Source organism: Narcine bancroftii, chromosome 8 (assembly GCF_036971445.1).
Source record: "Narcine bancroftii isolate sNarBan1 chromosome 8, sNarBan1.hap1, whole genome shotgun sequence".
In the NCBI taxonomy this organism is placed as follows: domain Eukaryota; kingdom Metazoa; phylum Chordata; class Chondrichthyes; order Torpediniformes; family Narcinidae; genus Narcine; species Narcine bancroftii.
In genome coordinates this window covers 54,923,053-55,067,231 of record NC_091476.1, presented here as the reverse complement: position 1 = coordinate 55,067,231, position 144,179 = coordinate 54,923,053, and the positions used below count along the sequence as shown (strand labels likewise).

General features: G+C 43.4%; 1 protein-coding gene across 1 annotated transcript; it reads left to right on the top strand.

Moving 5' to 3' along the window:
* The first annotated feature begins 45,386 nt into the window (after window positions 1-45,386).
* Window positions 45,387-92,909, top strand: LOC138740707 (interleukin-10 receptor subunit beta-like). Its single transcript, XM_069893756.1, has 8 exons — window positions 45,387-45,843; window positions 52,720-52,820; window positions 53,150-53,279; window positions 56,341-56,519; window positions 73,450-73,631; window positions 85,003-85,168; window positions 87,603-87,736; window positions 91,988-92,909. Exons 2-8 carry the CDS (start codon window positions 52,769-52,771, stop codon window positions 92,780-92,782), a joined length of 1,638 nt encoding a protein of 545 aa, XP_069749857.1. The 5' UTR covers window positions 45,387-45,843; window positions 52,720-52,768; the 3' UTR covers window positions 92,783-92,909.
* Window positions 92,910-144,179: the final 51,270 nt, after the last annotated feature.

The following is a 144,179-nucleotide window of genomic DNA, read 5'->3' as shown; positions in this document are numbered from 1 at the left end:
CTGTCACCCACTCAGATGAGCAACAGTACATTTGGACAAGAACTCCTTGGCATCCACCTCACCGTCAAGATTTCACTCCATCTGTTGGAAGGCCACCCCTTCACTATTTGTCCAGACCACCAGCTGCTTGCACATACCACTCGCGACAAGCGCGCAACACTATTCACTGTAGGAAATTTGCATTTAGGTTTCATGCTGCGATTCTCCAGTGTCATCAGACATATCCTAGGAAAATCTAATCGTGTTGCCAATGTCCTATCCAGACTTGAAGTGGAGGTTTTCCATGCGGCAACAATTATTGACATTCATGCAATGGCTTGCGCACAACACACTAATCCCGAGCTCATCCAGGACAATAACGGTCTCAGACTTGAAAACTTGTGCATTGGCAGCTCAGATGGGACAAAAGTGTGTGACACATCCAACAGCAAGCCAAGATCCCTTGTGCCAGTGGCAATGAGCTGAGAAATCTTCAGTGCGCTCCACAACCTCTCTCATCCAGGCAAGAAAGTGACGATTAAGCTGGTTCCTGAATGTTTCAACTGACCACACATTAAGTGTGACATCGGACTATGGGCAAAGACCTGCTTGCCATGTCAGCGTTCCAAGGTCTGCAGACACAACATAAAATGAGGGGTTAGGGGTTAGGGGAAAAAGTTTAGAAGTAACTTCTTCACTCAGAGAGTGGTGGTTGATTGGAATGACCTTCCGAAAGAGGTGGTTACGGCAAAGTCAACTTTGTCATTTAAGCAAAAGTTGGATAGGTGCATGGATGTGAGGGGACTGGAGGGTTATGGGCAGGGTGCAGACAAGTGGGACTAGAGGAAATCACTTACATCAGTATGGACTTGTGGGGCTGAGATGGCCTGTTTCTATACTGTAATTATTATATTATTATATGGTTATATTGTGTAATCCAAGCTAAAGATTTTTTCTGAATCAAACATTTCATTAATAAATTTCATTTGAGTTGCCTTATAGTAATTTTGTAAATTAGGTAGTTGTAAACCTCCTAATTCATATTTCCATGTTAGCTTTTCTATACCAACTCCAGCCAATTTCCCTTTCCATAAAAATTTCCTGAAAATTAAATTTAAGTCTTTAAAGAATTTTTGAGGAATCCTGTATTGGAATTGATTAAAAATATATTTAATTCTTGGAAAAATATATATTTTATTACAATTAACTCTTCTTATTAAAGTAATAGGAAAATCTTTCCATTTATCTAAATCATTGTCAATCTGACTAAATAATTTAGATAATAATAATTAATAAATAATTTAATTTATACAAATTATTTAGATTTTTATCTATCTTTATTCCTAAGTATTTAATTACACCATCTGACCATTTAAATTGCATAACATCTTTACATTTAGAATAGTCTCCATTGTTAAAGACATAATTTCACTTTTATCAGAATTAATCTTATAACCAGATATTTCACTATATTCTTTCAATCTTGCTGATAAATGCCTTAAAGAATTTATTGGATCTGTCATCTGCAAATAAATTTATTTTATGTTCCACTTTTCCAATTTTAATACCTATAATATTAGTATCTTGTTTAATTAATGTTGCTAAAGTTTAATTAGATATTAGGTATAAAATCTGGCAAGTGTCTTGCCATTATGTTTGCTAAGATTTTTGCCATTATCTTATAATCAACATTTAGCAGTGAAATTGGTCTATATCACTCTGTTTTCAATAAATCTCTATATTTTTCAAGTATTACAGTTACTATTGCATTTGAAAAAGTTCCCAGTAGAGAATGGGATTCCGTTATTTGTTTATTATACTTTTAAAATTCTGATGGAAGACCATCCTCCCCCAATGACCTTCCACGTGTTACTGAATTAAGAGCATTATTAACTTCCCTCATCATAAAATATACATCTAAAATTGCTCTGCTTTGACTATTTAATCTAGTCAATTTAATTTTAGACAAAAAATTGTTAATTTTAGGTTAATCTTAATCAACTTGAGACATATATAAGGTTAAATAAAAATCCTTAGAAGAATAATTTATTGCTTGGGGTTTATATGTTATCTTATTTGAATTCTTTTATATTGCATTTATACTTCTTGAAGTTTATTCTGTCTTTAATTGCCATGCTAAAACTTTATGAGATCTTTCTCCCAATTCATAATATTTCTGCTTAGATTTTTATTAATTTTTTCTATTTTATGTTTGTATTGAATTATAATGTAACTTTTTCTTAATTAATGTTTTATTTTTTCCTCATAACAATCTTCTAAATCTTTTCCAAAGTCTCAATCTCTTTCCAAATTATTTAATTCCTAGGCATATTTATTTATAATTTTTGCTGAGTGACATTATTTGACCTCTTTAATAAGCTTTTAAAGCCTCCCACAATATGAATTAATTATGAGTCCATTTAGAATTAATTTGTAAAAATTCTTGAATTTCTCATATAATTCAAAAATCTACTCAATAATAATGATAACTTAAATCTCCATCTTTAAATCTACCATTGCTTCTTTTTCTTGAATTATACAAGACATCAAAAGAGGTGAATGATCAGAGATTAATCTAGCTTTATAGTGTGCCTGGTTTACTCTTCCTTCTAATTGTGCTGATATCAAAAACATATCTATTCTCAAATAAGAATCATATCTAAAAGAATAAAATGAATAATCCTTTTGGATTCAATCTTCACAAAATATCTATTAGAAACATAGAAACATAGAAGATAGGAGCAGGAGTAGGTCATTCAGCCCTTCAAGCCTGCTCTGCCATTCAATGAGATCATGGATGATCTTAAAGTTCAGTACCCCGTCCCCGCCTTCTCTCCGTAACCCCTAATTCCCTTATACTGAAGAAATATATCTAATTCCCTCTTTAATATATTCAATGAACCTGCCTCTACTGCTCTCTGTGGCAATGAATTCCACAGATTCACCACCCTCTGGGTAAAGAAATGCCTCCTCATCTCGGTTCTAAATGGTTTGCCTATTATCCTCGAACCATAGCCCCGGGCTCTGGACTCCCCCACCATTGGAAACATCCCCTCCGCATCCATTCTGTCCAGTCCTGCCAGACTTTTATATGTCTCTATGAGATCCCCTCTCAATCTTCTAAACTCCAGCAAGTACAATCCCAAATTGCGCAATCTTTCCTCATAAGTCATTCCTGCCATTCCAGGTATCAGCTGGTGAATCGCCTCTGCACTCCCTCCATTGCAAGAACATCCTTCCTCAGATAAGGTGACCAAAACTGCACACAATACTCCAAGTGTGGTCTCACCAAGGCCCTGTACAGCTGCAGTAAGGTATCCTTATTCCTATACTCAAATCCTCTTGATATGAAGGCCATCATACCATTTGCCTTTTTAACCGCCTGCTGTACCTGCATGCTCGCCTTCAGTGACTGGTGCACAAGAACCCCTAGGTCTCTCTGCACTTCCCCATCTCCCAATCTATTGGCATTCAAATAGTAATTTGCCCTCCGGTTTGTATTACCAAAGTGGATAACCTCATATTTATCCATATTGTAGTGCATTTGCCATGTATCTGCCCAGACCCCCAATTTATCCAAATGACACTCGAGCTTCCTGAGCTTCAGTGCACACAACCCCTCCTAGCTTAGTGTCATCTGCAAATTTGGAGATATTACATCCAATCCCCTCATCTAGATCATTAATGTAAACTGTGAACAGCTGGGGTCCCAGTACAGATCCCTGTGGCACCCCACTGGTCACCACCGCCTGCCACTCAGAAAATTAGCCATTTATCCCAACTCTCTGTCTTCTGTCTGCCAGCCAGTTCTCAATCCACATCAATACTTTGCCCCCAATCCCATGAGCCTTGATTTTGCATGCCAGTTGTTTATGTGGGACCTTATTGAAGTTCTTTTGGAAATCCAGGTACACCACATCCACTGGCTCTCCCCCATCTATTTTACCTGTCACCATCTCAAAGAATTCCAATGGATTCGTCAAGCACTATTTACCATTTATAAATCCATGTTGACTCTGTCCGATCCCTTCTCTGCTAGTCATATGCTCTGCTATTACATCCTTAATAATGGATTCCATCATTTTACCCACTACTGATGTAAGGCTCACTGGCCTATAATTACCCCGTTTTTTCTCTACCCCCCTTTTTAAATAGTGAGGTAACATTAGCTACCCTCCAATCCAAGGGTACTGATCATGAGTCTATCGAGTTCTGGAAAATAATTCTTAAAGCATCTGCTATCTGAATGTTCACTTCTTTAAGTACCCTAGGATGTAGATTATCAGGCCCTTGGGATTTATCGGCCTTCAATCCCTTCAATTTCCCCAAGACCATGTCCTTAGAGATACTGATTTCTTTCAGCTCCTCCCTTGCATTAGTCTCTATGTTTCCCAACATCCTTGGGAGGTTATTTGTATCCTCTCTTGTGAAAACAGAACGAAAGTAAGAATTTAATTGGTCTGCCATTTCCTTATTCCCCATTATATATTCCCCTGATTCTGACTGCAAGGGGCCTACTCTGGATTTCACCAATCTTTTCCTCTTGACATATCTATAAAATCTTTTGCAGTTGGTTTTTATGTTTGCCACAAGCTTACTTTTGTAATTTATTTTTGCCCTCTTGATTAATCCCTTTGTCCTCCTTTGCTGCATCTTGAACAGTTCCCAGTCTTCGGATTTGGTATTTTTTTTTGCCAATTGATATGCTCTCTCTTTGGACCTAATGTTGTCTCTAATTTCACTTGTTATCCACGGTTGAGTCACGTTTTTTGATTTATTTTTATGCCAAACCGGTATAAACGATTTCTGCAAATCTTCCATTCGATCCTTGAATGCTTTCCATTGTCTATCCACTGTCAACCCCCCCATAAACACCACCCAATCAATGTTACTCAACTCCTGTCTCATACCATCATAATTCCCTTTATTTAAATTCAGGACCTTAGTCTCGGTTTTAATTTCTTCACTCTCCATGTCGAGTGAGAATTCGATCATATTGTGATTGCTCCTACCCAAAGGTCCTCTTACCACAAGATTGCTGATTAGCCCCTTTTCATTGCATAATACCCAGTCTAAAATGGCCTGCTCCCGAGTTGGTTCCTCAACATGTTGGTCTAGATAACTGTCCCGTAAACATTCAAGGAATTCCTCCTCAGTATTTTTACTAATTTGGCTAGTTCAATCTATATGTAAATTAAAGTCTCCCATGATGACAGCTGTTCCCTTATTGCACGCTTCTCTAATTTCTCTTTTGATGCCTTCCCTCACCTCTACATTACTATTTGGAGGCCTATATACCACCCCCACTAACATTTTCCACCCCTTGCTATTCCTCAGTTCTACCCATATAAATTCCGCATCTTCCGAGTTAATATCCTTCCTGTCAATCGTGTTGGTCCCTTCTCTCACCATCAATGCTACCCCACCCACTTTTCTTTCTTGTCGATCCCTCCTAAATATTGTATACCCCGGGATGTTAAGTTCCCAGGCTTGCCCACCTTGCAGCCTTGTTTCTGTAATCCCAATCAAATCGTATCTGTTTGTCTCAATTTCCACAGCCAATTCATCTACCTTGTTCCGAATGCTTCTTGCATTAAGATATAAAGCCTTCATATTTGCTTTTTTCACCCTCCTTGCTCTTTCTGATTTTTTACTTTCGCTGCCTAACCTAACTTTTCCTATGCTATCTTTCCTGTCCTTTGCCCTATCATACAGGTTCCCATCCCCTTGCCAAATTAGTTTAAACCACATCCGACAGCTGTACCAAACCTAGTTGCCAATATATTGACCCCTTTTGGGTTTAGGTGTAACCCATCCTTCTTGTAAAGGTCATGCCTTCCCCAAAAGAGATCCCAATGGTCCAAGAAGCCAATACTGAGGAATTTACACCAGTCCCTCAGCCACACATTCATTTGTCTTAACCTTCATTTTTATCCTCAGTTGCACTTGGCACAGGTAGCAATCCAGAGATCACCACCCTGGCCCTCCTGTTTCTTAGCTTCTGTCCTAGCTCGCTGTAATCCCTTTTCAGTTCCTCCTCCCTCTTTTTATCCATGTCATTGGTATCCACATGTACCAAGACATCAGGCTGCTCGCCCTCTCCTTTCAGAATTCTCTGGACCCGATTGAGATATCCCGTACCCTTGCACCAGGGAGGCAGCACACCATGCAGTGTACCTATCTGGCTCACAGAATCTCTTGTCTGTATCTCTGACAATGGAGTCCCCAATGACCACTGCATTCCTCCTTGCCTTTTGTACCTCCATACCAGGCTCAGTGCCAGCGACCTGGTCACTGAGGCCAGCTTCTGTCAGGTCATCTCCCTCAACAGCATCCAACACAATATACCTGTTGCTGAGAGGCGTAGTCACAGGTGTGCTCTCCATTTTCCAGGCATTTTTCTTCCCTCCCCTGACAGTTACCCACTTACCTGACACATCTGGTTCCTATCTCCCTGAAAGTTGAATCTATTAACTCCTCACTCTCCCTTACCAGCCACAGGTCCTCAAGCTGCAGCTCCAGATCCCCAACTCGGTCCTTAAGGAACTGCATCTCGGTGCACCTGATGCAGATGTGGCTATTTGGGAGGGTGGAACTCACCCATGGTTCCCACATCTGACACTCAGTACAAAGCACTAACCCCATAGGCATGACTGAGTTAAAATAATGCCGCTTACCTTTCTCCTCGCCTGCTTTCGCCTAAGCCTGTTGAGCCAAAGCCTGGAAGTCCCACTCCTTCACCACGTTGCTCGCTTGCCAGGCCGCTCACCTCACCTTGCCGGGCCGCTCACCTCACCTCCGCTCGCCAGGCCACTCACCTCACCTCGCTGGGCCGCTCACCTCAAAATTAAATTTAACTCTTTCATCAAATTAAACAGTTTTAGTTCTAACAATTGATTTCAATGTTTTATCTAATATTAGATCTAAACAACAGTTAAATTCACCACCGATTAAAATATTATCATTTGCCTCCTCCAAATGCATAAAAGAATCTTGAATAAATTGTTAATCATCTATATTTGGTGCATATAAATTCATGTGTCCTAATTTCTGAATATATTTGACAATTCACTAAAACAAATCCTGCTGCATCTGTAATTACAGATTGTATTTTAAAAGGTAACTTTTTTATTAATCAAAATTACAACTCCTTTAGAATTAAATGATGAAGCTACCACTTCTCCAACCAATTATCTTTTTATTTTCTTATGTTCTTTTCAGTTAAATGGGTTTCTTGTTAAAAAAAAATCAACTTTCAACTTTTTAATATATTCTGAAGTTTTTCTTCCTTTTAATTGGATTATGAAGCCCATTTATAATAATACTGACAAAGATTAACAAATTATTTATCACCATACCTTAAAAATATAATAAATCTCCCTTTATCTGTCCGATTGGTGCCCCCCTCACTCCACATATCCAGTACAATTGACATCTCCTTGAAAAAGAAAAGAGAAATTAACAGCATATAATGAAAAAAAAAACCCTAAATATATAAAAAAGTACATATAATATACCAGTACTAACACCCTCTATTATTCAGGAAGAGGCCTTCACCACTAAGGTGACACATGGCTAAGGAAGGAGAAGAGAAAAAAGTCCACCCCTCCCAGACAGAATATACATAATATTCTTTTATTCTTCATTTATAAAAGGCTTCTTCAAGATCTTTGTTAACTTGGTCATCCCATCCAATTCTGTTAATTCTAGTTGCTTAGAAATCGATTGTAGAGTCATGCTTTGATCTTTCTTTAAAGTTGGAAGCAAGTTGGCAAATTTCAAAGCTTCATTTTCATCAGTATAAATATTTGATTATCTCCAGAAAAAAAACTTTCCATGTTGCTGGATATCTGAAGGAAATTTATATCCTTTGTTCTAAAATAATGCCTTTGCTGGATTGAATTCTTTCCTTTTTGAATTATTGTTGATTTTAAATTAACATTAAAAAAAAACTTAGTGTTTCCAATCATTAATGGGCTTTGATTCTTCCTAGCATTTTGTACTTCTTGTCTCAATCTGATTTCTTTGTCCTGATGATGAGGACATCTAATTAACACTCAGTGGTGGTAAACCTGGAAAAGATTTTTACCAGTTAACACGATGAGCTCTATCTAATTCAAGCCCATTTGGAATATTTTCAATTCCCAATACTTCTGGAATCCATTTTTTTAAAATTGATTTGGATTAGTATCTTCAAAATCTTCAGGTAGTCCAACAATCTTAACATTATTTCCACAGCTATGATTTTCCAATATATCTATTTTTTGTAAAAGTTTGTTCCTTTGTAACTCCCAAACTGTAAATGAATCTTCTATTTTATTAACCACATCCTCACATTCCTCCACTTCAAAATGACATTCTTGAACCACTTCTTCAATCTTCTGAATTTTAATTATGACTTTATCCACAGCATCAGTACATCTTTTCACATTATGTTTAATATCCTTATTTCCTTTAACAATCTGAGAGTGTCCATTAAAATTAGTATTAAAAGCAGCAAACCATTGTTGCATACATTCCATTCATTGTGGCCATTGTTGTGCTAAATGCTTTAAAGCTGAGTCATGTTAATTGAATGATCATACTGCATACCTTGAACTGGTTGGACCTCCTCTCTTCCAATTATTTCTTCTTCTCTTTCTGTTTCTTGATATGTTTTCATCCCTCTTTATTTTCTCTTCAGATTCATTAGATGATATAGTTGATTCAATATCAATGTCATATTGAATTGATTGTTGTGGTCTCGTTTGACTAGCAACATTGGTTGTTTTGGGCTTTCTTTCCAAAGCTGATGTTATTTGATTCGATATATGTTCGAATGAAGTCTGTAGATCTTCAGTCCTTTTCTGGTACTGGAGTTGCATGTACTTTTACCATCATGGCCCATGTAATCCTTGGATGATGAGGAATCTGATCATGAGGCTTCAACTTCTTCTGTTGCGGTACTTTCTTTCACAGCCGCTTTCTTTGATATTTGTAATTTAGCTTTTCTTGTAGCCATTCTTCAATAATTTAAAAACGATCTTGAATTTAAAAAAATGAAAGACAGTTTTTGATTAATTCTACTGGGAGAGGTGCATTTCCATGTGTCCAACCTTCGACATCACACCAGGTCCCCCTGTCGGCTCCTTCATGTCCTGCACAGCTCTTGTCTGGGTCTGATCTCATGCCATCTGCTGAGATGATATACCTGCCTCCTTCCAAACTCACACTTCAACCTGTTGAGAGTGACCCCTGCCTTTTCTGCTCATTCTAGGACTGCATGGACCTTCGCGTCATGTTGATCCTTTGAGGTTACCCAGATGAGGATATCGTCTATGTGGCAGACAATTCCTTCCAGGTCTAAGGTAACCTCAGTCATCATTCTGTTCTGGAAATGTTCAGGTGCAGAGGAGATACTTTAAGATAGGTGGCTGAATTAGTAACATCCCAGGGCGTGATAAATGTCATGTAGAGAGCTGATTCGTTGGAAAAGGAGTTTACCAAAATCCCTGTTTGCGTCCAACGTAGTAAAATATTGTGCACCAGTGAGCATGCCCAGGGTTTGATCCACTCAAGGGGGGTAAGTCCACACAAATGCGAAGATCTTCATTCTTTTTTGGTGCTACCACCATGCCACAACACCAGGTTCCTCTACATGGCTGATAACTCCAAGCTTCTCTATTCTTTCAATTTCTTGCTTCGCTTTGCCCATGAGCGGCAATGGGACACTTCAAGGTACTTTCAGTGACAATGGTTTTGCATCAGTTTAATGACATATGGTTTCTGTACTAACAGACTTCCAAGTCTGTCACAAAGTTTGGAGTATGCTTTCCTGACTGTCTCTTGGTCTAGGGCATCCATTCTGGCCACTGGCTTGTGTGTCACTGAAGCTGGTCTGCTCAATAGCACCACTTGTAAGTCTTTCACCATGAACACTTCTTCTGTATGAGAGCATTTCTTTCCCAGGACCATCAATTTCACACCACCCCCACCCACCCCCACCCCCCCACCACCGACATCAGAAAAGGTGCCTGGGCTTCTTCTCTTACTATGCTCAGGGGTCCCCAATTATGCAGACTAGGCCCACCCCCTCATCAAATATACCTCTTTTACCTTGACATCAGAGGCTGTGGGGCCTTCAGCCACATCAAGGTCGACATTGCCACAGCCACGATGCACAATGTGGATGAATCCATTCCTTTCCAGGTGGAGACCAATGCACTCGACTTTACCCTGGCCGCTATCCCTAACCAGGTGGGCAGACCCGTAACCTTTTTTTCCTGTACACTCCAGAGCCCAGAAATCTGACACTCCTCTGTCCAGAAGGAGATCTAGGCCATTGTCAAGGCAGTACGGCACTGGAGGCACTACCTTGCCAGCAAACGATTTACCTTGCTGACTGACCACGGGGCGGTGGCTTTCATGTTCATCAACCAGCAGTGAGGTAAGATCAAAAACAACAAGATATTGAGGTGGGGAATTGAACTTTCCACCTACAATTATGATAATTTTGTACCAGCCGTGAAACTCAACAAGCCCACAGATGCTCTATCTATCGGAACATGTGCCAGTGTACAAATAGACTGGTTACAAGCCCTACACAATGATATCTGCCTCCTTGGAGTCACCAGGTTCTTCCACTTTATGAAAGCCCACAATCTGCCTTACTCCAATGAGATCAGGACCATGACCAGAAACTGCCAGGTCTACGCGGAATCCAAACTGCACTTATATCGGCCAGACAAAGCACACTGATAAAGACCACTGGCCCCTTTAAGCACCTGAGCATTGATTTCAAGGGCCCCTTCCTCTCCTCTGACCACAACGTGTACTTTCTCAACATCATTGATGAGTACTCACATTTCCCATTCGCCATCCCCTGCCCAAACATGACAGCTGCCACAGTTATTAAGGTCCTGCACAATCTCTTTGCCCTGTTCGGGTACCCCTACCATATCCATAGTGACAGGGGGGGCCTTCTTTTATAAGTGACAAACTGCGTTAGTACCTGCTGGCCAGAGGCAGGGCTACCAGCTACAACCCCCAAGGGAACTGGCAGGTGGAAAGGGAGAACGCTATTGTGTGGAAGACCGCCCTCTTAGCCCTGAGGTCTAGACACTTTCCAGTCTCCCGCTGGCAAGATGTCCTCCCTAATGTACTCCACTCAGTTAGATCGCTCCGATGTACCGCCACCAATGCTGCTCCACATGAAAGGATGCTTTCCTTCCCCAGGAGGTCTGCTTCAGGAACCACACTGCTGTCCTGGCTGATGTCCCCAGGGCTGGTCCTATCCAAAAGCACGTGGGGAGCCTTAAGTCTGATCCGCTGGGTGAAAGGCTCCATCTCCTCCACTCCAATCCGCAAATCACATACGCGGTGTACCCTGATGGGGATGAGGACACATTCGAGACATGGCACCCTCAGGGGTCCCTGAGAGCATTGCCAACCACCCCACACCCCCTTCACATTGCACCCCACGATGCACCAGGGCCATGTCATGTTACCCCAGCCCATCGGATGACATGTCAGATCCATTGCCATGCATCCACCAAGACAACAACATACAGGTGTTCCAGTGTTCCAGACCATCCAGGATTTAACATTTGCACCACAGTTGGAGGTACAACAATCTCAGCAGCAGGCCAGACCACCTGGAAGACTTAACCCTTCACTTCACCTCACCGGACTCTTTCTAAAACAAGGGGTGAATGTGGTAAACCACTATATATATGTATGGGTCTGTTAGGACATGCCCCTTGGTTACAGTGCCTGAGGGACCTGCCACAGCCCCCTCCTCATCCAAGACAACATGGACATGCCTCCAGTTGTTGTCAATAAAAGCATATCAGTTTCTCTAGTCTTTGAAGTAATTGATGGTGCATCAGATAGGCAACTACATATCCTCTTCTCGCTTGGAGGAGTTAAAGAGACACACAGCAGATGACACAACCCTGCAGACACTCAGCACCATCATCAGACAGGAGTGGCCCAGCAATCAGCAGTTGTCCTCATTTTCCTTTCAAAGACGAACTAACTTTTGAAAACGGGGTCATCATAAAAGGCCAGAAAGCTGTGTTCCTGGGTCACTACAGAAGGGGTACATCATCATTAGGCACAGAGGGCATCCTGGTGCAGAAGTCACTAAATGGAGACCATAGTTTACTGGCCTACAATGAGAGATGACATCAACAAGGAGATACAGTCATGCTCTGTAATAGCACAAAACCACACCAACCTTGGTTGACCATGGTAACAGATATCTCTGAATGGTGCTGTCAGCAATATTTGGCGAGAGTGGACTCATATTCAGGCTGGTATGAGATTGACCTGCTTCGTGATGTTACCTCAGCAACGGTCATCACAAAACTCAGACACTTTTCAGTTCCTGGAGCGCCACACGTCCTCAAGACAATGCCAGAGATTCAAGGACTTTGCCTTTTCAGTTGCACTTTACTCATGTCACCAATGACCCAGATTATCCCCAATCTAATGGGTCAGCTGAAAGAGCTGTCTGCAGCAACAAACAACTCACGGAGAAATCTCAGAGAGATAGAACTGATGTTTCCCTCAACCTCCTAAATCTCAGAAACATGCATGAGACACAACGCTAGGGTCTCCTGCACAAAGACTAATGTCAAGGCAAACACTCTCCACTCTCCCAGTCTCAAGGAAGCTGCCTGAACCTTATATGCATAAACCACAAGAGGTAAAATCCCAGCTTCTCACAAAAGTTGTGCTGTGACAGATCAAGCTGACCACTTCAGCCTTTAATGGAAGGACAGGTTGCCAGGTTGTAGGCAGGCATGGTACAGGAGAGTTACAACGCAATGACCCAGGTTCTAATCTGATATTGTCTGTGAGGAGTTTTCACGTTCTCCCCATCTCTGCATGGGTTTTCTCTGGGTGCTCTGGTGTCCTCCTACATTCCAAAGACGAGGTTAGTAAAAAGAAAATCAAACTATATAAACCCTCGGTTTTTCACCAGGTTTCAAATAATCTAGTTGTACTGCACAGGTGCATTCCCCCCCCCCCCCAACCGAGTGCTGACTATTCCATTGCCCCTTTCCTATCACAACAGTCTGTATTTTGCAGTCATGGACAGGTGCAAGGATTCGACTTGTTTTCAGGTAGTCAGACTGGGATTAGCACAGAACTTAATGGATCTATTTACACCAATGGTTCTCAACCATTTTTTTTCCACTCACATAGCAATCCCTGTGCCATCGGTGCTCTGTGATTAGTAAGGGATTGTTTAAGGTGAGATATGAATGGGAAGGGAAGGTTGAGAATCACTGCTCTAGACCCAATTGTTACTGAAATATTTTGCTTGAGAAAAATTGTCATTGGCCCATTTCCTTTGGAGTTATGAATACGATTAAAACAGTGGGTTTCAATCTTTTACTTCCCACCCACACACCACTTTAAGCAATCCCTTACTTATCACAGAGTACCGACGGCATAGGGATTACTTAAAGTGGTGTCTAAGTGGGAAGAAAAAGATTGAGAACCACTAATTTACATATTTCATGGTAAATGAATAGATGCTGCTTTAGAAAAGGGAGACAAATCTGAAAAACAATCTTCAAGTTGAATGTCTTTTTCATCCATTGACCTTTAAGTTTAACATTTTTCATCAAAGATGGGTGAAATCCACTTTCTTTGGCATGGCTGTTTCACTGGAAAGGTGATCTCAGCTGGAAGACAAAATTCTAACATTTACACCTGTCTATCTTCATTCATTTCAGCTTCACGCCATTTGCGAATATTAAGGAAAATGTTTGCCCAGGGCACACTTTTCATTTTTGATAATGATGCACATTTATTTTGACAGGAACCTGTGACCTTCAAGGATTTGATGGGGCATTGGGGGGAGGGGGTTGGGGCAGGAAATGAAACCATTGTGGGAACTGGTGAAAAAAAATCTCTGGGACTCACAACGAACGTTTCCTGCTGTAGGTAGAGTCCATTTCAACAGAATTCAGTTAATTTCAGATGTAACTAATTTATCACAATGCAAAGATGCTTTACTGCAAGTGCCCTGAAATTAAGTGAAGTTTGCTTAAGTAGACAATTTATCATTTCTCAGTGTGATGAATGTGGTGTCCATTACTTTAAAAGCAGACAGGTAAGACAGTGAAATTCACAAAGAATTTAACAACAATTGTTAAAGAAGAAATGAGATATTTAAGTGCTCACATCATCAGGAAGTGAAAGTTAATATCAATGTTCACTAAGCAAGCGGCCATGCCTGGCCAACTTTCTCTCTGCACACTGATCTGGAATTGATGTTTGTGGTGAACTGGGCCCTTGCCCCAACTGAAAATAAGTTAATGTAAAATAAACTGAAAACCGAGGATGAAATAAGATCCAAAAGCTCATCAATCATTTTGTAAATTTGGGTCATTTTAATTTCCAAGAAACTTCTTCTGTATCTGAGTTTGGCTGGAGTTTCTGCAGTTGAATTCTTCCAGGAATCCTCCGCAAGTGTGCTCTTGGGAAACTGCCTGGCTCCTCTTACCATTTCCATTTCCTTCCATAAACACTAGATGGCTCCCAAATCCCCTTTATCACGTTAAAGGGTCCCAACCTGAAACAATGACAGACCACTTCTTTTTAAATTTAGACATACAGCACGGAGACAGGCTTTCAGCCCACAAGCCCGTCCACCCAATTACACCCAATTAACCTACAACTCCTGGTATGTTTTATATAGTAGGAGGAAACCGGAGCCCCCGGGGAAAACCCATGCAGACTCAGGGAGAACATACAAACTCCTTACAGACAGCACGGGATTCGAACCCCAGCCCCGGTGCTAACTGATACACTAACCATGTCACCAACTCTGATCCACTGAGCTCCTCCAATGGTTTCTGTTTATCCCCTAAGGCTGTGTGAAGATAAGGTTACACAGCCCTTTCCTCACTGTGCCCACTGACCATGCATTGGCCTCCAACCTGGGCCCCTTCTCCAAGCTCTCTGGTACCTGCACACCTGGTGCTATTCTCAGATCTGGCGCCAATTTGTGACAGGAGGACAATGGAACAACGAGTCAGGAGTGGAACTCTATGTGTGGGCAAGAGTATGGCTGAAGCTCGGTTATGAGAGTGGGGTCAGGGGTTTGGCTTGGAAGGTGGGCAGGTGTGTGCAGAAAGGAAGGGGTTATGTAAGGATTGAAGGGCGAGGGTCTGCAGGAGAGAGGGAGGAGAGCAGCAAGAAATTATGTTCAAATTGAAGAGTTCCAGAATGATGGACTGAAGCTGGAATGGACGAAATGTGAGGAGATGGCAAAGGGCAACACAGCCCACTAGTGGTTTTGTGCCGAAGACGAATGTCCACATGGTTACACATGTGCTGAGCGATGTTGATGCAGCAGGATCTGAAATCTGATATCATGACATCGTCAAGACCCTACTCTGTTAAATCTGTGTGGTAGCTGGTATGCAGTGACTATCCAATGTAGCCTTGCACAGGATGAATTTTGGGAATGGGAATGTGAGGGCCCTTCATTGACAGTCCTGACTGTGTCAGTCCTGAGCACTGCTCTGCTACCAGAGCTCAGGTATTCAGACATTTTGGCATCAATGTTTCCTACTTGAATGAAGCAGGACAGACGAGCCTCAACACATCTTTTGGGGAAATGTCAGAGGACATATACTATGTAGTCTGGCAACTCATCCTCTCTCCTTGTGGAACTAGCAGATACTTTGTGGGTCTTTCAACTCACAATAACACAAACCCAACATACTTTGGTCATCAGCTCCTATGTTACAGCCCTGGAAGCTGAAGGTGGGGGGGGGTCTTCCTTTTTTTATATAATTTTATTTAATATAAAACGACTTAACAAACACATCACAATATTTCAAACTTAATCCAAATACATATGGTATTTTATATGTAAAAAAAGAGAAAAAAGAAAAACCTCCTCGAAATCCCCTCTTCCCACCCCCTCCCCCCAAGAAGAGGGACAAGAAAACCACAGCAGGAGACGTCAGTTTCCGATTCTTTTATATATTCTTAGAGACCAATAGGAGTAAGGGAATTTTTAAGATTCATCTAAATTATAATGCAAACAGTTTGTAAATAGGATTCTATATTTCACAAAAGTATGATCTTTATCTCTTAAATTGTAAATAATTTTCTCAAGCGGAATCCATCTCCGAACCTCCATACACCATCCGTCCATTTCCAAATCAGTATCCAACTTCCAAGTTAGAGCAATACATTTTCCAGCTGCTGCCAAAAGCAATTTGAACAAATTTTACTTGATACATAATCAATTTTAATTTAGTTTTAATCCCTCCCACATCTCCAATGTAAAAATAACATTGGATCCTGTGGGAATTTTTCTCCAATTATTCATTCTAATAAATTCTCCATTTCAAGCCAAAAATGTTTAATTGTAGAACACGGCCATGTCGAATGCTTAAAAGTACCAACATCTAAAACATAAATCTGAATGTATAGTTCATATTATGTAACTTTTGTGGTGTTAAATATGATGAATAAAATTATATTGAACTAACCGATAGGGTGGGTTCTTCCTGACCACAGGACAAACCCTTGTCTGTATTGTAACAGAATATAAATTGAAACTCCTGGGTAACCTAAATGTCAGGTTTTTTAAAAAAAACTCTCTTGCAAGAAGGAAGTTAACAAATGCCAACTCAAGTGAAATCACTTTCCTGACAAAATGCTACCACCATGCTCTTCAGGTTCAAGTTCAAGTTTATTATCATCTGATTACATGTCTGCAACCCAATGAAACAGCATCTCTCTGGACCATTGTCCTTATGTACCACGGTACATAAGGATCATGAAAATAATCAAAATAATGCATATAAAAATTTGGGTTGATTTTCGCAGTAACAGGATATTGTTTATCAGTCTCACAGCTGAGAGAAGAAGCTATTCTCCAGCCTGGCAGTCCTGATTTTGATGGTCCTGTACCTTGGTTTTGATGATAATGGATGGAAAGGGTCTTCTCTACTTTCATGAGCCCACCTTAGGTATGTTGTCTATGGAGGAAAGGGAGAACCCAGTGATCCTTCTGGCTGGGTTAACTATGTTCTGAAAAGATTTCCGGTCTGATGCTTTGCAGCTACCATACCCCGCAATGATGCAGCCAGACAGGATACACTCGATTCGGCTCTTTTAAAACGTGTCAAGATGGGGGCCGGTAGCCTTGTCCTCCTCAGCCTCATTTGGAAGTGTAGGTGCTGCTGCACCTTCCTGACTAATGAGGAGGTGTTGTGGTCCAGGAGAGGTTAACCATTATGTGTACCACAGGGAGCTTTGTGCTCTCCACTCTCTCCACCATGGAACGCTGATGTGTAGTAGAAAATGGTTGATCTTTGTCCTCCTGAAGTCCACAACCATCTCCTTTGTCTTGACCACATTGAGACTCGGGTTGTTGTTCTTGGGCCATTTTACAAACCTTTCAACCATCTCTCTGTAATGAGAGACTTCGACGTTGCTGATGAGGCTGACGACTGTTGTATCAACAGCAAATTTGATGATTCTGTTGGAGCTGAATCTGGCAGTGCAATCATGAGTCAGCTGTGTGAACAGAACACAGTAAAATCACCATTTTGTCAGAGATGAGCACCAGACCCCACACCATCAATTCTTGTCTGAGTGAGAGACGTGGCAGGTACTAATGGTGACTGGTCTGAACCCTCCTTAATTTGTTTTGCTTTCTCCATTCACCTGGTCCAAAAAAATGAGAATCAGTGAAATAAGAGGGAAAGACTTAAAAGGGACCTGAAAGGTATGTGGAATGAATTGCCAGAGGAAGTTGTCGAGGCAAATACAATAGGACTTTGAAAGGGAATTTAGATGGGTGCATGATAGAAAAGGGGAAGAGGGATATGGGCCAAGCCCATCTTTCGTGCTGGAACTTACCACTACACTGGCATCTGAAGGCAGCTTTATTTCATAATCCCTCGAAATAAGATGGAGCTTCTGATCCAGAACTTTCTTGCGTTCATGATTAATTAGTTTTTGGATTTTCTAGTAATTCTTATCAAAACAAACCTGATTCTTGTGGGTGAATTGCCAAGAATTCAAACACAGGGAACAGCTTATCTTAGAGATACTGCCTAAACTGAGATGACTTTGCAATATCCTTTGATGGTGATTTTTTTTGCAGCATCATTTAGAGGCATAGAGTTTTACAGCATGTGTAGAAGAATGAAGGGAGATTTAATTGTTTATAAAATTATGAGGGGTATAGACAGAGTAAATGCAAGTAGGCTCTTTCCACTTAGATTAAGAGAGGTAAGGACATGGCTTTAGGGTGAAATGGGGGAACTCATATCCCTCTACAACTTTCATATTCAAATACCTAAAAGCCTTTTAAGTGATATAAATGCACACACATTTGCCATTTTTTCTCTAAATTTAGACATACAGCATGGTAACAAGCCACTTTGGCCCACAAGCCCAATTTAGGCCCAATTTACATCCCATTAACCTACACCCCCGGTACATTTCGAAGGGAGGGAGAAAACCAGAGCCCCTGGGGAAAACTCACACAGACATGAGGAGAACTCCTCAAGGACCCCCACCACCCAGGCCATGCCCTCTTTACTTTGCTACCATCGGGAAAAAACATACAGGAGCCTAAAGACGAACACTCAGCAGCACAAGGACAGCTTCTTCCCCTCTGCCATCAGATTCCTGAATGATCCATGAACTAAAGACACAGCCTTACTTAGACTTTTTTGCACTACTTTTATTTATTGTTGTAAGGTGGTTTGCAAGATTGTTTGCCGCACAACAACGAATTTTGTGACTTGTTCATGATAATAAATTCTGATTCTGATATATTCCAATCAGAGTGCTACAAAGATAAATCAACACAATTGTGCGCGCTAATTCTATCATGTAATTTATATCGCCAGCATCCTCTATAAACCTATTAATTCTGCTATAAATGATGTGTACAGGCATCCCCCACTTTTCAAAAGTTCACTTTACACCACTTCACTTTTACAAAAGACTTACATTAGTACAGGCTTCCCCCACGATCTGCAAGTAGAGTGTTCCTAGAAAATCTTTCATAAGCCGAAATGGCATAAAGCAAAGAAGCAATTACCATTAATTTATTGACTTTTCACCCCTTTTTTTTGTAATTTTGGATTTCTTCCGGTTGGCCAAAAGAGGTACAGTACTAATATAGATCTTTCGTAAAAGCAAACTTTCGAAAAGCGGGAGATGCCTGGTCCTGTTTTGGATAACCGAAAGAAACCAGAAGAAGATTTTCGCTTTTACGAAAATAGGCGAAAAGTAAAAATAGTGCTCAGCGTTTGTTTAGCAGCGAGCTGTTATACACTCAGCATCAAGTGTGCTTGCTGTCTTCCCAATTGTGATTAGTGAAACCTTACTCGTATCACATAATCATTACTCACATCATTCCTGCTTTTACTCTATGTTAGTATGTTATTTCAGGTTTTACGTGTTATTTGGTATGATTTGGGAAGTTATATTTTGGGTCTGGGAACACACAGAAATTTTTCCCATGGAAATTAATGGTAATTGCTTCTTCACTTTACCCCCATGTTGGCTTACAGGAACACTCTACATTCGGATAGTGGTGGAAACTTGTATATCAGAGCATTTTGTTTGGTTTCCTCATGAAGGTCTTGTTATCTTGGAGGATGTGGCCAAAATAAAGCAGCGTGGTGTTTCTAAGTTCATGGCCATGGGCCACAATCTTGAAGCAGAGTTTTGCAGTCCTCTTGGAGACAATGGTGTTTTTCTTTCCCCATCTCACCCAAAATTTGTACCCTGACTTTATGACTTTCAACTTTGCAGAGTTGAATAGCTTCAAATGAAATGGAGTAAATTTAAAAATGTAATTTCTTGAAGAAAGTGTATTTTGAAGCTTTTCTTTCAATGAATAAATTGATATGAGAAGAGTATCATTGTAGATTTGGTATACTTTTTTATTTCTTGCACCATGAACCGTATCAATAAACAACATTCACAAATGATCATCAGTAATATATAGTGACATTTCCTTTATTTCCCCCTTTTCCCCTTTTATCCTTACCCCCTCCCCACCCCCTTCCAAAAGCCAATAAATAATTTTTTTAACCGTATTTATTCGTTCAAAGAACAAATAGTACATAACATATACAACAATTAACCATAAACATGAACATTATTTTTTATACATAGAAAAAAAAGAAAAGAAAAGAACCTCTCCCCCTTCAGCCAACTCTCCTAAGGAGAGCCATAAAGAATGAAAAAAGAAAAAATATTAAAGAAAAATTAAACATACAAATTAAAATCTAATCAACATAAATTGAAATGTAAATATTCTGAAGATAACAACCACTTATTAATAAAAAAACTATAATTATCACACAAAACATGTAATTTTTTTCATTATTAAACAATATTTCCATCTCATTATGCCATCTATTAATATTAATCATATTTGTATCTTTCCACGTACTAGCAATACATTTCTTCGCTACAGATAAAGCTAAATATGCAAAAGCAAGTTGAAATTTATCTAATCCCAAACCTTTCAGAGGTTGCAAACTACCCAATAAATATACTGTCGGATCTAAAGGTATTTTAACCTTATACAGGTATTCTAAAAACAATTGAATTTTCTTCCAAAAAGATTGTATACGTATACATGACCAAACAGCATGAAAAAAAGTTCCAACAGAATTATCACATCTAAAACACAAATCTGATTCATGAAAACCATACTTTTTAAATTTTTCAGATGTTAAGTATAATGAATGTAGAAAAATACAGTTAATCATTGCATAATGTGCATTTATCAATCTCGTTACACTATTGTAACAGATATCTAACCAATCATCCTCGGAAAAAATAAAACTAATATCTGCTTCCCATTTACTTTTAGATCTATCCCAACCCTTTTTATCCATACCATCCTGTAATATTTGATACATAGATGAAATATAACCCTTCTCTGGTATCTTCATAAGAAAAGTCGCAAATTTAGTCATTTCAGGTAAAATCATATATATCTTTCCCATATGTACGTTTTACCAAAGATCAAATTTGATAATAAAGAAACAAAGAGTTCTTATCAATACCATAACTGTCCCTTATCTGATTAAAAGATAAAACTTCACCCTCTTTAAAACAATCTCCAAAGTTTTCCACACCTTTAAATCTCCAATGCAATAAACTTCGATTGTGTATTGAAAAAGAAATAAGTTGATTATTATACAATGGAGTCAAAGCCAATAATTCACCCCTAGAGCCTATCATTTTATTTTTCTTTATCCATAACTTCATTAAATGTTTTAGTATAGGCACATTATGTTGTTGTAACAAATTTATATTCCATCTAAACAAAAATTGATGTATTTCAAATTCAGAAATATTTGCCATCTCAATTTTGGCCCAACTAGGAAGCCGTTCCAAATCCATCAATGAACTAATATATTTAAATTGGGCTGCTTCATAATAATTTTGAAAATGTGGTAAACGTAATCCCCCTAACTCAGATTTCCAAGTTAATTTATTCAAAGCTACTCTCGAAAATTTACCCCTCCATAAAAACTCCCTAACCATTTTATTCAAATCTCGAAAAAAAATATTATCAAGTAAATACAGAATAGATTGAAATAAATATTGCATATGAGGAAAAAATATTCATGTTAATTGTATTTATCCTACCCAATAAATTAATAGGTAAATCTTTCCATTTAATCAAATCAGTTTTAATTTTTTTTATTAACAGAACATAATTTAATTTATATAAAGATTGATAATGAACATTCAAAATTATACCCAAATATTTAATTCGATCAGTCCATTTCAAATTAATAATATTTTTATAAACTGAATAATCTCCTTCACTTACCGGTAATATTTCAGTTTTTTCCCAATTAACTTTATTTCCAGAAAGACATCCATATTGTATTAAACATTCCTTCAAGTGCAAGAGGTACTGAGCTGGGTTTATTAAATACACCAATACATCATCAGCAAATAAATTAATTTTATACTCCTCATCTAAAACTTTCATACCTTGTATCTGTGTATTTTGTCTATCAGATGTGCTAAAGGTTCGATCACTAACGCAAACAAAGCTGGTGATAAAGGACAACCTTGACGAGTTGATCGAGTCAATTTAAAAGGTTCCGAAATCAATCATTCGTCAATACTCTAGCAACCGATTTACTACATAAAGCCTTAATCCAACCAATAACATAACATAAAATAACAATTACAGCACGGAAACAGGCCATTAGGCCCTTCTAGTCCGCACCGAACCAAACACTCCTCTCTAGTCCCACCTACCTGCACAATGACCATAACCCTCCACCTTCTTCTCATCCATGTACCTGTCCAGCTTTTTCTTAAATAATAAAATTGACTCTGCCGCCACTATTTCTCCCGGAAGCTCATTCCACACGTCTACCACTCTCTGAGTAAAGAAGTTCTCCCTCATGTTACCTCTAAACCACTGCCCCTTAACTCTTAACTCATGTCCTCTTGTTTCAATCTCTCCTACTCTTAATGGAAATAGTCTATCCACATCCACTCTGTCTATCCCTTTCATAATCTTAAATACCTCTATCAAATCCCCTCTCAACCTTCTACGCTCCAAAGAATAAAGACCTAATCTGCCCAATCTCTCCCTGTACTCTAAATGCTTAAACCCAGGTAACATTCTGGTAAATCTTCTCTGCACTCTCTCCACTCTGTTCATATCCTTCCTATAATTAGGCGACCAGAACTGCACACAGAATTCCAAATTAGGCCGCACCAACATCTTATACAATCTCAACATCACCTCCCAACTCCTATATTCCATGCAATGATTGATAAAGGCCAGCATACTAAAAGCCTTCTTCACCACCCTATTCACGTGAGTTTCTACCTTCAGGGAACAATGTACCGTTACTCCTAAATCCTTCTGCTCTTCTGTATTCATCAATGTTCTCCCATTTACTACGTATGTCCTGTTCTGATTCTTCTTACCAAAATGAAGCACTTCACACTTATCAGCATTAAATTCCATCTGCCATTTTTCAGCCCACTTTTCTAAGCAGCCCAAATCCCTCTGCAATCCTTGAAAACCTTCTTCATTATCCACTATTCCACCTATCTTAGTATCATCTGCATATTTACTAATCCAATTCACCACCCCATCATCTAGATCATTAATGTATATAACGAACAACAATGGGCCCAATACAGATCCCTGAGGCACACCACTGGTCACCGGCCTTTCAACCTGACAGACAATTTTCCTCTACCACTCTCTGGCCTCTCCCTTTCAGCCAATGTTCAATCCATTTGACTATCTCAAAATTTATACCTAAACACTGCACCTTCCTAACTAACCTTCCATGTGGTACCTTATCGAAGGCCTTACTGAAGTCCATATAGACAACATCCACCGCGCTACCCTCATCCACATTCCTAGTCACCTCTTCAAAAAATTCAATCAGATTGGTCAAACAGGACCTTCCGCTCACAAATCCATGTTGAGTGCTCCTGATCAGACCCTGTCTATCCAGATATTTATGTACTATCTCTAAGAACTTTCTCTATTAATTTACCTGCCACAGACGTCAAACTTACAGGCCGATAATTGCCAGGCTTCCTCCTTGAACCCTTTTTAAATAACGGAACCACATGCGCAATATGCCAATCCTCCAGCACTATCCCCATCTCTAATGACATTTGGAAAATTACCGTCAGAGCCTCTGCTATTTCCTCCTTTACTTCTCTCAATGTCCTGGGGAAGATCCCGTCTGGTCCCGGAGACTTATCCACCTTTATATTCCTCAAAAGCCCTAACACTACATCTTTCGTAATCACTATATTCTCCATATTTACCCAATTTGCTTTTTTTTAATCTCACATATCCCAATATCCTTCTCCTTGGTGAATACCGAAGAAAAGAAACTGTTCAATATCTCCCCCATTTCTCTAGGCTCCACACACAGTTTTCCGCTCTGATTCTCTAAGGGACCAATTTTGTCTCTCGCTTTCCTTTTACCATTAACATATTTGTAGAACCCTTTTGGATTAATTTTCATCCTGCTTGCTATAGTCTCCTCGTACCTTCTTTTAGCTTTCCTAATTCCTCTCTTAAGATTCCTCTTACATTCAATGTATTTTTCAAACATCTCCTTAATTCCATGCTTCTTATACCTAATGTACGCCTCCCTTTTTCTTTGAACCAAGTTTCCAATATTCCTTGAAAACCATGGCTCTCTCAAACCTTTTGCCCCTCCTTTTAACCTAACAGGAACATAAAGCTTTTGCACTCTCAAAATCTGATCTTTAAAAGACTTCCATCTCTCTACTACATCCTGCCTATAAAACAAATTGTCCCAATGCACACCCTGTAAGTCCTTTCGCATCTCCTCAAATCTAGCTTTTCCCCAATCAAAAACCTCAACCCTTGGCCCTGACTTATCTCTTTCCATAATGACATTGAAGCTGATGGCATTATGATCACTGGACCCGAAGTGCTCGCCAACACTAACCTCCGTCACTTGACCCATCCCATTTGCCAACAGTAGATCTAACCTGCTCCTTCTCTGGTCGGCACCTCTGCATATTGTTGTAAAAAACTATCTTGCACACATTTCACAAACTCTAACCCATCCAGCCCTTTCACAGAATGTGTTTCCCAATCTATATGTGGAAAATTAAAATCTCCCATAATTACAACCCTGTGCTTATCACAAATATCCACTATCTCCCTACAGATTTGCTCCTCTAGGTCTCGGTCCCCTCTGGGTGGTCTATAATACACCCCTACAAATGTAACCTCTCCTTTCCCACTCCTCAGTTCCACCCAAATAGCCTCCGTGGACGAGCCCTCTAATCTATCCTGCCTACGCACCGCTGTAATATTCTCCCTGACAAGCAATGCAACACCACCTCCTCTTGCCCCTCCGACTCTATCACACCTAAAGCAACGAAACCCAGGGATATTCAGCTGCCAATCACATCCCTCCTGCAACCATGTCTCACTAATCGCTACCACATCATACGTCCAAGTATCAATCCACACCTTCAGCTCATCCACCTTTTTTACAATACTCCTGGCATTAAAATATATGAATTTCAGAGATTTCCCAATTCTTAATCCCTGTTTTCCCTCATCTTTAATAACAACATTATTTCCTTTTCCTGCCAATTGCCCTTCATCTTCTTCCAGAGCATTTCCTTTCTCTATCACCTGCCCATCCATATTCAAATACTTACTACAAACTTTCTTTGTTTGGATTCTAACCTTCTCCTTACTGCTCTGTACTATTTTGCTCCCTCCCCCCAACCATTCTAGTTTAAAGGATCCTGAGTAGCCCTAGTAAATACCCCTACCAGGATTCTGGTCCCCCTGGGATTTAAATGTAACCCGTCCTTACTGTACTGGTTACATCTTCCCCAAAAAAGGTCCCAGTGATCCAGAAACTTGAAACCCTGCCCCTTACTCCACCCCTTCAGCACGTGTTAATCCTCCACCTCATTCTATTTCTATTCTCACTGTCACGTGGCACAGGGAGTAATCCAGAGATTATCCCCTTTGCGATCCTTCTTTTTAACTCCCTACCTAACTGCCTGTACTCACTTTTTAGGACCTCTTCTCTATTCCTCCCTATGTCATTGGTACCTACATGTACCACGACCTCTGGCTCCTGTCCCTCCCACTTTAGGATATCCAGGACACGAGCAGCAACATCCCGGATCCTGGCACCAGGGAGGCAAACCACCATCCGGTTCTCCTTGTTGCGTCCACAGAATCCCCTATCTGTCCTCTTAACTATGGAGTCCCCTACCACTATTGCCCTCCTCTTCCTTTCCCTCCCTTTCTGAGCTACAGGGGCTGACCCCGTGCCAGAGGCACAGCCACTGCTGCTCCCCCCAACTTTGATGTCCCCCTCAACAGTACTCAAAGAGGCGTACTTATTGCTGAGGGGCACTTTACGTTTTTCTGTCCCTCTCTCAGTCTTCTAAACACTAGAATCAGAATCAGAATTTATTGTCTTGAACGTGTCATTTTTTTTCATCGGCATCACAGGTGAATAATTGGGGCAAATTAAATTTTAAAAAAATAGTTTGTACAAAAAAAGCAAAACGTGAGATAGTTTCTGTGGTTCATTGTCCATTCAGAAATCTGATGGCAGAGTGAAAGGAGTTTTTGTACCATTGGCTGTACATGTTCAGGGTCCTGTCCCTCCTTCCTGATGGTAGCAGTGAGAGGAGTGTTTGGCCTGGATGGTGAGGTCCTTGAGGATAGAGGTTGCTTTCTACCACGTCTTGTAGATGACCTTGATGGAGTGAAGACTGATACTCATGATGGCACTGGTTGAGTTCACAACTCTCTGTCGTCTTTTCCTCATAAAATAGGACCCCTCTCCCCTCCCAATCATTATGGATATAGTAGGGGTACCCGAACAGTGTGAAGAGATTACACAGGGCCTTGATAACTGTGGCAGTGCTCACGTCTGGGAAGAGGATGGCGAATGGGAAATGTGAGTACTCATCAATGGTGTTGAGGAAGTACATGTTGCAATTAAAGGAGGGGAGGGGCCCCTTGAAATCGACACTCAGGCGTTCAAAGGGGTGGGTAGCCTTTATCAGGTGTGGTCTGTCTGGTTGAAAGAAGTGTGGTTTGCATTCTGCGCAGACCTGGCAGTTTCTGGTTATGGTCCTGATCTCCTCAAGCTGCAGTCTTTGACAACTGGTAGAACCTGGTGCCCCAGGGAGGCAGAGGTCATTGTGGAGGGCCTGTAGCCGGTCCATTTGTGTGCTGGCACATGTTCCACAGGCTAGGGCATCTGGAGGTTCATTGAATTTTCCTGGCTGGCACAAAATATCATAATTGTAGGTGGAAAGTTCAATTCTCCACTTCAATATCTTGTCGTTTTTGATTTTACCTCGCTGCTGGTTGTTGAACATGAAAGCAACTGCCCATTGGTCAGTCAGCAAGGTGAATTGTTTCCAGCATGGTAATGTCTCCAGTGCCGTACTGCCTCGACAATGGCTTGGGCCTCCTTTTCGACTGAGAAGTATCGGATTTTGGGGCCCTGGAGGGTGCGGAAGTAAAAGGCACTTGGTTAAGAGTGGTGGCCAGGGTGGTCGGACACATCGCTCTCCACCTGTAACGGGGTGGATTCATCCACTGCGTGCACTATGGTGTTGGCAATGTCTGCCTTGATGTGGCAGAAAGTCGTGTGGGCCTCTGGCATCTGGGGGAAAGAGATGGTTTGATGAGGGGGATGGCCTTATCCACATAATTGGGGACCCACTAGGCATAGTAAGAGAAGAAGCCCGGGCACCTTTTCAGGGCCTTGTGAGGCTGTGGGGATGGGGGAGTTCCAGTAGAGGGCGCATGCAGTCGGGATCGGGGCCAATGATTCCATTCGCTATGATGCAGCCAAGGATAGCAAGACGAGTTGTGCAAAACATACACTTGTCCTTATTGTATGTAAGGTTCAGGAGTTTGGCGGACTGGAGGATATTTGGAGATTGGCATCATGATCCTGTATGTCATGGCCACAAATCGTGACTTTGTCCAGTTACTGGAATATGGCATGCAGCTAGTTCTGGTCTACCATTTGGTCCATCTCCTGTTGGAAGACCAAGACACCGTTGGTGACTTCAAAGGGGACCCTGAGAAAATGGTAGAAGTGGCCATCTGCCTCAAAGGCTGTGCATTGATGGTTCTCCAGGTGGATAGGGGGCTAGTGATATGCCGACTTTAAATCAATGGTGGAGAATACCCGAGATTAGGTCATTTGATTCACCATGTCAGATATGTGGGGGAGAGGGTACACATCCAGCTTCGTACATCTGCTGATGGTCTGACTGTAGTTGATGACCATTCTGTGTTTCTTAACTACCACAACTTGGGCTCTCCATGGGATGGTTCTGGCTTCAATGATCCCCTCATTCAGAAGCCACTATACCTCTGAACTAATAAAGGCCCTATCCCCGGCAATGTATCACCTACTTTTATTGGCAATGGGTTTACAGTCAGAGGTGAGGTTAGCAAACAGCAGCAGAGGTGTGATCTTGAGGGTTGAGAGGCCGCAAATTGCACCCAGTGAGCTAACAGCTGGTTGCTCACTGGAAACAATGGGAGGGGAGGCTGGGGGGGTTTCTGTGGGTGGAGTGCAGTGAGCAGTTTAAAAACTGCTGGTTACAGACAGGGTGGCATCACAAGGAGTTTAAAGTCTTTGTATTAGGTGGCCCGTACTGCCAGAGTCACTACACAGTAGCTGCGGACATCTGCCATTTGGGACTTGGAGGTCAAGAAGACTTTGTGGTTTACTGGCCTTACCGCGAGGGAGTAGCACTGCACCGTGTCGGGATGGATGAAGTTCTCCGTGCTCCCACTGTCGAATAGGCAGCTCGTCACATGGCCGTTTAACCCGATGTCCATCATCGATCTGGCGAGTTGGTGTAGGCTCCCTGGTCCAGCGTGATGGAGGCCAGTGTTGAGTCGCTTTCGGGCTCTGTAGATATGGTGGGCATTCAGTTCCAAGATGGCGGACCCCATGGCCTGCACACTGCTCTGCTGGGTTGAGGAGATGGCAGCATCAAAGATGACGGCCCCCACGGTGTTACTGGATTTGGAGGGAACCCAGATTTACATGCTTTGGTTTTGTATCCTTTCTTCCCACAGTTAGCACAAACTGTGTCTTTCTCCAGAAAATTATTTTTTCTCGGGTGCTTTAACAGGTCATTGAAGTACTGCGGCCATGGTTGGGTTGCTTGTGGGAGTTGGTGGTGTTCAAAGGCCTGTAATCCTCCCAAGATGGTGGCATGCGCAGTAACCATGAGGTATCTGTTGGTAGAGTAAGCATCCATATTTTGGAGGGCCACCTCTAGCATGCCCACTAGCTCAACTGCCTTCTGCAAATTGAGCTCACCTCGGTCTAACAGTCTCTAGCGGTTGCAACTGGATCTTATGCCCGTGTGTAGGCATCTCAAATTAGGTCATCAGTGTTTTCCGTGGCCATCACCACCTTCCAGTCGCAGGCCTGACCAAGTGTTGGCAGGGACCGAAGGTACTCGGTGCACGATTCCCTGGGTCACTGCTGACGGGTATCATTTACCTTTCTTCTATACTGACTTCTCAGAACCTCCCTTGCTGCTGGGTATGACTGGGCGTCCCTACTCATTGAATATACCAGGGGCCCGGCCCAGAAATGCAGTACTGCCGTCTGTCGTGATCTGTTCAGACGGTAGCGGAGGATGCCTGCAGGAACGCTTTGAACCAGCACAAAGTTCAAAGCTGTTGGAGGTGTCGGTCGATTGTGGGTCGAGGTCCAGCTTTTCAGGCTTCAGGATTTGCTCCATTATCAAAAACACAATTGTTAATAAAATTGATGCACCACCAATAACCTTGAAGTTGTAGAGAAACTGTAAAGAAACTGCTTGACTGCCCTGGACTGAGGCAGGGGTCATGGCGCAGGGGCCGTGGTACAGTCGCCTTTATTCAAGAGCCAGTGGGAGGAGCCTCAGATACAGTCAGCAAGGGGCATGTCCTAGAACATCCAAACATCTACACAGCACATCCAAGCATATATACAGTGGTTCACCACAATGTCTAAATTTAATTTTTTTAAATCTTTTTAAAGTGATCATGGAAGGTGTTCAGCTTATTGGGTAGCAAATGAAGAACATCTGTTAGCATCAGAGGAATGTTTGTCGACTGTACTCTTTGAAGGAGGACTGTACTCTATGAAGAGCCAACCTCATCGAGATATTTTGAATGCTGAAAGACCTGGACAGGGTAAATGTGGCAAGAATGTTTCCCTTGGGTGTATTTAAGCCAGAGATCGACAGGCATTTGATGAGTTAGGGAATCAAGGGTTATGAGGAGTAAGCCTGGGAGTGGGGCTGAGTGGGAAGATGGATCAGCTCATGATTCGAATGGCGGAGCAGACTCGATGGGCCTACTTCTGCTCCTCTATCTTCTCACAATGAACCATCGCAGCCATTTATGGTGTCCGGCTATGCCTTGTAGGATGTCATGGCCTGCAAACCCTGCCCTCGCTGGTGAGTATCTGACTGTCTCGGAATTGCCTTTGGTGCTGAGATGGCCTTCTGTTGGTCGCAGAGACCTACATCACCAGCATTAAATGCGGAGAGTGTGGAGCAGTCTGTTTAATAACTCCTTCGATGAAACCAGCCATCCCAGGAATATTTCTGACCAACTTTCACGACACTCTGCCATCAAAGGTGGGAAAACCGCACTGGAACATAAGAAGCAGTTTCACCAGACTAGGGGATGGGGGCAAGGGAGAATGTTCATCACACCGAAGTTAACTTTGGTCCCCTGCAGGGAGGAATCAGTCGTGGTTGATAACCTGCAACACTGAAACACCATCATTAACGAAGTCAAAGCTTCCAAGGCATGCACTATGTTAATAAACCAGGAGCTGAATTGTTTCGACTGAACTTATTTCAGCAATTTGAAAACGTGTCCAACTCTATAACCACACATTGAGGATAATTAATTCTGACCGAGCTTTAATCGTGGATCCAATTGGTATCAATCTCATTTGCCCTGTAATCTGGTCATTTATTTTACAATCTCTGTTTCTTTTTTTTTAGCCATCTAAATGTGGTGACACTCTTCCAGATTATTCCCGCCTTTCACCAGGAAGCATCCTGTTGGGCAAACAGCAAGAGATTGAGACCAACACTGTCCGCCACTCGGGTTTGAATCCGGTGCTGTCAGTCGGTACATGGAGCGGCTCCGGCTTCGTTCCAAAGACGCTTGGGGCTTGGAAATGAATTGGCCACATGGGTGTATGTGGCTGGCGCGGGATGGGGATCTCTAAACTCAGGAAAAAAGTTAAAAGGGCAATGCAAAGTCTGCAGTTGTGCCCCATTTCCAGTCTGCACTATTAATGGGCGCATGAGGAGGCTGAATATGTCCTGTCTCAAAATCCTGTTACCAATTGCTCTTAAACAATTTCCCCAGCTGAATCCATGATCCAGACTCCACATAATCCCCTCAAATCCATGTGGGAGAGATGACTAAAACTAATATGAAAATATGAGAGATGAAGAAAGCTAGTATGGATATATGTGTAATGAATAAAGCCAGTATGAATAGGATAAGGGGATAAGGGTAGATAGAATGTAGGAAGTAAAGTTAGTCTGAATAGGATAAGGGTCTTCTAGCCTTAGACAGAGTCAGCAAGTTCCGCATATGTAATTAGTAAGCCTTAGACAGAATTAGCAAGTTCTGCATATAAGGACAAAGGCAGGTTTGTGAATAAGGACAATAATGACAATGACATGATGGGACACCGACAGGATACCCCCTGGTCCTCCAAGTTCACAGAAACAGCACGTAGGCAGACAGGATTGCCTAATGCCAAACTCATCCAGGAGGCAGAAGAATGTAAGGGGGAGGGTATTTCTATACTGAAATAAACTGTATAAAAGTTGGGTGAGCCCCAGTGTGTGTGTGTATTCCCAGGGTAAGGGGAAAGCACCCAACTTTGCATTGTTGTATAATAAATGTTCTTTGTTCTCAATCTTTGTCTCAAGCAAATTCTGTGAAGGTACTTCTGTTTCTCACAAATGGGGGCTCGTCTGGGATCCCACTCCCTCCACTGACAGAGTGCCCGACGACGAGGGTAGGTGCACCCCGGCTGATTCAGCTGGACTCACGGAAGACGGGTGACTGGTCAGTGGATGAAGCGAGTGATATCCGAGAAGAGGCATTGAGAACAAACGACGGGAGGACGTTAAGGAAGCGCGCTAGGAATAGCTACTGGATCCCGGTGTGAGAGATGGGAAAATTGATCTAAAATTATGAACATGGAAGAAACTAAAATTCAACAGTTAATGGCTGTAACCAGTACAAACAGGATAAGCTTGGGGATTAGGATGCAGGAAAGCAGAGTCAGCATGATTAACATAAGAATCTTCTGTGTGACAAGAGCCACCATAAGACTAAGAAAAGGAATGGTAAGGTACAATAGAATGTAGGAAGTTGAGGTAGTCTGGATCAGATAAAGGTCTCCTAGCCCTGGACAGAAGTACCAAGTCCTACATATCTAATTAGCTTAACATACACAGATTTATACATATGAAATTAGCCAACCCTAGATAGAATGAGTCAACTCTGCATACCAAGAGATTGTAGCCCCGAGAATCAGGAAGGTGTGAATAAGGACAATGACATGATGGGACACCCACAGGATACCTGCTGGTCCTCCAAGTGTACTGAAACTGCACGTAGGCAGGAAGGATTACCTATGCCAAACCCATTCAGGGGGCAGAAGAATGTAAGGGGGAGGGCACTCTGATACTGAAATTGACTGTATAAAAATTGGGTGAGCCCCAGTATGTGTGTGTATTCCCAGGGTAAGGGGAAGCACCCAACTTTGCATTGTTGTTGTAATAAATGTTCTTTGTTCTCAATTTTTGTCTCGAGCAATTTCTTTAAAGGTACTTTAATTTCTAACAAATGGGGGCTCGCCGGGATCACACTCCCTCCACTGACAGAGTTCCCCGACGACGAGAGTAGGTGCACCCCGGCTGATTCAGCTGGACTCACGGGCGACGGGTGGCTGGTCAGTGGAAGAAGCGAGTGATATCCGAGAAGAGGCATTGAGAACAAACGACGGGAGGAAGCGCGCTAGAGCATTGCTACTGGAACTCGGTAAGAGTAATTTTACTTGTTTATAAGTATGGGAATAATGAGTAGCAAGGAAGAGAGTCCTGGTTCAGGATGTGAACACCAGATAGCTACGTACAGCCCGCTTGGGTTGATGTTATCTGAGTGGGGCATGGGAAAGACCCGTGGGAAAGACAAACTGACAATGGTCAGGTATTGTTGTATTGAATGGGTTAAATGCCCGGATAAAGGCAGCTCCGTGTACTGGCCAAAGTTCGGATCCGAGGATGAATGGATGTGTCAAGCTTTGAACATCTGGCTCTATCAAAACCAGAGAGACAATGTTGAGAGCAGGGAATATGCAGCCTGCTGGCTCAAGGGACCCATTGAACAACTGGTTTTGAATGAGAAAGAATTCAGGGATAAGAGAGAGGAGGAACCTTTTGTCCCTGAATCACAGGGGTGGGATGTGTTACATTCCCTCCCTCCACCTTATGTTCCTCCTATGCCGGCTCCTATCTTTCCTTCCCCTCCTATGACCTACCCTTCTGCACCTCCCCCTCCTCCCCCACCACTAGAGAAGAAAGAGGAGAACCGGAGTGGTATGGTGACTCGCTCACAAAGCGCTCGATTACCACCTCCGTTGACAGTAGAGGTAGAACATTGTAATTCAGAACAGCGTGAGATCTCTCAGGAAGAAGTGGCAGAACCCTGCGATTCACTTCTCAGGGAACAGGAACACAAATCTAAGAAACCAGAAATCAGCTGGATGCGACCCCTGCGGGAGGTTCCCGTGGGAGAAGGTCTTGGGTTCGTAAATGTGCCCCTGACCAGCACTGAAGTACGTAATTTTAAGAAAGAATTAATCTCCCTGATAGAAGATCCCCAGGGATGTGCCGAACAGTTAGACCAATTTTTGGGACCAAATCTGTATACTTGGGAGAAATTAACATCCATCTTTAAGACTCTGTTTACCTTAGATGAGCGGGGAATGATCCGACAGGCAGGCATTAGAGTATGGGATAAGGAACACCAAGGGGGGCACGAGACGACCCCTGGAGAAGTTAAATTCCCCCTCACAAAACCTAATTGGGACAAAAATACCAGTGGTGGCCGCACACTGATGGTGGAATACAGGATTAATTTGATCAAAGGCATCAGGGAATCTGTCCCCAAAGGACAGAATTTCAAAAAAGCCTTTGAGGTTCCCCAAGGTCCCGAGGAGACCCCCTCTGCATTTCTCAATAGATTGCGCACGGCAATTCAACAATACGGGGGTCTCGACATAGAATCCCCAGCAGGGGAACAATTGGTTCTAACAGGTTTTGTTACCAACTCAGCCCCAGACATCAGAAGAAAGCTACAAAAGACAGAAAATTGGCACGAGCAAGGAATTACCCAGCTACTGCAGATTGCTCAGAGAGCATTTGTCCAGAGGGCAGAGGATAAACAAAAAGGGAAAGCTAAAATGTTATTACAAACAGTCAAAGGAATAGTAGCTGATCATCACGAAAAAGATAAGGATTACTGGCCAACTTCTGTACGCGGTGAGGGGAGCCACGGGTGGGGAGGTGGAGACCCCAGCAGGTGGAGTAGAGGAGGATTCCGGGGACGACGTGTGCCCCCTAGAAATTTTGGGAAAGATTGGGAAACAGGACCCCTTATTTGTTTTCATTGTAAAAAGGAAGGGCACTTAAAAAAGGAATGCCCACTGCGAGCAATGGACACACGTTCCTATGCCCTGATGGAAGCTGATCACGAATAGGGGGGTCACGGTTCTCGGCTAATACACACTGTGGGGCTGCAAGGAGAACCGTTAGTTAATTTATGCATAGGACCCCACAGTGATAAGATGACATTTTTGGTCGATTCTGGAGCCGCCCGATCTAGCGTTCTACACCAACCCCAGGGGGTGAAAATAGAAGGGACAGTTACAGTTTCTGGGGTGGGAGGACGAGACTTTCCAGTCCCGGTATTGCGAGAAGTCAGAATTCAAATGGGAGATAAGATCATAATTGAGGATCTTCTATTACTTCCCCAAGCCGGAGTATGCTTGTTAGGAAGGGATTTACAGGACCAATTGGCTATCAGTACTCGACCTCTAAAATCAGGCATTGGAGTACAATTTTATGTTTTAAACGAGGAAGATCGCAAACTAATAAATCCAAGAGTATGGGCAGGAAAGGGAAATAGAGGAATCCTCGATATTCCTCCGCTACAAGTCACTTTAAAAGATACTCAACGAATTGTTAGACAGAAACAGTACCCGATTCCGATGGCTGGCCGAAAAGGTTTACAGCCCGTAATTGACCAGTTGATTCAGGACGGTATACTCGAGCCCTGTATGTCTCCCTTTAATACACCGATTTTACCTGTTCAAAAACCAGACGGCACCTACCGCCTAGTACAGGACTTGAGGGAGCTTAACAAATTCATTCTTGCCCGTCACCCGGTTGTACCCAACCCCTATACCATCATGAGTAAAATTGACCCCCATAATCAATGGTTTAGTGTCATTGATCTCAAGGATGCATTTTGGACTTGTCCATTAGCCATAGAGAGCAGAGACATGTTCGCCTTTGAATGGGAGAACCCCTTTACTGGCCGTAAAAACCAATACCGGTGGACTGTCCTTCCACAAGGCTTTACAGAATCGCCCAATTTATTTGGTCAAGTCCTAGAGCAGGTATTAGATGAAGCTCCTCGGAGAGAAAATTGCCAACTCATACAGTACGTGGATGACTTGCTAATTACAGCAAGAACTTATGAATTAGCTAAAGATTTTACAGTAGCACTTTTAAATTTTTTGGAGAAGAAAGGTCTGAGAGTCAGCGAGTCCAAACTACAATTTGTGCAATCCGAGGTCAAATACTTAGGACATCTAGTCAGTCAAGGAACCAGGAAAATTAGCCCAGAGAGAATAACTGGTATTATACAGATCCCCCCTCCCAAAAATGCCCAGGAACTCAGGAAATTCCTTGGGTTAGTGGGATTCTGTAGAATCTGGATAGAAAATTATTCGAACCTGGTCAAATTCCTTTATGATAAGATTCCCAGTATAGGAACCCAAACCCTTGACTGGACGGATGAAGAGATTGAAAATTTTAACTTTGTTAAACAGTGCCTTACGCGTGCCCCAGTTTTAGCGCTACCCGACCTAAACAAACCTTTTGATTTATACACTAATACCAAAGCTGGGGCAGCCACCAGAGTGCTCACCCAAAGCAAGGCTGGCTATAGACAACCAGTGGCTTTCCTGTCAAAGCTTTTAGACCCCGTTTGTCGCGGCTGGCCAGAGTGTATACAAGCCATAGCAGCCACTGCAATTTTGGTCGAAGAAGGATGAAAGATTACTTTCGGTGCCCCTATGATAGTTCATACCCCTCATACAGTCCGCAATATTCTATTGCAGCGGGCTAGAAGGTGGCTCACGGATTCGAGAATCTTAAAATATGAAACGATACTAATGGACAGCAATGATTTGACCTTACTTACGACCAAAACTCTCAACCCAGCAGCCTTCCTCATCTCTCCAACTAATGACCAATCCTCAAACGATTTAGAACATGTGTGCTCAGAGGTCATCGACTTACAAACCAAAATTAGGGAAGACCTAACCGATGTCCCTTTAACTGAAGGAGAAAGATTGTTTATTGACGGTTCTTCACGTTGTATTGCAGGAACCCGCTATAGTGGATATAGTATAGTGGACGGTAAACAGGAACTGGTGATCGAAGCTGGTCGCCTCCCTGGTCATTGGTCAGCACAATCCTGTGAGCTATATGCCCTCTGTAGAGCACTCCACGAACTAGAGAACAAGGTAGGAACGATCTACACTGACTCTAAATATGCTTTTGGTGTAGTCCATACCTTCGGTAAGATATGGAAAGAAAGAGGGATGATAACTGGCAAAGGACAAAAGTTAGCCCATGAACAGTTAATTACCCAATCCCTAGAGGCTTTAACACTCCCGTCCAAAATTGCCATTGTACATGCGCGGGGACACCAGACTGGTAACAGTCCTGAAGCTAGAGGAAACAGGCAGGCTGATGCAGCTGCCAAACAGGCAGCATTAGCAGAAAAGATTCACATGTACCAGCTACTGCCCACGCCGATAGAGATTAAAAAGAACCCCATCTTTTCACGGGAATTGGAGGTCTCAATGAGAGATAAGGGATTTTGCCAGACTGCCGACGGGTTGTGGTGGACAGTAGACGGACGGCAAGTCCTTAACAAAGCCATAGCTCGCCAAGTCATAGATCAGTTACATCAACAAACGCATTGGGGAACCCAGTCCCTTGTTGATACCTTTGGACGTTTCCTTCACTGCCCTGGCATATACAATATTACTAAACTTGCTACTAGATCTTGTCCCATTTGTCAGAGGGTTAATAAGAAATCGATGCGCCAAGTAATACCTGGCGGTCGCGACATTGCCGTTCGCCCGTTCCAGCGCATACAAATAGACTTCACTGAACTTCCTAAGATTGGTATTTACAAATTTCTCCTTGTCATGGTCGATCATTTTACAAGATGGGTTGAAGCTTTTCCTACCCCGAATGATCGCGCCAACACTGTCATCAGAATACTCATTGAATGTGTCATTCCACGATACGGTATGATGCAGACCATTGATTCAGATCGAGGTACGCATTTCACCTCTCAGATTCTCCAGGGTGTCTGCAAGAACCTAGGAATAGACTGGCAACTACATACCCCATGGCATCCCCAAAGTTTGGGTCGAGTCGAACGTATGAATCAAACATTGAAACTTCAACTCACCCGACTTAATGAAGAGACTGGTCTTTCCTGGATTAAATCGTTACCATTAGCCCTGATTAGAATTCGGACAGCACCTCGTAAAGATCTTGCAGTCTCACCGTACGAGATGATGTTTGGGCTCCCATTTATGGGGTTCCACACTGATTCTCCCATTCCTGAGGCTAATAACCAATACATTTCCAAATTTTTACGAGGGCTTTCTACTTCCATCCAAGATTTGAAACAAAAGGGACTATTAGCCCAAACACCACCCTTAGACTTTCCTATACATTCCATTAAACCTGGTGATTGGGTTTATGTAAAAGCATGGCAAGAGGATCAATTAAAACCTGCCTGGGATGGTCCCTTCTGTGTACTTTTAATTACAGACACCGCAGTAAGAACAAGAGAGAAAGGCTGGACCCACATTCAAAGAATTAAACCAGCTTCTGAACCACAACATCACGACACACAGACTCAACCCTCAACCTGGTGTGCAGTTCCTCATCCTTCAGACCTGAAACTTACACTGCGCCATGACAGAGTGCCGTAATGTTACATTTATTGTCGTATTTTAACGTTTTATACATTTATTGTTGTATTTTTTATTGTCGTAATTTTAACAGTTTATACATTTATTGTCGTATTTTTAACGGTTTATACATTTATTGTCGTATTTTTAACTGTTTATTCATTTATTGGAGTATTGTTCGTTAAATGGATATGTCACTTCAGTACTCGCTATGTTTTAAGTCCTCCTGGAATAGGGGCAGCAGAGGTTACAATTATGATACTTTACAGTGTAGACAGGGCATAGATTTAGGACAATTTTAATACGGACCAGGGGAACACAGTAGCGATAGTCAGTTAACAGCCTACATAGTGATTAATCAATGTACATTTCACACACAGGGAGAGACTCACAGGCAAGCTGCAAATACAATAAATTCACGAGAAACAATCCCCCCCCAGCTTGGTCTCTTTTCATCACCCCGTGAAGGGGAGCACCAGTTACCAACAACGTGAGCTGCTTGACACTTTAATATCAGACTCCAGACAGCCTTCGGAGATCGGTGGCCCTAGGGTTCGGGGCTGAAGAGGACATCAGATACTAGCCACAATTCAACAGAACCGCCTGACTCTTGCTACTCGTTCGCTGCTGAAGGCAGCGTTTCTCACAGACTGCTACTCGTTCGCTGCTGAAGGCAGCGTTTCTCACAGACTGCTACTCGTTCGCTGCTGAAGGCAGCGTCTCTCACAGACTTCGTCAGGACAATGCTTACAAAAGTCGGGTGGTTAAAAGACACTGCTTCAATGTTTCAACGTGAATCTGCCCATGCCCATATTCAGACATGGCAACTTTGGACTGATGTGGGATGGACTAGACTCTTTACTGAGAACTGGAGCCTGATACTCGCAACCCTAATAAGCAGCTGGACTCGTTATTCTGACCTTCATGGTGCTCCCCTACCTAAAGACTTTACGCAAGTATTACAATTCGGTTATTGACCAGCTGGGTAAAACAACACCTTACACTTGAAAGATCAGTATTACTGATCAAAAAGAAAAGTGAGGAAGGGGGGGGGGGGGGGGATCAGTCACACTGACACTAGTAACCAAAGATCAGTAACACTGATCATGGTGAAAGGTCAGTATTACTGATCTAAAAGAAAAGTGAGGATTGTGAGAGATGGGAAAATTGATCTAAAATTATGAACATGGAAGAAACTAAAATTCAACAGTTAATGGCTGTAACCAGTACAAACAGGATAAGCTTGGGGGTTAGGATGCAGGAAAGCAGAGTCAGCACGATTAACATAAGAATCTTCTTTGTGACAAGAGCCACCATAAGACTAAGATAAGGAATGGTAAGGTACAATAGAATGTAGGAAGTTGAGGTAGTCTGGATCAGATAAAGGTCTCCTAGCCCTGGACAGAAGTACCAAGTCCTACATATCTAATTAGCTTAACATACACAGATTTATACATATGAAATTAGCCAACCCTAGATAGAATGAGTCAACTCTGCATACCAAGAGATTGTAGCCCCGAGAATCAGGAAGGTGTGAATAAGGACAATGACATGATGGGACACCCACAGGATACCCCCTGGTCCTCCAAGTGTACTGAAACTGCACGTAGGCAGGAAGGATTACCTATGCCAAACCCATCCAGGGGGCAGAAGAATGTAAGGGGGAGGGCACTCTGATACTGAAATTGACTGTATAAAAGTTGGGTGAGCCCCAGTATGTGTGTGTATTCCCAGGGTAAGGGGAAGCACCCAACTTTGCATTGTTGTTGTAATAAATGTTCTTTGTTCTCAATTTTTGTCTCGAGCAATTTCTTTAAAGGTACTTTAATTTCTAACACCGGTAAGAGGAAGTTTACTTACCTGTTAGTATGGGAGGTGTGAGTAGCAAGGGAAATAGTCCTAAGGAAGGATGGGACGACCAGATAACTAAGCAAAGTCCGTTAGGATTAATGCTATCTGATTGGGGTGCGGGGAGAACCCGCGGGAAAGACAAACAGACTATGGTCAGGTATTGCTGTCTGGAATGGGTTAAAAACCCGATAAAAAGGAATTTGGTATATTGGCCAAAGTTCGGATCCGATGAGGACTGGATGTGTCAGGCATTGAACATCTGGCTCTATCAAAATCAAAGAGATAATATTGAGAGCAGAGAATATGCAGCCTGCTGGCTCAGTGGATCGGTTGATCAACTGGTTTTGAATGAAAAGGAAACACAAGGATGGGATGTGTTACATTCCCTTCCTCCACCTTATGCTCCTCCTATGCAGGCTCCTATCTTTCCCCTCTCTCCTATGCTCTACCCTTCTTCACCTTCCCCTCCTCCCCCACAGCTAAAAAAAGGAGAAGAAAGTAGGGTTGGTATGATGACCCATTCACAAAGTATTAGATTACCACCTCAATTGACAAGAGAGGGAGGAGACTTTGATTCAAAACAGTGTGAGACCCTCCGGGAGGGAAGGGCAGAACCCTTTGATTCATTTCCCGGAGAGCAGGAAGCTAGATATTATAAAGGGGAGGATAAGCCAGAAATTAACTGGCTGAGACCTTTACGGGAAGTTCCCGTGGGAGGGGGTCTCGGTTTCGTAAATGTGCCCCTGACTAGTATGGAGGTGCGTAACTTTAAGAGAGAAATTACCTCCCTGATAGAGGATCCTCAGGGATGTGCCTAACAATTAGATCAATTTTTGGGACCAAATATATATACATGGGATGAGTTAACATCGATCTTGAGGGCTCTGTTCACTTTGGATGAATGTGGAATGATTCACCAGGCAGGGATTAGAGTCTGGGATAGGGAACACCAAGGGGGACCAGAGGCGATACCTGGGGAACTTAAATTCCCCCTGGCAAAACCAAATTGGGATAAGAATACTAATGATGGTCACACATTAATGGAGGAATATAGGGTTAATCTGATAAAAGGAATCAAGGAATCTGTTCCAAAGGGACAGAATTTTAAGAAAGCATTTGAGGTTCCCCAAGGTCCCAAGGAGACCCCCTCTGCATTTCTGAATAGATTGCGTATGGCCATACAGCAATATGGGGGTCTGGATATAGAATCCCCAGCGGGTGAACAATTGGTATTAACGGGCTTCATTACAAATTCAGCCCCAGACATTAGAAGGAAATTGCAGAAGACTGAGAATTGGCATGAACAGGGAATAACACAGCTTTTACAGATCGCACAAAGGGCATACGTCCAGAGGTCTGAGGATAAACAGAAAGGAAAGGCTAAGATTTTGATGCAGGCAGTCAAGGAAGTCATGGAGGGACAGCAAGGAAAGGGTAGGGGCTGTGTGCCAGCTCCTGGACATTGGGAGGAGCACCAGGAGTGGGAAAGTAGAGACCAGAGCAGGGGCAAGGGTAGAGGGGAATTCTGGGGACGACAACCATTCCCGGGACCTCGTGGTAATCCCGGTAGGAATTAGGAAACAGGAGCATTAGTTTGCTACCACTGTAAAAAGGAGGAACATTTTAAGAGAGAATGCCCAATGCGAGCCAGGGAGACGCGATCTTACGGATTGAAGAAAGCAGATTATGAATAGGGGGGGGGTCACGGTTCTCAGTCAATACACACCATGGGGCTGCACGGAGAACCATTGGTAAATTTAAGCATAGGACCCCACAGTGACAAGATTACCTTTTTTTAGTAGATTCTGGGGCAGCCCGATCTAGTATTTTACAACCATCCGAGGGTGTTAAGATAGAGGGGACAGTGATGATTTCGGGAGTAGGAGGAAGAGACTTTACAGTCCCTGTATTAAGGGATGTAAGAATACAAATGGGAGAAAAGATAATAACAGAGGATATTTTACTCGTTCCCCAAGCTGGAGTTTGTTTGTTAGGACGAGATTTACAGGACCAATTGGCCATCGGCACCAGACCACAGGAATCAGGTATCGGGGTTCAATTGTATGTATTAACTGAGGAGGATCGGGAACTAATAAATCCTGGAGTATGGGCAAAAAAAGGCAAGAGAGAAGTATTAGATATTCCTCCCCTGCAAGTTACTTGAAAAGATCCTGAGCAAGTAATTAGACGAAAGCAGTATCCAATTCCGATGGCTGGCCGAAAGGGGCTGCAACCAGTAATTGACCAGTTGGTGAAAGATGGTATACTCGAACCTTGTATGTCACCTTTTAATACCCCAATTTTGCCTGTCCAGAAACCAGACGGTACATATCGATTAATGCAGGATTTGAGGGAGCTGAACAAAATTATTCTCACCCGTCACCCGGTTGTACCTATTCCTTATACGATAATGGGTAAAATCGGTCCCCATAGTAAATGGTTTAGTGTGATTGACCTCAAAGATGCTTTTTGGACCTGTCCGTTAGCAGCGGAGAGCAGAGACATGTTTGCCTTTGAATGGGAAAATCCTTTTACTGGCATGTACGGGGCCATCAAAGTGGTGACAGTCCTGAAGCACAGGGGAACAGACAGGCAGATGCAGCTGCCAAACAGGCTGCACTCACGGAGAAAATAGGCATGCAGCTGTTACTGCCCACCCCATATGAGGTTCAAAAGACTCCCATCTTTTCACGGGAAAAGGAGGTTTACATGAAGGACCAGGGAATGCGTCAAACTGCTGATGGGTTGTGGTGGACGGCAGAAGGACACCAAGTGCTGAACAAAACCTTGACTCGGCAAATTATTGATCAGCTCCACCAGCAGATACACTGGGGAACACAGGCACTTGTTGATACTTTTGTACGGTATTTTCATTGCTCGGGAATATACATTATAGCCAAGCAAAGTACTCGGGGTTGTCCAATCTGTCAGAGAGTAAATAAGAAAGTTATGCACCAGGTAATGCCTGGCAGTCGCGATATAGCTGTATGCCCGTTTCAACAGATACAAATTGACTTTACGGAATTACCTAAGATAGGGGTTTACAAATACCTCCTGGTGATAGTAGATCATTTCACACGATGGGTTGAGGCTTTCCCGACCCCTAATGATCGTGCCAGCACCGTTATCAAGATACTACTGGAGTCTGTGATTCCACGATATGCTATGATTCAAACCATTGACTCAGATCGAGGTACACATTTTACCTCTCAGATACTCCAGGGTGTGTGTAAAATACTGGGAATAGATTGGCAGCTACATACCCCATGGCACCCCCAGAGCTCAGGCCGTGTTGAACAAATGAATCAGACCTTGAAAAATCAGCTCACTCGACTTCATGAGGAAACTGGTCTCTCCTGGATTAAATGCTTACCCTTAGCTTTAATCAGGACTCGCACAGCCCCTCGTAAGGATCTTGCTGTCTCAGCATATGAGATGATGTTTGGTCTTCCTTACATGAGATTCCACATTAATACTCCTACCCCTGAGGCTAACAACCAGTACATATTCAAATATTTAAAGGGACTTTCTGCCTCTCTATATGAATTATTAGCTCAAAACCCACCCCTGGAGTATCCTATTCATTCTATTAAACATGGTGATTGGGTATATGTAGAAGCATGGCAAGATCACCAACTAAAACCTGTCTGGGATGGCCCCTATTGTGTACTTTTGATTACAGACACTGCCGTGCGAATGAAAGAAAAGGGATGGAGCCACATATAACGAATTAAACGAGCTGCTGATCCACGGACTAGCGACATTGATAATCTACCCTCCACCTGGCGTGCAGTCCTTCATCCTTCTGATCTAAAAGTTACACTACGCCAGGAAAAAATGGTGTAATGCTGTTTTTTTACGATTTGTTGTTATGTTTACTTGTTGGTTCCCAATTTTTGGGAAATCACCAAATTGCTCACGAACAGGGGCAGCAGAGGTGACAATTATTTACCTTTAGAATGTAGACAGGGCACAGGTATGGAGTATAGTCATAGTGGGGTATGGGTTAATATAGGATCCCAACATGGACCAGGGGAATAGAATGGCCCCAGGGGAGTAGATTTGATTTTAAAGAGATAGCACAAAGAAGATGGTGGGACAATGTTAGTCAGGATTGTACATGTAGCAGAGATAGAGTGAATACTTATACTAATGTTCACAGACAAGCTGCAACTCACAGGTTCAGTGATACTTATGCTAATGTTCGCAGACAAGCTGCAACTCACAGGTTAAGTGACAAAAAACCCCTCCCCAACTTGGTCTCCTGTAAATCATCCTTTGGGTCACATAGACATTCGGAATGTTAAAACCACCACTGTAAGGGGAGTTCCAGTTGTAAACGACGTTAGCTGCTCCAGAACACCACAGCTGCTTGGCATCAGACTCCAGGCAGCCTTGGAGATCATCACCGAACAGACAGCGATGGCCCTGAATTTATGGGCTGAAGAAAGACGACAGATACGAGCCACAGTTCAACAAAACCGCTGGCTCTCGATTACTCATTGGCTGCTGAAGGCAGCGTTTGTGAAAGACTGGTTAATGACAATGCTCACAACGGTCAGGCGGTTAAAGACACTTCTTCAGGAGTTTGAAAATCTTCCCATGCCCAGGTTCAGACTTGGCAACTTTGGTCCGGTGTGGGATGGACTTGACTTTTTATTGGTAACTGGAGTCTGATACCCACAGCCCTTATAGCAGCTGGACTGGCTATTCTGGCCATTATGGTGCTCCCCTGCCTAAAGACTTGTGTGCAGTATTTAATTCAACGGACCCCTCGTCAGATCACTATAACCCAAATTCTGTCTGATGATGCTGAGACTGCAGTTCATTTACTGACTCACTGGGAAAAAGACCAAGTTTACAAGTAATACATTCCAATTGAGAATTCACGAAGCGTAGCTAAAAGAAAAGTGAGGATTGTGAGAGATGAGTAAAACTAATATGAAAATATGAAAGATGAAGGAAGCTAGTATGGATATATGTGTAATTGAATAAAGCCAGTATGAATAGGATAAGGATAGATAATAGATAATAGAATGTAGGAAGTAAAGTTAGTTTGAATAAGATAAGGGTCTTCTAGTAGACAGAATCAGCAAGTTCCGCATATGTAATTAGTAAGCCTTAGACAGAATTAGCAAGTTCTGCATATAAGAAGTTAGTAGCCCTGAGAGTCGGGAAGGTGTGAATTAGAACAAAGGCAGGTTTGTGAATAAGGACAATAAGGACAATGACATGATGGGACACCGACAGGATACCCCCTGGTCCTCCAAGTTCACAGAAACAGCACGTAGGCAGACAGGATTGCCTAATGTCAAACTCATCCAGGAGGCAGAAGAATGGATAAAAGTTGGGTGAGCCCCAGTGTATGTGTGTATTCCCAGGGTAAGGGGAATAATAAATGTTATTATTGGATAATAAATGTTCTTCTCCATTTTTGTCTCGAGCAATTTCTGTGAAGGTACTTCTGTTTCTCACACATGGCTGTCACAGAAAACGAACCAGCAGCTACCTGTCAGCCCCAAATGCCTGGTCCTTTCCACCAGGTTGTGATGAACACCTGACATTCACAAATTGCGCACCTCCCTCCCCTCCAAAGCGCAGATCGCGGAGTGAGAATGGAACCTATCGACGTGGAAGAACCACCGTCCGAAAACTCCCGACAGTTCACCAGTACACGGGTGACTCTCTTGAGGTGATCGAGGTTGTATCTGAGCTACCAGCCCACTTGATCAGCGGGGAGGGTCCCGCAGACCTCGGCTGGATGAAGGGTCTCGTCGCCAAATGCTGACTTGGCGATTGCAACCGACCTGCTCAATCCCACTTGGTTTGCGGTGCAAATCGGTTGAATTTTGCGTCGTAGCTCAACTTGTCAGAAAGCCACGTATCACCTGCTGGAAGAGGACGTGATGCGTTTCGGTCGGAAATCGAAGTTATTTATAGTATTGAGATTTGCCTACAAAAGGGCGGTGTCAGCAGGCCTTTGTTTGTAATTAAGAGATGAGATTACGGATTGGTATTCAGGAACTGCAGCAGTGAAATGCACGAAGGTAAGATTATGTCCACCGGCCAACCACTGAGGCGGACGCAAGTAGCGTCTATTGGAACGTAACGCCGAAGATACCAGGTAAACTGCAACTCGCTGGGGCATCGCTGATGAATGTGGGGGCTTCTTGTGATAACAGAAGGAAACAGGAAACCGCAACAATTAAAGTGAAAACGATTTGGGTGATTGTTCCCCGTTCAATGTTAGGCGGTGGATAAAATGTGTTGAGATTCAGAGAGAAAATAAACACCTTTCCTTACATGTTTAAAATGTGCATGCAGTGGGATGGGACAGTCCCATGGGGAAATGAGAGTTTTAGAAGCAGCCCTAAACTAACGCCAAATAATCTGGGATAAAACCAACTTCCCCACCTCCAAGTGTTGACGCTAATGACTAGAAAGAAAATCTCATTCCATTACCCTTGGTCTTTCGTGTTAAAGAATTTGGCCCGTGAAGCGTTACCCACAGTTTGGAGATGCAGAAGAAACTACACCCCTTGCAAACGTTAATAGACGCTCTTTTGTAGACGTGAGCAGAGAGACCAGCCTGGCGTTGAGCAAATTCACGATACGGGCCGTTTTCGAGGAACGACCCCCGGGACGAGGGGTGGGTGGCCTGGAAATACTGTAGTTCATCTAGTGACTGCAGTCGAACAGCGCAGAAACATGCCCATTGACCTCCTGATCCACCCTGTCCCTCTCCCCTCTCCATCAGTCATGGGTGGCACGGTTGGCATCGTGGTTCGCGCAACGCTTTTACAGCGTCATCGACCGGGACCAAGGTCTGGAAGGAGCTTCTCCCTTCGTCCTGTGTCTGCATGGGGCTTTCCCCGGGGCGGGGGGGCTCCTGTTTCCTCCCACCATTCGAAGGTAATGGTAAATTGGGCTGCACGGAAAATACTAAAATCATTATGAAACAAATTAATTAAGAAAGAAAGTATAGTGCCCTCACAGATTTTAAAAATAATATAAAATATTTCAGCAATATTGTAAGATATCTTCAATAAATCAGATAGGGCAGGTCAGTGAGTATCGTGGTTCCAATGCCAGCAACCTGAGTTTGAATCCAGTGCTGTCTGTAATGAGTTTGTACCTTCTCCCTAGGTCTGTGGGGGTTTCCTCCAGGTGCTCCACTTTCCTCCCACCCTCCAAAACATACAGGGTGTGGAGGTAAGCTGGTGTGCATGGGCTCATAGGCAGGAAGAGCCTGTTACTGTGCTGTATCTTAATTTTAATTTAAAAAAGATAATGCGATGAAGCAGTTTGTTTCAATTTCCCATTTATTTTCTTCTCTGCTCCCACTTATCACCCACCTGTTGTTTGTCTCCCAAATCCATCCCCACTTAGCTCTATCCTCCTTCACCTCTCCTCTAGTCCATTTATCTCCAACTGGCTGCTGTTTTATCCTTCTATTTGTACCAGCTATCTTTTCTCTCCACTATCAATCCTGATGCAAGGCTTCGACCTGACGTATCAAAATTCCTTTCCCCACTCACATTTGAGTCCCCTGAGTTCCCCAGCAGTCTGGTTTATTCTTGATCAATTTGCAGAAGTGCTGGACAAACTCAGCAGATGTAGCAAAGATTATATAACTACTGTTTCGCTATGAGCTGTTCATCAAGGTACGAACGTAAAGCATCTGCCTGCTTTTTGGTCGTACCTAATGAAGGGTTCAGGCCAGAAGTGTTGATTGCATCTATCTGCATGAATTCTAAGATGCCAAGAGTCTCCATGGAAAAACTTACTTGGGATTATTCATTGGGTGAGCTACAATTAACTGATTTTTAAAAAAATATTATTTGGCTGCCCAATCAAAATTGATAGCATCTTTTCTTTTGAGGGATGGGATATTGCTGATTGGGCCTCAATTGGTCGACACATGGCAGGTGAAAAGTGAGCAGAAGATCTCATTCATTGTATGTGGCTCCATCCCTTTTCTTTCATTCGCACGGCAGTGCCTGTAATCAAAAGTACACAATAGGGGCCATCCCAGACAGGTTTTAGTTGGTGATCTTGCCATGCTTCTACATATACCCAATCACCATGTTTAATAGAATGAATAGGATACTCCAGGGGTGGGTTTTGAGCTAATAAACCCTTCCGTTTTAATATTAAATGATTGTCTGGAAAGACAGATAGCCCCATTCTATGGATATGGAAACAAATTAATAATGTTTATGTCTAAAAGTGGGGTTATCTTCAAAAAGATCCCTGTATCAAAATGAATTAATACCAATGACATTAGGAAATAAAATCTTGTACATGTGGCACCGTAAAGGGATCGAGGGTTGTTATGAACTAAGACAATTTATGACATTTGAACAGTGAAATAAATAGATATGATTTGTCAACTAGAACTTTCTTCTGCTAGCTTCAATTAAGATATTTTTAAAGAGGCAGTTTAGGACCAGCCATGAGTAGTAACATGGAGGCCCTTCTTCGAAAGGGGATTACGTAAATTAATATCCAGGATGAATTTCCTTCCTACTGCCGAGCAATCGCCCGAAACCAGCCTTTCACAGATCGAGGGAAGGGTGGGAGACGGACTTGGGGAAAAGGATTCAAGAACAATATCAGGCAAAATTGTGCTCTGATAATATGACATCATTTATTAATGTCCGATATAGACAATTTTACACACCAATTATACCTTACACCACAAAAATGACACGGTTTAAAATCTGAAATTCCGGGCTCATGTTTTAGGTGTGGTTTCGAGGTTGGAACTTTTATACATTCAACCTGGCTCTGCGTAAAAGTAAGATTCTTTTGGTACGGCTTGGCAGAAGTTTGGACTAAAGTTATAGAAGTGGATTTTCCATGGGAACCAGAACTGTATTTATTGAGCATCTTATGGTTATTGGCAGAAAACGAGCAATATATCAAATCCAGTTCATGAGGATTCGACTAGCATTTCCCAGGAGACGTATCGCTGTTACATGGAAGTCCAACTCCCCCCTACTTATTACTTGCTGGAATATGGAAAGGCAAAGTTGTGCACCCCCTCCCCCCCACCCGGAAAAAGGAATTTATAATCTTAGAAAGAAAAATGACGTGTTTGTTGAAATACGGCAACCTTATTTGAATCATATTGACTTAAAGATATAATTAACTTCCCCGAAAAGGTTTAAACAATATAGTTAGGTATTTAGTGTTGAATTCCAGAAGATCAAGATATGGATTCATTAATGAAGACATGCTCAAACACCTTTTTTTGGACAATTTCTTTTGTTAGCCATTGGGGGCGGTGGGGGGGGGGGGGAATGAGATTTGGGCAATCATATGAGATTGTAACTTTAAAATACTATTTATATACTGTAAGGAATAATGTTCTCGATGAGCCTTGGCAGAATTAAAATATTTTTTTTTAATGCTGCATAATCTGCTGAATTTCTCCAACACTGTTGTGTATTGAACTACAATTACAGTATCTGATCCGCATTTCAGCATCTTGTGTTTTCAAAATATGTTGCCAGAAAAAAAACAATTCCTTCAAACCAACACAACCAAAGACACTGCCTTATTTTGACCTTTTTTTGCACTATTTTTATTTATTTTGCAAGGTGGTTTATATAATCTGTGATGCCTTCTCAAAATAACAAATTTTGTGATTATGTTCATGACAATAAATTCCCAAATGATTTGGCCGTTCTGCTTCCTCACCCCTTATTTTCTCAGACATTGCATTCATGCTTCAGACATCTACTGCCAGTTCCTTAAATTGAACAATGTCGTTTCCATTGTTAGGTGGGCAGTTCTTTAATCCTCAGTTTGAAGTGCATGATGCTGTAAATGCCTTACTGTGAAGGATGGGTTGAAGGATCTGGGTAATTGTTTTCTGTTGGCTGCTTCCCCGTGGTGTTAGAAAGGCAAACGTCTTGCACTTAAATTGCATATTCAACAAATTCTTTCCCAAGGCAGTTCACAGTCATTGGAGTATCAACTTATCAGGGAAACACTTGATGTTCTGCTCTTTCTATGCACAGGTTTTTGAGATGCTTTAGAGTGCAAGCGATTTTTTAAAAAAAAAAGGTCAACATATTGCTAACTGGGTAAATTATACACAATTTTACATAATATAACACAAATGTCAGTCATTCTTCAACTTCTAAATCATATTCTATAAGAAAAAAAGTACTTGTGACTATCACAGTCTGGATTTAACAAGTGCCTTTATAATTATGGATAGCAATAACATTATTTTTTCTTGTTTTAAAACAGTAAAAATATTGTAATGATGAATGATTCCCTTCACTGATGGAAAAACTGCAGACATCTGTAATCAAAACAAAATACTTGAAATATTCAGCAGGTCAAGCAGAAAGATAAACTGATGTTAAATGACATGCTTTGCAGAAAAGAGATGAGTCGAGTAGGCAAAGAGAATGTCTGTGATAGAGTAGGGACCTGAATGACTGATAGAAAAGTTGGTTGTGCTCACTGAATGGTAGAAATAAAGTCGTCAACTTCGCTGCCTGTAAGAGGTTTGTACTAACGGCGGCAGATTCAAGCGTGCCAGACCATGAGAGATGTCAGACCACAGAGCACCGGATAAGTGAGGTGCAACTGTTGTTTATGGATTTGTTTCAGCTGGACTATCTGCTGTGTGGGTTGACTTGCCTGTATAGCATGCAAACCAAAGGGTTTCTAACTTATCTAGGTAAATGTGACAATGAGTGATTCACTTCAACTCAAATTGCTCTGGAGCCTGCGGTAACTTGATCTTGGGTTGCTACCTGCTTTGTTTATATTAACCTTTGATTTTTGCCATGGATATTCATGTGCAGATGCAGATTTTGTGGGTTTTGTCAGTTTCTTTCTGAGAACATGTCTACTTCTATCATGACATGATAAACAAACTAAATGCAGGTTTCAAAATCAGAGGAAGTGCAAATATTGAAAGGCTCCAGAGCTAAGAGTGTGGCTCTTAGCATTGCAAGAACTTTAAACTGATTCATCATTGCCAATGTTATTTCCAGATTCTGCTGCTCCAGGTTTTCGAACAAGGTAGCACCGTTCTTTACCTCAAAAATGCGGCAAACTAGTCTCCAAAGAAGATTTTTTTAAAAACTTTCAGTTTCAGAAATTTTCTTTAAAGGCTATAAAAAATAATTATTTAAATATGTAGAGAGACGGTGGGGGGTTAAGCACATTTCTTAATGGAATTGGAGAGTGGATAAAAACCTGGAAATTGAATTTTTGGAAATTACCAACTCATCTTAAGGTTTTTTTTTGCTTCATGTTTATGTGGGGCTAACATTGGGAAAACATCTATGCCATTTGTGGTCAAAACTAATTTCCATCTCTTCTGATTTGTTTATGTAGGCTCTGGTCTTGCCTGATTGGTGGATGATAATACATAGTGAAGAGATAAAAGTGTAAAAATTCAGATGTGCGTGAGGGTTAATTTTTAACAGGTCTAATTAGTGGGTTTCAAACCTTAAAGTTATTCTTGTTGTAGGAGGATAAAATACATTTGGCAAATTCCTAATTGGGATTGATCAAATTTCACTCCAGTATTAATGCCATGGAATGATATGTCCAATTCCACTGACTGTGCAAGTCTCAGCTGCTCAGTTTCTGATCCACTGTTAAATTGCCTTCAATTTAAGATTACTTTGTATAGCCTACAGTCCATGGCACAACTCTGCTTTGTCCCTCCACAGTCTGGCTTCACTTCTTCTCTATAGACCTCTCACCTGACCCCACTCTTCCAGCGATGTGAAGGTGCAAGAGTACAGAACAACTTGGCTTATAAATAGGTTGTGTGAATCTTTGAGCCCATTCCACCATTCGGTATGATCTGTGACTGAATTCCACGTACTCACCTTTTTCTCCAGTAATATCTTTGCTTGATTCAAACTTTGACATCCTGTCTTTGCTCCTTCCTTAAAGAAGGGCTCAGGCCTGAAACATGGGTAATATATCTTTGTCTCCTATAGATGCTGAGTTCCTTGACATAGTCAGAATGAGGCCACACACAAAGTGGAGGAACAACACGTCATCTTCTGACTGCCCCCCCCCCCCCCAAACTGGTTGACATTAATATTGATTTCTCTACCTTTCATTTAAACCTCTTACCTTCCCCAGCTCTGTTTCTCTCCCTTATCCCTGTCTATTTTCACACACTTATTCAATTCTCACCTCTCCCCTTATTCTATTGTTAACACCAGCCAGCACTGTTTGTTTTCTGCTCATTCTTTTATTCATTGCTTTTTCCTTGAAGAAAGACTGAGACCCCAAATTTTGACAATATAATCTTTGTCGCCTATGGAGGCTGAAAGACTGGCTGAGTTCCTCCAGCATTTCATTATGCTTTAACTCTGACATCAGTCCTGGAATGCTTTTATTTCAAATAGTGCTGGGTAAATATTGGTGTGGTGAAATAGTTCAGAAGCTGACAAGAGGATTTATTTCAGAAACTTGACGAACATAAATTATCAATAGGTATTTGGGGATATAGCTTTTAACGTGTTAAAATGTTCATCATTGGGATGTTGCAAGTGAAAAAGACACTAGCTGAAGGAAAATATATCAGAAGTGGGTGATTGATAAATGCAGATTTTAAGGAATTTCTGGAAAGAGCAAAAGTGGAGGAAATTCTAGGGCATGATAAATGGGCATCTTGTATGGAGTGAAAATCAGGGACATTAAGGTCAAAACTGGATAATTAAAATATTGTAACTGGTATATGAATATTACACTTAAAACAATACATGTAAATACCAATGTGCATGTGTGTACCAGCTAAGATACCAGTTTATGTTATTTTTCACGTGTAACTAGCACATTTCAAACATGTTCTGAGTTCACATTCATGGCCTAAGTAGATTGGGGACAATCCTATTGGAACCAGTCCAAATTACTGCCTTGGTAAAAAAAATTTAAATCATCATCTTTCATCTCTGTATTGTTCAGCAAAATTCTCCCATGATTACTTCACAAATTCGTTTTGCAGGCTTTAAGATGTAAATGAAGAATGGTCAGCTTTGTGGGTCAGTAAGAAGATGACTAAATCAATGGTTTGGATGATAACATTCTTGCTTTTTCTTTCATGTGGTAAGTATTCAAATAATTTTTAATCCAACCATTGGTCAACAAAAGAGATCCTGCTATTCGGTTTTCTTTCATAATTAATTTGGAATTGAAACCACCCTCATTGTCTGTAAATGTTCAAAGTCTTAAACTTGCCTTTTCTTCTGTGACTCTGGTTTTCCATGTTCCATTGTGCACTTTTGGGTAATCTGTTTAAAATGGGCATCTCTGATTAATTGTAAGCTGGCTCAATGGATGCAAGAGTGGTTAAAAATATCTTTTTAATTCATGGATCATGGGAATATGCATGGATCTTTTTGAATCAGTTGCCAAAATATGCATTTATTCTTTAGTTTTAGGTCAGCTGGAGGCACCACAGAATGTGACTTTAATTTCTGAAAACTTTCGATATGTTGCGAATTGGAAGCCAGGAGCTGGGTCACCTCCAGACACCAGATACACTGTTGAGGCCTTCCAGTTGAAGTGAGTGTCTTTGTCTGTGTTACTTAGATTTCTGATGTCTCGTCTGGTGGAATTATTCCTTTTTTTTCTACAGTCAGGGTCGGCACCAGAACGAGTGTTAGAGAAGGGCATTAGGGTAACCGGGTGGGACACAGTCCGACAGCTGTAAACTCGCTCATCGTGGTGGGGGGGGGGGCTGGTAGGGGCATACGTAAACCTCCTCTGTTCCTCTGACGTAGCAGCCGAAAGCGCTGCTTTTATTGCGTGGAGAGTCACTAGTGCGCATCAAGCGGGATGCTGGTGACGCTTGTGGGGTGGGTCTGATGGCTGTGAGGGTATGAGGGCACAGGACCTCTGAAGGGGGGAGGGGGGACCATGCCGCACAAGTATATAGGGGCACAGTACCTTGCAAGGGGGGTGACCATGCCCGCGAATGCTCCCTTTTGCGCCGACCGTGCTTACAGTCATTTATGTTCAGTCTTCTGGAATATTGGCTGATGATGTGGTGATGTACGCTGGAAAGGTGTTTATCTTGTCTTCATCTTGTGTCCCAGTGTAGAACATTGGCTTAAGAGGTGCTATTGAAGAAATCAAAAAGAGCAGCTGGTGGGGGCAAACCCAAGCTGTGCATTGATGGCAGGGTTAAGGTGCTTAAATGGGCTGGTCTCCAGCAGGTTGTTTCTTTTACTGGTCGATGAGAAGCTTCTTGACTTTTTCTACAGCAAAGTAGAAATAGTGGTTTGAGTCCTTCGTCCCTGTTTCCTCCAGGCCCGATTCAGACTTGAGTTAACAATTACCATTTAAAAAAAAAAATACCAAGGACACACGCCATGTTGTACGGAAATACAACTGTGCAAAATAGGATACCCAGAACAGATTGGCCAGCTCAAAACCGACCATTCACAATGGTCTGTCAATCATCAACAAATAGCTGAAATGTCGTGGCTAGGTGTACCCCTCACTAGTTTGATTTGACAAGAAATACATGTGTGCCAGGCACTGGTTAGCTTCAAAACAGAATTTCATGAATGCTAAATGACATCCTACAGGGGGAAAAAAAAACAAATGACTTCACCATCAACAGATCAGATCCCCCAATGTTGACATCAACCAGAAAGTAAAACACACAGTGCTGGAGAGACTCCGTGAGTCAAACATTGTCCTTTATGTAGCAAAGGCAGAGATACATCACCGACATTTCGGGCTTCAGTGCTTCATCAAAGTATGAGAAAATGTTGGTGAGCATCAGAATAAAAGAGTGAGGTGGGGGAAGGGGGGGCATAATAGAAAGTGATAGGTGGAGAAGGGAGGGAGGGGACAGAAAAACTGGGGGGAGGTATGGGAAAGGCAGATGTGTGGAGGTGGAAAGAACTGGAAAGGCAGGAAATGGAGGAGGGGAAGAAAAGTCAAGCAGGTTTAATGGAAAGCAGTAAAGTCAATGTTAATGCCTTGTGGCTGGAGGGGACTCAGACAGAAAATACGGTATTGTTCCTCCAATCTGCGGGTGGTCAGGATGGGACAATACATTAGGCCATGTGAGCGCGGGAGTGTTACCCGCAATTGAAATGGTTGGCTACTGGGAGGTCTCTGTGGTCACGGACAGAGAGGAGGTGCTGAGCGAAGCGATCTCCCAGTCTCCGACTGGTCTCTCCGATGTAGAGAATGCCTCAAAGGGTACACCGATCGGATGGAGTAAACAAGTCCTCTTGAAGTATTGCTTCACATGGAGGGCCTGTTTGGGGCCCCAGACTGTGGTGTGGGAGGAGGTGTGGGCACAAGTGTTGCACCTCCTGTTGGCATTTAATCCCCTTCTAATTCTAAGCGCACATGTGTGTAATGTGTGTGTAAGTTCAGCAAAGTTCTTTGGTTCACAGTCCAATCTCACTGGTTGCAGGCAATTCTTGTTCTGTGCTCAGAAGTTAACGTTAATAAAGTTCACCAGGCTTTGGTGCTTAACAGGTAAATGGTTACCACTCAGAAGGGTTCTTGTTGGTTTTCAGAGAGAGAGTTTTTCTTGTTTCAGGTCCCCACAGAGTTCCTTTCTGTTTCTCTTATTCCAAGGGAAACACCGGACAGCCAGTCCTCGCCTTTGATCAGGCCGTCTTCCAAAGCTTGCCAGCTTGTCCCTCTGGAACCAATGTCTGTCTGTCTGTCTGTCTGTCTGTCTGTCTGTCTGTCTGTCTGTCTGTCTGTCTGTCTGTCTGTCTGTCTGTCTGTCTGTCTGTCTGTCTGTCTGTCTGTCTGTCTGTCTGTCTGTCTGTCTGTCTGTCTGTCTCTCTCTCCTTTTCTGGACAAAGTTGCTGCTGCCTGTTGTTACATTTGTTGCTTTTTGCAAATAACAGTCCATCATGAGTCTGAGCATCTTGCAAAAGCTCCTGCAAAAATTCTGTGTTTTAAAGTGCTCTAACAAACCTTTTCCAATTTATCTCCCAAACACCTCTATATACTCACATTAATGAGAGACATTTTACAGTTTTAGGTGAGCAAGGAAAGACTTTAAGGGGATCTCAGCTTTTTCCTTCAAAAGAACGATGGGAACATAGAATGAGCTGCCAGAGGAAATGGTAGACGAGGGTACAGTTACAATGTTTAAGAGACATTTAGATGGGTACGTGGATGGGAAAGGATTTGTGGGATGTGTGCCAAACTCCAGAAAATGGTATGAGGCTAGCTGAGCATCTTGGACACCCTCAATCAGTTGGGCTGAAGGGCCTGTTCCCATGCTGTACTCTTTGTGTTTACATTAAGCACTAAACAAGACTCTGGAAGTGCTTGTCCAGTGGGATCTGCTATCTTGTCTCACTTTGACCTGAGTGGCAGCACAGAAGAATGCCAAGTTTTCACGCTTGACTCCAACACAATTTTCTAAATTGTAAATATCCCAAACTCTTGGTAAAAAAATTAGCTGTTGTAAATAATCTGTCAGACCAAATTGCATCAATCCCTTTCACTTAAATTATTATTTTTTTTTACTGCCTGTAGGTTTTATGGGAACTCTTGAACAAACTGTCCATGGAAGCTTCAAGTGAACCTGATGCATTGCAGTATGTCTCACATGTTGATTCTTTTATTTTGTTCAAAGGAATGCAAAAAAGAATTTCACTTCAGTCAAAAAATGCACCAATATTACAGCATTGTCTTGTGACCTATCGCAGAGGTTCAGGTCTTACTCGAGCATTTACTGGGTCCGGGTAAAAAGCATCAGCGAGAGATTTGAATCCTCGTGGGTGGAATCGAATGAGCTGCTTCCAAGCCGTGACAGTGAGTGTCTTACTGTTTTGTTTTCAGCTCTGTAGTGATTTAACAAATGCTCACACAGTTGTTTCCTAGCAACCCTGCATCAGCTGGTAGAACTCTTCCACCTGAGCCAGCTACATCCAACTGCAGAGACTCGGAACACATTATCTCAGCTGATATCACATGTAGCACTTTGGGGTGTTGCGATTTGGAAGAAGTCCTCTTTTAGTAGAATGTAAAAAGAGTTGAAGCCATCATTTTAAAGAAGAATAGAATTGGGCTGGAACTGAGGAGTTTCCCAGCAGGAGTGTTAGAATCACACTATTTTTAATGCTCAAAGCATTGAGGCAAATTTGTGGAGCTTTGAAATACTTAACAGAGCAGAAGTTAGAGATTTCTGAGTGCAAGTATTTTGCTGTGGTTGTGAACTTGCACCTGCACTCTTATTAGAGTCGAAATGCCCTGAAAGACTTCCCAATCCCAACCTGTCCAGGTTAGACCATGCACCATAGAAATCAATGGGAAGAAACAGATGCTCAAAGACTTGAGTGAACAGGTTTAAATGTATTTCTTAAAGTATGCATGAGTGCTTTTTAGTGTTTAATCCAAAATTGTGCGGGCAATTCATGGCAACTTTCTGCAGATGGCAGACCCCCCACCCAACTATTTTTCCTGTTAATAATTTTGTAGTGTGTCATGTACATAACTCAGTGTACGTAACGCATGTTCAGCGCAGTGTCGAGTCCAAGTTGAAGATGGATTTATTGCTCTGTTTATATTCACTCCCTGCCTCTGACAACAAGAGTGATGTCATTGCAGCGCCGGCCTCCTGCTGGCCCGCATTCCTGCCGTTACCCGCTGTTTCCCACTGTGTGAGAGGTCATGTGGGATGACGACCATTGGTTCCTGCGGGGCCCTCATCATCGCCGTGTTCCCCGGCCATTTTGTGAGCCAGGTTGTAACTCAGTTCACGGGCTGCTAGAGTAGCATCATTTCACCTATTGATGATGCTGGCTATTGGTAATCGGAGAGGCTTTGTGTTACACAGGGCCTTCCCATTAAACTGGGAGGAGGTATCTCACTTGCACTTTGGACTATGTTTGAGAAACAGATGGGGTTACTGGAAGATCTACCTCAACTGCTGAAGGCCATATCGCAGGTTATCATTTGTATGTACTACATGGTCTTCCTGAAGGAAGTGGCCAGCTCTTTTAGCTTCCATTTTCACCACTTATTTTCATAGAACTATAGAACATTACATCTCAGAAACAGGCCCCTTTGGCCCTTCTAGTCTGTGCCAAACCATTTTTATTTGCCCATTCCCATTGACCCTCCCCATAGCCCTCCATACCTCTCCCATCAATGTACCCATCCAAATTCTTCTTAAATGTTAAAATTAAGCCTGCAAAATTTACCACCTCAGCTGGCAGCTCATTCCACACCCCCACCACTCTCTGTGTGAAGGAAATCCCCCTCATGATCCCCCTTTCACTCTCAACCCATGTCCTCTGGTTTCTTTATCACCTACCCTCAGTGGAAAAAGCCTATCCATATTTACTCTGTTCATCCCCCTCAATTTTAAATGCCTCTATCAAACCTCCCCTCATTCTTCGCTTCAGGGAATAAAGTCCTGTTTAAACTTTCCCTGTAACTCTGTTCCTGAATCTGGTAGTCATGTAGCCTAAACTAAATTTTCTGCAAACCTTTTTTTTAAAACTCATTTCATGAATTAATGTCTGAAAGTTGTCTTTCATCAAGTTGTGCTTTTGCTGGGCAGTAAAGGCATCATTTGAGTTTATTGTAGATTGCGATGCTAGGCAGTCAAACTGCTCACGTGCAGAGGTTTTAACACACTGGTGTCCCAAGTATTTCAAGCGAGCTAAATCAGATAGAAATTAAGATGTGGACTAGAGCAGGTGGCCCAATATTTGGCCAAAAAAAAAAAGATTTTCAAGCCAAGATTTGGAAGTGGAGAGTCAGCAAGAGAAATCTAGAGGATGCGCTTTTAAGTGAATATATAAAGAAAATCCATGAATTGTACAAATGAAGTAGAATTCGAAAACTATGGAGGTAAATAGCACCTCTCTCGGATGTTCATGCAAACTATTTGGCTGATTAGTGCATGTGCGCGGAGCAATTATTTGTTGAGTTAGTGGAACAGTGCAGGGCGATGAATTGGTGACCCAAATTATATTGTTGAATTAGCTATTGACCCTTTTACAAACATTTCACTCCTTAGTAATTGGACAGTATAAAGTAACGTCCAGGAAATTGGTCTGGCACATCGTATCAGAGTAATACCAGAACATGTTGTCATGGGTAAACTTGTACCTCTCACTTTGTTCGTTTTAGATTGGTCACAGTGTTTGAGCTACCGAAAGAAAATAGACACACACACCGAGAGCAATTCAGCTTATACAAACATTTATTACAAATTCAAAAGCTGATTTTAAACTACAATATGCTAGCCCTTCCCAACTATACTTATCAACACCTGGACTGGTCCCAACTGCCAAAGCGAGGCAACGACTGCACACTTGTAGTAAGTTGTCGGGGCGCCGGTAGCAGCTTCTCCACCTCCCTCGTGCTGGACTCTAGAAGTTCTTCTTGCTGAGAGATTTTGCCACCTCTTAGAGAGTCTCCAATTTCAGCAGTGGGACCATGGCTTACATTACCCAAAAGTTGTTTACTTCATATCTTATCTCTTTGAACAAATGATTTAATTATCTTCAAGGTCTCCTGACAGTCTGCGACCAACAAAAGAAAACTGCATCTGTGGGCCTCATGGTGGAACTTAGATAATGTCTACTGATTCATATGTATGCTGGGCCTCATGGTGTAAATTAGATTATGTTTTCTGATTCAACTACATCCTGGGCCCCATGGTGGAATTTAGGTGGGTGTGTCTACTAATTCAACTGCATCTCTGGGCCCCATGGTGTAAATTAGATTATGTCTGCTGATTCTAAAAAAACAAGCAGGTTCTCAGCCTTGCAGAAGCAAAGGCTGCAAAAGTAAAAAACACGGTTTAAATCTTCCATTACACATATGTGTAATAGAAAGTGTCCAAGTGTAGGGCCGTGATCTACAGGAGGAGGCTGTTGAAATGGAATTGTCATTGGATCCTGCAAAAAAAATGTCCAGTATGTCAATAAGAGCAATGAAGAAAAACAAAACAAAATGCAGACCAGGAAATCCACTGTTTTAGCGGTCGAGATCCAGCAAAGCCACTACTATTTTTCAGGTGCTAGAGCAGTTGATGTGAAAGGCCTATAGTGACATTAATTATCATCTTTAATTACGGAGTTTCTTATACAAAAGGCACTGCCCAATAATTTGTATGTGGGTCTGATCTACTGACAGATAGTTAGAGAAAATTCTGTAGAAAATTCTTGATGGTAAGCAAGTGGACTTCCTGAAATTCTGGATTGGCCACTTACTATTATTTTTCCTCTCTGTAGTTCTCAAATTCTTCTTTACTGTTAACTAAAGCTTATGTTAAGTGCAAGCTGCGATGCGTCTGGACCAGATACATTCCATTTTTAGAATTCAAACTAATTCTGTAAAGGATACAAGGTGGGTGCTCCAACCCACTTCCTGATGTTGATGACTAGCTCTTTGTCATCTTGCTGCCACTAAGGGAGAGCTGATTGTCCTGACACCATGTTGGTGAGCACCCGATCTCCTTGCACCTCAACTGTTCATTATTTGGGTGGTCTCCAACAATGCTGATCTGCAAATTTATACATGGAGTTGGATAAGTCATGAGCATGGGAGAGGGCTGCCTTTAGGGGCCCTGGTGTAAGTGATTTTTGTGAGGAAGGGGTTGTCGTCAGTCCTCCCTGATTCTGGGGTGCAGGTCAGGAAGATGAGGATCGAGTTTCAAGTGTGGGGGGGGGTGTGGTAAGGCCTAGTTCTGAGTTTAGAGAGATGTTTATTTGGAACTATGATGATAAAGGCAAATCTCTAGTCAGTAGATAGGAGTCTAAAATGTGCATCCTGTTAACCAGATGTTCCATGGCTGCATGTTATTATTGTGACAGTAAGCAAGATGTAGTGGATCAAGGTTCACTGGAGGGCTGGAGTTGATATGAGCCGCAACCAATTGAAGTAGCTCGTAGCACTTCATGACAGTGGACGCCCGAGTCTCTGTGCGATTTTCATTAATGCACGTTATCTTTTTTGCCACTGGAATGGTAGCAGTCTTCTTGAACCAAGATTTGAGATCCTTTAATTGTAATGTAATAAAACAGAAAATATAACATTAAACAAAATTTCCTTTTGCCTGCTCCAAGGCCAGAGGAATCGCCATTAGTATTGCCTGACCCAACCCCCCACCTTGCAGTAAGAGAAAGAGAAGCCAAAGGGAGTCACTTCTGAGTCACTGAGTGTCTGTGGATTCATTTCCAGCACTTCTGCTATCTGCTGGAAACCTTGGCTCCAGAATCAAACCTCCAATATGATCAGGAAGCCTTTGGTGCCCAAGGCCCTTCTTGCCCATAGCACCTTCTCAAATCCCAGTTTTATTACCTGGTTGGCATGAGGCGGTCTCCAGCCATCCATAGCCTATGTAGATCCTCCTCTGAGTCCCTTGCTGGTCCATTACCATAGTCACTGCCCTTAGGATTGTCTCCTATGTGGGAATTGGATTGTGGAAGGTGGAGGCTGAAGATATCTGTGAATAATCACAGAAGCATAGAACACTACAGCACAGAAACAGGCCCCTTTAGCCCTTTTAGTCTCAACCGAACCATTTTTTTTTGTTGCCTAGTACCATTGACCTGCCTTCCATACCTCTCCCATCCATGTACCTGTCCAAATTCTTCTTAAATGTTAAAATTCACTCTCTGTCTGAAGAACTTCCCCTCATGTTCCCTCTAAACTTTCCCCTTTTACTCTTAAACCCATGTGCTCTGGTATCCCCACATCTGATATCTCACATATCCCTAGTGGAAAAAGCCTATCTCCATTTACTCTATCTATCTTCACATAATTTTAAAAATCTCTATCATATCTCCCCTCATCCTTCTATGCTCCAGGGAATAAAGTTCCAACCTGTTTAACCTTCCCCTGCAATTCCTGAAGTAAATCCTGGTAAATCTTCTCAGCACTCTTTCTATCTTATTAATATCTCTCCTGCAGTGAGGCGACCAAAACTGCACACTATACTCCAAATATGGCCTCACCAATGTTTTATACAACTTCAACAGAACATCCAAACTCCGAAACTTAACACTTTGATTTATGAAGTCCAATATGCCAAAAGTTCTCTTCACAACCCTATCCACCTGTGACGCCACTTTCAGGGAACTATGTATCATTCCAGCCATCTACCACACTCCTCAGTCCCCTACGACTTACCATGTACAGTATAACTCCCATAATCCAAAATGGTCGGGACCAGGCCTATTTCCAATTTAATTTTTTTTTTTTCGGAGAACTGGTCTTTTTTTTTTTATAAAGACAGCCCAGTAGCAACAGCAAATCCCTTGTAACAGTGTTTAAACAACAACAAACAGCAAGGTAAGGGTTTTTAAGCATTAAAATAATGTTCAATTTTCACCAAAAAAAAAAATGCTGGCCACAGCCGATCACTGATACTTCCCACCGAGGTCCCTGTTCCTGGATGGGAGCCCAAGGTCCCTGGTCAGTTTGGTTCAAAATTTTGGATAATTGAGGATTTCTGATTTGTTTTGGATATCCTCATTTATCTGAATTCTTTTAAAAAAAAAAAATTGGATAATTGAGGATTCAAGGAATCCGATTTTGGATAATAGGAGTTGACTGCATGTCCTTTCTTGGTTTGGTCCTTCTGAAATACAGCATCTCACACTTGTCTGTGTTAAATTCTATCTGTAATCTTTGAGTTCATTTTTCCATCTGATTCAAAACACTCTGCAAGCTTTGAAAAACTTCTTTGCTGTCCCCAATGCCTCCAATCTTAGTGTCATCTGTGAGCTGTCCCACTTGGGATTGGATGTCTTGGGCAGGGACAGTGTCCATTTCACTTTTCCACATGTTCGTTCTCAGGGAGGCTGATTGCTATCTGCATTGGGAATCGTGGGTGAAAGCATACATGAAACTGCGGCTGGTGGTTTACAAACCTTTTCAAAAGCAAGCTTAGTGCGCTAAACACGTGTTGCATTGTTTTCTGCGATTTGCCCAGCTTTGCTTTGTAGCCAGCAATTGTGCCTCACCACAATTGACAGGTTCCTGTGATGCATGTCTGGAACTCTGGCTTAATTTGATATTGACTCGGTCACTCCTGACGACCTTGTAAAGACCATACCTGGTTTTCTTGTCAGTTAGTGTCGCTCAACTTCAATCTGTTGGGCTTGAATTTCAGCCGGGTGTGGCTATTCCTATTCAGCCAAGGGCCCATATATTTAAATGCCACTCTTCCTGCATGTAATTATTATTCCTAGTGTTACGAGCCCAAAGTACCGCAAAACTCAGCAGCAAGAGACAAGTGGCTTTCAAAACAAAAGTTATTTTTTTAAATCAACTTCAAACATGAAAATAGAATCAAACTTTAACTTAACTCTATTCTTGTACTCTCTTCTCTTTGGCTTGGCTTCACGGACAAAGATTTATGGAGGGGTATGTCCACGTCTGCTGCAGGCTCATTGGTGACTGACAAGTCCAATGCGGGACAGGCAGGCACGGTTGCAGCGGTTGCAAGGGAAAATTGGTGGGTTGGGTGTTGGGTTTTTCCTCCTTTGTCTTTTGTCAGTGAGGTGGACTCTGCGGTCTTCTTCAAAGGAGGTTGCTGCCCATACTATACTCTATATTAACCCAAATTATCCCCCTCTAGTTCTAACCGGACGTGTATGTAATGTGTGTGTAAGTTCAGAAAAGTTCCTTGGTTCACAGTCCAATCTCATTTCTCATTCCTCCAAGTTCACTGGTTGCAGGCAATTCTTATACTGTGGACAGAATTTAACATGTATAAAGTTCACCAGGCTTGGTGCTTGAAAGGTAAATGTTTACTGCTCAGGAAGGTTCTTGTAGGGTTTGCAAAGAGATGTTTGTTGTTCCAGGATTTCCACAACTGAGGTACCACCACTAGTTACCTCAGGATGTCGCTAATGAAACTTGCCCCATCAGGGTCTTCTAGATGGTAACTCTTTCTTCAAGCTACCACAGAGTTCCATTTCTTCCTCTATTTCAAGAGAAACATCAGACAGATAGCACTTCCAGCCATCTACTGCTCTGGAACTTGCTTTCATCAGTTTCAAACAGTTACTTGTCAGTATCCCACACACTGACTGACTGACTGAGCTGTTAACTCTTTCTCCCTTTTCCAACTGAAACTCTAAAGAGAGCATGTGACTCATGTTGGGCCAAACCCCTACCTTCCTGAGCAAAACAACAGGAGTTCTTGTGACCTTTCTATGAGCACTTTGCAGAAAGGGTACTGATAGACAGCATGACTCCAGCAAGTCAATGATCAAGCATTTTATGATGTCATTTCAATTAACACCTCCTTATGAAAGGTGCTTACGTCAGAGATCTTTCAATGTGAATTCTTCAGTCTTTCAAATAAGATCTGTTTTGAAATGTGTGTATAATATATGTGACCTACTCTAAATCTTATAAATTCTCCCCAAATATTAATATTGGTACATTAACATCTTGGCAACATTGACAACTCTCACAAAAGTAAGGGCCAACTATGCTAGGAATGGAATGAGTTATCAAGAGGGTAGGTAGTCCTGGAATTGTAGATTCAAACCACATGGACCACTAGATCAGTGGCCAACATCGAGCATCCCTATTGATTAATACTACGCAAACCCCATTCTATTCTCCCCACATCAACCTCCTTCCACCACACACTTTTTTAACAGCAGACAATTAAACCTAACAATCTACACACTTTGGGATGTGGGATGAATGGGGGCACGTGAAAGAAGCCCACGGAGCCAAAGGAAGAATATCGAAACTCCACACGACAGCGGCAGTGATTAGGATAGAATCCAGGTCACTGGAGCTGTGAGACAGCCGTTCAACTGGCTTTCGCCCAAATAGTAGAGAGATCTGATTCCTGCAATGCATAGTTTTTCAAATTGACATTTTAACAGCGATCATCTGTCCCATAAATTGGAGATGGGAGTTGATTTTTGCCACATTTGAAAGAAGACACTGTTTTTTTTAAAAAGGAATATCACCACTGATTTATTTGTTTTGTTCATGTGTTAGTTCCTTTTTTTTTGTATGCCAACTGAAAGGTACATTGTCATTTTTCCTCATTTCCCTCTATCGATTATGGAATGAATGTAGGGCTCGTTCCTTTCCTGTTATTCAGGCTTCAATGTGTGGTTTTCAGAGCGAGCTGAAGGTCAGCCTTGGGTAACTCTGGAAAGAAAACATTCTTGGGGTCAGCAGCTGTCTTGATGTAAAGAAACAAAGAGCCAGGGGAGGAAACTCCGAACAAGAAGGAATGTGGCTCTGCTACATATTTTAAAATGCAAACATGGTTGATTCACTAATTAATTGGATTGATGATGTAGACTGCAAAAGAAGGAAATGTTTGCTTTCAAGGCTCAAGTAATCCCAAAGATCTTGCAGCTAATACTTCACATTTGGAACATTGCCACAGTTTAATACATTCTTCCTTGTTCACTGATTTGCTTTCCAAAGATGCACCAACTCTTAAGCTTGGTTTCCATCTTCACCTTAAAACTCTTCAAATATATGCACCTGTATGTATGCACGAGGATTCAATAATTATCTATACATACATACTTACTATGCCACTTGTGTTTACAACAAGTGAAGCAAGAATTATTGATTTGTAGCGGTGGCTACACAGCTCCTGCAATAACACACACAACCAGGGTTGAGCTCAGTGAGCAGACTAGTTTATTTCAGACTGCTGGGTTGCACTTCTACTCCCAGCCCGGACCTGGCTCTGAGAACTGTGCTGGAGGGTGCTGACGTCACCCGGGCATTACATGGACTCCAAGTGCTATTTCTGAGCCCCGAGCTGGAAGGAAGGGAAACCCCTGATGGTGCCATTTTGGCCTGCTGCCCCGCCACGTGGCTTACAAGTGGGGCTGGTTCGCTTGCCTTGTGGTGAGCCACCACAGAGCACCCCCCCCCCCCCCCCAGAACCGGTGCCAATGTCCTTTTCTGCTTCTTAGGCTGAGCAACGACCACGGGCTCGGTGGGATCAAGGTGCGCTGGCTTCAGCCTGTCCATGGTAAACAGCTCATGCCTACCGCCCAAGACCAGCGTGAACGTCGAGCTGGAACGTTGTATAACTCTGTACAGCCCCTCGTACAGTCGCTGCAGAGGTGCTGCGGTCGGGCCCTGCCAAACGAAAACTAACTCTGCGGAAAACAACTCGCCAGCAACGTGAGTCAAGCGGGTGCCATGCCTGTGTGGTGGTGGGGGTTCGAAGGAGTCTAAGCGTGCCCTGAGGTGAGGAAGTAGTCCATGCGGCGACCGCTGGGGATTGTGAGGTGAGTTGGACGAACTCACCAGGTAGTGCCAGCGGCGCACCGTAGACCAGCTCAGCTGATGACGCCTACAGAACTTCTTTGGGAGTGGAGCAGATGACCAGGAGCACCCAAGGCAGTTTGTCCGTCCAGTCTGGACAGGTGAGGCGGGCTATGAGCGCCGACTTAAGGTGGTGGTGCAGAGGTTCGACCAGTCCATTGTCCTGCGGGTGGTAGGCCGTGGTGCAGTGCAGCTATATCCCCAACCTATTGGCAGAGTGCAGAGATGAACTGGATGCCTCGATCGCTGGTGAGGTGAGCCAGGACGCCAAACCGGGCAACCCAACTATGCAACAGGGCTCGGGAGCAGGAGACAGTGGAGGCGTCTGACATCAGGATCGCCTCGGGCCAGCAAGTGGTGCGGTCCACCAGCGTAAACAGGTAACGGTTGCCCCTGGAAACGGGTAAGGGCCCGACAATTTCCACGTGAATGTGGCTGAACCATTCCCGGACGTGCTCGAACTCCTGTACAGGCGCCCTGGTGTGCCTGTGCACCTTGAATGTCTTGCAATGGGTGCATGTTCTGGACCAGCCAGCGATCTGCTTCCGCAGCCCATGCAATACGAACCGTTCTGCCGCCATCCGGACCATGGACCTGATGGACGGATGTGAAAGATCGTGGATGTGACAGAAGACCTGCCTGTGCCATTGCTGGGGTACCATTGGCCGCGGGGTGCCCAAGGAGATATCGCACAGGATGGTGCCTTTGCCACTCGGAATCGTGAGGTCTTGGAACCACAGGCTGGTGCTGGCAGTCTTAAAGGCCCTCGTCTCCTTCAGCTTCCTGGTCCCGGGCAAGCTGGTCGAAATCGAGAAAGGGCGTCAGCATGCAGATGGCCGGTCGCGAGAGTTCATCGATAACCACATTGTCCTTCCATGCCTTGTGCCGAGTGTCAGTGGTAAACTCTGACATGAAGGAGAGGTGACGCTGCTGGCGGGCCGACCAGGGATCCTTTGCCATCGCAAGCGCCTGGGTGAGGGGTTTGTGGTCAGTGAAGATGGTAAAAGTCCTCCCCTCCAAAAAATAGCGGAAATGCCGCACCGCCAGGTACTTGCCCAGTAACTCGCGGTTGAAGGCACTATACTTGCATTCCAGCGGGCGGAGCAGGCGGCTGAAGAATGCCAGTGGTTTCCAATGTCCATTCACCTGCTGCTCCAGGACAGCACCGACGGTTGTGGCAGAGGCATCGACAGAGAGTGCCATATGCAGGTCGGTGTGCGGATGGGCAAGCATGGCAGCCTTCACCAGGGCGTCCTTGGTGGCCTCGAGTGCGGTGCAGGCTTCTGGGTTCCAAGCGAGCGTCTTGTGCTTGGCTGCGGTGAGGGCGAACAGCAGCTGCATGATGTGCACAGCTCCCGGGATGAAGCGGTTATAAAAGTTGACCATACCCGCGAACTCCTGCAGCTTCTTGAGGCTGTCCATGCATGGGAACTCCCTGATAGCGGCGACCTTCACAACGACGGGCGTGGCTCCTTCGTCCGTGATGGTATGACCCAGGAACTGCATGGACTCTTTCCCGAACTGGCACTTGGCCAGGTTGATGGTAAGGCCAGTTGGTCAGCCGGGAGAAAAGGGCACGCAGGTGAGCCTTGCTGGTGACAAGGATGTCATTCAAATAAATAAAGACAAAATCCAAGTCCCTGCTCACAGAGTCCATGAGGCACTGGAAGGTCTGAGCGGCGTTCTTGAGCCCAAACAGCATGCGCAGGAATTCGAACAAACCAAAGGGGGTGATGATGGTCATCGTGGGTATGTCCTCAGGGTGCATCAGGATCTGGTGATATCCGCACACCAGGTCAACCTTGGAGAAGACCTTCGCACCATGCAGGTTGGCTGTAAAATCCTGGATGTGAGGGATGGGGTAACGGTCAGCAACGTTGCCTCGTTGAGCCATCGATAGTCTCCTCAGGGACTCCAGCCACCGGAGGCTTTTGGGACCAGGTGGAGGGGTGAGGCCCACGGGCTGTCAGATGGGCGAATGATCCCCAGCTCAAACAGGTGCAAAAACTCCTTCTTTGCTACCTGGTGCTTCTCAGGCAGGAGCCGGCATGCCTTGGCGTGAACCGGCGGACCCTGGTGGGGATGTGGTGGAATTCCCCGCGGCGCGGAGAGGCAATGGAGAACTTTGGCTTGAGGAGTGTCGGGAACCCATCCAGGATTTGCTGGAACTCGTCTCTGGGCATGCTGATTGTGGCCATCTAGGGTTGCTTCGAGCAGGCAGTGTCAAGGCGAATGGCCTGGAAGGTACAGGCGTCCACGAAGCACCTACTTCAAATGTCCACAAGAAGCCCATGTGCGAGGAGGAAGTCTGCACCCAGGATGGCAGTCGGTGAACCTCCATGCGAAATTCCGTTGGCCGATCTGGAAGTGGACGGTCTTGTCTCCATATGTCCGGATTGCTGTTGCCGCATGGAGGGCAGATCCACGAGGTCAGTTCCTGGATTCGATGGCCGTGGCTGGGATGACGCTGATCTGGGCTCCAGTGTCAATGAGGAACCGCAGGCCACAGACTGAGTCCCGCAGGTAGAGAAGGCTGTGTCCTTGGCCAGCCGCCTCAGCATTAACAGCGGCCAGCATGGTCATTTCCCTGGAACGAGCAGGGCTACCAACACTTCCGGGCCTTGGCTCCCCAGCACTGGTGGTAAAAGCAGAGGCCTGAAGCAGATGCTGTTGCTTTGGTTATGCTCTTGGGGGCCCCTGCAGGGGCCGGGTGCTCTGCCACAGCGCTAGGGGTGGGCTTGGTATGGTCGTGCTCCTGCACATGCCTCATGACCTGCTGGACAACTGAGCCTTCTGAGAATCATGCGAGCCATAGCTGTTGTGCCTTCTGGGTGACCTTCCTCTGGTCAGTGAAGCTCTCCTGAACCAGCTGCGGGCGGATGCCCCTGGGCATATGTTCGAGGAAGATGTGCTCGAAAAGTGGGCAGTTGGTGTGCTCATCCATGAGCACAAGCATCTCGTCCATCAGTTCCATCGGGGACCTGTCCCCCAGGGCATCGAGGTGCAGCACCCGAGCTGCACCTGGTGTCTGGGTAGTCCGAGGGACCTGGTAAGCACTTGCTTAATGGTCTTGTACTTGTCCTCAGCGGGTGGGTGCTGAACAAGGTGCAACACGAGTCTGGTGGAGGCCTGGTCCAGGGCAGCGACCACATGATAGAATTTGGTCGTGTCAGACGAAATCTAGCAGAGGTGAAACTGGTCCTCCGCGTAGCCGAACCAGGTCTCCGGCTCCTGAACCCAAAATTCAAGCAGTTTTACAGCTATAGCACTGATCCTAGGCCCACTCATGATGGGTTCAAAGACGTTTGAGCCAGTCGGGGTCACCAATTGTAGCGGCAGCTACACTGCTCCTGCAATAACACACACAACCAGACGGGTTGAGCTCAGTGAGCAGACTAGTTTATTGCAGGCTGCTGGGTTGCACTTATACTCCCAGCCTGGACCTGGCTGAGGACCACGCTGGAGGACGCTGATGTCACCTGGGCATCACATGGTCCCCAAGCGTGGGTTTCTGACCCCCGAGCTGGAAGGAAGGGAAACCCCTGACAGCGCCATTTTGGCCAGCTGTCCCGCCGCGTGGCTTACAAGAGGGGCCGGTTCGCCTGCCTTGTGGTGATGCACCACAGATTAAAGTATTGATGAGCTGGTGCAGTCAGTTTTCACATCAGCCTCGCAGGAATATGGAAAGTTGTACTCTAGGGTTCCTGCCCTCTATTGTCGTACTTCTAATTCACCACCACGGAAATTGCAAAAATATTGAAGTTGTGTATTTTAAAACTCGCATAAATCATGTGGGAACATATCACTCAAATACTGTGGTGAAATCACTATTGTTTGTAAATGACATGACTTTTCCTGGTTGGCCCGCTCTCACTGGCCGGCTCGTGACTCCTCCCTCTTCTCCCGCTTAAAGGCTGTCATGCCACAAGCCAGCCCCCAGTTCGAGTTATTAGCAAGAGCTGTCCATCTCTTGCTAATAAAATACTTCAGTTCCAATAACTTTAGTCTTTGTGCATTTGATCATGCATCAAATACAGTCTTTTATGTTGACTCAAACATATTTTCCTGTGGCACCAAAGTGATTTAAGTGTGATTCGATTTCTGTTGAACCTCTTTTACAAATTACTCCCCAATGAATCCTGCCAGAAATAGTCTCTTACGTAAAACTTGTGTTCAGTTTATAGGTGAAGTCATGTCATGTGAGTGTGTTGAACATTTTCCATCTGTGCTGCTTTTTGCCACTACAGATTTTCCATTGATAGCTATCTTAATTCTTTTGATGTTCCTGTGGGTGTTTTGAATGGCACAATCTGAAGAGTTTATTTGCAAAAATTTGCTGGAGGAATGAATCAGGACAGGCAGAATCCATGGAGGGAAATGGAGAGTTGACGTTCCTGGTCGAAACCTGCTTCAGGTCTGAGAAAGGAGAGTGAAGCCAGGGTGTGTTGTGGGGGAAGGGGGTCAGAAGGAGATTGAGACTAATAAAGATGATAGATGTTTGGAGACAGTTCAGGTAGAGTTGGGAAGGTAGTGATGGGTGGAAGCAGACAAGGGTGAAGAAAAGGTAGGCCAGATGCAACCAGGAGGGGAGGGAGAAGGGGGAGGGAGCTATTAAAACAAGGAAATCAATGGAGCCTTGTAAAGGTGAGATGATGGTCTGATAGGAACAGTGAGGGAGGAGACTCAGTGGGAGAGGAGTGGAAAGGAATTGTAACAGGGGGATAGGGTGGGCAAAGGTACGAAAGAGGTGTGTGCAGGGAATAAGGAGGATGAGAGTTTTGCAGAGTTTTGTGTTTGCTTGCTGCACCACAGCGCACCACACTCACCACCCTGTCAACCTGCATTCCCTCTTTCGTGGTACTATGTACCTATACTAACACCACCACCCAACCCCCCAAACCAAGACTGTCTTTTCTACAACATTTTATGGACCTTGCCATTCATTGTGTAAATCTGCCCTGGTTTATCTGACCTAACTCCTCACACTTATCTAAATTACATTTCATCTACCATTACTTGGCCAACTTTCTCCATTCTTCAGATGCTGTTGGAATCTTAAACAACCTTCTGTACCACCAATCTTGATGTCATTCATAACGTTGCTAGCCATGCTAACTACATTGTTTGTCATCTATATTAATGAGTTGGACAATAACAATGAACCCAACATTGATTCCTGCAACAAAGTGCTGGTCACAGGCCTCCAATTTGAGTAATAACCTTCTACTATCATCCTCCGACTCCTACTGTCAAGCCAATTCTGTATCCAATTGGCCAGCTAACCATGCCAGCTTACTTTCTAGATGAGCTCATCATATGAAACCTTCTTAAATGCATTGCTAAAACTATGCAGAACATATCTCCTCCTTGCCCTCATCAATCTTCTTGGTCATCTCTTCCAATATTCATAAGACACAAACACTCAAATCCATGCTAACTATCCCTCATCAGTCTTTGCCTTTCTAAATACAACTCAATCCTGTCTGTCAGAATCCTCTCCAGTATCTTGCCTTCTACTGACATTAATCTCACTGGCCTGTACTTCCCAGGCTTGTCCTTGTAGCCATTTTTGCATAAAGGTACAACATTAGCATCCCTCACTCCCAGTCTTCCAGGATATGACACATTTCTTCTTGACCAGGTGCTCACTATCACTCATCATCCAGGGTTCCCTAACCTGGCCAGCTTTGCCCTTCACTCTACAGCAGAAATTTTCAAACTTTTCTCTTTCCACACACATTCCACTTTAAGTATTCCCTTTGCCATATGCTCTGTGATTAGGAAGGGATTACTTATGGTGGTTTGTGAGTGCGTGGGGGGAGGGGGAGGGGGGGAAGGTTGAGAATCATTGCTCTAGACCTAATTGTAACTGAAATATTTTACTTGAGAAAAATTGTCATTGGCCCATTTCCTTTGGAGTTATGAAATTATGCACATAACAGGTCAATTAGACATGATTAAAACAATGGTTTTCAAACTTTTTTCTTTCAACCTTAAGTAATCCCTTACTAATCACAGAGCACCTATGGCATAGGGAATATTTAAAGTGGTATATGAGTGGAAAGAAAAAATTTGAAGGTCTTTTGTTACTGGGCTGTTAATATTCATTACCTAACTTTTTAGATTTTTTATTCTGACAAATTGGATCATCCATTACGGACAGATTTAGAATTGAAATCTGTTCAGCAGTATTCAGAGGCCTCTTTATTGGGTACCTCACTTCCATCTAGTTTTTTCCGAGATCAATAAGGATATATATAATCCAATACACAAATATATTGCAAATCCGTTTCCAATTTAAGAAAATTTAAAATTAAAAAAAACTCATAATTACTTTTTTCAACCATCAATAATTGATCAATTCTTCTCTTTATGGAAAATCAAAGGTTTTTTTTTGGAAATTTATTTAAGGAAGATTGTTTAATGTCTTTTGAACAGCTGGCAAGTAAATATGACTTAACAAATATTCATTTCTTTTAGATATTTACAGATTAGAAATTTCTTAAATACCATACTACTAGACTTTCCATTTGTATATCCACCAGATCTCGTTGATAATATTTTTAAATTGAATCCTTCTTAAGAAAGGATGAATTGGAATGATTATTGAAATTATGGACTTGCAAAACCCTTACTAGAGGATCTATGGGACAATATTCTTAAAACTGATGAATAAATCTTCAGTACATGCCTGACATTCATTAATCCACTTCAAAGTGGTGCATTGTGTTCACATGTCCAAAGATAAGATGGCTTGCTTGTATCTTTTCTAATATTAACCCTACTTGTGACAGATGTAAATCTGATATTAGTCTTGTCCATCCTTAGAAATCTATTGGAAATACATTTTTAATATTTTTTCAGGTGGAGCTATGACCCAATCCAATAACTGCTCTTTTTGGAGTTATTGAACCACTCCTAGGGAGTTCTTCTGTACCTGTGCAATGGGTTGTGGCCTTCAATATATTGTTGACTTGAAGAACCATCTTAATCAAATGGATAGACTCAACCACCAACAGCGTTTCAATGGTTCTCTCATATCATGTCCTGGTTAAGTTTAGAAAAAAAAATTAGATAGCATGTATTTGTAACCCTCGGGATAAACAGCTCAGATGTTTTTTTTTGGTTAGCATTCCTTTTTAATAGAGTAGGTTAGGTGGGTTTTTTATATAAATATATAATTTTTTAATGTCTTCTGTCCAGTGGAGGGGGGGGATCGAGTTTATACCATTTGAAGTTTTATCTCGATACATGTGATGTTGTGTTTTCAGTTTTGTTCCTTTTTTTTCATTGCACCATATTTATTATAAAGACCAATAAAAAAGATATTAAAAGTTTGAAAACCACTGTTCTGCAGGGAACCTGCTTCTCTTGATGCTTCCCTGTCTCTCTTTTACAATATTTGATTTTCTTGATATTTTACGAGCGTTTCTGTTTTGATTTCATGCAGCCATCTTGGGTCCTCCAATTATGAATGTGACGAGCAATCTCCAGACCATTGAAGTTTCTCTGGACATGCCTGTGACTCCACAAAAGCACAGAAATGATTCTAAACTAAAGGCACTCATGGATATTGATCCACATTTGATTTACATTATTATTTTAGTTGACAAAAAAGATCAAGAATATGCAGTAAGTCTGAACTTTTATTTAAGCTATTTTGGCAAGATTAATTTTACTTTTTATTACATTTCCAGAAACAGTTTGAAAGATGACATTGTTTTGAGTATCTTCTTCTTTGGCTTGGCTTCGCGGACGAAGATTTATGGAGGGGGGTAAAAGTCCACGTCAGCTGCAGGCTCGTTTGTGGCTGACAAGTCCGATGCGGGACAGGCAGACACGGTTGCAGCGGCTGCAGGGGAAAATTGGTTGGTTGGGGTTGGGTGTTGGGTTTTTCCTCCTTTGCCTTTTGTCAGTGAGGTGGGCTCTGCGGTCTTCTTCAAAGGAGGTTGCTGCCCGCCAAACTGTGAGGCACCAAGATGCATGGTTTGAGGCGATATCAGCCCACTGGCGGGGGTCAATGTGGCAGGCACCAAGAGATTTCTTTAGGCAGTCCTTGTACCTTTTCTTTGGTGCACCTCTGTCACGGTGGCCAGTGGAGAGCTCGCCATATAACACGATCTTGGGAAGGCGATGGTCCTCCATTCTGGAGACCTGACCCATCCAGCGCAGCTGGGTCTTCAGCAGCGTGGACTCGATGCTGTTGACCTCTGCCATCTCGAGTACTTCGACGTTAGGGATGAAAGCGCTCCAATGGATGTTGAGGATGGAGCGGAGACAACGCTGGTGGAAGCGTTCTAGGAGCCGTAGGTGATGCCGGTAGAGGACCAATGATTCGGAGCCGAACAGGAGTGTGGGTATGACAACGGCTCTGTATACGCTTATCTTTGTGAGGTTTTTCAGTTGGTTGTTTTTCCAGACTCTTTTGTGTAGTCTTCCAAAGGCGCTATTTGCCTTGGCGAGTCTGTTGTCTATCTCATTGTCGATCCTTGCATCTGATGAAATGATGCAGCCGAGATAGGTAAACTGGTTGACCGTTTTGAGTTTTGTGTGCCCGATGGAGATGTGGGGGGGCTGGTAGTCATGGTGGGGAGCTGGCTGATGGAGGACCTCAGTTTTCTTCAGGCTGACTTCCAGGCCAAACATTTTGGCAGTTTCCACAAAACAGGACGTCAAGCGCTTTGAGTATACAGTATCTAAAATTCACACTATGTATGCACACTTCTTAAAAAAAGTTTAATTTGTTTTTTTTTCAATTTATACATGTAGCACGTTAACAGGCCATTTCGGCCCACAAGCCCATGCCGCCCTATTACACGCTATTGACTTGCACCCCCCGCACATTTTGAAGGGTGGGAAGAAACCCATGCAGACCTGGGGAGAACATACAAACTCCTTACAGACTGCGTGGGATATTATAACGATATATGGGAAAAAAAATGATGTTTTCCACTCAAAATAAGTAGTCATTGCATCATCCACATATAAATGTTGCCTCCTTTACCAAGATGAAATGATGCTTATTCTGCAGGACCAGATAAAGTGACCCAGGGTTCGAATCCCATGTTGACTGGAAGGAGTTTGTAAGTTCTCCCCGTGTCTACGCGGGTTCCTGTGGGCGCTTGGTTTCCTCCCACCCTTCAAAACCTGCGGGGGTTATAGGTTAATTGGATGAGATGACACAGGCTTATCGGCAGGAAGAGCCTGTTTCTGTGCCATTTGTCAAAAAAAATATTCTGCCAGTTGGGACCTGTCTTCTGACAGTTTCATCTAACATCTGTTATTGGAGTGCTCAAATTTATGTCTTTTTTTTGGTCATAAATGCATTTATTTTTCATTCAGTCCTTCTGGATGTGCTTTACATTCAGATCTCCACATGTTCATTTTCTCTCCAGCTAGGCTTTGGATTTAAATATTTACCTTCTCTAATTATTCTCTAATTCTTCTAACATTACCTTTAAACTACTGTCACCAGATTGATCTAATTTCCCACCATCCTTTTTAAGGTTGTATTATACCTACTGAATGTAGACCCAATTACAAACTTTTCCTAGCTTTCTCAAAGCTCCAGGAGTCCTGGAGATTTTTCATCATTAAATTAAACAATAACCCCACTCTTTAAGAAAGTAGAGAGGTGGGGGAGAAAATTGGGTGCAACCCAGTCAGGTGGTGCAAGTGTCGGTGCCAGGATTCAGCTGTTCCAAGTCCATTTTACGGAATGGTTTATTTCAATGTTAGGAAGAAATATGGGGAGGAAATTAAAAAGAAAACAAAAGATTGAAAGGTGCTGGCATTTAGAGGGACCCGGCTGTTGGACACAAATCACCGCAAGTTAAACCTTTAGATACAGCAACCAGTTAGGAAGGCAGATGGAAGGATGACATTTATTGGGACAAATGTGACTTGCATGAAGAGTGGGAAATTTATAATCGGGGAATTTAAGATTTTAAAAAAATGTTGTAATCCAGTAAAAGGATGTGATATGATGTATCACTTGATACTGTTGTGCCCTAGCTTCTGAGCTCAGTCCTGATCTTGGGTGCTGTTGGTGTGGTGTTTGCAAGTTCTTGCTATGATTCAGGGGTTTCTTCCACTTGAAATTCTCTCCATCCCAAAGGTATTATTCCTCAGTGTCTGTTAATGGCAGAAAAAGAACCAAAGAGGGTGTTGGGAAATTTGTGTGATAGAGGGGAAATGAAACTAATGGGAGCTGGCATCGACTTGGTGGGCTGAATGGTCTCCTGTGTTATTATTAGTATAAATAAAAATATGATTGAAAAGACTGAGCATGAATTTATGAAAGTGAAATTATGTTTGGAGTTAAACTATGTCCTGTGGCAAATTTACCATGTGTTGTTGTCCAGTTTTAGGATTTGTACGTCGACAATTAATGCATTTTGATATCATTCTTTTGATCAATGTTGAAGCACCAAGTATCCAATATTTCTGGTGCAGTTCTGATAACACATAGTTACAACCACCATGACCTGTTTTCTCATGTATATATCGAACAATCAAATCTTCCTCCTACTCTCAATACATCATTTACAAGAATAGGATTTAGCTTGGAAACACGCCTTTTTCTGACAAAAACAAATTATCTCCAATTCAGCATTCGCCAACTCATCAAATGTTAGGTAATGGCTCTTTTGAGTCTTATTTCTTGATATGATTTAAAAGCATAGTTTTTAACCTAAGAATCCATGCTATAGCCCTTTTCAAATGAAACCATGAAGAGTGATAGCAAATTAATTGAGTGATCGGATCATTTTGATTAGATATTTGAATAGTATTTACATGAGTGTTTTGGATTCCAAAGACATTTCGTTAACATTTCTGGGTTTTGAAACAAATCTCCTTGAAATCACAAAAGCAATTGAGGAACGGGCACCCATGTGTTGGCTCTGTTCAGAAAAGATTGAACTTTTGATCCTCTGAAGCCATGTCAGCTGGATTATCCACTGTTTCAACCTATCTCCATTAATTAGCATGTGAAACCTTCTCGATTTCATTAACTTGGTTTGTCACAAAGGTACGAAACCTTGAGGTTTTGTTATTAATGTATGTACTATCAGTCCAAATCATAGAATCTGCTAACTCCATCTGTAATTTCTTTCTGTGTCCATTTTGCTCCCCATAGAAGCAGCAGTCAATTCCTTTTGAGGTTTGGTGACTGGCTTTAATGGAGCCACTCTGGCTTTTCCCATTACAAATCCACAATGTATTCGCTCTTGGTTATTTTGCAGTACTAAATAACTGACAGGACCAAAACCATCTTCATTTGCATCAGCAAAGTGGTGTAACTGAGCAAATGTGGCAATACCAAAGTCTGTTGGTTTCAAACATTTGTTGACTTCAAAATTTTCTAACATTTTAACCCTCTCAATCGAATTTAGCCAATCTTGTGTGATGGAATTGAGTATAGTTTCATCCCATCCAGATGTCCTTTGCACAATTCTTGCAGAATTTTCTTGGCTATAAATACTACCAGTGCCCATATTCCCAAAGGATCGTATATTGAGCTTACAATCAAAAGAATACCTCTTCTTGTCAAAGGTCGTTCTTTCAAAATAACCTTGAATTTGAAAACATCAGATTGAACACACCGTTGCCCTCCCAGAATTCTTTCAACAGGTAGAATGTCACAATCCAAGTCAAGATCTTTTATCTCCTTTGTCTTTCTGCCTCAGAAATAACAGCCAACACATCTCAACTGTTGCTAACCCATTTTGTAAGAAACCTCCTTTATTACAGATCTCTTTTAACTCATGATAAAGATCTATCGCTTCTTTTTCTGAAACCACTGAAGTAAAACGTGCAAATTATTTCTGATGATGCTTGTAGCTTGAGAACTAAACTGCTCTTCATCATCTTCAGCACATTTCCTCCGAGCAAAATTTGCACAACTCGGTGAAATGTCATTCTGTATTCAATCATATCTTTATTGTAACCACCATTAGGCCACCATAGCATTCATAAAAAAAAAATCATGATCTTCTGATGGTTCTTTTAATTGATAAAATATCACTTCAATATCTGAAGCAATTATAATAGGTTCTTTACACCTATTTAAGTGCTGGTTAAGTCTGGACCTTGTAGAAATTGAGAATTCAATGAAACTCCTTGAAATGATGCTCCACAATCAAATACTACACGTAGTTTCTCCTTTTGTGGATGTACAACTCCATGATGAGGTAAATACCATTTTTTTACCTTCTTTATGTTCCAAGATATTTTCTGATACCTTTTCCACATAACCCTTGGTTATCATGTCCAACATGACATTAGTATATTCCAAATGAAAGGAAGAATTTCTCTTGAATTTTCTTTTCAAATTCAGCATAAGCTGTTTGGCAATTATTTTATTACCTGGCATACAAATTTCTCTTCAAAGGTAATGCTTGCAATGAACTGGGATTCACTGGTAGTGTTTTGTGTTGATGGTTGGCCCCGCCTCCCAGCTCCACCCCCATCAGGCTACATATAACCCTGGTTTCCTGCCTAAACCCAGAACCCTTCTGAATACTACTGTGAGACCCTACCCTTAGTTATAAGCTAATAAAAATGTTTGCTCTCCCTCCAATCGTAAGAGTTTTTATTTGTGCTACAATTTTATTAGCTTATTCCCTAAACGATGGAAGTGCTACTCAAGCCAGATTTGATGCTGATAGACCCTCTGTCCCCCCGACGTGGCTGAGGAGTTCATGTACTGGCTAGACTGCTTCCAGGCCTACCTGAATTTAACCAGAGACGTCTTCAACACCGCTGAACTCAGGAGGTCCACGCATTTCAAGGGTAGGAATGAAAGGGTATGCAGTCATCAGGGACTGCACTACACACGATGCTGCCATCGAGGTTTTGAAGGCTCGGTACCTGACATCAGAAAACTAGGTCCTAGCGAGGAACTGACTCGTACTATGGCCAAGAGAGACTATCGATGACTACCTACTAGATCTGTGGACACTTGCCAAGAAGTGCAGGTATGAAGCGGCTATGGGCGATGTTCATGAAGAAGAAAACATCTAGTCGCGGGGGTCCACCTGAGGTGCATGAGGCAACGACTGCTCGAGTCGGGTAAGAAGGACCTGGCTAGTCACGTTAAACTGGCCAAATTGTTGGAATAGGCCAAACTTGAGAACAACGACCTCGAAGCCAGCGACCCCCTCCAAGGACCGGCTGCTCATGCTACCCCAGCCCTAACGGCTGCCGTTTCACATGTCAGGGAGCACTCCCGCACTAGGCAAAAGCCAGCATCTCTGATCTCGTTCACCGGCTAAAGACTCAGTATGTTCCAGCTGTGGCAAGAAAGGACATTGGGTGAGGGTTTGCCATGCGAGGGGAAGCCCAGGGAAGTCCACGGCTTGCACCACTCCCAGATCCGATTCCAGCCCCAAGCCATCTGCCCCAAATTTACCCAAAGCCACTTGCTGCGCTACATGCCGACAGAGAGTGGCAGTGTGGAAATGGTGCGAAAAGGTTTGGCAGCCATCTTGCCACGTCTCAAATTCAAATTCAGCACTTTTATTGTCAGAAGAGGAAGCAGGGCGGCCATCTTGTTGCACCACAGGGTCAACGCCATCTTACCCACACAGGGAAACCCAGGACGGTGGAGGCCACTCAAGTGAGAAGTATGGAGTCTCCGGGGTGGTCCTAGATCAGGACAGACCTCACCAGCTTAGTAACTCCATAGTGACTGTGAAGGTAAACAGACTTTCCACTAAATGTCTAATTGACACAGGCTCTTCTGAAAGCTTCATAGACTTGTGCAGTAATACAGCCTAAAGATGTATCCTTCCAATTATCGCATATTCCTTGCATCTCATTCTCATTCTAGGTGTATTCAACCACATTGTATAGTGTATTTGTTATTTGAAGGGCCTGATCACATGTTGGACCAGATTTGGGTGTTGCCTTTGGTGACGGCTGTGTAACACGGTTGATTGAGTCTATGGCTTCACGCTTGGAACAATAGAGAACATCTGCTCATGCCGCAACCTTACGCGGGTTGCAGAAATCCACATTGGCCAACAGGAGTCTGATGTCTTTGGGCATCTGCTCAAGGAACTCCTGTTCAAACATGAAGCAGGGCTTGTGCCCTTTCGCCAGTGTGAGCATCTCGTCCATGAGGGCAGAGAGGATCCTATTGCCTAGGCCATCAAGTGAAGGGGTCTGGCAGCTCTCTTGCGTTGTGAGAGGCCGTACATACTAATGAGGAGGTTTTTAAGAGCCATGTATTTACCTTCTCTGGTGGTACCTGGATGAGGTAATCGACTCGTGAGGCAGCTTCCTGGTTGAGCGAGTTGACGACGTAGAGGTATCTTGTCGAATTGGTTTGATTTGGAACTGGACCTCTGCTTGGCCAAAACAAGTGCGGGTCCTGTTCATCCAGAATCTTGGCAGCTTCAAAGCGACAGTACCTTCGGCTGCCTGTTCCATTGTGTCAAGTCTTCAGGATGTGGATACACATCGGGGCCACCAATGTAGTGGGTTGTGAGTGAGCATAGCGCAGAGAGTGAGACAGCAGCGAGCTCAAGTATCCTAATTGATTGCTTTATTTTGAATTCCGTGCTGCAGTCTCTGGTCCCACCCCTAAAGTCATGGCATTTGTGTCACGCTGACACAAGCGTACACGCGCCTTTCCGGTCTGGACTGGAAGAGATGGTCCCACAATGCCATCCTTGCCACAGCTGCCCTGCTGACCACACGTGACAAGCAGGGCTGGTACACCGCTGCAAACATATGCGTCACCACAATGCAATAATTCTTTTATTCACCAACCCGAGTCACGCTGCTGTCTCTCTTCCCCCTCCACCTGCCCGAGTCATGCTGCCATCTTTCTTACCCCGTCTACCCGAGTCGCGCTGCCATCTCTCTCTCTCCTCCCCCCCGCTCAAGCTAGTTGCACTGTTGTCTCTCTCCACCCTCACCCACCCCAGTTGCGCTGCTATCTCTCTCCCCCCCAACCTAGTCGTGCTGTTGGCGTCTCTCTCCCCCGTCCACCCAAGTCGCATTGCAATCTCTCTCCCCCGCCCACCCAAGTCACGTTGCCATCTCTCCCCCCGCTCAATCTAGTCGCACTGTTCTCTCTCTCTCTCTCTCTCTCTCTCTCTCTTCTCTCTCTCTCTCTCTCTCTCTCTCTCTCTCTCTCTCTCTCTCTCTCTCTCTCTCCTTTCGGGAAGTTGCTTATGTTGTGCGCTTTGGAGAGATTGAATGTCGCTAGTTCTTTCCATAGGATTGGTCATTGTCATTTGAGCACTAGTAGCGCCACCTATGGCTCCATGATTGAGTATATTTGTTTCTTATGGCTGTGGTATCCATTGCTTTGCTAGAAGATTAGGTGCTAGCCCCTTTGGGTATGTCACCTTGAGTGACAAATCTTGCAGAAGCCTGAGCCAATGCTTTGATTTTGGCCATATTCATAGCATGTTGTTCCTCAAGCTCTTGTCTTTTCTTTTCTCTAACTAATAATCTATTTTGTTCTTCATTAGTTATTTGTAACCTCAGTTGCTGATTCTTCATTTGAACCTCCCTATCATTTAAAGCATATGTTTTCTCCAACCACTGATGTGCACAGTTAGTAGCCAAGTCTGCTTGTGCCTTAGTATGCATAGCTGATATGCTTGAAGCACACAAAACTGTACTTGCTCTAGATGCCTTTGAAGATCTTCCTGCACTCTTAAGTTCGAAAAAATATCATCAGGATTCACATCTGATCTTTCAGATACCGCTGATTGAGTCTCTATCTTCAGCATTTCACTTGGTACAGAACCAACAAGACTTTGCAACATACATTCATCTGTTCCAGTTCCACTAACAAGGCCAGCAGTGTCATGGAGAGTCTCTTCTTCCTTGGTAGCTGAAGCTGCTTCATCTTTGGTGGCTGGTTCCAAACTCCTGCCAATCATTGTCTATCCACCTTGCTAGCTCAACTCACAACCAAACTGTTCTTTGAGAGGAGCTGTTTGCTTGATGAGACATCTTATCCATCTTGGGTTCTTCAGACTGCAATCTGGCTTCTGCCTTGGCTTCTCCTGGTTCCTGGGAACTGTAAACAAATTTTGTATCTTGGTGGTCTCTTTAAGAGATTACTGCAGCTGAATTTTCTCTCTGGATATTGCAGACAAGCTTTCTTATTGTTTATAGTAACATTTCCTAGGGTTCCTGCCAATTCTGACTGCTAGCAGTGGCCAAGATCGCAGGCCAGACCATGGCTCAATATCAGATTGCACAATTCACTGACAGATTCTCATGGTTTTTGGAATATTCTATTATTGCAGCGTAGATGCCATTTCCTTTAATCTAACTGTTAAGTCTTCTAGACAAATTTTACGAGCCCTTCTTCCAAATAGAGTTCCCAATGAGACTTTTCTTTAAATCAAAATATAGACAACACTTTCCTTATTCTAATATATCCTAATTTCAAAGTATCATCTTTCAAAAGCGTGAGCTATGATATTCTGAATTTGGATCTCTTAAATCCAACTCTGTGCTTGCTGCTTTATGTAGCTTTAATTCATTGATAAAATGGATAAATATTTTGCATAACTTCGCATTTACTGTATAATGATAGGGATAAAAAACATATAAAGAAGCCCAAACTTTAAAGAGATGCAAAAAGTATTTAAGGAGAAGCACAAAAAATTATTTAAAAAGACAAAATTCAAAGAAATATTTCTTGTGCTCACTCCTCTTCCATATCCTGAAGAATAATGAGCAAGCCATTAGTCTGGGTGGATATTATGACATATTACATCATAGTCACTATTTCTTCTTTCTTCTTTGGCTTGGCTTCGCGGACGAAGATTTATGGAGGGGTATGTCCACGTCTGCTGCAGGCTCGTTGGTGACTGACAAGTCCGATGCAGGACAGGCAGGCGCAGTTGCAAGGGAAAATTGGTTGGTTGGGGTTGGGTGTTGGTTTTTTCCTCCTTTGTCTTTTGTCAGTGAGGTGGGCTCTGTGGTCTTCTTCAAAGGAGGTTGCTGCCCGCCGAACCGTGAAGCGCCAAAAGGCGAGATCAGCCCACTGGCGGTGGTCAATGTGGCAGGCACCAAGAGATTTTTTTAAGCATTCCTTGTACCTCTTCTTTGGAGCACCTCTGTCTTGGTGGCCAGTGGAGAGCTCACCATAGAACATGATCTTGGGAAGGTGATGGTCCTCCATTCTGGAGACGTGACCCACCCAGCGCAGTTGGGTCTTCAGCAGCATGGATTCGATGCTTGCGGACTCTACCAGCTCGAGTACTTTGATGTTGGTAATGAAGTCATTTCAATGAATGTTGAGTCACTATGGTAACACAACAAACAATAGTTCTCTTAAAGAGACAGGCACAAAATTAACTAAGTATCAAAAAACACCAGGTTTTAACCTTTACACAAATGATTTACTCCTGCCCCTATTTCTTGCCCACCTACAGGAAGGATATCAGTAAGATTGAAAGAGGACAGATTTACTAGGATGTCGCCGGAGTTGAGTTACAGGGAAAGATTAAACAGGTTAGGACCTTGTTCCTTAGAGCAAGGAAGAATAGGGGAGATTTGATAGAGGTATGCAAGATTATGAGTGATGCAGATAGAGTGGGATGCAAACAGGTATTTTCCACTTGGATTGGGGGAGATAAATACAAGGGATCAGAGTTTTAAGCTGAAAGAGGAAAGGTTTAGGGGGAAACGTTAAGGGAAAGCTCTTCACAGAGAGTGGTGGGAGTGTGGAATGAGCTGCCATCTGATGTGAATGCAGGCTTGATCTTAATTTTTAAGAATAAATTGGATAGATACATAGATCGGAGTGGTCTGGAGTGTTATGGAATGGGAACAGGACAATGGGACTAGTGAAATTATGGTTGGCAGAGACTAGAGGGGCTGAATAACCTGTTTTCTGTGCTGTAGCTGTCTATGGTTCCACTTTAAGATCAATTGAGCCAGCTCTATTCAGCACATAAGCAACTGAGGTGACATATGGATCGCTAGAGCTCTGCCTGATGATCATTGACCTCTGTGTTACAGGTGTGTTTCCTTCATCAATGAAGGAGCATCTCTTGCCCATTTACTCTGACTCCACTCTTATCCACCTCTATCCTAATATTTCAGAGATGTTTAGTTGTGTATAAACACCAACAGACCATGAACACTTGCACCACTCACTAAATTATTGGCGTATTTTCTCACACCTCCAAGTATCTGAGAACAGCGAGAGGTCATTGCATCACGCAAAAATTTCCTTAGGACATTTGTCAGTTGACCTTTGCTGTGCAAAAATTGCACCTTGGTAGATAGATATTTTAAGGTCTGCACTGTTAACATTAGAGGAAGTTCACAATTATTTTACTGTGTTTGGGGATGTGGGAGTACACCTCTGCCCAAGAATACTGTTGAATTTTTATAGATGCACTATTGAGAGTGTGCTGACTTACAGTATTTCAGTGTGGTTCGGGAATTGTTCTGCACAAGATCATGAAGCACTCCAGTGGGGAGTGAAAACTGCCCAACAGATCATTGGAATGCAATTGCCTACCATTAAATCTATCTTCGAGAACGATGTTTAGATAGGGCGAGGAATATCATTAAAGACGCAACACACCCTAACCATCGAGCAGACGCTATAGGAGCTTCTAGACTTAAAAAGAGCTTTGTTCATGAAGCCATGATAATGTTAAATACCATTTCACAGCATTGAGCAGTGCTGCACTTATATTTCTGAATCAGTTTTTTTTAATATTCATTTTAGAATAATGTGGGTTTAATTATGTATTTTTATTGTATGTCTTTAGCGTAATGTATGTCACTCTATTTTACATTCTGGTCGATGCTGATTATGTTTCATTGGTTGGTCGTCCAGCATAATGACAGTAGTGTATCACATCACAAATTATGTATTTTCCATATTGCTAAGTATATTCGTGATGCTGCTATGTGATCAGTTTATGGAATGATTACTTAAAGTATCTCCATTTCACGCTATTCTGTACAGTACACAATGATTAATGGCTGTGTTTTTCCCCACCAGAATGTCAAAGTAATACCTGATAGAAGATCTGGAAAAGGATATTATTTGTTTGAAAATCTAAAACCCAACTTTATATATTGTGTGGTGGCAAGTTTTGAGTCATTAATTAACTTCAACTTGAAAAATGATAAAAAGATTTGTGTATCTACCTCAACCCAAAATACAGGTAATACAATCACACAATTCAAAATGGCAGCATGGCCACGAAAATAGTTGAAGTGGCAATTATTGGGGATAACAGGAGTGTGATGACCTCACTGCTTAGGATCTGAAACTCCTATTCTGCTACTTTATCTTGAGACCGTGATATTTCTACACTTTTAATTGAACTACCCAAACAGAAGTAGTGAATACTCATAGGTCCTTTTGTGATCTTATGGAGAGATTGACAGCAAAGAATAGGCCCTTTGGCTCAAATCATTGCCTATCTATGTTAATCCCATTTGCCTGGATGAGACCTGTTTCCCTCTGCACTTTTCCTATCTAAGTACCTGTACAAATGACTATAACATTGCAATTGTTCTGTCTCCACTACCTCCTCTGGCCGTTCTATATAATTGTGTGGGGAAAAAAACTTGCCTTTCATATTTCCTTGAAATCTTTCTGCTCTCACCTATGGCCTCTGAGGAAAAAGCCTTTGAGCATCTACTCCGACTATGCTGCTCATAATCTTATAAACCTCTATCAGGTCCCCTCTTGCTTCACTCGAATGAGAACAATCTCAACTTATCCAACCTCTCCTTGCAGTTAAAGCCAGCTTGGTGAATCTCTTCTGTACTCGTTCAAACACTATCGGATCCTGTCTGCAGTGTGATGATTAGAAGTGATCACAATACTCCCATATTGCAGTCTATTGAATATACTGTTCAAATGCATTAATAAGCACCCACTCTTGCACTCAGTGCCTCAGCCAAGGAAGGCAACAAATCCATGTACCTTCTTCCCTATCCTATCTACCTGTGAGGCCATTTTCAGGCAGGTATGAGCTGCAGCCCAAAACCTCTCTCTGTGCATTGTTACGGAGTCCTGAGGACCCCAAAACCCAGTAGCAATAGATAAAGGATTACTTAAACAAAAGTTGCTTTTAATTATCTTTGAACATGAAATTAAACTTTAACTTATCTCTATTAACCTACTTAACCCCCCTCTAATTCTAAGTGCACATGTGTGTAATAAGTGTAGAAAAGTTCTTTGGTTCGCAGTCCAATGTCACTGGTTGCAGGCAATTCTTGTACTGTGCACAGAAGTTAGCATTAATAAAGTTCACCAGGCTTTGGTGCTTACCACTCAGGAGGGTTCTTGTTGGTTTTCAGAGAGAGATTCCTTTTGTTCCAGGACATCCGCACCTGATTCCTTTTCAATCCGTCTTGCTGACGAAACTTGCCCCCTTCAGAGTTCTCCAGATGATCACCTCTTTCTTTCAGGTCACCACAGAGTTCCTTTCAGACAATCTTTGACGAGGCAGTCTTCCAAAGTTCGTCAGCTTGTCCCTCTGGAACCGACTTTCCTGTCTCTCTCCTCTCTCTCAGCTCCCTCCCCCTCTCTGAGGGCAAAGCTGTTCTGCCTCGGCCTGCAAAGATCACATGCTCTTCCAGACAAGCTGCTGCTGCTGCTACTTTGTTGCCTTTTGCAAAATAGCACTCTGCAAAAGTCCTGCAAAAATTCTGTGTTTTAAAATGTTTGTGTGCAACTTGCTCTAACAATCAACATTCCTAAGACCTGTCCTGCTGCTTCGTGTGGGTAACCAGATCATTTGATTTTGATTGACATTTTTTTTTAAAATTTAGACATGCAGCGTACATTGTGGCCATTTCAGCACACGAGCCAGTACCACCCAATTGACCTGCAACACCTGTATGCTTTGAAGGGTGGGAGGAAACCGGAGTATCTGGGGAAACTGCACATGACACGGGATGAATGTACAAACTATGTCCAGACAGCTTGGGATTTGAACCCCAGTCCTGATTGTTGGCGCTGTATCGGCATGGTAACCATGCTATTATTGACTCATAAAATACTGTCCAAAATAGCTTAACTGTACTTCACAACAGCCCGCGGAATCTTCCCCATTCACCTAAAAAACAATAGGATTTTGATATAACATTGCCTTCAAAAAGCTGAGAAACGCTCCCTCAATCTTTCACTGGATAGTTAATTTAATTTTATTGTGCACACATTTCCATCAATCCCACCTCCCGGATCTACTTTTCCACATGAAATTTACAATGACCAAATACCACGATGTGGGAAGAAGCCAAAGAACAGAAGGAAACCCTTATGGTCACACGGAGAATGTCCAAACTTGACATAGACAGCACTGGAGGTTACAAATAAACCAATTTTCCTGGAACTGTGAGCAGCAGTTCCATCACTTCCTGCCCAAACCTTCATTTTGCTCCATATTCCATAGAATATTACAGTACAGGCCTTTCAGCCCATCTGTATAAACCTACCCAGCAAACTAAACCACCTATACCATCTACTTTCATCATCATGAAAGCTGGTTAAAAATGGAACTTAAAATGTGAATATCTTTCATGTCTATTTGCCTTAGTGCAGGTCATTGATCTGATGTCTGACTGTTTTTTTTTCCCTGATAGATATACTGTGGCTTGCTCCCTTGATAGCAGCGGGCATTTTCATTATAGGTGTAATTGTGACTGGCATTCTGATTTGGTTGCTGAAAGAATTTACCTATCTACATTTCGTCCAGTCACAACTTCCCAAATCCTTGGTATGTAAATCACTTTTCTTGTATCTGACAGCATGGAAATGTTATGGACCCCACAAAATATCATTAAATTTGTTGAAATTTGAGTATCAGGTCCCTCCTTGTTCATTGGGAAGTTTAACCAATGAGTTAATTAACCTTAATGATGTGAGATCCCAGATTGACCTGTGCTGAACTGGTGGTACAAGCTACTAAAAAAAGTTCTGATTCTGTCTTTGATGTCATAAGCAGCAAGACCTGCCTCCTGCTTTCGAACAGTTTACTACTTTTCCTGAACTACAGGCAAAGGATGGAAGGCAGGGGATGGTCAGGTTCAAGGATGATTGGGATTAGTTTAGATATATTTAACATTTTAACGTTTCATCCATCTGAAACCTCACCTCTTCGAAATGGAGTGGTAAAATAGTGGATGAGAAATTTCATGGTGGATGGAGTTGGGGGAATGAGAAAACTCATGAAGTTGACCTTTGAAATGGAGAGGATTGAACATTAGAAATGCTGGTCATAGAACTATGGAACACTATAGCACAGAAGACAGGCCATTTGGCCCTTCGAGTCCATGCTGACCATCATTTCGCTAGTCCCACTGATCTGCTCCCATTCTATAACCCTCCAGACCTCTCTCATCCATGTGCCTATCCGATATATTCCTAAAACACAAAATCGAGCCCGCATTCACCACATCAAATGGCAGCTCATTCCATACTCCCACCACTCTCTGAGGAAGAACTTTCCCCTATTGTTCCCACTGGACCGTTCCCCTTTCAGCTTAAAACTATGACCTCTCATATCTCCCACAATCTAAGTGGAAAAAGCTGACTCGCATCCATTCTGTCTATACCTCTCATAATTTTGTAAACCTCTATCAAATTTCTCATCATTCTTCTACAGTCCAAGGAATAAAGTCCTAACCTGTTTAATCTTTCCCTGTAACTCAACTCCTGAAGACCCAGCAACATCCTGGTAAATCTTCTTTGCACTCTTTCAATCGTATTGATATCCTTCCTGTAGTTAGGTGACCAGAACTGCACACAATATTCCAAATTTGGCTTCACCAATGTCTTAAACAACTTTAAAATAACATCCCAACTCCTACACTCAGTACTTTGATTTATAAAAGCTAAGATGACAAAAGCTTTCTTTACAACCTTGTCCACCTGTGACGCCACTTTCATGGAACAATGTATCTGTATCCCAGATCTCTCTGCTCCTCCACACTCCTCAGTGCCCTATCATTTATTGTGTATGTCCAACTTTGGTTTACCCCTCCTAAATGCTACACTTCACCCTTGTCTGCATTGAACTCCATCTGCCATTTTTGGCCCATTTTCCCAGTTGGTTCAGATCCCTCTGAAAACTACCTCGCTGTCCATAACCCCTCCTATCTTTGTATCATCTGCAAACTTGCTGATCCAATTTGCCACATTATCATCCAGGTCATTGATATAGACAACAAGCAACAATGGTCCCATCATGGATCCCTCAGTCACACCACTAGTCACAGGCCTCCAGTCTGAGAAGCCACCATCCACTACCACTCTCTGTTTTCTCCCACACAGACAATTACAAATCCAATTTACAACCACTCCATCGATACCTTCTAGCCTCCCATGTGGGACCTTGTCAGGCCTTAAAGTCCAAGTAGACAACATCCACAGCCTTTCCTTCATCTACTTTCTTAGTAATCTCCTTGAAAAGCTCTACAAGGTTCATTAAACACGACCTACCACACACAAAGCCATGCTGACAGTCCTTAATCAGCCAATGGACCACACACAAAGCCATGCTGACAGTCCTTAATCAGCCAATGGCTATCCAAATACCTATACATCCTATCTCTCAGAACTCCTTCCCTTAATTTACCTACTACTGACATCAGGCTCACCGACCTATAATTACCTGGATTATTTTTGAAACATTTTTTTTAAACAACGGGAACAACATGAGCTACCCTCCAATCCTTTACCATCTCACCCGTGGCTAAGGACATTTTGAATACATCAGCCAGGCCCCCTGAAATTTCTACACTAGTCTCCCTCCAGGTTCAAGGGAATATCATTAGCGGCTCGAGGGAATTATCTACCATTATTCACTCTGAGGTAGTAAACACTTCCACCTCCTTAATCTCCACATGTTCCATTGCACTTCTGTTTGTTTCCCTTCCTTCCTTATACACTCTGCCAGTTTCCTAACTAAATACTGATGCAAAAAAAAAAACTGTTTAAGATCTCCACCATCAAACGAGGCTCCACATATAGTGGACCAGCCTGATCTTCTAGGGCAGAGGTGTCAAACTCAAATTCACGGAGGGCCAAAATTAAAAACTTGGACTAAGTCGAGGGCCGAACTAAATATTTATTGAAAATTTTCAACAACATCTGCATGTTTTCTCTTCTTTCAACATATGTAATGTTAAACTTTTTCTTATTAAAATAAATGTTTAATAATAGTTTTGGATAAACTCTTTCCAGAAGCATTAACAAATGAGAAATAAAATTTTCAATAAATAATATTTCTCTATAGAGGATTTGTCAAATGTTGCTAGTGTGCAACATAAATAGTAAAATCTGAGGGCTATTGAGAATGTGGGAGAATAACATGATTCCTAAAACAATCAAATGGGTGAGCGATTGTGGGCATGAACTCTAGCAGGGTTATTTGCCATGCCCTTTTTCCATTGGTACAGATATCCTTTGATTTACACACTTTTCAAGTTTTATGCCTAATGAGCTTGTATCCAGGTGCAGGACCATTTTTAACCAGGAATATATTTATCACTGTGACATGAAACTATTGGAAGATCGTTTTATCTTGAGATTAAAGTTCATAATACTTACTCAGGCCTGTGTGCGGGAGGGCGGGGTTTGCGGGCGATCAGGTTGGACAACGACAGTGCAGGGGCATCGGCTCTCGCTGCAGGGCGGCATCTCGGCGGATCAGCGGCCCCGTAATCGTGAGTCGCGGATCGGCCTGCGGCAGGGAGGGGGAGTGGGCAATGGTCCTGGCGAGGTCAGGCCCGAGGCCTCCGGTTCTGGGCGCTGGGAAGCGGCCTTGGCTTCCCCTGACACCGGCCAGGCCCCAAAACCAGAGTCCACGGTGAGACCCTGCAACGTAAACAGAGGAGGTGGGGGCGATTAGCAGGCTGACGCCAATGCATTCTGGGATTTGTTGTATTACTGTGCATGCGCTACACTGGCGCAGCGGCCAGCGGGCCACCTCTAATACATTTTTGAAATTGCGGGCCAAATATAATTATTTGGCCCGCGGGCCAGAGTTTGACATGTGTGCTCTAGGGGATCAATTTTATCCATCATTATGCTTTTACTCTTAATGTACTTATAGAAACTCTTCAGGTTTACTTTCACAACCTCATGTCTTCTTTTTGCCTTCCTGATTTCCTTCTTGAATATTTTCTTGCTTTTTCTCTATTCTTCAAGTACCTCATTAGCTCCTTGTTGCCTATACTTGCTATACACCTTCCTCTTCTTCTTAACCAGATCACCAATATTCCTTGAAAACCAGGGTTGCTTATGCCTGTTAACTTTGCCTTTAATCCTAACCGGAACATGCAAACTCTACATTTTCAAAATTTTGCCTTTGAACGCCATTCACTTACTTAACAGACCCTTGCCAGAAAACAACTTATCCCAATCCACGCTTCCTAGATCCTTTGTCATTTCCACAAACTTTGCCTTCCTCCAATTTAGAATCTCAACATGAGGACCAGACTTATCTTTTTTTCATAATTAACTGGACCCCAAATTTTCACCTACTTGTATGTCTGTCTATTATACTAATAGGAGATTAAGTACTGCACCCTCTCTCGTTGGTACCTCTGTATATTGATTTAGAATTTTTTCCTGAACACATTTCACAGGGGAGTCCCAGCCGATATTTGGAAAGTTAACATTTGAGATATTTTCTCTGATTAGCAATGCCACTCCTCCCCCTTTATCATGTCTGAAGGAGCAGAATGCCTGAACATTAAGATGCCAGTCCTGCCCCCCACACCCCCCTCTCAAAACCGTCTCACTAATCCAATAATGTCTTGAATGAACGGAAGCATAAACTTAGCTTCTAAATGGTGCTTTTGATGTATATTTGGTTGCAGAAGCAAAGGCAAGGTGGTCAACCATGAATGTACCATAGCCTCATGATTTGTTGATGAATACTATATTGTTAATTCATTTATCCAAGCCTATTCAATACCACTAAAGAGAATAATGTTTAAAATTAATGTCTCTACCCTAACAGGTCATTATTTCTCAGGATTTTCATGTGAATCTGCAATGCCAAGAGCTTGATGAAAATCTGGAAGATGACCATCTCTCTTTCATTGCACACGATGATCACTCAAACGATCATTACCAGAAAAGTCAGAGAATTGCCGTTGGATTCATTGATGATATCAGTGAAAAAGATTTCGACCAAAGTAATGGGTTGAACTGTGTAAGTTATGAGTGCAACAGGCTTCTCAAAGGAACAAACTGTGAGAATGAGAGGCTTCCTTCTTCTTCACAAGCATCTATGGAAAACAACAATGGTGCAGGTTTCACCAAAAACATCAGCCCTGGTGTCCCAGCAACCTCTCATTTACAGTACCGACAGATGTATAAAGATGCTGAAGAACCAAGCAAAATGACTGTTGAAGCCATTCCACCACCAGAGTCTATGTATCACCATTTTGGTTCGGTTCATAAAATTAAAATAGAGACCAATAAAATAGAACTTTGGAACTGTGTTGACGTTCCTTTAAGTTCAGTGAAACTTTCCATCAATGATGAGTTGGAGAAGGACCATTTGAAAGTCAACTCATGTGCAGATGAGACATCTGATCAGCTGAAAGTTGATGACTTGTGTTCTCAATTTACTTCTCACTTGACAGCAGCTATTAATCCACCTCTAAATGGTATTCAGGGGTATGAAGCTCAATCTATTAAACTACCTCAAACTGAAGATAACTACAAGTTTCAGTACCTGGTCCAAAAACCATGCTCTTATATTTCTGATCCTAACTGGATGACATTTTCTGAATATGAAGCACACTGAAAAATTGAAGGAGAGATGTTTTTTTTTTCCCAAATGATTGTCAAATTTCCTTGTAAGCTATTTGAAGCAGTATCATTCTTCTCTGGTCACCAGAGGATAGAAATGGTGTTGATTTTAACATTTGTGCTGAGGAAGAATTGCAACCTCATGAACAAATGTTAAAATCAACACCATTTCTATCCTCTGGTGACCAGAGAAGAAAGATACTGCTTCAAAGGAGAAGTGGGGAAAATTCCCGGCTTCCAAATCGACATTTGTGCTTCATTCAATGTTTTTGTTTGAAGATTCATGAACAAGTGAACAATTTATTTATGATATCTGGATCTTGCTGACAATGCCTGGATTATCTCCATTAAAGAAAATGAAGTTTCTTCCTGTATTTTGGTACACTTGACAAAAAAAAAATTCAAAGTTTGTTCAAACCCTGAACTGAAAGACTAATTTAGAATCAAACTGCATGGGAAGGTCTACAGCCACTCAGAGACAGATGAATTATATTGGCAGGTGATCTTTCTGAAGGATATCAGTGACCCAGATGGACTTTAATGGCATTCATGTAATTTCCTGGTTATCATTACTGAGATTAATAAAAATGGATTATCTGGTAATTATCTGAATGTTGTTGTGGGAAGGTGTGTGCCAGATTCCAATCCATCCACCAAACACTGAGCAGCTCCTTGTATAGGAGGAAGCTGTTGCGAATGACTTTTACTTGCTCATTATCCTACAAGGCCGACAACAAAGTTTGACCATTGTCATGAATAATCTTGCTATTGTGCTTTTAAAATGTTTTCTGTGATGCAAGAGAATGCCGACTTATTTTTGCAATACCTGGATGGCACGCAGAACTAAACTTTTCACTGTACAGGAGTCAATAAAACAAACTCATGGACAAGGGCGGAGGAGGCCAGGACAGATGTGTGGCAAATAGAGATGTGGGAAAGGGCTGAAGTTATGGCAGGGTAAGCCACATTTTTTGAAGAAGGAAGACAACTTGGATATTCTGGTGTGGAAGACCACATCCTGGAGATGATGCCATGGAGAAAGAGGAATTGTGAGAAAGGAAGATAATCCTTACAGGTGACAGGGTGTGAAGAGGTTTCATCAAGTTAATTAAGGGAGTTGGTAGGTTTGTAGAAAATCTCTGTTAGAAATTAAAGTACCTTTAAAGAAATTGCTCGAGACAAAAATTGAGAACAAAGAACATTTATTACTACAACAATGCAAAGTTGGGTGCTTCCCCTTACCCTGGGAATACACACATATACTGGGGCTCACCCAACTTTTATACAGTCAATTTCAGTATCAGAATGCCCTCCCCCTTACATTCTTCTGCCCCCCTGGATGGGTTTGGCATAGGTAATCCTTCCTGCCTACGTGCAGTTTCAGTACACTTGGAGGACCAGGGGGTATCCTGTGGGTGCCCCATCATGTCATTGTCCTTATTCACACCTTCCTGATTCTCTGGGCTACAGTCTCTTGATATGCAGAGTTGACTCATTCTATCTAGGGTTAGCTAATTTCATATGTATAAATCTGTGTATGGTTAGCTAATTAGAAATGTAGGACTTGGTACTTCTGTCCAGGGCTAGGAGACCCTTATCTGATCCAGACTACCTCAACTTCCTACATTCTATTGTACCTTACCATTCCTTATCTTAGTCCTATGGTCTTGTCACAAAGACTAGAAGATTCTTATGTTAATCGTGCTGACTCTGCTTTCCTGCATCCTAAGCCCCAAGCTTATCCTGTTTGAACTGGTTACAGCCATTTACTGATGAACTTTAGTTTCTTCCATGTTCATAATTTTAGGTCAATTTTCCCATCTCTCACAATCCACACTTTTCTTTTAGATCAGTAATACTGATCTTTCACCATGATCAGTGTTACTGATCTTTGGTTACTAGTGTCAGTGTGACTGATCCCCCCCCCCCTCCTCACTTTTCTTTTAGATCAGTAATACTGATCTTTCAAGTGTAAGGTGTAGTTTTACCCAGCTGGTCAATAACCGAATTGTAATGTCTGTGTAAAGTCTTTAGGTAGGGGAGCACCATGAAGGTCAGAGTAGCGAGTCCAGCTGCTTATTAGGGTTGCGAGTATCAGGCTCCAGCTCTCAGTAAAGAGTCTAGTCCATCCCACACGTTGAAACATTGAAGCAGTGTCTTTGAACCACCCGACTTTTGTAAGCGTTGTCCTGACGAAGTCTGTGAGAGACGCTGCCTTCAGCAGCGAACGAGTAGTCAGGCGGTTCCGTTTAATTGTGGCTAGTATCTGATGTCCTCTTCAGCCCCGAACCCTAGGGCCACCGATCTCCGAAGGCTGTTTGGAGCCTGATATTAAAGTGTCAAGCAGCTCACGTTGTTGGAAACTGGTGCTCCCCTTCACGGGGTGATGAAAAGTGACCAAGCTGGGGGGGGATTGTTTCTTGTGATTTAACTGTGTGTTGCAGCTTGTCTGCTAACATTAGCATATGTATCATTGAACTTGTGAGTTGCAGCCTGTCTGTGTACATTAGCATATGTGTCAACTCTCTCTCTCTCTGCTACATGTACAATCCTGACTACCATTCTGTCTGTCTTTGTCCCACCATGTCCTTTGTGCTATCGCCTCAAAACTCTTGTCTCTAATACCTGTGTAGGCTACGATACAAATTAGATGTACTCCACTAAAGCTGTTCAGTTCCCCTGGTCCGTATTGGGATCCCTTATATCCCACTATGACTATACATTAAATCTATGCCCTGTCTACATTCTAAAGGAGCCCAATTGTAACCTCTGCTGCCCCTATTCCAGGGGGGGACTTAAAACATTAACGAACAATATTCCAAAAAAATGAGTAAACAACAATGAACAATAAATGTAAAGCTCATTAAAAACAGCAATAAAATACAACAATAACTGAATAAACCACCATAACTGTAAAGCTCATTGTCAACAGCAATAAAATACAACAATAACTGAATAAACCACCATAACTGTAAAGCTCATTGAAAACAGCAATAAAATACAACAATAACTGAATAAACCACCATACCTGTAAAGCTCATTGAAAACAGCAATAAAATACAACAATAACTGAATAAACCACCATAACTGTAAAGCTCGTTGAAAACAGCATTAAAATACAACAATAACTGAATAAACCACAATAAATGTAAAGCTCATTGAAAACAGCAATAAAATACAACCATAACTGAATAAACCAAAAAAAAACGAGTAACATTACGGCACTTTGTCACGGCGCAGTGTAAGTTTCAGGTCTGATGGATGAGGAACCGCACGCCAGGTTGGGGTTTGAATCTGTGCGTCGTGGTGTTGTGGTTCAGAAGCTGGTTTAACTCTTTGAATGTGGGTCCAGCCTTTCTCTCTTGTTCTTACTGCGGTGTCTGTAATTAAAAGTACACAGAAGGGACCATCCCAGGCAGGTTTTAGTTGATCCTCTTGCCATGCTTTTACATATAACCAATCACTAGATTTTAATAAAATGAATAACAATCTGACTTTCCTTTGTGTTAGTGTAAAAATTGTAAAATGAAACACAAACCATATTTGCATGGGTTTTGAATATGTTAGACCTTATTAAAATGCAGTTGGAGCTGCTTGTCTGTATGGGGCACAACCCTCCAATTTGTTAGAGTGAGTACATAACAGACATTGCAGCACAAGAGCCCCTGCAAGAGAACTTGAAACATATTCAACCTTTAGTTCTGCCTTAAGTAAAATGCCTTGTGCCACAGCTCACAGGAGCTGGCCTTATTTAAAACAGTCTGTAAAACAGGCACCAAAAAAAGTTAAAAGATGTTCTTATGAAGATTGCACACACAATAATTTAAGTACAGGCTAGTTTCTATTATATTCCACTTAAAAGTTCTGCTGCATGAATCCTGGAGCTTGTGGAGTCATTATTGAATCAAGAAATATTGGTACCATGCCAATCTCATTCTAACATACCAATTTCTCCAGTCCTTAAGTCAAGATGTACTGAATAGCATCTGGTACAAGATCTGTGAGTTCTTAATGATATTATTATTCTTATGCACCCAATTGTTCTGAACTATGCCACCAATTTAAATCATATTCCACCTATTGCAGTACTCACACAGCACCATAGACCAGTTCGCAGGTTTATTTCTCCATTAAGCTGAATCCACTTGCGCAGGGTTTACCTCCGTGATCATTTACAATGTAACTTCCGCACTACCGGATTTAAATATAAACCTGATGAATGGGGAAAGTTATCATGAATTAAATAACAGCGGCAATACAGAGAAATTGTGCTGAGGCATTAATTTCACTCCAGAGGAAAATGCACCAGAGAAATGATTAAACTTATAGGAATCCCCATAGGAATCCCCAGAGGTATCTTTATTCTCCAGAGGTGGGTGATCTTTAAACTCACGGACCTTGACTGCTGAATGTGTAGAAGGAATGTACTAAATCTATTGATAGGGCTCCATACCTCTAACTGCAAGACAAGAGCCTGAAGCCTCAATTTCAAGTGCCACAGTGCACTTAAAGGGACATGCACACTCCTGCTTCAACTGGCTGAACCAGCCACTTTACACATCAGATCCTTTCTTTATCTTACATACACTTAAAATAAGACGTGTAGAACTCACCCTATTTGCGCAAACATTTCTCCCTGCAAATGTTATAACATCACAACTCTCAGGTACTCCCTGTGCAAAATCACATTTGAATACAATTTATTTCATAAATTGGAATTAACTGGTAGTTAAATTCGCTCATTCTACAGTATTGATAAACGATCCTTTATGACATTTAATTTTTAGCATGAATTTTAATCAATATTGGTCAGTGACTGAAGTGGGAAGTCGTGATTTATGAAATTATCTCTGGTCTCTACTCTCCCACTCCCTGCACTTCTCCCAACATTCAGGAGCTGGCACACAGTCCCTGCCTTTTTTTTCATGTTACTCATCTACTATTCCTTTAACTGCTTGCATCAAAATGTTAGCCTTTGCTTTCTGCTTATCCTCAGATGTCTGGACAAATGCTTTTTGTGTGATCTGTAGAAGCTGGGTTATTCCCTGCTCATGCCAATTTTCTGTCTTTTGTAATTTTCTCTTAATGTCTGGGGCTGAGTTGGTAACAAAACCTGTTAGTACCAATTGTTCCCCTGCTGGGGATTCTATGTCGAGACCCCCATATTGTATATATATATGGTCCCAAAAATTGGTCTAACTGTTCAGCACATCCCTGGGGATCTTCTATCAGGGAGGTCAGTTCTTTCTTAAAGTTACACACTTCAGTACTGGTCAGGGGCACATTTACGAAACCGAGACCCTCTCCCATGGGAACTTCCCGCAGTGGTCTCATCCAATTGGTTTCTGGCTTATTAGGTCTGGGTTCCTGCTCCCTGGGAAATGAATCAAAGGGTTCTGCCCTTTCTTCCTGAAGAGTCTCACGCTGTTCTGAATTAAAGTTACCTCTCTCTCCTGTCAACAGAGGTGGTAATCGAGTGCTTTGTGAGCAAGTTATCATACCACTCCTGCTCTCTTCTCTCTTCTCTAGTGGTGGGGGAGGTGGGGAAGGTGCAGAAGGGTAGGTCATAGGAGGGGAAGGAAAGATAGGAGCTGGCATAGGAGGAACATAGGGTGGAGGGAGGGAATGTAACACATCCCAACCCTGTGATTCAGGGACAAGAGGTTCCTCCTCTCTCTTATCCCTGGATTCTTTCTCATTCAAAACCAGCTGTTCAATGGATCCCTTGAGCCAGCAGGCTGCATATTCCCTGCTCTCAACATTGTCTTTCTGGTTTTGATAGAGCCATAGGTTCAAAGCTTTACACATCCATTCATCCTCGGATCCGAATTTTGGCCAGTACACGGAGCTCCCTTTAACCGGGTATTTAACCCATTCAATACAACAATACCTGACCATTGTCAGTTTGTCTTTACCACGGGTCTTTCCTGTGCCCCACTCAGATAACATCAACCCAAGCGGGCTGTACGTAGCTATCTGGTGGTCACGTCCTGTGTCAGGACTCTCTTCTTTACTGCCCGTTATTCCCATGCTTAGAAACAAGTAAAATACCTGACCGTCGTCAGTTTCTCTTTACCACGGGTCTTTCCTGTGCCCCACTCAGATAACATCAACCCAAGCGGGCTGTACGTAGCTATCTGGTGGTCACGTCCTGTGTCAGGACTCTCATCTCTACTGCCCGCTATTCCCATGCTTAGGAACAAGTAAAATACTCTTACCGAGTTCTGGCAGTACTGCTCTAGCGCGCGTCCTTCCGCCGTTTGTTCTCAATGCCTCTTCTCGGATATCACTCGCTTCTTCCACTGACCAGCCACCCGTCGCCCGTGAGTCCAGCTGAATCAGCCGGGGTGCACCTACTCTCGTCGTCGGGGTACTCTGTCAGTGGAGGGAGTGTGATCCCGGACGAGCCCCCATTTGTTAGAAATTAAAGTACCTTTAAAGAAATTTCTCGAGACAAAAATTGAGAACAAAGAACATTTATTACTACAACAATGCAAAGTTGGGTGCTTCCCCTTACCCTGGGAATACACACATATACTGGGGCTCACCCAACTTTTATACAGTCAATTTCAGTATCAGAATGCCCTCCCCCTTACATTCTTCTGCCTCCCTGGATGGGTTTGGCATAGGTAATCCTTCCTGCCTACGTGCAGTTTCAGTACACTTGGAGGACCAGGGGGTATCCTGTGGGTGCCCCATCATGTCATTGTCCTTATTCACACCTTCCTGATTCTCTGGGCTACAGTCTCTTGATATGCAGAGTTGACTCATTCTATCTAGGGTTGGCTAATTTCATATGTATAAATCTGTGTATGGTTAGCTAATTAGAAATGTAGGACTTGGTACTTCTGTCCAGGGCTAGGAGACCCTTATCTGATCCAGACTACCTCAACTTCCTACATTCTATTGTACCTTACCATTCCTTATCTTAGTCCTATGGTCTTGTCACAAAGACTAGAAGATTCTTATGTTAATCGTGCTGACTCTGCTTTCCTGCATCCTAAGCCCCAAGCTTATCCTGTTTGAACTGGTTACAGCCATTTACTGATGAACTTTAGTTTCTTCCATGTTCATAATTTTAGGTCAATTTTCCCATCTCTCACATCTCTGTAGAGAGTTTGTCTTCTGAGATGGAGACAGAGACATTGAGAAAGGGGAGGATGTTGGCAGTGATGGACCAAGTGAATTAGAGGTCAGGGTGAAAGTTAGCAACCAATTAGATAAAGTTAATGAACTCATTTTGGGTGCATGAGGGAGCACCAATGTAGTTGTCAATGTAGTGGAGGAAGAGTTGAGGGACCTTGCCTGCGTAGGCTTATAGCACAGATTGCTCTACGTAGCCAACAGGAAGGTAGGCAAAGCCAGGACCATATGGGTATCATGGCTATTCCTTTGATTTGGAGAAAGTGAAATGAGTACAAGGGGAAGTTATTGAGGGTGAGAACAAGTTCTGCCAGGTGGAGAATGGTGGTGGTGGAGTGGGAATGGTTGGGTCTGTTGTTGAAAAAGAAGGTATTGGGGAAGGTGTTACGAAGATGAAGAGGTTGAATCCAGGTAACTAGAAGTTGTTGAAGTGATGTGAGGTATTGCAGATATAGATGGGGAATGGCTGGACTGGGGAGACAAAATGAAATTGAGGTACTGTAAGATGATGCTGGTTCTGTGGAGCTGAAGCACATAAAAACAATGGGACAATTGGTTTTGTGGACCTTGGTTAAAGAGATAGAACTGCACAGAAAGGGCTTGGGAAACAGTAAGATTAGAGACTATTCAGGGAGAAAACTGGAAGAAATTAGGTCATAGATGGTGCATGAGACAATGGCTTGATGTTTCTTGGTGGCGTCTTGTTTAATGGGTAAGTAAAAGGTGTCTGAGAGCTGTCATTTGGCAACAGCAAGGCAAAAGTCAGTGCATGTCGTATTGGGAAGAGTGTAGGTTCAGTGGGTTCACAGAGAGGCGAGTCTGGACACAAGTGTTACAATCACACATAACTTTTATTAACACATAGGAGAACGTTAAATGGTACTCAATCACTGTTTCAGTTAAGTGCCGATATAAACATTCACTTTTGACTTTGGTTGGATTCCAAAAATAGTAAACCTATACTTGACCCGCTCACATGCTGCAAACAGGGACTCTTGCACACATACCCGGTTCCCTGACCAAAGGGGCTGCAGCTCTCTGCAAGTGTTGATCTGTCGCAATACTATGGCTCAGCTTCAGTGTAGTGCACACCTTACCCGCGACACTTCCAGTGATGTCCACAGCGGCGACCTGGCGTCGAGCGATGTCTGAGGCCCGGACCACAAGGCAGAGAGAAGGATTGTGCTGTGAGTTGGTGTTATATACAGTGCTAATCTGTGCCTCTAGTCAATAATGACCCAAGGTGATTTAAATTGGCCAATGGCAAGGTGGGCAGTAATAGATGGCAGGTCCAACCTTGATTGACAGGTTATGTGACTTACAAATAAGTTTCAGACAATGTGGACAAGTGGCCAACTGCAATACACTCATTCCAGACAGGCAGGGAGGCCATGTTTTCTCTACACACAACAGTGCAGCATACCACAACCGCACCACTCTTGGCTAGTGAGGTTGGGATTGGTGCAGTAGAGGGTGGAGCATTCCATGGGGGTGAGATTATAATAAGTGAGTGGAGTGGGAGATGGGAAACACTTGCACTTGTCTTTTGGGTTATTTGATTTAAAGGGCCTATAGGCTCTAACAATGACTCCAAAGCCCTAGAGTGAGGAACAATAGGCTTTATTACTCTGTAGACTTGTAGCTATCCCAATTCCAAGTGCTTGACTGAGGACAGGGAGAGAGAGGTCGACCTTTATTCCAGGGTCACAAGGAGAGGAGTCACCAGTGGGTGATCCAGCTACCCATTGACATATATATATTTGTATCACCGCAGGGCCATTTACAGTTGAATAACAATGTTTGTCTGTCTCTGTCAAATGTGCACTTCACATATGGGAAGACATGGTTTTGAAGGACAAGCCACCAGCACTAATCACTGAGCAAAGCTAATGGCTTGATGGCTCTAACAGCTAGGAACACAATGAAGGCCACTGACATAGTTTGGTGGCATGATGCAGTAGATGAGTGTGTCAACATGGGACCTGAAAGAACCAATTCAAATTTTTTTTCCTCTTATGATCATCAGTCAAATGTCTGAGTTTTTTTTAGAATATAGAACAGTACAGCACAGTACAGGCCCTTCGGCCCACAATGTTGAGCTGACCTTTAGATCCTGCCTCCCACATAACACTCCACTTTAAATTCCTCCATATGCTGTCTAGTCATGTCTCGAATTTTACCAATGTACCTGCCTCCACCACTTACCCAGGTTGTGCATTCCACACACCAACCACTCTCTGGGTTAAAAAAAAACCTTCCTCTAATATCTCCCTTGAACTTCCCACACATTATCTTAAAATCATCCCTTTGTATTTTGTGCAGTGGGAAGGAGGCGCCACTTAATATACCTCTATCATGTCTTCTCTCATCCTCCTCTCCAAAGAGTAAAGCTCTAGATCCCTTAACTTCTGCTCATATTGCATACTCTCTAAACCAGGTAGCATCCTGGTAAATCTCCTCTGCACCCATTCCAACTCTTTCATGTCTTTCCAATAATGAGGTGTCCAGAGCTGGACATAGTACTAATAGTATGGTCTAATCAGAGCTTGGTAGAGTTGCATCATTTCCTCGAGCCACTTAAACTCAATCCCTTGACGAATGGAGCTAACACCCCATAAGCTTTCTTAACTGCCCTGTTTACTTGTGAGGCAACTTTCAGGGATCTGGGGACCATGGACCCCCAGATCCCTCTGCTCTTCCACATGACCAAAAATTCTTCCATTAACTTTATACTCTGCCTTGGAGTTTGACCTTCCAAAGTGTACCACCTCACACCTTTCCGGATTGAACTCCATCTACCACTTCTCTGCCCAGCTCTGTATCCTCTCAATGTCCCTCTGCAATCTTCTACAATCCTCTACACTATCCACAACACCACCAACCTTTGCACAACATTTGCCACCCTTCAATCCTCCAGTACCATTCCCGTGGATAATGAGGACACAAATATCCTAGCCAGAAGTTCAGGAATCTCCTCCCTTGTCTAGTGGAGCAGTCTGGGGAATATTGTGTCAGGCCCCAAGGACATCTTAAATTTAAAAAAAAATTCAGACATATGTCATGATAATGAATATGAATGAGATGTACCGGAAGTTATGTGGTATGAGAGAGAGATAAGAGCACAAGCAAGAGAACAAAGGAAACAGGAAAATAAAAAGACTGGGAGAAGTTTACCTGATAAAACTTGTGTTTAATGTTTTATTAACTTCACATTTCGGGCCACAAATGTGACATTGGTGACGAGGATGGGATAAGCTTGAAGAAAATTAAAGACTAAACAAGATTACAGAGGATTACAGACAACTTCAAGGTGATAAGAATTTTCTCTTTGACTCAGTACTTTTGGGGCTGAAATATTTCCTCATGGCTGGTGCAGACAGTGACTTTCTAACACATGGTGGAATTGCTCATTTTGACCCAACGGGTGATGCAAGCACTGTAAGTGTGAAGTGGAAGGCATGGCTGGAAGAATTTGAATCCTACGCCGACAGTCGTGGCCTATTTCTACATACCGGTACAGTTGAACAAAAAGCGCAGAGAAGGGCGTTACTTCTTTTCACTGCAGGACCCTCAGTTCGGGAAACATTTAAGACACTTTTGAATACTGGAAGAAAGGATGAGTACTGGAAAGCGGTAGATGCATTAAATGCACACTATGTAGTGACACCAAATGCTACATTTCAATGCCATTTGTTTCGGAGAACGAGACAAGAAGATGGCCAGACAATTGCTCAGTACGTGACGAGACTACGCCAGCTAGCTGTTGGATGCAATTACATGCCAGCTGATTTGGACAACCAATTATTGGATCAAGTCGTACAGCACTGCAGATCAGATAAACTCAGAAGACATCTACTGGAAAGAGGGAGTGAGTTGGAACTCACTGATGCTTTAACCATTGCTGCTGCATTAGAGGCTGTTGAAGGGCAATTTCATACCATGACCCTGAAAGACAACTCAAGCCAGCAAATTAAGAGGCTCTCACATCGACATAATCAGCCAAGATATACGCCGACAAAGGACGTGGAGTGTTATCGATGTGGAAACCGAGGTCACTTTGGAAAAGACCCATATTGCCCGGCCAAAGGCCAAGTTTGCAGAAAGTGTGGAGGTAAGGACCACTTTGCAAAGAAGTGCAAAAGCAAGTGCGATGCAGACCAGAAGAGGAAGAGTACAACTTCCAAAGGCAAAGCCTGGGGGAAAGGAAAGTATCCTGGAAAGAAAGATACCATTCGCCAGATAGACGGTGACGATGATGATACCCAGGAGGGACAGAGTTGTTACCAATTCACGTTGAATGAAGTACGTCATGAGAAGGTCCCAGTGATCATTGGTGGAGTGACAGTGCAGGTCATTATAGACTCAGGCAGTGACAGTAATGTGATTGATCAACATTTATGGGAGAAGTTGAAAAGGAAAAAGATCATCTGTACCTCAAAGAAGTGTTCCAAGAAACTATATCCATACACAGCAACCAAGCCATTGCAGACCATTGGATGTTTTACTGCAACTGTTGAAGCTGGAGATAAGTGCACCGAAGCAGAGTTTATGGTCATAGAAGAGAGGGGAGAACCATTGCTGAGTAGACGCACAGCGCAAGACCTGGCAATACTTCATATTGGAGCTTGTGTCAATTCAATTCAGTCATACGAGGATATGAAGCAAGAATTCCCCGCAGTCTTCCAAGGAGTAGGAAAGCTGAAAGGTCGACAATTGAAGCTAGCGGTAGATGAAACGGTCAAACCCAAGGCACAACCAATGCGCCGAACTCCGTTTGGACTTCGTGGGAAAGTCGAAGCCAAAATTAAAGAATTGATCGAAGAAGACATTATTGAACCGGTGGAACATTCGACACAATGGGTCAGTCCCGTAGTGATTGTGCCCAAACCAAAGGGTGACATAAGACTATGTGTTGACATGAGAATGGCCAATGAAGCTATAATTAGAGAACGACATCCTATACCAACAGTGGAGGAAATACTTCAAGAACTAACTACCAGTAAGATATTCTCAAAAATTGATCTGAAGTGGGGGTATCATCAATTAGAGCTGGATCCAGGTTCCCGAGATGTGACAACATTTGTGACTCACTGTGGATTGTATCGTTACAAGAGACTATCATTTGGAATTAATGCAGCTTCTGAGATCTACCAGTATGAAATCCATCGAGTGATTCAAGGCATTCCTGGAGTTGCCAACATTTCTGACGACATCATAGTCCATGCACCAACGAAGGAAGAGCATGACAAACGGTTGAGGCGTGTACTATCTAGACTACAGGAGGCAGGCCTTACCGTGAATGGAAACAAGTGCCCGTTCGGTGTGTCAGAAATGGACTTCATGGGACAAAGACTTACACGGGAAGGACTAAACCCTGCAGAGGCCAAGGTGAAAGCTATTGCAGATGCACGTGCACCTCAGAACGCAACAGAGGTGAGGAGTTTCCTGGGATTGGTCAATTTTTGTGCAAAGTTCATTCCTAATTTCGCTACAGTGGCAGAACCACTAAGGAAACTAACTAGGAAAGGTGTACCATTTCATTTTGGATCTGAGCAGAAGAAAGCGTTCACAGCGCTGAAGCAAAGCCTGACAGATGCAAAAACTCTTGGATATTACGATCCGATGGCATCAACCAAAGTCATAGCGGATGCCAGCCGGTTGGTTTAGGAGCCGTGTTGGTCCAGATGCATGATGGAGGACCAAGAATCATTGCCTATGCCAGCAGATCGTTATCAGATGTGGAAAGAAGATACTCTCAGACAGAGAAAGAAGCACTCGGACTTGTATGGGCCTGTGAGAGGTTCCATGCATATTTATACGGCATTGAATTTGAACTCATCACAGATCATAAGCCATTAGAGGTGATCTATGCACCTAGATCCAAACCATGTGCCAGAATAGAGAGATGGGTACTCAGACTACAACCCTACAAATATAAAGTAATCCACATTGCAGGGAAAGCAAACATTGCTGATCCGCTGTCCAGATTGGTGAAGGATGGTGGTCCACATTCCAAGTCAGAATTGGGAACAGAAACAGAGAGCTTTGTACGCTTCGTAGCTATTCAGTCGACACCGAAAGCTGTGACTACGAAGGAAGTCGAGAGAGAATCCGAACGTGATCCAGAACTCATGGAAGTAAGAGAATGCATACAGAGTGGACAATGGGACAAGTGTACTCACAAGGCTTACATTCACATTAGAGACGAACTTTGTTGCATCGGACAGTGTGTATTAAGAGGTTGCAGATTGGTGATTCCGCAAAGATTGAGACCGAAGATCGTATCCTTAGCGCCTGAAGGACACCTAGGTATTGTTGGTACCAAGCAAAACCTCAGGACCAAGGTATGGTGGCCAAGTTGTGATAAAGACGCCGAGAAATTTGTTAAAACTTGTCACGGATGTCAAATCACAAGTAGGAGTAATCCGCCAGAACCGATCCGGAGTACGCAACTTCCGACAGGACCATGGATCGACGTAGCTGTTGATTTTCTTGGACCTTTACCGACGGGTGAATCAATGATGGTAGTGATAGATTACTACAGCAGATACTATGAGTACGTGGTGTTGAAGTCCACAACCACTGAAAAAACAATACAAGCGTTAGCAGAGATATTAGCAAGATATGGATTACCTGTTACATTATACTCTGACAATGGTCCACAATTCATTTCAGAGACATTTACGGAATACATGAGGACCACAGGTATCCACCATCATAAAGTAACTCCGAAATGGCCGCAAGCCAACGGAGAAGTAGAGAGACAAAATCAGTCCATTGAAAAACGATTGAGGATTGCACACGCTGAAGGACAAAATTGGCGAGAAGCATTGCTATCTTATGTGGCTGTCTATCGAGCAACGCCTCATGCAACCACTGGAAAAAGTCCTGCAGAAGCATTTTTTGGGAGAAAAATCCGCACAAAAATGCCAGAAATAAAGGAAATCCGAGACGACCAGGAGATGAGGGACCACGATGCTGAAAAGAAAGGTGCAGCAAAGCTGTACACAGATTCGAAACGTGGAGCCAGGTACTCAGACATCATGCCAGGAGATAATGTTCTAGTGAGGCATCAAACTGGTGGTAAGCTAGACACACCTTATTACCATCAACCCTATACTGTCGTATCCAGAAGTGGCAGTATGGTGACAGTCAAGTCTCCGACTGGAGTCCTGTATAAGAGAAATGTATCAAGTGTAAAAAGGTACCAGTCCAGAGATACATCGAGTGAAGAGGTTGAAAGGCCAATACGAGATGCTGAAACTGAGAGACCTGATGATGTTCCAGAGGCAGTTACCAGCACTCCTGATGAAGTGACTAGAGCGCCAGAAACACCCGAAGCCGTGGCGAGCAGTATTTCCGACGCCGAGAGTGAACAACCGAGAAGTGACGACCATATCGCAGGCAGGCCGAAATGAAACCGGAAAGTGCCCAAACGATACGAAGACTTTGTGCCATAGTTTTAATAAGAACTTTGGGACAGTATTTAATCTTATATCATAAAGTGCATGTATGAGTGCTGTAGGAAGTAAATTTTATGTAGTTGAGTTATAGTATTACCATTAGTTACGATGTTTTTATGTTTCCGAGGGATATTGGTAAGTGAAGGTAAAGTTTATTTCTGATTAAAGGAGGGATGTCATGATAATGAATATGTATGAGATGTACCGGAAGTCATGTGGTATGAGAGAGAGATAAGAGCACAAGCAAGAGAACAAACGAAACGGGAAAATGAAAAGACTGGGAGAAGTTTACCTGATAAAACTTGTGTTTATTGTTTTATTAACTTCACATTTCGGGCCACAAATGTGACAACATACAGTATGTTAACTGTGCATTTTGGGTTCTGTCCACTTATCCTAATGCACTTTACCTGCTCCAACACATCCTCTCTCTTAATATCAATGTGCTCTAGAACATTAACCCCAACTATATTGTCCTCACCGTCATCAAGGTCCCTCTCCTGTTTTTTTTCAATGCTTTCAATGTAAAATGAGAATGAGCACTCATAGCAATCTACAGAGGTGCTAGGCACGTGGACTGGGGCAACCTCAATGTTGCAAATGTGGCCTGCGGCAACCTCAATGTTGCAAATGTGGCCTGCGGAAAGAGAGGGAGGATCGGTGATTCAAACACGCAACGTTCATAACCAGGGTGCGGTGGATCGAGAACAGATCATTCAAAGTCTGTCACCTTTCCTTCCCTCTCATTAAGTTTCCTTGCTACATCGCTCTCTGAGTGCTGAATCATAATCACTAGAAGGCATTCAATCATCTGGATTATTGTAAACAGTCTCACCCCCGTCTCCATTTTGTTTTTGTTTTTTTTCTTTCATTTCCCGCTCCTTCCTCGTTTCCACCGCTTGAGTAAAAAAGTGGCTGCTACAAAAGCTCGATGTTTCACCCTAACCACCCAGGCCTCCCCGCTCCCTCACTAACCCCCACCAGTTCCCTACAGTCTGACCCTCAAGGTTAGAAAGATAAGCAGTATTGGTGGTAGAGAAGAGCAAAGCCCCAAGAGGAATCGAGGGAGGAGGCCCAGAATCAGACTGTGAGCAAGCAAGTCACTGCCCCACATCTGGTACCAGAAAGTATCATTTCCAAATCCCATCGTCCTCACCTTGACCATGGTCCCTGCTTTACAAAAGTCACCAAAAATAACGTATGCACATGGAGAAAATAATCTTTACAAACACTTGCAATGGCCTTGTCTCCTGCACTACACAGAAGCAATTTGTGAAAGGATGCCCATCTCCAATACTTGGGAATAGTACTTCTGATCCACTTTACTCCTGCACCTCATCAAAATGGTTCCAGTTAAATAATACTACCTCACCTTACTGTGTCTCCTAAAGTCCCTCACTTCACAGTCAGCCCTCTTAATTTACCCTTACACTGATGCTGTGTTACTACTGGTTATGTGCAATGTGGTGGGCGTTTGCATCATTTGACCACTTTTAGATGGTACTCTTGATCCCCATTTCAGGTCAACAAGAAAACAAACATCTCCAGTCTGAGGCGATAATTGTGTACAAGTTAAACATTTTTAGCGCAACCAGCACCTCCTTACAAAATAACTCAAATAGGCAAATCACTATGTTCCAAACCAATGTGATACCACTCCCTGTTCAGTTGGCAAAGAATCAGCTTCTGGTACGTTAAGTATTTTAATTGGCCTAATGACAGTGTTCTTCATGCCACCGGACAACTGTAATCTTAAATTCAATTTCCTCTTGGGTATGTCTTTCAGGGAGTTTATGTGTGGATGAGGTATGAAATTACTTGTTTTATCAAAATGACCTTTTCCTATTGACCACCTGTTTTAGTGTCCTGACTTGATTTGTGCTCCTTCTTTTATTATCAGATGACTACATTAAACCATGAGTGTGTTTGGCTCCAGTTGAAGAACTGTAAGACCGACAGCAGTCAGTCCTGCATTTGACATTTGAGAGGAAGATGTAGTGAGGCAAAATGTTAAATACTTTTGTTAAACCTGTAACATTTACACAGGCAGGTAATTGATCCTGATCACTGTTTCTGCTGCCAAGGTTAGATAATTTCTCCCCATGCTTCACAACCTCCTTCATTCAGACATGGCCTACCCTTTGTGTAAACTTTTGATCAGTCAATTTATATCTCAAATTTGGGAGAGTTAATTATGTTAAGGGTGCTATTGAAATATAGGGTCATAGCATCATAGCCCTAGAGTCAGTACCAGGTATCGGAACCAGGATGCAAGAGGGTGCAAAGAGTGCTGAAAGGTTCCTAAGTGAAGGGTTCCTAAGATTCCATTTGGCATATCTTTTATAGCCATTTCAATTTCACTATCCGTAAAAAGTTTATCTAACTCTTGTCTGTCTTCTTGAGATAACTGTGGTAAATTAATATTTTTCAAAAAAGAGTCTATTGCATCTTATTTTATCTCTTTACATTCAGTCAAATAAAGTTTTTTGTAAAAATTACAAAATTCATCGTTAATTTCTTTTTGACTAAAAGTAATACCCGATTTATTTCTAATAGCTGGTATAATCCTAGATAACTGTTCTTTTTTTAATTGCCAAGCTAATACTTTATGAGCTTTCTCACCCCATTCATAAAATTTATTTTTTGAACGATTCAACAGACATTCAAATCGATATGACTGTAACTTATTATACTTCAACTTTAAATTAGTTAATTGGATCTTTTGGAATTCAGTAGCTTTCTTTTGAAATTCTTTTTCACAGATTGTTATTTTCTTCTCCAAATCCTCAGTTTCTCTAACTCTTTCTTTCTTCAGTTTGGATGCATAACTGATCATTTGACGCTTTCATTGCGTCCCACAAAACAAACTGATCAGAAACAGAGTGAACATTATTAGCAATGAAATCCTCAATTTGTTTTCTCAAATAAACAATAAATTCTGGCTTTTGTAGTAACATAGTATTAAATCTCCATCTTAAAGTATGTTGTGTAATTTGAGAACTTTGATATTCCAGTAATAACAATGAATGGTCCGAGACTAACCTCGCCTTATAATCCACAGATATAACCTTATCCTGTAAATGTGCCGAAATTAAAAAATAATCAAGTCTTGAAAAAGAATTATGTCGAGAAGAATAAAAAGAAGTCTTTATGTGTAGGATTAAATCTACGACAAATATCAACTAAATTCAAATCTTTCATCATATTAGCCATATGTATCGCCATCTTAAATTTCTTAATTACCTTTGGATACTTATCCAATAACGGTTCTAATACCATATTTAAATCCCCACCAATCATCACATTGGAATTAGCTTGTCCCAATAATAAAGATATTTCTGTAATAAAAGCAGTGTCTTCAACATTTGGAGCATAAACATCAATCAAAGTCCAGGCTTCATTAGAGATCATACAATTCAACTTAAGTAGTCTTCCTCCATTTTTCTCCTCGTCTTGCAATTGAAATGGTAAATTCTTATGTACCAAAACCGCAACTCCTTTTGCCTTTGAATTAAATGAAAAATAGAAGACTTGTCCAACCCAGTCCTGCTTAAGTTTCAAATGTTCCTTATCTGTCAAATGAGTTTCCTGTAAAAAGGCCATATCTACTTTAAATTTTTTTAAATAAGCAAGTACTTTCTTACGCTTTATAGGATTATTCAAACCCTGAACATTAAGAGAAGCAAATTTAAATTTCGACATGTTTTACAACAGTTAGAAAAAAAAAACAACTCTTACCCCCTTACTCTCTCTTAATATGATCAAAAAAAGAGAAAAAAAAGAAAAAAGATTTTTTTATTATTATTTAAACAAATAAAACCCCCTTCACTCTTTAATCTAATAATGCAAAAAAAAGAAAAAAAAAACAGGTAGGAGGTTAAAAATACCCCCTCCTGTCTAAACTGCGCAATGCGGTAACTCCCAAAAAAAAATGGGTGTGAGATAACTCACACGTAGCAGATGACTTTCAGAAAATAGAGCCTATCCAGTTCTCTCCCCCAACTCTCACTTCATCTTAAACTAACATCATCATTATTTAATATCCCTTTTTTTTGAAAAAAAGCATGAGAAAAAAAAATGACAACTCTTCTTTTAATCAGCTCCAACTGCCGAGTCACCATTACAACCATTCCTTCTTGGAGCACGGCTCTTTTCTTCCATCTCTTGTCACGTTGGAGATCGCGGCAGACTATATCTCTGTTGAAACTGAGTGATTGGCAGCTCATGAGCAAATGCTATAGCTTCCTTTGGAGAATCAAAGAACTTTGGTTGGTAACCATCTTGAAAAACCTTCAAAACAGCTGAATATCTAAAGGTTGCCTTATAACCTTTCTTCCACAACAACTCTTTAGCAGGGTTGAATTCCTGTCGTTGGAACATAACCTCTTGACTCAAATCCGCATAGAAGAAAACTCGATTATTTTGAATCATCAAGGGTGATTTTCTCTGTTGTGCATTTCTAATAGCCACTCGTAAAATTATTTCTCTGTCATAATAATTCAAGCAACGAACCAAAACAGGTCTTGAACTTTGACCTGAAATAGGTCTTCTACGCAAAGCTCTGTGAGCACGTTCCAGTATTATACCTTCTGGGAAATGTTCTTGACCCAACACCTGTGGAATCCATTCAGTAAAAAATTTTCTTGGGTCTGGTCCCTCCATACCTTCCGGCAAACCAATAATCTTTATATTGTTCCGTCTGGATTGGTTTTTCAAATAATCAATCTTTTTCACCAAATTTTTATTTTGAATTTGTAAGTCTTCAACCATTTTGGTCACATCAAGAACTTGATCCCGTATTTCATCTATATCTTCTTCACACGAATTAAATTTATCTCTCACTTCAAGCTTAAAAGCTCCAAACTCAGCCATCTGTTGAGAATGTATTTTCACCAGGGTATTAAACCTAGTACCAAGTTCAGTCATAATCTTGGATAATCCCTGCATTGTATAAGATAATTTAGATTCAAGATTCACAAGAATCTTTTCAATTGGAAGAGATTCTGGGTCAACAGATTCCTGCTTCTTCTGCATAACCAAAGGATCTTCTGTTCCTTCCTTCATTCTGGTTGCCTTCCTTGTAGTATGACTGCGTGTGGAAACCCCAGCCACAGCCTCTCCAGCAGTGACTGGAGGACACTGGCCGGGGTTTTTCCCAGTCCATAATGTATTAAGTTCTCCCAGTACATCAAGTTGTATAGGTTCTTCTATCTCAAGAGGTGCAGTTTGCATTGCCAACACTACAGTTGACAGATGCCTTTCCCCAGCCGGTGTTTCAGCTGGTAATACTTCAGCTGATGATACTAAAAGCGGTTCATTCATAACATTGCCGTCAGATGCTACTGCGCATGTGCGAACCTGAGTAACTCTTTGTTCTAAAGACTGTTTGGCGCCCTCTTTAGGGGGCTCTACCGATGTAACATAGAGCTCTGCATCCGAACACTGTATCTCTCTCCTGGGATCCATTTCATGCTGAGTCCCAGTGTCTTTTCTACAGGTAGGCTCCAAAACTTGAACTTTTGGAAAATGTAGTTTTTTGATGATCTGTTGTTGTTTTTTTTGCTCTTTTTCACCAGTTGTACCATCAGAAGTTAAATTAACAGCACTGAAGTTATCTAAACTTTTAAAGAATTTTAACGGGCATTTCTAGACAAAACAATAAGATAGAGTCAGGAGAGGACTGGAAGGCACGTCTGATCCTTACGCCATCTTGCCACGCCCCCGAAACTCACACTTTTAAACTGATGCTTACAAGTAATTATGACAGAGGTCAGATTGCCAAAAACTGATGAATCCTTGTCAAGTTGCTTACAGAGAAATGTCTTTTCATACGAATGATTGTCACAACTTCCCTATTCCTTGCATAGGGGAAACACAACATGTGAGTTTCACAATGCTTCTAAAACCCAGGCACATGTCAGGTGAAATTACCATCAAAATGTTCACGATCCAAAATGCAGGAATGATCCTGCTTCCTTTACCCAGATATGGGTCAATCAAAATGACCATCACAATGGTCATTGTAGTTCAACAATTTCTCTGACAAGGAGAATCAGTAGAATTGTCCATTTCACAGAGCCATTCCATCTCTATGCTTTATCAGATGACTTGCTAATTGTGATAGTACAGATTCTATCACCAATGTGTATATGTACAGATTGTAGTGTAGGATGACTGTGATTTGCTGAGAGCATAGCCATGCCTACTAGCAGGTCTTAAAGGATTGATCCTAGCCAGACCAGGTCTTTCGGGACTGGTCGACCTACATGTGATATGCTCCAGTCTTATAGCTAATAAACCGTAGGTGGTGCCGGTAGAGGACCCATGATTCAGAGCCGAACAGGAGTGTGGGTATGACAACGGCTCTGTATACGCTTATCTTTGTGAGGTTTTTCAGTTGGTTGTTTTTCCAGACTCTTTTGTGTAGTCTTCCAAAGGCGCTATTTGCCTTGGCGAGTCTGTTGTCTATCTCATTGTCGATCCTTGCATCTGATGAAATGGTGCAGCCGAGATAGGTAAACTGGTTGACCGTTTTGAGTTTTGTGTGCCCGATGGAGATGTGGGGGGGCTGGTAGTCATGGTGGGGAGCTGGCTGATGGAGGACCTCAGTTTTCTTCAGGCTGACTTCCAGGCCAAACATTTTGGCAGTTTCCGCAAAGCAGGACGTCAAGCGCTGAAGAGCTGGCTCTGAATGGGCAACTAAAGCGGCATCATCTGCAAAGAGTAGTTCACGGACAAGTTTCTCTTGTGTCTTGGTGTGAGCTTGCAGGCGCCTCAGATTGAAGAGACTGCCATCCGTGCGGTACCGGATGTAAACAGCGTCATCATTGTTGGGGTCTTTCATGGCTTGGTTCAGCATCATGCTGAAGAAGATTGAAAAGAGGGTTGGTGCGAGAACACAGCCTTGCTTCATGCCATTGTTAATGGAGAAGGGTTCAGAGAGCTCATTGCTGTATCTGACCCGACCTTAGAACGCTTCCACCAGCGTTGTCTCCGCTCCATCCTCAACATCCATTGGAGCGCTTACATCCCTAACGTCGAAGTACTCGAGATGGCAGAGGTCGACAGCATCGAGTCCACGCTGCTGAAGATCCAGCTGCGCTGGATGGGTCACGTCTCCAGAATGGAGGACCATCGCCTTCCCAAGATCGTGTTATATGGCGAGCTCTCCACTGGCCACCGTGACAGAGGTGCACCAAAGAAAAGGTACAAGGACTGCCTAAAGAAATCTCTTGGTGCCTGCCACATTGACCACCGCCAGTGGGCTGATAACGCCTCAAACCGTGCATCTTGGCGCCTCACAGTTTGGCGGGCAGCAACCTCCTTTGAAGAAGACCGCAGAGCCCACCTCACTGACAAAAGGCAAAGGAGGAAAAACCCAACACCCAACCCCAACCAACCAATTTTCCCCTGCAACCGCTGCAATCGTGTCTGCCTGTCCCGCATCGGACTTGTCAGCCACAAACGAGCCTGCAGCTGACGTGGACTTTTTACCCCCTCCATAAATCTTCGTCCGCGAAGCCAAGCCAAAGAAAAAGATAGCTAATAAAAGCCTTGGTTTAGATCAACAAGTCTTTGGTTCTTTCGACGCGCTCAAAGTTTTGAAGGGATGGAGCGTATGCTACAGCTGGAACGCCTCAACATTGACTCATAGTCATCCTACACTAAAATCTGTACATATACACATTGGTGATAAAATCTGTACAATCGTATATAGTGCAGCCCCTAACCTCCACCGGGCTCTTTTTTCTTTTTCTTTTCCTTTTTTTTTACAGCCCTCCATCCACCCCGGGATCAGTTCTCAAAGAAGGGGTGAATGTGATAGTACATCTGCCATTCTGAACTCCTGCAGTCTTTGAATACTTATGACAATGCTTACATGGCTCACGGAGCTCCCAGGATCCCCATTGATGGAAGCCTGCAAATGTCATGTTATGCTGCTCAGTATCCATTGTCTTAACTTTCTATAACAAAGATGACCAACTTTTTAATTTTGAATTTAGACGTACAGCACCATAACAGGCCATTTCGACCCGAGTCTGTGCACCCTTAGTATGTACTTGTGGGACAAAATAGCTGTTACCGTGCTGTATGTCTAAACTCAAAATTAAAATTTGTCCAATTTGATCTGAATGTTGCACGATTGCTCATAACTGCATTATTACATCTCCCAGGCAATGCATCGTCTATTGGAATGAACTTTGGGGTGAACATTTTTGTACAAGGTGTAAACATTCATTGAAGTTAACACACACACACACACACACACACACACACACACACACACACACACACACACACACACACACACACACACACACACACACACACACACACACACACACACACACACACACACACACATATTCGGTCCCTGCTGGCTCCTTTCTCCTTATTTCACCAATTAACCAAGCAACACATCTTTGGGATATGTGGGCGGCCCCAGAGAAAATCACATCATTGCTGAGAAGGAGCAGTCATTACCCATGATCAAAATGGGACCCGAGTACCTGTAGCTCTGGGGCAGGAACACGAAATACTAAGAAGACATTTGAATCTGACAGACAGTCCATCAAATCTCCAATTTGCTGCAGGGTTTTTCTAGATCTTCTTAAAAGGTCAAAATATTTCATTTGGATTTAGTGATTTACGCTCTTTCAATGATACCAAACTCTTTTAATGATCCACTTTCTATTGCGCTAAACACATAATATTTCAAACTTAATAACCGCGTCTATATCTGATCCCTCTTTACTCACAATTCTTGTCTCAATTTTGTCCACAAAAGCCTTTTGCCTTTCTTTAGTTGCCATTGTGAATTTTATCTTTTCTTCTTTTTCCAGCTCTTATTTTATATCTTTGCTTTTACCTGCCACTACTTTTACATGGCACTTTGTTTTCCTGGTTTCTCTTTTAATTTTGCCTGGATACATCTCAGGTTTTTCCTGCAGGATACTGTGTATCTTGTCCACCGTAAGGAACTTTAGGTTCTAGGCAGCTCTTCCTCGTCTTTGTAAAACTCAGAGGTTTGAGCATTTGAGCATGGAAATAGACCCTTTGGCCCAACTTGTTCACACCTGCCCCCCAACCTAGTACCTCCAAATAATTCTTTACCATAACCCATTTAAATGTGTTTTAAATGTTACACTTCATCTGACAGCTTGTTCCATACACCCACCGCACTATGTGAAAAAGGTGCCCCTCAGGGCCCTTTTAAATCTTTCTCCTCTCATGTTAAATAACAAAAATAAAGGTTTGTGGGTGTGAGGTAGAGGAGGTTTCGATTTTTGAGTAGGTTTACATAGGTCAGCACAACATTGTGGGTCGAAGGGACTGTACTGGGCTGGAATGTTCTAAGTCCTTTAATTTTAGAGGGAAAGAGGCTATGACTATCTACCTTATCCATGTCCCGCATAATATTATAAACCTGTGTAAGGACCCTTCTTTGCCTCCTATGCTCCAAGGAGAATATCACCATCCTATTCAGCCACTCCTTATAATTCAAACTTAAGCATCCCTGGCAAATTAAACCTGAGGAAATCCAATGATTTGAGGAAAATGCAGGAAAGAAGCACTGAAGAAAAAGATTAGCCACAATCTTAATGTTTGGTGAATCTTCTCTGCACCCTCTCTTTCTGATAGCTGTGTAACTGGAACCGAGTACAATATTCCAACTTCTACAGTGGTAACTTGATGTCCCTGCTCCAGCACTCAAAAACCTAACTGTTGAAGCAAGCCTTCTCCACCCTCTCCACCAGTGTCAACACCTTCATGGAACTATGTACCTGTACCCTCAAGGCTCACTGTACTGAACCATTCTCCAGGGCCCTACCATTCATCACGAACCTGTGGTTTGGTTTACCAACCAAAGTGCAACACCTTGCATTTGTCCAGAATAAATTCCATCTGCCGTCACTTTGCCAATTCTCTCAGTTTTGTTGGGTCCCAGTTGATGGCCTCTTTGCCTAATCCTCGTGTTTATTACATTAAAATGCTCCTTATCAGTAGATTAATCCTAAATTAGATCCAGCATGACATCTATTTGGAAATAAAAGGAAACTGAATGTGGATTTTTAAGATAAAAAGTAAAGACGCAATGCCTGAGAAACTCAATGTGTACTTTATATAGCGAAGATAGAGGTAACAGAGCCAACGTTCTGGGCTGGAGCCCTTCATCATCATCATGTAGACTTTAAGATTCTAATCTGCTCAAGTTGGACTGAAAAGGTTGAAAATCTGGCCACTGCACTACAAAGGCACATGAAGCCTTCTTTGCTTAAAAAAATAACTGGCATCTGACTTGCTGTCGAATGTGGTATTTCACGTTTATCGGAGCCCCATCTCTCAATTATTGGTTTGATCTGCAAATCAGGCATTGTATTTGTTCACAGTCTCATAGTAATCATGGCATGAAAGGAAGTCAGTCAGTTCATCAAGCATGTACTGCTCGCACGTATTGTCCACTGAGTCAGGCCCACAATCTATTCTTTGCTCATAATCCTGAAAATTCTTTCATTTCATATATAATTATCAGCTCCCTAATGAGCAGTGAAATGGAATTTCCCAACACAGCTACCTTTGGTCATGTGGTTCTTAAAATATTCTCTCCTTGTCAGTTTTGTGTCTGCAGGTCACCTTCAGTCGACATCTCCTGCTCTCATCCTTCCTATGAATGGGTACAATTCCTTTGTCATCTACTTTCTGTGAAGAATGACCTCAGCTCTTCCAGTCAACCCACATCGGTAGTCACTAATCCTTGGAATTAATTTTATAGATCTGTTCCGCACCTCCAAAGCCTTAACATCTTTCTGAGTGCAAACAGACCCAATTGATTTCATAAACCATTCTGATCTGTTCCTCTCGTGAATGATCCTGCCTGCTTTTGATCTTCAGTGACTTTCTCAGCCTGCCCTGCCTCTTTCAATGAATGCACATACACCCCGGATCTCACTGTTCTTCCATCACATTTTCATAGTCTCCTCAAGCATGTGTTTGCTGCTGCTTCTTCAAGCCCCAATGTCACACTTCACCTTCCTCCAGGCTCCGAATATTCTGTTACTATTGTCCTCATCTGTCGTGTTTCCCAGACATGTCATTTGGAAATCTTGCTCTGAAGGTAACTGGTAGTCAAAAGAAAAAAAACGAAGATCCAAGCCCCTGGGAATCTCCAGTAAACATCTCTACCTGGGAAACAATCTGTCCTGACAGAGAAAATACTGGTAATACTGAACAGGTTGGACTGCATCGGTGGGAAGAGAAAGAATTAATGTGTGAAGCTGTAACAGTGAGAGATTGAAAAAATTTACTTAGTCCAAGTGTATCTTGGGAATTCCTCATGTTATCTTGGTGGCTGATTGGTTAAATGGCCACCTAAACTCTGCTTTTGGTCGTTGAAGAGGCAATAAAAAGGGGAACTGATGAGCACACGTGGGAGAATATCAGTGGGCTACAATTTATAGCGATTAAAAATTGCACTTTGGTCCAATTACAATAATTTTATTTTTTTCATAATTTAAATTTAAATTTTTCAATTTAGACATACAGCACGGTAACAGGCCATTTTGGCCCATGGAGCCTATGCCACCCAATTAATCTACAACCCCTAGTATGTCCCCAGGGAAAACCCACCAGGAGAGCGTACCAACTCCTTCTAGACAGCACAGCATTCAAAGCCCGGTCCCGATGGCTGCACAACGCTAAACCTGCTGTCCATGTGCTGAATTTCTTTTTCCTAGTCCAAGTAAACCAGGGGTCATTCTTGTGTATCTTGTCCACAGTAAGGAACTTTAGGTTCTAGGCAGCTTTTCCTCATCTTTATAAAACTCAGAAGGTTGAGCATTATAAACGATGGTGGTTTCCAAAGAACTTGCAATTTCATTTTATACACTTGAAATTTATTTTCATTTCTCTGCAATTGAAAGTCAAACCACAACCTCAAGAACTTTATAAAAAATTGATTCGTGAGATCCCCTTCTTTGACATCATCCAACAGTTAAGACTTGGTCAATGTGGTTGGAATTATCTGCAGGTTTAAAAACCACCGATTTGAGGGTTGTGATTGAATTTTCCACGTCCATGCTGGAAATTTGTTAATCATACCAGTGAATTAAATTTTCCCTTCTGAAATGGGATATGCTAATGAGAATCTTTTGTTTTGAGTGATGCTAGAAAGCTTTGGCCAAAAATTCAGAACTTTTTCCTTCAGATTTCAATCGTCACTCAGTCCCAAAGGAAAATTGTTTCTGCTGCAGTTAGTTGTGGTTCTACTCTCTCCCCCTATTTCACTCTGCAATTGGGTTGCTGTAAAATAGGTGGTGAAACACCTATTCACCACCACTCAATTGGTGGTGAAACATCTCTGTCCTTTAGTGCTTTGCGATTTTTGTAATTCCAGAGCAGGAATGTTGAGAATATAAAATAAATTTCCACACCTTCTATTGTGAGACTCTTAGATTGGATGGGAACGGTGCAACTCAAGAACAGGCCATTCAGCCCATGAAGGCTCCACTAAACATGATGCCAAATTAAACTAAATCTGCCTGCACATGATCCCTCCCTAGTCATATCTAGGCTCATGAATGCTGCTATCATGCTTCCAGGGGTTGGTTAATCCTGGCATCCTATTATGCATCTCCGTTTAAAAAGAGCCTGCATATTATACTGCTCATCTTAAACACAACTCAAATTTCAGACTTCCAGATTTCAGATTTATTGTCAGAGTGCATACATGACATCAGATAAATCGCTGAGGTGTTTTCTCTGCAAGTGCAACAGAATTATCACTTATTGGTAGTGCAAAGTAAAAACTATTCAGAGCGTATATGTGTAAACAAATAAAGGACTGTAAACAGGTAATGAATGTAAACCAACTGTCTGCAATACAATAAAATCAATAAAGTGCACGTCAGAGTCCTTAAAAGTAAGAGTTTGTTGTTGAGGAGTCTGATGGCAGAGTCTGGTGGTGCGGGTCTTGTGACATCTTTCCTGATGGCAGCAGTGAGAACAGAGTGCACGCTGGGCGGCGCGGATCCTTGATGACTGCTGCTGCCCTCCGATGGCAGCGTTCCCTGTAGATGTTCTCGATAGTGGGGAGGGTTTTGCCTGTGATGTCCAGGGCTGTGACCACCACCTTTTGAAGGACTTTACGCTCAGGGATATTGGTAACCGTGATACAGTCGGTCAGCACACTTTCCACCACACCTCTGTAGAAATTTGCCAGGGTTTCTGGTGTCGTTACTAAACCTCCGCAAACTCCTGAGGAAGTAGAGGCGCTGACCTGTTTTTTTCATGATGGCACCACTGTGTTGAGTCCAGAAAAGATCCTTCGAGATAGTGACTCCCAAGAACTTAAATTTTCTCACGCTCTCCATCTCTGATTCCTCCAAATGATCCCAAATTGTACACCTCTGGCTTTCCCTTCCTGAAGTCAACAATCAGTTCCTTTGTTTTGGTGACATTGAGTGCAAGGTTGTTGTGGGTGCACCATTCAGCCATGTTTTGAATCTCCATCCTGTACAGTGACTCATCCCCTTCCTTTATACAACCCACTACCATAGTATCATCGGCAAATTTATAGATGGTGTTATTGTCGCCCCAGCCACACAGTTGTAGGTGTAAAGTGAGTAGAGCAGGCGGCTAAGAACACAGCCCTGCGGCGCTCCAGTACTGATGGAGATTGTGAAGGAGATGTTCTCACCTATCCTCACTGATTGGAGCCTGGATGTCGACTCCCTTGTAGTTGACATTTTTACCCTGGGGGGAAAACATTCTGACTGTCCACCCTATCTGTCCCTCTCACAGATTCATAACCTTCTCTCGGGTCTCCCCTCAGCTTCTGCTCCAGAGAAATCATCCCACGTGTGTCAAGCTTGGTTGCTCATAAAACCCAGATTGAAAATTGATAAATATTTTCTGTAACCATTTCAAAGCCTCCACATCCTTCCTGTGATAGGTGACCAGAAATATGATAATGCATTTGTCATATACATTGTACAATATATGTATGCATACAATACTGTAAGAATGGCCTAACGAAAGTTTTATTTACCTTCAACATGACTTCCTTACACTTGTGCCCAACCTCTCGATCAATGAAGGTAAGTATATCTTAAGCCTTCCTTATCACCATATCTACATGCATGTTCCAACACAGAGGAAGTTTCCTTTTTTCTCATCTCCGAAGAACATCCCTTGGCACTAGAAAGCCATTTTTTCATTCCTGAGTCAGCTGTTTATTGTGGACTTTCTTCATAACTGTGAACCTATATGTTTTCTATGGAGACTGCTTGGCTACTGTCCTGGAGAGATCAGCACAGAAACCATTAGTTTGGCCCATGAAGCCTGTACCAGCTGATTTTAAAAAAAAGAAAATGCACCATTTGAAGTTTTATAAAGAATGCAATGATGAGTCGAGATGTAAAGTGGCGCAGGTAATAGGTGATCATTTTCTTGTTCTGGTAAAACCTAAGTGAAGGCTGGAGAACAAATTGAGAGCATTATTTTTAAATTGCAGGATCTGTGTGTTTATCTTATTGCTATGGTCGCTCTAATGGAGTAACTTTGCAAGGATGGCAGGTGGCTAATGGTGTGGAATGCCCCTAATTTCGGGCACACTGCTGCGCAAGAGTCTCCTGTTAAATTGGAAAGAGATTTGGCAGATCTAAGTGGCAGAATACAGTGCACAATTTAGCTGAACAGGCACATGTGAGAACCACATGTAAGTAAGCAATGAATTCTCTCAGCATGAAGTGTAAAAGGCAATAAAGATCAGGCCTTGAATGGTCTGCCTGAACTGCTCACGAGAGCAGGTATGATGGACAGCAGTGTGTGGCATCATATAACCATATCACCATATAATAATTACAGTACGGAAACAGGCAATATTGGCCCTTCTAGTCTGCACCAATGTAAGTGAAACTCCACTAGTTCCATCTACCTGCCCATAACCCTCCAACCCCCTCACATCCATCTACTCATCCAATCTCATCTTAAATGACAGAAATGACCCTGCTGCAACCATCTCTTCCGGAAGGTCATTCCACTCAACCACCACTCTCTGAGCGAAGAAGCTTCCTCTTGTTACTTCTAAAGATTTTCCCCCTAACCCTTAACTTATGACCCCTCATTCCATTCTCCCCTACTCTCAAGGGGAAGAGTCTATTCATATCTACTCTACCTATTCCACTCAACCTTCTATGCTCCAATGAATAAAGTCCCAGTCTACTCAATCTTTCTCCATATTCTAGATACTGCAATCCAGGCAACATTTTAGTAAATCTTCTCTTGCCTTACCTTATTGATATACTTCCTATAATTTGGAGATCAGAACTGCACACATTATTCCAAACTTGGCCTCTCCAACATCACCTTCCAACTCCTGTATTCTATGCTATGATTTATAAAGGCCAGCGTACCCAAAGCCTTCATCACGCTACCATCTGTGGAACAGGAGAAGGATGTCACTAAAGCAGCCTCTTTCTGGTCAGATTGAACCACTTGTCTGGCCGTGATTCCATCAAGCACAACTGCAGATTTCTAACTTAAATTCTTGCGGACCATCAGAAATTGGTAGATTCCAATTTGCAAACTAATGCAAACTGGCATTCCACACTGAAGGTGTAAATCAAACATGTCAGCTGTTCAGAGGTGTCAGCAAATCATCTTGTGGATCTCCTGTAACAGTTGCCCCCCTCACAGGGCAGACATAACAGCACTGGAGCAGCCCGGTTAGCACAACGCTGCTACAGCGCCAACAATCAGGACTGGGGTTCGAATCCCACGGTGACTGCAAGGAATTTGTATCTTCTCCCCATGTTTGCGTGGGTTTACCCTGGGGGCTCTGGTTTCCTCCCACCATTCAAAATGTACCGAGGGGTGGGGGGGGGGTGTTGTAGCTCAATTGGGCTTGTGGGCCAAAAGGGGCTATTATCATGCTGTCTGCCGAAATTTATTTTAAAATTCAGCTGATATCCATAGTGAAAGAGATCCAGCTGTACAAAAATTGGCCTATCATTACAGGTGTGAGGTTCAATCATTAGAATGGCCAACTAGAAGCTTCCAAATCTGATTGCTCTCCAGAGCCTGAAGCCCTCCAGGAGCTCTGCTCACCATGGCAACCTCACATTCCCTTCCTTCCCCTTCCTTCATCATATCAGATAGCATTTTTCTCAGCTCTCTGCCATCATCTCTTAGCTCCTATCTTTCTCTGCACCACCCCCACCAACTCCTGCCCCCTACCACCTGCATTCACACAGGTCTCAGAGAGAGAACAGGGGAAGGTGATTGTGGTGCGCTGTTAGCCAGAATCAGACACACACGAGATAAAGACTGTACAACAGGCTTTAATCCACAAAGACTTCCTCAGAGCCAGGCTGGCTGTGGCTGCAGCAACTCAGTGTGAGGCCTCGGGAGGCTGGTGCAGGCTTATATCGCGGAGGGTGATTGACACCCAACCGGGTGGAGCTTGATCCCTTCTGGCCAATTGATTGACAGCTGGCCAGGTTTTGTCCTGTCCCCTTACACTCCTGCAGGTACAGAGGTTGCCCCCTGCAGTAGGCCGGTGGTGTACCATCACATTCACCCCTTCTTTAAAATTGTCCCGGGGTGGGGGGGAGGTGGGGGGGGGCAGGCAGTAACAAGGAATCACACCCACTATGTACATACAATATTTACAGGTCGAGACGATTCAGTGGCCACTGGGGTCTCTGTGACTGTCGTAGGACTGGCTCCTAGTCACTGGTGAAAAGGGAAGTGGGGGGGGGGTGGGCTGGCGGCAGGGGTGTGTGTGGCTGGTGTGGTGCCAAGCAGAGGGGTGGCCGGGGGGGACGGGGTCGACGTATGCGGGTCGTATTGGATGGGTGGGGGGGGCGGGTTTATCTCCTAAGGCTGAAGTGGGCCCCTGGTGGTCAAGGAGGCCCTGCATGCCCCATAGCTGCCTGGGGATGGGGATGTATGCCTGATCAGCGTCGTCCTGGGTTGGAGGGAGGCATGGGGTGGTGGGTGCTCCTGCTGGTGCCAGGTCCCTAGTTGAGACGGTGTCCTCCCTGCTACTGCCAAACCTAACGTAAGCGTAGTTATGAAGGAGGAATAACTGCTCTACCAGGGCTTCGGCCTGTGTGTCCGTACATGCTTACGCAGAACCACCAGTCCTGGGGACGTGAGCCATGCTGGGAGTGAAATTCCAGTCGCCGACCTCCTGGGGAATGAAAACAGGTGTTCGTGAGGGCTCTTGTTGGGAGCCGGGCACAGCAGTGACCGAATGGCATGGAGCGCCTCGAGCAGGGCATCCTGTCAGAATTCAACGGCCCACCCTTTTGACCTGAGAGGCAGGAGGACTGCCTTCCAGACCACCCCCTACTCACATTCCACTTGCCCGTTGCATCTTGGATTATAGCTTGTTGTGCGACTGGTCGCAATAGCCCTCACCGTCAGATACTGGTGCAGCTCGTGGATCATGAAACTAGACCCCAGGTCCCTGTGGATGTAGGCTGGGTAGCCAAACATGGTGAAAATCTGCCCCAAAGACCTGATGAAAGTGGCCGTGGAGGTGTCTGGACAAGGGATGGTGAAAGGGAAGCATGAGTACTCGTCCACTACCGTGAGGAAGTAGACGTTTCAGTTCGTGGAAGGTGGGGGCACTTTGAAGTCCACGCTGATATGCTCAAAAGGCTGAGTAGCCTTTACATTGTGGGCCTGGGGGGGGGGGGGTGGGGGCGGAAGAAACGGGGTTTACACTCGCACAGACCCGACAGGTCTTAGTCATGATGGTGTACGGCAGATTTCAGGACTTAACCAAATGGTACACCCGGGTGACACCCGGATGGCAGAGGGACTCATACAATGCCTACAACCTGTCATCATGCATAGACGCACAGGTGCGAGAGAGGGCATTGGGGGAGTTGTTAAACTTCTCAGGGCAGTACTGGATGTCGTAGCTGTAGGTTGCCTGCTCGACTCTCCAGTGAAGGATCTTATTGTTCTTTATCTTGCTCTTGTGGGTAGTGTTAAACATGAATGCCACGGCCCGCTGGTCTGTGAGGAGCATGAATCTCCTGCTGGCCAGGTAATGGCACCAATGATGAACCGCTTCCACACCACCTGGGCCTCCTTTTCTATGGCGGAGTGCCCTAGTTCGGAGCCGTGGAGGGTCCTGGAGTAGAAGGCAACGGGACGTCCCTCCCCCTTGGTTGAGGGTAGCAGCAAGGGCCACCTCAGAGGCATCGCTCTCCACCTGGAAGGGGGAGTCCTCATCCACATTGTCCGCGATGTCTTGCCTGATGCAGGTGAAGGCTTCCTGCGCCTCAGGTGGGAGGGGAAAGGTTGTGGCTTGGGCCAGTGGGCAGACCTTGACCGAGAAGTGAGGGACCCACTGTGAGTAATAAGAGAACAGGCCCAGGCACCTGCGTAGGGCCTTTACTGTGGGGTAACTCCATTAATGGGCACATCCTTTCCGGATCTGGGCCGACGACTCTGTGGGCCATGATGTACCCCAGGATGGCGAGGCGGGTGGTGTTGAACACACACTTCTCCTTGTTGTAAGTCAAGTTCAGCTCCGCGGCCGTCTGGAGGAATTTTTCCAGGTTAGCATCATGGTCCTGCTGGTCACGGCTGCAGATAGTGATGCTATCCAGATATGGGAACATCGCCTTCAGCTTATGCCAGTCTACCATGTGATCCATCTCCCACTGGAAGACGGAGACCCCGTTCGTGACCCCACAAGGAACTTGGCGGAACTGGTACAGGTGCCCGTCCACCTCAAAGGCGGTGTAGGGCTTGTCCTTTGGATGGATAGGGATTTGGTGATATGCCGACTTCAGGTCAATCATGGAGAAAACCCAGTAGCGGGCAATCTCAGTGACCATGTATGTGATCCTCGGCAGGAGGTAGACATCCAGCTGGATGTACCGATTAATGGTCTGGCTGTAATCCACGACCATCCTCGGCTTACTTCCCCCTTTGGCCACCAGGACTCGGGCTCTCTAAGGGCTGTTACTGGGCTCTATAACACCTTCTGCCAGGAGTTGCCACACCTTCGCTTGATGAAATCCCTGTCTGCAGCGCAATAGCACCTACTTCTGGCACCGATCAGCTTGCAGCCAAACGCAAGATGTGGGAAGAGCACCGGTGGGGTGATGCGCAGTGTGGAGAGGCTGCAGGTTAGCCGGGGCTAGTAGGTTGGCATGCTGTGCAATGTGAGTGGAGATTGGGGCCCCACAAAGGCAAGGGTTACACTCTGTAGGTGGCACTGGAAATCCAGGCCCAGGAGAAGTGGTGTGCAGAGTTTGGGCATGACCAAGACCCTGAATCCTGTGTAAGTCTCTCCTCCCATCATTATATCGACCAAGCAGCACCCGAGGGTACCAACAGTCTTATCCTTGGTGGCGAGGTCAATCGAGCAGGTGGTGGGGTGGACCTTTAACCTTAGAGAGTGGGCCACACTCGGGTGAATGAAGCTCTCGGTGCTGCCACTGTCCATCAGGCATTTTGTTACCTGCCCGTTGACTCACACGTCCATCATCGAGCCCCTGAGATCATGGGGAATGTCCGTGGTGAGCATGGTGGCAGCCAGGACCATCTCGGATTCGGAGTCGTTGCTATCCGGAGGGATGGGGAGCATCGATAGGGTGGCCTGGTCATCGCTCATGTTGACCACATCGACATCGGTCGTGAGGTGCAGCATGCAGTAGCCGATCGCCTCCGGAAGTGTGGGGAGCGTCGGTAGGACAGCCTGGTTATCGCTCGTGTTGACCACGTTGCCATCAGTTGCTGGGTGAGGCATGTGGCAGCTGATGGCACCTGGAGGCATGGGGAGCGTTGGTAGGGTGGCCTGGTCATCGCCCGTGTTCACAATGTCATTCTCAATGTCGTCGGGGGCCCTCTGTGACCAAGATGGCGGCAGCACGTGGGGAACCGTTTTGTGGCTGGCCTCCTTCCACAGCCATGTCCGCTGTGCTGGTGGAAGTGACGTCACACTGTGAGCCGGATGTGACGTTGCTGTAGTTCTTGGCGAGGGAGAGGGCTGGTGCAGATGCTTGGGGCACACGCTGCGATGGTTGCTGGCAGGGCTGGATGTTGCACTGTTGATGTTGGGGAAGGCAGAAGTCGTCGCGGGTACAATGGCACCACCTGGCACATGGATGTGGAGGGATCCGCAGGGGAGGTAGGGAGGTCATAGAGGGCTGCTGAGCTGCCGGCAGGTTTAGAGAGTCACACCTTTGCAAATTGGCCTTTCTTGCCACATCGGGAACAATACTGGGCAGTTTTGGGATGATAGTTTATCTGACCCACACCAGGACCCACAATATTAACAGGGGTGCTGGGCACCTGCCGTAGCGACGTTCTTCTCCCCAGCTCGGCCTGGAGCTGCAGCTGCAGTGTGAGAGGGCCATGAGGGAGCCTGGGGGAACCTGGAATCGAAGGCTTCAACGTGCAGGGTTTGGACCACTTCCACAGTCCTGGTTAGGTCACAGATGTTGTCTTCCAGCATGTTCTGCTGGATGGCCCTTGAGCGTAGCCCTTGGATGGAGGCATCCCGGATCAGCCTCTCGACCTCCTCTACACCTACCCTGGGTTCAGCCAGACACGGTCGGGTCAACTCTCGCAAGTGTCCCAGGTAAGACTCAGCCGTCTCCCCGGGTTGCTGGGCTCGGGTGTTGAGGATGTACCTTGCACAGACCACATTCATGGGGGGCTTGTACAAGTTCTCAAGAGTGTCCATTGAGCTGGGCTTGTATAAGTTCTCGAGAGTGTCCATTGCGCTCTTGGTTACCTGGAAGGTGAGGGAACCCAGCTTTGACCGGAGTAGGACCAACCTCTTCCAATTGGAGTCCAGGATGTCGCCCTCGTGTGCCTCAATGATTGCCTCGACCGCGTGCTGCCAGATCTCAAAGCGTGTCTGGGCTTCCGGGTGGCATGGCTCGACCTCAAGGCTCCCTGCGCTCAGGAGTTTTTGCATGGCAGCCGTGGGAAAATTCTGTGGATTAAATTGTGGTGAGCTGTTAGACAGAATCAGACATACGTAAGACCTCCACAGAGCCAGGCTGGCTGTGACTGCAGCAACTCAGTGTGAGGCCTCGGGAGGCTGACGCAGGCTTATATCCCGGAGGGTGATTGACACCCAACTGGGTGGGGCTTGATCCATTCAGGCCGACTGATTGGCAGCCGGTCAGGTATTGTCCTGTCCCCTTACACTCCTACAGGTACAAAGGTTGCCGTCTGCAGTAGGCCGGTGGTAGCACCACAGAAATGGTTCGTAGTGCTTGAGTTGTATTAGCTGTTGGCTGAGTGTAGAGCAGTTTCCATGTGTTGCTGCAACAAGTGTGGTTCAATCAATGGAGAGGCCAGATCACAGGAACAATGGAGAGAAATATGTAAAAAGAAAAGAGACAGGAGATGATGTGGGGCCATTTAGAACAACACAGATAATACTGCTGCAGGCACCACATATCAAAACCTGAATCTTGAAGGTGGAATAAATCCCATTTATTGCTTTCAGTCCAACTCTAATGTCCAGGCCTAAATTACCATTTCAAATTGCATTATGAGAAATAAATGTAAATCTATCCTAGTTCAAGTCTCCAGCTATTTTGCCATAACCAGAACTGCCCCAAGGTCAAGTTGAACTAAACTGTGAGAGAGCAACAGTGACCTACCCGCACTGCAATACAATTACTTCACCGTTGTTCATCTCTTAAAATTAAACTCACACTGATGTAAAAACAGAAACAACTGGAAACAGCCAGCCAGTTCTGAATGAACTTTGACCTGGAAATATTAACTCTGCTTCCTTCTCCACGCATGCTGCCTGGCCTGCTGAGTTTTTTCTGGCATTTTCCCTTTGTTTTCTATCAATAGCAATATTTTGATTCTCAAACTGAGTTAGTGGTATTTGAATTCGGAATTATTTGGTCTACTCCAGATGTTAAAACATTTAAACAGCAGAATATTTAAGTGTAAGAACAGAAGGTATTATAACAATTTAAATTTGGCTTTACTTTTCCAGGACAAAAATGCCTTTTAACAGGAGGTTTTGTGTTTCTGGGGATGAATTAAATTGAATGTTTTATTGACATGCGTAGCAAGATTCAGTAAAAACCTTTGATTTTTGTGCAATCCAGACCAGTCAACCCATTTCCCCCCTGTTGGAATCTAGGGGTTAAAACAGTATGAAATAAATGATTAATCAATAAGTTTATTTGGACTGCATGAGTCAGGGAAAGAGGAATGTGGCTAAGTGGCTGTCACAGCATGGAGCAAAGTTGGCTGAACAAAATTGGCTGCTCCCAAGATACAGGGAGAGGATATGCATAAAACGATTTAGGAGGAATGCTCAACTGAAGGAGGTGGGAAGTAGCACAGGAGACACAGGCCAGATCAGAACAAAGAATGGCCCGCAAGAATCAAAGGGAATGGAAAACCAGTCTAGGAGGAAGATTAAGGCACGAGGAGGTGTTAAAGAGAACAGCAGAAATTGGCCAGACAGGGACCGAATGGTGATTAGAAATATCTGGGGATGAATTAATTTCAGATCTAAACAACAGGATAGTCTGGCCTGGAGGATTAACATGGGAATGCTACACCCCAGAAATCTGCAAAACAGGAGATGACTTGTGATAACCCTTATGCAAAAAGATCTAGCAGGGAAAACAACTTTTGTTCTGTGTGATAAGATTGACCTATATAAACTGTGCCAACTGGACAATAGGGGTCAGTCTCGGGGAGTAGCTCACTGGCAGGTGACCTATGAACTAACAGACTGACCCAGAGCTCTGTTAAGTTTTATTCTTGTGCTGTGTAATAAATTGACTGTTGAACCGAATACCTTCTCCTATCACTTCATTCAAAGAACGCGCTGGACTCAGACTACACATAGACTAAATTAAGAGTAAGTTAAAGCCAGAGTCCGACAATTTGGTGACCCCGACGTGATGAAGATGGAGAAGTGACGGAAGAAAAAGATACGAAACACCGGTCGATTGTGGTGTGGTGATAACAACAAGTGACCATTCTACAAAGGGAGGTAAGCAGACGCCTGTTTAAACGAAGTTCTGCTATTGGCAAAGATAAATTGTGTGTTGTCACTACTCTGCAAAAGCCCTCGTTAAAGCCAAAGAATAAAACAAAAGGGGGTTGGAGTCCTCCTAGTAGAACGGGGTTAGAGTCCCCTGTAGTAGAAGGGGGTTGGAGTCCTCCTAGTAGAACGGGGTTGGAGTCCCCTGTAGTTGAAGGGGGTTGGAGTCCTCCTAGTAGAACGGGGTTGGAGTCCCCTGTAGTAAAAAGGGGGTTGGAGTCCTCCTAGTAGAAAGGGGGTTGGAGTCCTCCTAGTAGAACGGGGTTGGAGTCCCCTCGTAGCGATCTCGAGAGATAGCTTTAGACACTTGGCCAATTAGTATAAGGTGTATGGTGATGGTTATTTGCTTCTATAGTGTATAATAAGGATTTGTTTAAGAATCGTGTACCATAGTAGTGTATAATAAGTATCCGTATAAGGTGTATTGTGTTATAGTTATTTGTTTCTATAGTGTGTAATAAGTATTTGTTTAAGAATCGTGTACCATAGTAGTGTATAATAAGTATCCGTATAAGGTGTATTGTGTTATAGTTATTTGTTTCTATAGTGTGTAATAAGTATTTGTTTAAGAATCGTGTACCATAATAGTAATAAGTATCTGTATAAGGTGTTCGGCATTTAACTGTTTTTTCATGCACGCTGGTATTGTTGCTGTGTATATCACTGTATTACTCTCGATGTTTTAAGTACTTCTGAAAAAGGGGCAGCAGAGGTTACAGATTGTACTGTTTTACAGGGTAGAGAGGGCATAGAGGCAAGGTATTTAGAATACGGATCAGGGAAACACAGTGGGGATAGGCAGTCACACAGTGAGGCATCAGTGTACACAGACTAACTGCAAAACAAACAATGTACATTTCACACAAAGGGGGAAACTAACAAGCTAACCGCAAAACAAACAATAGACACTTCACACAACCACGAGACACATAATCCCCCACCTGGCTCTCTCTCTCTGATCATCCCTGAAGGGGAACACCTGTTTTCAGGGAGCTGCTGGTCATCTGGTGGTTATAATAACATGGAAAGGGGCGAAGTAGAGTGCAGGGTGTCAAAATCCTACCAGGAGAGAGAGCCAGGGAGTACGAGGTCTAAAGGGATAAAAATCGGAACAGAGATGGAAGGAGTAATAAGGGTATGTAGGGCAAGAGTTCGGGGAAGACAGAGGAGTTCCCCCATCTGTAGACAGACAGTGGGAAAATACAAGGAATCAATTACTGGGAGGATGACCGAAGGGAGAGGAAGGTACAGGCTATGGCACGATACGAACAGATATGGAGAGAGCTGCAGAATCAGGGGAAGGTGCCACAAGGATTTGAAAAAATCCGGCTGTTACTGTACTTAGGAGAAGCAGAGAGGGAAGCATGATCACACACAGAAGACAGGGTCAGGAGAACCCTCGCTTCCCTTTGGGATATGCGTTGCGGGAAAGGGGGGAAGTACGGCTTCCAGAAAGATATAGACAGATGCCGCTAATTTATGAGGGTCCGCAAATTGGGGAAAGGTATCAACCCTTCTCATTCACTGACATGAATTGTATTTTGGACAAAATGCCACCTCCGACTGAGGGAGGTGGAGCGTGGATGGGAAAGTTCTGCCAATTTACGATGGGACATAAGATAGCCATAGGGGATTGGAGAGCATTATTGGGTAAACAGCTTGGGCTGTGGGAGATACAGCAGGTAGAAATGATCGCAGGAATCACTAGGTGCCTCGATGCCGAGCCATTTGCCAACCATGCTACGGCAATAGGAGGGGCTATGAGAGATAAGTTCCCCGTTTCCCCCGGTGTCATGCAGTCCCTGACCTTTTCCATAAAGGAGGATGAGGAGATCTCGACTTTTTTGAGTCAGTGTAGGGAGAGTTGGACTGATAAGGCAGGAGTACACCCAGCCACAGATCCCTTGCAGACTACACTCTTTAGGGCTGCAGTAACGAGTGGACTGCCAGCTGTAGTTAGGGAGGCATTAGAGTATAACCCTGATATTCCTGGCTGCTCGAGTGAGCAATGGGAAAAACATTTGACCCATCACATGAAACGTTACAGGGCTAAGCAAAAGGAGGACAAACATACTATGGAGTCGGCACAAGTGCAACTCCTTAAGCTTCAATTGGAAGAGGCTAGAAAAAAGGCAAACGAGGCAAAAAAGATTTCCTCAAAGGGTGCGAACCAGATGATTCAGCAGCCACCGCAGCCACCACAAGGGAATGATACTAATTGGCACCCGGCCCCATACCCACCGATGGGGGCAGAATGGGAGGTCCAATGGGGGGATTCCGAGTAAGAGGGAGAGTTCGGAGTGCTCCACGAAGGCAGCCAGCCGTATGTTTTGGATGCGGTCAGCCAGGACACTTGAAGAGAGACTGTCCCCTAGTTTGGGAGCCTCGGGACCCGGGGGCAAGGGGCTATGGACCACCACAACAGGAGCCTTGGGTCCAGCCCCAGAGATCGTCAGTGCCACCCCCGGTACATCAGGCACCCTATGCGGCTCTAGCTCCGAGGAGACAATTCCCTTTGCTGACAGAGGAGGAGCAATATTGCCCACAGTGACGGAGCCCGAGCACCCACGAGCAGGCTAGGTTGGCAGACCCTTTCCTGCAGATTAAAGTTATGGACATGGAAGTATCCTTTTTAGTGGATACGGGAGCCAGATTTTCAACACTCACTGGCACTGAATTTCAAGATAAAACATCATCCTCTAGCGTCCAGCTGTTAGGGTTCTCGGGTACACCAGAAAATCTGCCGTTTTCTACACCACTAGTCACTTCTGTGGCAGGACAGACTTTTACACATCAGTACATTTTGTCAGCCAGGTGCCCTACCAATCTCTTGGGCAGAGACCTGTTGGTCAAGTGCGGAGCATCGATCCTTTGTGGACCCAGCGGAATAGAGGTCACCTTTCCAAATGGATAGTCTATGAACTGTTCAATAACTACACTGCATTCCAGTTCTCAGATGTTGTTGGCGGCAGCTGGAGGATCCGCGTCTGAGGGACAATGGGCTGACATTTACTGGGGGCTGCTGCAACCTGAGGACCCACAGAAGGGAGGGCTGCTAAAGCTTTATAATCAATGGAAGCCGTGGATCCAGACGTTACACCCGTATACCCCTCCCTCGGACCCTCCCCATATGACCCTCTTTTACGATAGGGATGGGGATGAAAGGTATCAGCATGCCTTTTATGAAGAGGTAGAGGGCAGGCAATGGGAAATTAATTCGGACTACATAGTGATAGGAAAGGAGGGAGTGGCCGCTGCGGTGGCACTGACATCTGAACAGCTGGAATGGTATGAGATGGCAGGTGAGGCCATTCCTCATGTCACCCTTGCAATTGGCACTACTCATCAGGCAAAAGATTTGGGACCGATGTGTCGGAACTTGAAGTCCCTAAGGGACTGGTCTGACACCCAAATACCGACAGTGCAGTTCTCCTCATCTGGTCAGGCATACAGAATTTTGTCTCCGACACATGATCAAGTCCTCCTTGAGCATAGACAGATTGAACGCTTTCATGGTAGAGAGAAGATGGATCACCCCGACTCGGCCCCTATGCTAGATTCTCTCCCTGAGAACCTGTGGTCAGTGGGACCAGCAGATGTGGGTTTTTGTCAGCAGGTTGATCCCATAACCTTCGAACTGTCAGATTTCACCCCTATTTGGCAGATGCAGTATCCCCACAAACCTGATGCTGAGGAAGGTTTGGCAAAGACCATTGATGGCCTTAGGTATTCAGGGGTGTTGGAACATTCGCGTTCTAGTTGGAATACACCCATTTTACCGGTTCCTAAACAAGACACGGGCAAATATAGGATGGCCCATGACTTAAGACGCATCAATGGTATTGTGAGTACACCCACAGTTCCAGTACCAAACCCATATACTGCCATGACTGCTTTAACCCCCAACCACAAGTGGTTCTCTTGCATAGATTTAGCGAATGCTTTCTTTTGCTTGCCGCTGGCAGAACCATTAAGAGATGTGTTTTCGTTCACGTATAGAGGTAGAAAGTTGCGGTATACTAGGCTTCCACAGGGCTTTATTTTATCTCCAGGGATTTTCAATCAGGTGTTGAAAGAACAGCTGGGGGGGCTAGCACTGCCAGGTGGGGTAGTTCTGATCCAGTATGTAGATGACATCCTATTAGCAGCACCTGATCATGCTTCCTGTTTGGAGGCCACCTGTCTCCTGCTAGTGCAGCTGTTTAAGGCAGGCTTTAAAGTCTCTCGCTCAAAGCTGCAATGCTGCAGACAGGTGGTCACCTTTTTAGGGAGAATGGTCTCAGCGAAAGGCACAGGGATTTCCCCTGCACATCAAACAGCGATACTACATCATACAAAACCAAAGACAGTTAAAGAGATGCTTTCGTTTTTGGGTTTGTCAGGTTATAGTAGGCAGTTTATCCCATCGTATGGTGAATTGACACATCCACTGCGAACTTTGGTGAATGAGCAGGGGATGAGGAACCTGGGAGCTACACTGGATTGGACTGCACAGGCTGAGATGAGTTTTATTCTATTGAAGCAAGCTCTTACAACAGCTACAGATTTGGCGATTCCAAATTATAAACTACCTTTCTTTTTGGATGTTTCTGAAAAAGCACACACAATTGATGGTGTTCTTTTTCAGAAAAAAGGGGGTGGAAGATGTGTGCTCATGTATGGGAGTATCACACTAGACCCAACGGAAGACAGACACCCACCATGTACAAGACATGCAGCAGGAGTAGCAAAGATTCTACAAAAGGTGGCACACATAGTAATGGGACATGGCCTGACAGTATTAACAACACATAGTATTGTAGCATTTGTGAGCTCCACAGCATTTACAATGACTTCGTTAAGGCAGACGAGACTAGAAAAGATCCTGAATGCTCCAAATGTTACGTTTACCCATGAAGGCATTAACATGGCAGAAAATAGTGGAGAGGATGAACCAAACAATAAAAGGTAAGATCGGGAAAGTACAGGCACGGACCAAACTAAATTGGGTGGATGCGTTGCCTCTGGCATTAATGTCAATAAGGAGTTCGGTAAGTTCTGTGACAGGATTCACTCCATATGAACTACGAACGGGGCACCAGTTCCCGGGACCAGGAGCCGGAAGTCAGACTACGAAGAATGAGGTAAGTTCAATGGGATGCAGGCTGTATTATGATAAACTAACGGCTCTGGTGTCAGATTTTTCACAACAGGTCACAAGTCCCAACAGAGAAGGGGAAACACCGATACCTTCAGTCGCGGAGTGGATTCTGCTAAAGGTCATCAAGGGAAAGTGGTCGGAGCCCAGGTGGACAGGACCCTACCGAGGGGTGGAGAGGACGTCCCACGCGGTTCGACTACAGGGAAAAGGCGAGACGTGGTATCATTGGAGTCAGTGTGCAGCCACGGACCCACCAGCACGGACACTGGAACAGATTCGTACGGCGGCGACTGAGAACCTGTGAGCAACTACGGACTAAGAACTTTCTGAACGGGTCCCTTTAAAGAACATATTGGACTCCGGGGACTGTTGATGGTAGAATCTATTGTTGTTTAAAAATCAATGACAATGGGCAAGCAGTAAAGGAGATTTCTTCAGGTATTCGCAAATTAGCTCACGTCCCGGTTCAGACCTGGCGACCCTTGGGCAGCGCATGTCTGGGAAATTTGTTCTCTGGAGACTGGGGATGGATACATACTATAGTGCTAGTTGCTGGATTTGTGGTTTTGGCGTTGATTCTGATCCCATGCATCCTTCCCTGCCTCCAGTGCCTCATTCAACGAGCGCTGTCACAGAGAGACATCCCCAGACCCCAAGGCATGTATTTGTCCCTACTGCCCTCTCAAGAGTGTAATGATTACAAGGGATCAGAAATGCCAACCCTAGCATGTAACCCGGATTTCTCTATCTAATAAGTTAACTGGTGGTTGGTCTCATTTTCATGAGACCAAAAGGGGGACTGTTGGAATCTAGGGGTTAAAACAGTATGAAATAAATGATTAATCAATAAGTTTATTTGGACTGCATGAGTCAGGGAAAGAGGAATGTGGCTAAGTGGCTGTCACAGCATGGAGCAAAGTTGGCTGAACAAAATTGGCTGCTCCCAAGATACAGGGAGAGGATATGCATAAAACGATTTAGGAGGAATGCTCAACTGAAGGAGGTGGGAAGTAGCACAGGAGACACAGGCCAGATCAGAACAAAGAATGGCCCGCAAGAATCAAAGGGAATGGAAAACCAGTCTAGGAGGAAGATTAAGGCACGAGGAGGTGTTAAAGAGAACAGCAGAAATTGGCCAGACAGGGACCGAATGGTGATTAGAAATATCTGGGGATGAATTAATTTCAGATCTAAACAACAGGATAGTCTGGCCTGGAGGATTAACATGGGAATGCTACACCCCAGAAATCTGCAAAACAGGAGATGACTTGTGATAACCCTTATGCAAAAAGATCTAGCAGGGAAAACAACTTTTGTTCTGTGTGATAAGATTGACCTATATAAACTGTGCCAACTGGACAATAGGGGTCAGTCTCGGGGAGTAGCTCACTGGCAGGTGACCTATGAACTAACAGACTGACCCAGAGCTCTGTTAAGTTTTATTCTTGTGCTGTGTAATAAATTGACTGTTGAACCGAATACCTTCTCCTATCACTTCATTCAAAGAACGCGCTGGACTCAGACTACACATAGACTAAATTAAGAGTAAGTTAAAGCCAGAGTCCGACACCCCCCACCCCGCCCTGTAATGCAATGATAAAATAAAGTCAGTCCAAAAAGTTCATGGTGTTGTTTTACCAAGATAACATGCAAGACATGGAGAAAAGTTCAGTTAAACAGTGCAAGGGCAGTATATTTTACCATGACAAGGTTTATTCAAGAGTCTGATGACAGCAGGAAATAAATTGTCCTTGTATCTGGAGATTCATATCTACTTTTTAAAAAAATATTTTTATTGATTTTAACCCTTTATATATGATTTCTAACTGATTACATAATTCAATTCATATATAACATATATAATCTGTAATGGAGAATATAAACCCTAATCATCAGGCAACATATCTTGCTCAAAACCTCAGATTCCGATGTTAAAATGAAAATCATGAGATAGAATTAAGAATCCTGTATAGCAACTATAAATTTTCAACCTATTCTTTAATGTGGCCATTTTTAATTGTCTACTATAGCTTGGTTTTCTCTAGAAATAACTTCATATTTACAAACTCGTGTATCTTCTGCCTGGTAGAAGGGGAGACAAGAGATTATGACTTGGGTAGAATGAATGCATCCTTTGATATATTGACAGCTTTCTGAGATATCAGGAGATGCAGATGAGACAATGGCGGGGGAGGGGTGGGGAGGAGGGGGCATTGTGGGGAGGGGGTGGGGTGGGTTTGCATTACTGCCTGACCTGTGTTCACAACACTTCACAGTCTCTTGCAGTCTTAGGCAAAGCAATTCATCCAAACTGTGATAATTTCAGAAAGGACACTTCTGCAGTGCATCTACAAAAATTAGTCAGGCACCTTGGTTTTTTTTAATTTTTTTATTTTTCACACTATAAGCAATATAAATCAAGATACATACATTTTCCTTCTTAAATATATACAGTGTCGTTTTCTTCCCCCCCCCCCTTCCCTCCTCCCCTCCCTCCCTCCCTACCTCCCCTGATGTGACAAATTGCATTCGGGTTGTCTGCTCATTGGTGAGCTTTTATGGCTGTGCTGTTAACCTGGTTGGAGCAGGACAAATTGATGATGATATGCATCCTAAGGGTTTCCACCATCTCTACCCCAGCAAAATTAACACAGACAAGGGCTTGTTCTCCTGCACTCCCCACAGTTTCTTCAAGTCTATGACCATCTACTTTGTTTTGTTGAAATTGAGAACAAGACCATTGTTCAGACACCACGATACCAGGCTCTTGACCTCCCTCCTGTATGCCACCTCGCCATTCTTTCACATCTCACCTGCAAAGGTTGCGTCATCTCCAAACTTGTAAATAGAGTTAGTGGAGTATTTAGTACGGGTGTGTGGGTGTGGTGGCACACTGCCGGCCTACTGCAGGGGGCAACCTCTGTACCATCAGGAGTGTAAGGAGACAGGACAACACCTGGCCGGCTGTCAATCAGTCGGCCTGAAGGGATCAAGTCCCACCCGGTTGGGTGTCAATCATCCTCCGGGATATAAGCCTGCGCCAGCCTCCCGAGGCCTCACATTGTGTTGCTGCAGCCACAGCCAGCCTGGCTCTGTGGAAGTCTTTGTGGATTAAAGCCTGTTGTACAGTCTTTACCTTGTGTGTGTCTGATTCTGTCTAACAGCGCACCACAGTGGGCTTTATAGAAAAGGGGCAGAGTTGGCAGCCTTGCAGGATACTTATTAATGATTATGAAGAGGAAGTGTTGTCACCCATTCTCATTGTGGTCTGCAGGTCCAGAAGTTGAGGACCCATTTGTACAGAGAAGTATTGAGACCTAGATCTCAGAGATTGAATGTGAGTTTGTTTGGGACTCTGGTGCTGAAGATGGATCTAGGGTTGATAGGTTGGTGGCTGACATGCTGATCCAGGCTTGAGTGTATGCTAGAGATGTAGTATCTGCTGTCGACCTGTTAGAACCTGTTGTTGGATTGCAGTAAATTGAGGCTAGCTGCGAGATTGGAGTTGTTGCGGGTCGTGGCTTTCGAAGCACTTCATGACAATGGATTTCTAGAACAATAGTCTTTGAGGTAGGTTGTCCTGTTTTTGTCTGGCACATGGATGTTAGTACTCTTCCTGAAGCAGGTGGGAATTTCACCTGATATCAGGGAGAGGTTAAAGTTATCCATGATTACACCTATCAGATGATCTGGGTGGGATGCAGACAGAATTCATTGCTTTCTTATAGCAGAGAAGAGGATTTTGGAAAGGATTACATGCAATGACCAATTTAACTGGAAAATCCTACATCGAAGATGACACAGGTTAGCGCAATGACCAGGTTTTGTATGTTCTATCCATGTCTGCATGGGTTTTCCCCGGAGACTCCAGTTTCTTCCCACCATTTCAAATGTACCGGGGGTATAGGTTAGTTGGGTGAAATTTAAGATTTAAGAATATCAAATTTTAAAATTTAAATTAAAAAAAGTTTTAAAAATTACATTTCAAAGACAGACTTGGGTGGTTTAGAGACTTAGAGCCAAAACATTCAGATGGTGTCCAATGACGAATGCTGCGGCAAACGACCCCATTCCATTATCGAACCGTACTTGTGGATTGGGAGATTCCGGTGGCCGGGAGGACACAAAGGACTCCGGGAGGCATGTGACTGGAGGCAGGGTCAGGTGATAGTGATAACGCGCCAGCTGTATTATTTAAACTCCTGCGGTAATTCCATTAAAGAATTCCATTGTTTCAGCTCACAAACGACTCCTGTTGTGCTTTGTTCACTGCACCACTTGCTACAGGGGTGACCCTGATGGTCCAGAATGATTTTTGGGATCTAGCTATAGATACACAGAACGCCATTGCGCTCAAACTACCAGTTTTTTGGACCTCGCTACCACAGGTTTGGTTTGAGCAGGCCGAGCCCCAGTTTCACCTTCATCAGATTGCCGCTGATGCAACTAAATATTCTTCAGCCGAATTCGAGTATGGAGCCCCTCCTAACAGTCCCAGATGATTTAATCCAGTCAGCATTGGGGCAGCAGGAGTCTCCCACTTCTTCACTGACGCCCCTGAGAGAAATAGGTGGGTGCACTGGAACCGGGACCCGACCACCTGGCATGGACTTCCTATGTTCTGGACAAACCTAAGGACCGCCAGAATGTGTTCCTTCGCAGGGATGCTCACAGGACGCCATTGCAAAGGCCATATGAGGGCCTTTTTAAGGAGCTGCGGAATGACATCACAACATTTGTTCTAAACATGGGCGGCAAATAAAAGACTGTTTCTGTGGATCACCTTAAGCTAGCACATTTGGACCTGGAGAAACCAGTACGGGTAGCATACCCCCGACACAGAGGGCTGTATTAGCGAGACTGTGGTATCACCTCCGAATTCCATTTCTGGGAGGGGGGGGTTATGTGGCGAACTGTGCCACTCCATTATCAAACTGCCATCTGTAGTTTTGGACCCCCCACAGGATTGGGAGTTCCCAGTGACTGGGGGGGAGGGGTGCAAAGGACTCTGGAAGGCGTATGATACTTTCCACAACAGAAAGCAGGGAATTCATTTCTTTCTTTCTTTGGCTTGGCTTCGCGGACGAAGATTTATGGAGGGGGTAAAAAGTCCACGTCAGCTGCAGGCTCGTTTGTGGCTGACAAGTCTGCCTTTACATCTGTCTTTATGGATTTATGTCTTTATTGATGTTGTGGAAACTTAAACCTCTTGAAGCAATCAGAGTCGTTATATAGTCAGGATAATGTGAACTATTTTGTAGCCTAAGAATACATCCATCTCCCTGTAGTAACTGAAGTGCATTACTATGGGCCGTATGTATATGTATGGGTGTGGGTGTGAATAGTTTCCTGAGATGGTGGAAGACATCAATAAGTAAAATCTCTTCTGTTATTTGAATCTTGCATCTCTAAGTTATTTAAGAAGCCTCCCAAGTAACTCCAGAGACATAACAAGAGTGTGATGAAACAATTGCCATTTATGCTGAATTCTTGCCTTCCTTTTCCTTTTAAGTAGCTGCAGATGGTCCTTGCCTTATCTGCGCTGTTTACTTAGCTGAATGTCACGAGCTTTTCTATTCCCTCAGTTGAGCTGCTCCTTGTACCTAATAACTTTGTTACAGTTGACAAAGTAACTGATTTACTCAGAAACTGTCATTTTATCTGCCCGATCCACAATCGACTTTGGTGGGAAAGAATCTAATAACTGGACTTCCTCTTGGTCATCTTCACTTCCCTTAAAATTAGCAATTTCATAATTGGTGAAATCGCATCTCTGGGAACATTTGCAACCTTTCTCACTTTCACCGGATGACTCCCTGGTGTCAATTCCCTTATTCAATACAAAATAAAAAAGTTTAAATGTTTATCAAGAGGAGGTGCAGAGCATTGTGGGTATATCGAAGCTCTGGCGTAAAATGTCCATTCACATGGCAGGCCCTGCACCTGAGTGTTTAGAGTTGTGTTTATATGTCTAATTTTTAAACTGCTCTGCAGCTATCAGTGAAGAAGGAAAAGAGACTCCATAATGGATGAGTGTAAAGGACATTTTTCACTGGGACTTCATAAAGTGAGGTAACATTGTCAATACACGTGCCATACTTTCTAAATATTAGCAGCAATTAATAAATGATTACAGTTATAATAACTGTAATCCACCTCCTTCTGTCAGAAAAAAAAGATGCACTGTAGCATTCACGGCCGTGGAGAAGAACGGCACGCACGCCAAAGCCTTGAAGGCAAGACTGGTTTATTGCACTGGCCATCTCATTTATATGATGTCAGGGCACCATGTCACTGAAGTGCCGGCCTGGAATTGGCCAGCATTCCCACCACAGCTTGCTGTCTTCCCGCCGTGCAAGAGGTCACCTGGGATGATGGCTGATGTCACCCCCCCTAGGTCCACGCAGTTGCCGCGTTGGTCAGCCATTTTGTGAGCTGGTTCGCGTCTCTGTGCGTGGGCCGCTACAGGAGGCGTATCAGAGCCGGAACCACCGGGCTGAGGAACAACTTCTTCCATGGGCAGTGAAGCTGCCGAATGACTGCTAAAACAACTCCCCGTGACTGCATTATTATATTTAATATATGTACATATGAACTGTATATCTTTGGCTTGGCTTCGTGGACGAAGATTTATGGAGGGGGTAAAAAGTCCACGTCAGCTGCATGCTCGTTTGTGGCTGACAAGTCCGATGCGGGACAGGCAGACACGATTGCAGCGGTTGCAGGGGAAAATTGGTTGGTTGGGGTTGGGTGTTGGGTTTTTCCTCCTTTGCCTTTTGTCAGTGAGGTGGGCTCTGCGGTCTTCTTCAAAGGAGGTTGCTGCCCGCCAAACTGTGAGGCGCCAAGATGCACGGTTTGAGGCATTATCAGCCCACTGGCGGTGGTCAATGTGGCAGGCACCAAGAGATTTCTTTAGGCAGTCCTTGTACCTTTTCTTTGGTGCACCTCTGTCACGGTGGCCAGTGGAGAGCTCGCCATATAACACGATCTTGGGAAGGCGATGGTCCTCCATTCTGGAGACGTGACCCATCCAGCGCAGCTGGATCTTCAGCAGCGTGGACTCGATGCTGTCGACCTCTGCCATCTCGAGTACTTCGACGTTAGGGATGAAAGCGCTCCAATGGATGTTGAGGATGGAGCGGAGACAACACTGGTGGAAGCGTTCTAGGAGCTGTAGGTGGTGCCGGTAGAGGACCCATGATTCGGAGCCGAACAGGAGTGTGGGTATGACAACGGCTCTGTATACGCTTATCTTTGTGAGATTTTTCAGTTGGTTGTTTTTCCAGACTCTTTTGTGTAGTCTTCCAAAGGCGCTATTTGCCTTGGCGAGTCTGTTGTCTATCTCATTGTCGATCCTTGCATCTGATGAAATGGTGCAGCCGAGATAGGTAAACTGGTTGACCATATGTATATATGTATCAATTGTCTGTATGTGTGTCAAGTCTGTAAGCACATTTGCACCGTGGACCGGAGAACACTGTTTCATTGGGTTGTACTTGTACAAATGGATGACAAATAAACTTGAACTTGAACTGGTTGCCTCAGAAATGTGGCTCTTTGCCCTCATACAGGAAATGAACATCTTGCAGGGCGTACTCTGCACATCAATTCTACGAACAGCTCTTCCAAAATTTAAAGATCATCTCTTTCGTAACAATGCCACAATATTACATACACTTACAGAGCAGGCATCTTCTGTTCCAAGGGTGAAGCTCAGTTACAGCTTTGGTTGACAGGTTTTGAGTGATACAAGCTTTAAGTTCCTACACAAACTTAGGAACTTAGTCAGAAAATAGATGATTGATTCAAACCTACAATTTAATCCCCGCTCTTAGAAATAATAATAAAAGATTCCTAAGATTTCAGAATTCCATATACTGGGTATTATTGAATGTGTTTATAATTAAATCTAGGCATTGGATGATTGATGTAATATTTAAACCTATTGAACATTTTATACCATAACCACAAGGTTATTTCCTGCTCGTTCATTACACCTCATGATTCAGACATTGTTTTCTGCTTACTGGATTCTACATATCTTGTGTGATGGTTTTCTCTGCATATTTCTCTACTTCTTGCGGGTTATGAAGTGACTGGTGTGGCTAATGTGGCACCCACACACTCTGGCACATGTGAGGCCACAGGCTCTCTTTGGGGTGGGCCTGTTGATAGCACGGGAGGTGATGCACTCATCTGTTTACACTGGATTACCGTACAACCACCCAGTTCAAGGGAGGTTGTTCTTCCAGAAAACTATCCATATTGCTGTTTTTCAAAATACAAAGCCACAACATCTGCCAATGCATCAAGAAAAGGAAGATGAAGAAAATAGCAATTTTATTTATCTATCTATTTATTTATTGATCTTTTAAATTTAGATTTACAGCATGGTAGCAGACCCTTCTGCCCCATGAGACTGTGTCGCGCAGTTACACCCAATTGACCTGGACCCCAGTATGTTTCGAACGATGGGAGGAACACAGAGGAAACCCACATAGACACGGGGAGAATGTACAAACTCCATACAGGCAGCCTGGGATTTGAACCCTGGTTCTGGTCTCTAGTGATGTAACAG

Bases quoted from the DNA above. Each gene is read 5' to 3' on its own strand.
- LOC138740707 (XM_069893756.1), top strand. From the start codon at position 52,769: ATGACTAAATCAATGGTTTGGATGATAACATTCTTGCTTTTTCTTTCA. The intron at 85,169-87,602 runs GTAATACAATCA...TTTCCCTGATAG, and splicing joins TACCTCAACCCAAAATACAG to ATATACTGTGGCTTGCTCCC. The intron at 87,737-91,987 runs GTATGTAAATCA...CTACCCTAACAG, and splicing joins CACAACTTCCCAAATCCTTG to GTCATTATTTCTCAGGATTT.